This window comes from Artibeus jamaicensis, unplaced genomic scaffold (genome assembly GCF_021234435.1).
Source record: "Artibeus jamaicensis isolate MK-2021 breed Jamaican fruit bat unplaced genomic scaffold, CSHL_Jam_final contig_447, whole genome shotgun sequence".
NCBI classification, from domain to species: Eukaryota; Metazoa; Chordata; class Mammalia; order Chiroptera; family Phyllostomidae; genus Artibeus; species Artibeus jamaicensis.
Window position 1 is genome coordinate 111,211 of NW_026521834.1, and position 127,703 is coordinate 238,913.

General features: G+C 40.1%; 1 protein-coding gene and 2 pseudogenes across 3 annotated transcripts; all 3 read left to right on the plus strand.

The window, feature by feature from the left end:
* Window positions 1–21,364: 21,364 nt before the first annotated feature.
* GJA5 (gap junction protein alpha 5) lies at window positions 21,365–94,650 on the plus strand. Of its 3 annotated transcripts, none has more exons than XM_037145410.2 (2): window positions 21,365–21,409; window positions 91,521–94,650. In XM_037145410.2, the coding sequence occupies exon 2, from the start codon at window positions 91,553–91,555 to the stop codon at window positions 92,636–92,638; it is 1,086 nt and encodes a 361-aa protein (XP_037001305.1). In that variant the 5' UTR covers window positions 21,365–21,409; window positions 91,521–91,552; the 3' UTR covers window positions 92,639–94,650. The 3 variants fall into 3 exon arrangements, with proteins under 3 accessions (XP_037001305.1, XP_037001306.1, XP_037001304.1); XM_037145411.2 differs by lacking the exon at window positions 21,365–21,409 and adding an exon at window positions 74,990–75,030; XM_037145409.2 differs by lacking the exon at window positions 21,365–21,409 and adding an exon at window positions 76,993–77,106.
* LOC119049405 (ornithine decarboxylase antizyme 1-like) lies at window positions 31,887–32,750 on the plus strand (annotated as a pseudogene).
* Window positions 67,593–67,715, plus strand: LOC119049426 (uncharacterized; annotated as a pseudogene).
* Window positions 94,651–127,703: the final 33,053 nt, after the last annotated feature.

A 127,703-nucleotide genomic window follows, 5' to 3' on the forward strand; every position in this document is an offset into this window, starting at 1 on the left:
ATGAGGCTGATTTGAGCTGCATGCCTGCGCTTGGCTAGGGTCACTCACGTGAGAGTGGATTCAAGCTGTCTGCCCACGCTGGACTCGGGCAGTTTGCTGGGCAGCTGATTTGCCCCACTGGCCCTGAGGCTGATTCAAGCTGCTTCCCTGTGCCGTACTCTCACTGTTAGCCTGCCTGAGTCGCACCACTCGCCTGGAGGCTGACTGGAGTTGCTTTTCCTGTGGCTGTTTCTGGATGCTCTTTGCACCACTCACCCCAGGCTGATTTGAGCTTGAGATTAACTGGAGCTCTTGCCCAGAGGCTGAGTGGCTGATTTGAGTTGCTTACCCACACTTGACTCACACTGCTCCCCCAGAGGCTGAGTGGAACAATGCACCTGGAGGGTGACTGGTGCTGCTGGCCTGGTGGTAGACTCTGGCCATGGTGGACTAGCAAAGAGCAAGGAGTAGGCACACTACACTGCATGGACCTCAGTGCAACTGGTGAATTAAAGGGGCAGGCCTGGTGCAGATGGACAGTGCAGGTCTGGCATCTTACACAGGACCTGGGTTAAAGGCTGGGCAACTGTGAATATTGTGGCCCAGACTGGGCCCCCATTCTCACAAAACCATAGGAAGAGAGAAAAGAGAAGCCCAGCCCCTGCTTCCTGTGGCATCCAAGACCAGTAGAACTTGCTCAATGGGTTTAAAGTGAGCAAGAGACTTATTTTTTTTCTTTCCTCTCTTTTTTATTCTTCCCCTAAGTGAGACAATAAGACCTGGAGTCGTGAAAGGTCCAGACAGATACAGAGAAGGAGCACAACACTAAGCCCAACAACTGAGAAACTGAGACAAATTTTACTTTGCTATCCCAAAGAACTGGCATTTTATTGTTTATTTGCACTATTATTATTTTTTCATTATTTTTACTTCTTTTATTTTATTAGTATTAAAAAATTTCTCTTCTTTTTGTTTAGTTTTCTTCATTTTATTTCTCTGTTTAATTGCATTTTTGACTGGTTTTCTATTCTCTCTTTATTGTATTTTAATTTTCCTTCTTTCATATCACCTGTGTTCCATTAACACACATCTCTTGATTGGGTACTTTCTGTTCTGACTATCCAAATCATATATTTCTTGTCATATTATTGTTGTTCCAGTACTATTGTAAATAATTGTTGTTCCATACAATTGTACATACTACACAGCAACCCTCCATGATCTTAGTCCACGTCACTTTAATCCTGAGCATTATTATGATTATTGTTAACTGTATTCTATCTCATACTACACCCACCTTCTATCCTTTACTCTCACTATATCTCATTATCTAACTTTGCACAAGAGCTCTGTTTTCTGGATTCAGCTCACAGTCATCCTCCCCTCTAACAAGAGTCTTATCTCTGTTTCACCTTTTATAAAAAGTGGCTAGCTGGGTGAAATATCATGCTTAATGCTATACTCATCCAAAGGATCTCCTGTCTCTTCTCTACTTGCTGGTATTTTAAATACCATAAAATACTCTCCCACTGTCTTAATCCATTTTGCCTGCCCCCTGCCACCAATCACATACAAGAATAGGTGGAAGCTGTGAACATCAGTATACCTGCTGGAGGAGAAAAACCACCAACAAAGGAACCGCTGAAAGGTAAAAACCCAAGTACAACAAGAAAGCCCACAAGAAGAGAAGAAAGGGAAACCGTAGAGCATCCAGACAAGAGTTTCAAAGAGACTACACCACTGAATCCCATAGAATTCCTACCATAGAAGTTCACCCTATAAAGACAGACAAGTGAAACATCAAGAAGTACAGAAACAAACAAAAAAAGTCACCTAAAATGAGAAGACAGAAAAAGAACCTGCAATCACAAGGAATGGAAGACTCCCACCAAAAGAGCTAAACAAAATGGAGATAAGCAAACTATCGGATATAGAATTCAAAATAATGGTTACGAGAGGAAGATGGCAATGGGGTAGGAGGGAGCAGATTCCACTTCCCCCTACACACAGGAGAAAAACCTAGCTGATCTATGGAGGAACAGAGCAAACAGCCAACAGTACCCCAGCATACATGAAAATAAGAGACCAAAAATTGTAGTGGACACTGAAAAACCAAATGGTAAAGAGAGTGCTTTAGGACAATAAGGTTCCAGGGACTAGCTCAGGGACTAGGGTGGCTATAGCCCCAGGCCCAGCACCTCTACCCACCACATCTGCCACAGAGTTTTTGGGAGTTGCGGGCCTGCCATGGAGTCCTTGGGAGAGAGCTGGGTAAACTGCTCCCTCCGTCCCTCCCTGGCCAAACAAAGTTTAAGCAGCACCAGGAGAGACCTGGTTGCTTGAAGTCACAGAGAGGGAAATAAGGATAAAGAGGCAAATACCAGGGGCTGTGATCAACTGTGGAGTCTGTGGTTGCCAGCTTGGGAGAGCTGAGAGTGTCGTAGTGATGGGCACTGACCCCAATAGTCATGGATCTGGCTGGAGAATTGGGCTATGGGAGAGGCCAGGACACTGTATGGAGAGACAGGCCTGATTAGGAGGAATTTCTCAAAAAGAAAAAGTGAAAAGAGAGACACTGGGGAATTCTCCTATAGGAATCGCTCTGGCCTCCCCACCACCCAGATGGGCATGGATCCTGAGGTTGCATAGAAGATTGTGCGGAACATCCTGTGCACCCCCATAGCACTGGGAAGGGTACAATCTTGTGGGACCAAGGAAGCCTGGCTGAGAGAGTGCGCACACACCTACACCCCAGCCCACAGTGGTAACCCCAGGGAAAGTGTGCAATCAGGAAGGCCTAGATCCCACACCCAAGGCAATGGGAAGAGCTCACATGCTGAGTGCAGATCAGGAAGGAAGAAAAGCCATACAGATCACCCTCAGCCTGCTTTAGCCAACAATATTAGAAAAACTGGTTTGGTCACTTTGAAACCAAGAGGCTTTTTTATTTTATTTTTTTTAATATATATTTTTTATTTTTCAATCTTTCTTATTTTTTATCTTTCAATTTCTTTTCCTCTCTATCCTTCTTTCTTGTTTTATTCTTTCCTCCTTTCTTTGGAATTTTATATCTTCTTCCTTTTTCTGCTTTATTTTAATACCTACAAGTGAGACCGAAAACAACAATAACAATAATAAAAATAATAATAACAAAATCCTGGAACTGTGAAAAGACCAGAGTTGGACCCAAAAAATGGGCATCATAACAGCTGAGACAGTGAGACAAATTTCACTTTGCTATTACAGAGAACCTGCAAGATATTGCATATTTGTATTATTTTTTCATTATATTTACATCTTTATTTTAATAGTATTTTGTATTCCTCTTCTTTCTATACAGTCTGCTTTGCTTGGCTCGTTATATTGTATCATTTTACAGGTTTACTCTGATCTCTCTTCCATAGTGTATTACTAATTTACTGTCTTTCACTTCACCTGTGTTCCATTAGCACACTATACAAGGTCCTATACTCCCTGTTCTTGTTATCCAGATCACATAAATTCTGTCATATGATTGTTGCTCTAATATTATTGTAAATATAGCTGTTCCATACAACTGTAAATACTTCACAACACCTTTCCTAGATCTTAGCCCACTTCACAGATTCCTGAATTCTATTACTATAGTAGTTAACTCTGTTCTCTCACACACTACATCTATTTACTATTCTTTACTTTCACTTTAAATCAAAATCTGACCTCCCACAATTCACTTCTTTCTAGATCCAATTAACAATCCTTCCCTCCTCAACAAGAGTCTTAACTTCTTTCCACCATTTCTAAAAAGTGCCTAGTTGGGTGGAACATCACGGTTAACATTATATGTAGCCAAAGGATCTCCTACCTTTTCTCCACAGGCTGGTACTGTAAATATCATAGAATACTATGTTGCTGTTTTAAACCATTTTGCCTTCCCCACCAACTGATTACAAAAAAGAGTAGGTGGAAGTGATGAACACCAGGATAACCACCGGAACAGGAAACCCAACAATGAAGGAACCATCAACAGATAACAACAGAAGAAGGTGAAGGAAGGAGTGGAAACCACACAAACCTCAATTCAGGACCTATCTGGAAATACAACTAAATAGTAGAGAAACCACCCAGTACAAACAACTGAACAAGAGTGAAGGAGAATCCTCAAAACCTTGTACACATGGAAGAACCATCTTCAAAACAAACTGCACTCACCAGCACAACAAAATACAAGAGGTGGTAGACAGAGTGACCTTCAGTTAACCAGCTGGTGGGAAGGACCCACAAAAGAAAGACCCAACAACAATCAAGACCCAAAGACGAACACACAGCCAACTTAAACAACAGCCCAAGACCAGTAAACTCAGGAGATCAAGGAGACTACACCATTGAATCTCACAGATATTCTACCACAGAAGTTCACACCATTAACCAGGAGAGCCAGAACAGATCAATTTAAGAAGCTGAAACTAACAAGAAGAGTCTCACAGACAATGGGAAGACAAAGAAACAATCCCCAAATAAAAGGAAAGGAGGAAGCCTCAGAAAAAATGCTAAATAAAATGGAGGCAAGTCAACTATCAAATATTGAGATCAAAGCAATGATTATCGGGAGTCTCAATGTGCTCACACTGAGTTAGCAGAAACTACAGGGAAACTACAATGAACTCACTGCAAACTATAGCAACATGGAAAATGAAAATAGAAATGATCAAGAGGGCCAAGAGGAAATGAAGAATACAATTTCTGAACTGAAGAACAGAGCTGAAGGAATCAAAAGCAGAACTGATGAAGCAGAAGATCAGATCACTGAGCTAGAGGACAACATAGATAAAAACACCCAGAAAAAGCAAGAAAAGGAAAAGAGGCTCAGAAATAATGAAGAGGAACTAAGAGAAATGCAAGACAATATGAAACATAATAATATGTATATAATAGGGACACCAGATGAAGAAGAAGAAAAGCAATGGATAGAAAACCTATTTGAAAAAGTAATGATGGAAAACTTCCCTAATTTGATGGGAGAAAAAGACACAAATCCAGGAATCACAGAGAGTCCAAATCAAGAGGACCTCAAAGAGGCCCACTTTAAGTCACAACATAATACAAATGGCAACATTCAAAGACAAAAAGAGAATCTTAAAGGCAGCAAGGGAGAAAAAGGAAGTAACATACAGGGGAGCCCCAATTAGGTTAACAGCTGATTTCTCAAAGGAAACACTCCAAGCCAGAAGAGAATGGCAAGAAATATTCCAAGTAATGAGAACCAGACGCCTGCACCCAAGACTACTTTACCCAGAAAGGCTCTCAATCAAGAGAGAAGGCCAAATAAGGAGCTTCTAAGACAAAAGAAGTCTAAAAGAATACACCTCCATCAATCCAGCTCTGCAAGAGATGCTAAAGGGACTGCTCTCAGGAAAGGAAGGAAAAGAGAGAGACAGAGAGGAACACAGGTACAAAAATGGCAATGAATAGTACCTATCAATAATAACCTTAAACATAAATGGATTAAATGCTCCAATCAAAGACACAGAATAGCTGAATGGATAAGAAAGCATGACCCAGAAATATGCTGCCTACAGGAGACTCACCTCAGGACAAAAGACCTACACAGACTGAAAATAAAGGGCTGGAAACAAGTTTTCCAAGGAAATGCACAGGGGAAAAAAACAGGGTAGCAATACTCATATCAGACAAAATAGACTTCAATAAAAGGGCCAGAAAGAGAGAACTAGAAGGTCACTTCATAACACTCAAGGGAAGAATCCACCAAGAAGGCATAAACATAGTAAATATGTATGCACCCAATATAGGAGCACCCAAATACATAAAGAAAATCTTAGAGAAGTAAAGAAAAGTATTGACAACAACACAATTATAGTAGGGAATTTTAACACCCCACTGTCAACAATGGATAGATCTTCCAAACAATCAACAAAGATATTGTGGCATTGAGCAATGCCCTAGATGAAATGGGCTTAACTGATGTATATAAAGCCCTTCATCCCAAAGGAGCTAAATATACATTCTTTTCAAATGCACATGGAACATTTTCAAAGATAGACCACATGACAGGACACAAAACAAGTCTCAACAATTTCAAGGAAATTGAAATCATACCAAGCATTTTCTCCAACCACAAGGGACTGAAAATAGAAACCAACCCCAAGGGAAAAAAACCCCAACACACTCAAACTCATGGAGATTAAATAGCATGCTATTAAACAATGAATGGGTCAAGGATGAAATTAGGGAAGAAATGAAAAAGTTTCTGGAAACAAATGAAAATGAACTCACAACAACTCAAAATTTATGGAACACAGTGAAGGTAGTCCTGAGAGGAAAGTTCATAGTGATGTAGGCATACCTAAAAAAGATAGAAACATTTTAAACAAACAGCCTAACCCTATGCCTACAAGAACTCAAGGAACAAAACAAAATAGACAGCCCAGAGCATGTAGAATCAAGGAAATGATCAAGATCAGAGAAGAATTAAATGACGTAGAGACTAAAAGCACAATTTTAAAGATCAATAAATCTAGTAGCTGGTTCTTCAAAAAAAGAAGAAAGAAAGAAACAAAATCCTTAATCAGGCTAATCAAGAAAGAAAGAAAGAAAGATAGAAAGAAAGAAAGATAGAAAGAAAGAAAAGAAAAGAAAGAAAGAAAGAAAGAAAGAAAGAAAGAAAGAAAGAAAGAGGACCCAAATAAACACAATCAGAAATGAAAGAGGAGAGAGTACAACTGACACCACAGAAATACAAAGGATTGTAAGAAATTACTATGAAGAAGTGCATACCAAGAAATTTGAAAACCTAGGTGAAATGGGAAAATTGATAGAAAAATATAATCTCCCAAAACTCAATGAAGAAGAAGCAGGAAGCCTGAACAGATGAATAACAGCAGATGAAATTGAAGCAGTAATCAAAAAACTCTCAACATACAAAATCCCTGAATCAGATGATTTCACAGGAGAATTTTACAAAGCATTTAAGAAAGAGCTAACTCCTATCCTTCACAGACTATTCAAAAAATTACAAAATGATGGAAGACTCCCAAACTTTTTATGAAGCCAGTATGACTCTAATCCCCCAAACAAATAAAGACACAACAAAAAAAGAAAACTTCAAGCCAATACCTCTGATGAACATACACTCTAAAATCCTCAACAAAATATTGGCAAATCACATCCAATAATACATTAGAAACATCATACACCATGAACAAGTGGGATTCATCCCAGGGATGCAAGGATGGCTCAATATTGGCAAATCAGTAAATGTAATACATCACATAAACAAAAACAAATACAAAAATCACATGATCACATCAGTAGATGTGGAAAAAGCATTTGATAAGGTATAGCACCCATTTATGATAAAAACACTCAGCAAAGCAGAAATATAGGGGGAATTCCTCAATATAATAAAGGCCATATATGAGAGATCTACAGCCAACATCATACTCAATGGGAAAAAACTAAAATCTTTTTCACTAAGATCAAGAACAAGACGAGGTTGTCCACTTTCCCCACTTCTATTCAATATAGTATTGGAAGGTGGATAAAAGACTTAAATATAAGCCATGACACCATTAAGGTCCTAGAGGAGAACATTGGCAGAAAAATCTCAGATAGTTCAAGCAGCAACATTTTTACTGATATGTCCCCTAGAGCAAGGAATATAAAGGAAAGAATAAACAAATGGGATCTCATCAAAATAAAAAGCTTCTGCATGGCTAAAGAAAACAGTATTAAAAAGACAACCAACTGTATGGGAAAACATATTTGCCAATGATACCTCAGACAAAGGTTTAATCTCCAAAATATACAAAGAATTTACACAACTCCACTCTAAGAAGACACCCAACCCAATTAGAAAATGGGCAAAGGACTCGAACAGACACTTCTCCAAAAAGGACATACAGAATATCCAGAGACACGTGAAGAGATGCTCAATATCATTAGCTATCAGAGAGATGCAAATTAAAACCACAATGAGATACCACTTTACACCAGTCAGAATGGCTATCATAAACAAAGCAACAAACAACAAATGTTGGAGAGGTTCTGGAGAAGAGGGGATCCTAGTTTACTGCTGGTGGGATTGGAGACTGGTACAACCATTATGGAAAACAGTATGGAATTTTCTCAGAAAAATAAAAATCGACCTGCCTTTTAACCCAGCAATTCAACTGCTGGGATTACACCCCAAGAATCCTAAAACATCAATTTCAAAGAACTTATGCACCCCAATATTCATAGCAGCACAATTTACAACAGCCAAGAGCTGGAAGCAACCTAGGTGCCCATCAGTAAATGAATGGATCAAAAAACTGTGGTACATATACACAATGGAATTCTATGCAGCAGAAAGAAAGAAGGAGCTCCTACCCTTTGCCACAGCATGGGTGGAACTGGAAAGCATTATGCTGAGTGAAATAAGCCAGGTGTTGAAAGACAAATACCATATCTCACCTGTAACAGGAAGCTAAACAACAAAACGAACAAGCGAGCAAAATGTAAACAATGATGTTGAAACAGAGAACAGGGGGACAGTGACCAGAGGGGAGAGGGGAGGGAATTTTAGGGCAAAAAGGGGACGGATTTAGAGGGACTAGTATAAAGGACACATGGACAACAGCTATGGGGGTGGAAATGGGAGGGAGGGGGGAGAAAGAAGGGGTGGGCTGGGATGGCAGTAAAAGACAAAACTGTACTTGAAAAATAATTAAATAAAAAACAAAAAAATGGGCATAAGACTTGAATAGACACTTCTTTTAACAGGGTATATAGATAGTCAATACACGTATTGAAAATGTTCAACTTCACTAATCATCAGAGAAATGCAAATTAAAGCCACAATGAGATATTGTCTCACAACCATCAGAATGGCTATCATTAATGAATCAACAAACAACAAGTGTTGGTGAGGATGTGAAAAAAGTAAAAGGAACTCTCATGCACAGTTGGTGGGAATGCAGAATGGTACAGACACTATGGAAAACAGTATGAAGGGTCCTCAAAAAATTAAAAATGAAACTGCCTTATGACCCAGTGATTCCACTTTTTGGTAAATACTTGAAGAAACTCAAAACACTAGTTCAAAAAATATTTGCACCCCTATGTTCATTGCAGTGTTATTTATAACATTCAAGCTATGGAAGCAATCCCAGTGACCATTAGTAGACAAGTGGATAAAAAGTGGTGGTACATATATACAATGGAATATTACTTGGCTGTAAAAAAGAATAAAATCTTATCATTTGTGACATAGAGGGTATTAAAGTCATTGAAATAAGTGAGTATAGATATGAGTATATTGAAATAAATGAAACGTTTTCAGTCAGAAAAAGACAAGTACCATGTGATTTCATTTATATGTGGACTCTAGAGAACAAAATAAATGAACAAAAATAATAGAAACAGACTCAGACACAGAACAGACTGATGGTTCCCAGAGCACAGGGGACTTGGGGAAATGTTTGAAAAAGGTGGAGGGATTAAGTAGAAATTTTGGAATTCTAGCCAAGATGGATGCATAGATAGATACCCTTTCCTTCCTTGCACAACCAAAAGAGGGACAACAAAAAATTTAAAAACAACAGAACTGACAGAAAATTGAACTATATGGGAATCCAACAGTCAAGGAGTTAAAGGAAAAACATTCATCAAGACTGGTAGAAGTGGGGATGGGCAGCTTGGATGGATAGGACAAGTGGCAAGAGGCCAGCTGGCACACTAAGCAAGTAAGGTGGCTGTTGGTGGACTGGGTGGTTCCACATTCACATGTGGATAAACTCAGAGGAACAACTGGTGAGCAAAAGAGACCACAAAACCCAGGATTCCAGCAAAGGGAAATAAGCCTTAAAATCTCTGGCTGTAAAAAATCTGTGGGAGTTGCAGTAGTGGGAGAAACTCCCAGTCTCACAGAAGAGTTTGTTAGAGGGACACATGGGGTCCTAGAATGTGAAGCCCACCTACCTGGGAATCAGCAACAGAAGGGTGCAATTTGCCTGAGGGTAGCAGGAGAAGTGACTGAAAGCCAGTGGAAAGCTGAGCATTGTTCGCTCTGATCCCTCCACCACATACAGTGCCACAATGCAACAAAGTGGGTTCCACCTTGATGAAAACCCAAGGCTCCAATTCTTATAACATAATAGGTGTGCTGCTGAAAAAAAAAATACAGCCCAGAAGCTGACAGTGATACAGGTGGGAGTGGAGTCCACTTCCCCTTGCCATGGGTGGAACACCTAGCAGATATTCTGAGGAACAGAGTGAACAGCCAACAGTATCCCAGCAAATATGAAGATTGGAGGCCAAAAGTATAAAGGACATTGAAAAATCAGATGGTAAAGAGAGAGATTTGAGACAATAAGTTCCTTGAGACCAGTGCAGGGACCAGGGAGGCTGCAGCTCCAGGCCCAGCACCCACCAGCTCTGCCCCAGGATTCTTGGGAGAGAGCCCCTTCAACAGCTCTCTCCCCTGCCAAACAAGGCTTGAGCAGCACCAGGATAGACCTGGATGCTTAAAGTTGATAGGGGAAATGAGGATGAAATGGCAGACACACAGGGGCAGTGTGCACCTGCTGAAACTGTGGGTGCCAGCTTGGAAGAATTGGGCCATGATGGACCCTCTCAGATAGTCCCCAGTCTGGTTGGAGAGTTGGGCTGTGTGAGAAGCCAGATGCTTGTCTGGATTGGCAGGCTTGAGTAGGAGGAAATTTTCAAAAAGAAAACGAGGCACTCGGTGGCTGTTAATGGACCTCTCCTCTAGTAGCCGCCCACTTTACCTGGTGTGTGCAGCCTCCACAGCCTCAGCAGTGGGCCCACCTCTGCTACTACCACCGCAACTGTGCCCCTAGTCCAGGCCACATTGGTGGAGGGTGCCTGAACCCACTGACCCAACCACTGGGACAGCAGAGGAGAGGTGGTGCACTCACACCTAAGCCCTGGGGATGGCATGTACACCAAACAGCAGCCCAGGGCCTGCCAATTCCACCCCAGCAGCCCAGGCTGAGCACTCATGCCTGCAGCCCTGCAATGGAGTGTCCCTGACCACTGCCAGTCAGAGGCACCCCACACCCACTCCACTGACCCAGTGCAGCAGCAGAGGAGGCGCCTGCCAGCATCAACCAGGGCAGCTATGGTGGCACCTCTGCCCTGCAGGGCCCACCTGCTCTCTAAGAGGAAGACAGAGACACCCTGTAGAGGAAAGAAACAGGGATGGGGAGTCAATAAAACCCAGAAAGTCTTAGCTCAGTGGGGAGGGCTGAAATACCCTGAAGAGACTCTGAGTGTCCCTAGCAACTAGGACATCAAAGAGTGAGAAGGTGGTGTGTGAATTGCCCCTAATTGGTGCACCTCGAGGACAGCACTGGTAGACTGAAGGAATAGGCCAGGTGCAGAAGGGCATTGGGGGCCCAACAGTGAATAGAGGACCTGGGCTGGAGGCTGGACAACCATGAAGAGCTCGGCTCAGACCTGACCCCCATCCCTGCAAAACCACAGGAAGGGAGAAAAGAAACCAAATCCCCTTTCAACCTGCTGCAGCCAGGAAGACCAGCAGAACAGGCTTGACTTGTTTAAAGCCAGCAGGAGGCCCTTTTTTATTTTTTATTTTTATTACTTTTTCTCTTCTTTCCTTCTTTCTTTTTTTATTCCTTCTTCCTTCCTTCCTTTCTTTTTTTGTTATTACTTATTCCTTTCTTCCTTTTTTTTAAATCCCCGCAAGTGGGACAGTAAAACCAGGAGCTGTGAAAGGACCAGAGTTAGACCCAAAGAGGGCTCATCCCAACAACTGAGACAGTGGAAAAAATTTCACTTCGCCACTCCTGATAACTTGCAAGTTACTGTATATTTGTATTATTATTATTTTAAAATTATTTTTACATTTATTTTACTAGCATTTTTAATTTTATTTATTTTTTAAAAAAGATTTTATTTATCTTTAGAGAAGGAGAGAGGGAGAGAAACATCAATGTATGGTTGCCTCTAGTGTGTCCCCTGCTGGGAACTGGCCTGCAGGGAACTGGCCTGGAACCCAGGCATGTACCCTGACTGGGAATCAAATCTCAACCCTCTGGTTCACAGGCCTGTGCTCAATCCACTGAGCTACACCAGCCAGGTATTTTACTAGTATTTTTTAATCTCTTCTTTCTGTCTAGTCTTTGTCACTTGGTTTGTTAAATTGCATTGTTTGACTGGTTTCCTTTGTTCTCTCTTTCATAATGTATCTTTAATTTTTCATCTTTCACTGCACTTGTGTTCCAATAGCACACTCTACTCTAGGTCCTGTACTTCCTATTCTTGTTATTCAGAGCACATAGATTCTGCTCCATTACTATTGTAAATAATTGCTGTTCCATACCATTGTAAATACTACACAGCACTCTTCAGGATCTTAGCTCACTTCACTGTTTCCAGAACTTTACTACTGTTGTGGTTAACTCTATTGTCTCACACACTACAGCTATTTTCTATACTCTACTCTCCCTTTACTTCATAATCTGACCACCCATAAGCTCACAACTTTCTACATCCAATTCACAATCCTTGCCCCCTCAACAAGAATCATCTTTTATCCACCTATTCTAAAAAGTGACTAGTTGGGTGAAATATCACAGTTAACACTATACATACCCAAAGGATCTCTAATCTCTTCTCTATGGGTTGGTATTTTAAATACCATAGAATACACTCCCACTGTCTTAAACCATTTTGCCTTTTCCCTCCAACTGATCACAAAAAAAGAGTAGGTGGGAACTCTGAACACCAGTATACATGCTGGGAGAGGAAACCCACCAACAAAGGAACCACCAACAGATAACAACAGAAGAAAGTGAAGGAGGGAGTAGAAGCCATGCTAACTTCCACCCAGGACCAACCTGGGAACACAACTAAATGATGGAGAAATTACCCAGAATAAACAACTGAACAATAAATAGCAAGATAGAAGCCTCAAAACCTTATACAGACAGAAGAATCAGCTTCAAAACAACCTGTCCACACATGAACAACAGAATAAAAGACATGGTGGATGGAGTGACCCTCAGATAAGCAGCTGGAGGGAAGGACCCACCAAAGAAAGACCCAACAGCAATCAAAACCCAAAGACATACACGGAGTCAACATAAATGACAGCTCAAGACCAATGAGCTCAGGAGATCAAAGAGAGTGTACGACTGAATCTCACAGGTCTTCAACCACAGGGGTTCATACCATAAAGCCAGGGAGTCAGAATAGATCAATTAAGAAGCACAGGCTAACAAGGAGTGTAACAAACAATGAGAAAACAAAGAAATAATTCCTAAATGAAAGGAAAGGAGGAAGACTCAGAAAGAATGCTAAATGAAATAGAGGCAACTCAACTATCAGATATTGAGTTCAAAGCAATGGTTACCAGGAAGCTCAATGAGCTCACAGAGGATTAGCAAAAACTACAGGGAAACTACAATGAATTCACTGCAAACTATATCAACATGAAAAAGAAAATAGAAACTATAAACAGGGCCAAGAAGAAGTAAAGAATACAATTTCTGAAGTGAAAAACACAGTAGAAGTAATCAAAAGCAGGCTTGATGAATCAGAGGATCAGATTAGTGAGCTGGAGAACAAGGTAAAAAAAAAACAAAAACACCCAGAATGAGCAAGAAAAGGAAAAGAGAATCAGAAAGAAGAAAGAGGGGTTAAGGGAAATGCAAGACAACACAAAATCTAGCAATATCCATATAATATGGATACCAGAAAAAGAAGAAGAAGAGCAAGGGATAGAAAACCTGTTTGAAAAAATAATGATGGAAAACTTCCCTAATTTGATCAGAAAAAAAGTTACACAAATCCAGGAAACACAGAGAGTCCCAGTTAAAAGGAAGACAAAGAGGCCAGCTTTAAGACACATCATAATAAAAATGGCAAAATTCCAAGACAAATAAAGAGTCTTAAAGGCAGCAGGAGAAAAACAGGAAGTAACATACAAGGGAGCCCCAATAAGACTAAGCAGCTGACTTCATAATGGAAACACTCTAAGCCAGAAGAGAATGGCAAGAAATATTCCAAGTAATGAAACCAGAGGCCCTCAACTGAGGCTACTCTATCCACCAAGGCTCTCAATCAAAATGGAAGGCCAAATGAAAAAAGAAGCCTCGAAGAATACGCCTTCTCCAAACCAGCTCTGCAAGAGATGCTAAAGGGTATGCTTTAAGAACAGGAAGAAAAACAGTGAGAGAGAGAGGAACACAGATGCAAAAAAATGGCAATGAATAAGTACCTATCAATCATAGCTGCCACGACCAGCGCGGAGTGGTGGTCCCTGAGTGGGGGTGACGGGAGACTGAGAAAAACACAACACAGACAGTGTTGCCCAAAAATGGGCAGCAAGACAGACAGACCACCCAACCCAGGGCCCCAGAGACAGGAAATAAAGCCTAAAAGCACCAATTGAAAAGGTGCAGGTTTGTGGGAAGCAGCAGAGGGGACTAAAATCCAAGACAGCACAGGACAAATGCCATTGATCCCTCTCTGACTCCACCCCCACATATAGCATCACAACACAGTGATGTCGGTTGCCCTGCCCTAGTGAACACCTAAGGCTCCACCACTCATGTGTAACTGGTGCCACCTGACCAAAAGTGGCTCAGTCAGAAGAACAAATCAAAGCCCCAGAGCCAATACTTTTCAGTGACCAAGAGATAGCCAACCTATCAGATGCACAGTTCAAAACACTGGTTATCAGAATGCTCATAGAACTGGTTAATTTTGGTTGCAAATTACATGAAAAAATGAAGGCTACCCTAAATGAAATGAAGAAAAATGTGCAGGGATCCCATAATGATGGAGAGAAAACTGGGACTCAGAACAATGGAGTGGACCAAAAGGAAGAAAGAAACAACCAAATAGAAGAGAATGAAGAAAGAAGAATTTAAAAAAAAAATGAGGAGAGGCTTAGGAACGTCCAGGACATCTTTAAATGTTGCAACATCAAATTATAGCGGTACCAGAAGGAGAAGAAGAAGAGCAACAAGTGGAAAACTTATTTGAACAAATAATAAAGGAGAACTTCCTCAATCTGGCAAAAGAAATAGACTTCCAGGAAGTCCAGGAAGCTCAGAGAGTCCCGAAGATGTTGGACCCAACGAGGAACACACCAAGGCACATCATAATTATATTAGTCAAGATAAAAATGAAGGAGGGAATCCCAGAAGCAACAAGAGAAAAGGAGACAGTTACCTACAAAGGAGTCCCCATCAGACTGTCAGCTGATTTCTCAAAAGAGACCTTACAGGCAAGAAGGGGCTGGAAACAAGTATTCCAAGTCATGAAAGGCAAGGACCTACAACCAAGATTGCTTTATCCAGCAAGGCTTTCACTTAGAATGGAAGGGCAACTAAAGTGCTTCTCAGATAAGGTCAAGTTAAAGGAGTTCATCATCACCAAGCACTTATTATATGAAATGTTAAAGCAACTTACCTGAGAAAAAGAAGATAAAAAATATGTACAGTAAAATGACAACAAACTCACAATGATTAACAACCATACCTAAAACAAAAACAAAAACAAACTAAGCAAACAACTAGAATAGGAACAGAACCACAGAAATGGAGATCACATGGAGGGTTAGCAACAGGGAAGTGGGAGGAGGAGAGAGGAGGAAAAGGTGCAGAGAATAAATAGCATAGATGGTAGGTAGAAGATAGACAGGGGGAGGGCAAGAATAGTATGGGAAATGTAGAAGCTAGAGAACTTATGACACATCGACATGAACTAAAGTCAGGGAATGTGGGTGGGAGAGGGGGTGCAGGGTGGCGGGGAATAAAGGGGGGAAATGGGACAACTGTAATAGCACAATCAATAAAATATATTAAAAAAATAAATCATGACCCACACATATGCTGCTTACAAGAGACCCATCTCAGAACAGAAGACCTACACAGACTGAAAGTGAAGGGCTAGAAACAAATATTCCAAACAAATGGGCAGGGGGAAAAAAACCGGGGTAACAATACTCATGTCAGACAAAATAGACTTCAAAAGAGAGCCATGAAAAGACTCCCAAAAGGTCACTTCATAATACTCAAGGGAAGAATCCACCAAGAAGTCATAAACATTGTAAAATGCATGCACCAAACATGGGAGCACCCAAATACACAAAGAAAACCTTGAAGGACTTCAGGAAAAATATTGACAGCCATACAATTATAGTAAGGGATTTTAACATTCCGCTGTCAAAAATTAACAAATCTTCCCAAAAAAGTATCAACAAGGGTATTGTGGCATTGAACAATGGCCTAGATCAAATGGACTTAACTGATATATATAGAGGGAGCCTTTCACCTCAAAGAAGAAGAATATACATTCTTTCCCAATGCACATGAAACATTTTCAAAGGTAGATTACATGATAGGACACAAAACAAGCCTCAACAAATTCAAGAAAATTGAAATCATACCAAGCATTTTCTCTGACCACAAGGGACTGAAACTAGAAACCAACCTCAAGGAAAAAAAAAACCCTCAAAAACACTGAAACTCATGGAGATTGAATAGCATGCTATTAAACAACAAATGGGTTAAGAATGAGATCCAGGAAGAAATCAAAAAGTTTCAGAAAACATATGAAAATGAACTCACAATCCAAAACTTATGGGACACAGGGAAGGCAGTTCTGAGAGGGAAGTTCATAGTGATACAGGCCTACCTAAAAAAGACAGAAACATTTCAAATAAACAACCTAACCCTATGCCTACAAGGACTTGAGGAATAATAGTAAAGACAGCCCAGAGCAAGCAGAACGAAGAAAATAACCAAGATTAGAGCAGAATTAAATGACATAGAGACTAAAAGCACAATTCTGAGTATTAATAAAAGTAAGAGCTGGTTTTTCAAAAAGAGAAAAAAAAATCAACAAGCCTTTAAAAAAACTCATCAAGAAAAAAAGAGAGAAGACCCAAATAAACACAGTCAGAAATGAAAGAGGAGAGATTACAATTGATACCACAGAAATACAATGGAATGTAAGAAATTACTATGAAGAACTATATGTCAAGAAATATGATAACCTTGGTGAAATAGACAAATTTCTAGAAAAATATAATCTAGAAAAATATAACTCAATGAAGAAGCAGAAAGCCTTAACAGACCAATAACAGCTGACAAAATTGAAGCAGTAATCAAAAGCTTCCAATATCCAAAACCCTGGAACAGACGGTTTCACAGGAGAATTTTACAAACCTTTTAAGGGAGAATTAACCTGTATTCTTCATAGATTATTCAAAAAAAGTCAAGAAAATGGAAGACTCCCAAACTCTTTTTGTGAAGCCAGCATCATCCTAATCCCAAAACCATAGACAGACATAACAAAGAAAGAAAACCTCAGGACAATACTGCTGATGAACAGAGATGCTAAAATCCTCAACAAAATATTGGCAAACCACATCCTGCAATACATTAAAAAGATCATATACCATGACCAAGTGAGATTCATCCCAGGGATGCAAGGATGGTATAATATTCATAAATCAATAAACATACATCCACTGTCTTGCGCACCTGGGGTCTACCCACTGCCGCCTTGTGCACCTGGGGTCTGCCAGCCACCCTGCCCTGAGTCCTCTTTATCCCAGCTCCCTGACTCTGCCTCTCCTACCAGTCTGAATGAATGTGTCTACTTTAACTCCTTGGTTGTTGGACTTCTATACAGTTCAATTTTCTGTCAGCGCTGATTGTTTTTTTGTTTTTAAATTGTTGTTGTCCTTATTTTGGTTGTGTGACCAAGACTGTCATCTTGGTCAGCAGTTCCAGAAATTTATATAGAACCACAAACAATTCCGAATAGCTGCAGCAATTTTGAGAAAGAAGAACAAAGTAGGAGGGATCACAATACCTGATATCAAACTGTATTACAAGGCCACTCTAATCAAAACAGACTGGTACTGAAACAAAAAACAGACACATAGACCAATGGAAGAGAACAGAAAGCCCAGAAATAAACACAAGTCTCTATGATCAATTAATGTTTGACAAATGGAGAAGAAGCATAAAATGGAGTAAAAATAGCCCCTTGAACAAATGGTGTTGGGAGATCTGGACAGCTACACGCAAAAAAAAATGAAACTTGATCACTAACTTACACCATACACAAAAATAAATTGAATGTGGATAAAAGACTTAAATATAAGTTGTGATACCATAAAAGTCCTAGAGGAAAACATCAGCAGAAAAATCTGACATTCTGCTCAGGAACATCTTCACGAATATGTCCCCTAAAGCAAGGGACATGAAGGAAAGAATAAACTAATGAGACTTCATCAAATTAAAAAGCTTCTACACACCTAAAAAAACCCATCATTAACATGGTTTGAGTGTGTGCCCTCATAGAGCTTTGGGTGTGAGGTCGTGCCCTCCTCTGTGCTCCTGTGGAAGTCAGGTCAGTGGGATCAGGTGTGCTCCACCCCCTGGGCTGTGGGTGTGAGCTCTGGCTTCTGGTGCTGCAGCAGGAGCATAGTCACTGGGTGGAGGTACTGGGCACTTGCTGGCCTCCATTTCTGTGGTGGCAGCGTGGGAGGGGTGTGTGGTGGCTGGGTCCCTGGTGCACCAGTGGGGTCATGAGTGAAGTTGGGTGCCCTCTGCTGCTGTGGTGGGGGGTACGGGTGCAGTTGTGGTTCTGGCAGCAATGGTGGGCCCATGGCTGAGGCTGTGACTGTGGCTATGCGGCCTCCACAGCCTCAGCAAGCAGGGACGGCTGCCGTGGGAGAATTTCCTAAACAGCTGCTGAGTGACTCTTTTTTTTTTCTTTTTGAAAAATTCCTCCTACTGAAGCCTGCCACTCCAAACAAGCACCTGGTTTCTCACACAGCCCAACTCTCCAACCACACTGGGAACTATCCAGGTCAATGTCCATCAAGGCCCAACTCTTCCCAGCTGGCATCCACAGTTTCAGTGGGTACACTCTGCCCCTGTGTGTTTGCCACTTTGTCCTTATCCCCTCAGCAGCTTAAAGCAACCAGGTCAATCCTGGTGCTGCTCAAACCTTGTTTGGCAGGGGAGGAAGCTGTTGATGGGGCTTTCTCTCAAGAATCCTGGGGCAGACCCAGTGGGTGTCTGGCCTAAGGTTGAAGTTACTCTGGTCCCTGTGCTGGTCTCAGGGACCTTATTGTCCCAAAGCACTCTCCTTACCATCTGATTTTTCAATGTCCTTTACACTTTTGGCCTCCAATCTTCATATATGCTGGTATACCATTGACTGTTCACTCTGTTCCTCAGAAGATCTGCTAGGTGTTCTACTCGTGGTCAGGGCTAAGTGGCCTCCACTCCCACTGATCTTTTTTTAAATTCTTGTTTTTTTGTTCTGTTCTGGTTGAATGTTTATTCCTACCTTCTGCTCCAAATCATTAATTTGAGTTCTGGTTTCCTTCCCTTTACTGTTGGTTCTCTGTATATTTTCCTTTATTTCACTTTGCATAGCCTTCATTTCTTCATTTTGCTAGCAAACTCAATAATTTCTGTGAGCATCCTGATTACCAGTGTTTTGAGCTCTTCATCTGATAAGCTGTCTATCTCCTCATTGCTTACTTCTTTTTCCAGAGTTTTGATCTGTTCTTTCATTAGGGCCATATTTCTTTTCTTGGTCCACCTGTTATGTTGTAAGGGTGAAAGCGTTAAATATTCACCAGGGTGGGGCAATCTTTGATGCATTTTGGGACTGTGTGAGGGAGGTGTCAGAGAGGGAATAATGCTGCTTGCTGAGCTCTCAGTCTGGCTTTCAGTCATTTCCCCTACTACTCACAAGAAAATTGGGCCTTTCTGATGCTGATTACCAGGTGGGCAGGTCTGTTTACATTCTAGGATCCTGTGGCTCTCTCCAGTGAACTCTCCTGTGAGGCTAGGAGTTTCTCCCATTGTTGCAACCCACACAGGTTTTTACTGCCGAGATTTTGAAGGTGTTCTTTTCCTGTCCTGGAACCCTGGGTTGTGTGGTCTGTCTCACTCCCCAGTTGTTCCTCCCAGTTTTTCTGTATGCAAATGTGGGACTGCCCCATCCTCCAGCTGCCACCTTGTTGCTTGTCCTCTCTGCCTCAGCTGCCCATTTCTGTCCCTCTTACCAGTCTGAATGAATGTTTCTTCTTATACTCCTTGCTTGTCAGACTTCCATAGGGTTCAATTTTCTGACAGTTCTGGCTGCTTTTTGTTGTCATTCTTTTGATTGTGCAAGGAGGCAAAGTGTAACTACCTATGCCTGCATCTTGGATGGAAGTTCCCTGATTCCTTCTCAACTTAGTCTCTGCAGCTTCTCTTGCTTCATCCCTCCTCAAGTCTGCACCAAGTCCATGGCCCAATAATATCAGCTACTAGAAGTGCTAAGTCACTCGCTTATATTTGCACCAGATGCTTCTACTTCTGGGAAGGCCTTTATGTCCACCCCTATCTTGCCCCATTGTGGCTGCCTGTAATTATTACTTCCTCTGTAAAGCCTTCCCTGATGCCCAAATCCTACTCCATGCACAGTAGGTCACCGTATTCTGGTGCTGACAAACACTTTATACCAGTTATTTTCAAGTATTTTTTCTCTGCATTAAAAAGAGAGGTTCATTTGTCCATTTATTTTACTAGACCACGGACTCCTTGAAGACTGGATGTGTCTTATCAGTCTTGGAAAACCCTCCCTGACACTGTAGTTGCTCAATAAATGTGTTGTGGAGCATTGTTTCTCAAGTGTAATTGATAAGCATCTTCTGGCAATAATAAAGAAAATGGTCCTTTTAAATTATACATTTTAAAGCTGTGGTACATGCCACAAGCAGCCTCTAACTCCTGTAAGTCCTAAAAAGCTGTTTTGTCCATCTGTCACTTCACTCTTGAGCCTGACAGTTTCTCAAGAACTGAGACATAGATATGCATCAAATGAGAATGCATGCAGATAAGAGTAACACCTACAATTGTAGGGTTGTGTATCAAATAATCCAGGCTATAGTCTTCATATTTGAGGGTGTATATTCATGCCCTTTTGGGGATAGAAGGAAACCCCATGCCCCAATATGGCAAGAATGTACCACCCAGAGCCCTGAATCCATATAACTGGGCAGACCTCTGGGTGTTTCAGCATTTCAGTTTCTGTAGGCCTTGATCACTGGGAAAACATACAGAGTATGTGGCCTTTGTAACCCCAACACATAAGTCTTCACGGAAAGTTGCCATTCTCAGGCATCAGGCATGTCAATGAGCTCAGTCCCCAGAGTGACTCTGGGACAGAAATATCCCAATTTAAAAATATTCTACCAGTGGCTTATAAAATGTGCACAAGTTCAATTACTCCCAGCCCCCATGTGCTGTGGCAGCTGGCTTGTATGTTTTTACTTGTTCTTCTGACTTGTGATTATTCAGACGGACTGCATTTGCCTACTCTGTCTCCTCTGTGAGAGGCAGGGAGCCCCTTAGACTAGAAGTCAGCAACCTGTGGTCAAGTAAGTGATGGGCCTGGGGGGATGGGAGACATTTATACTCCAAGGATGAGGATCAAAAGAGTGCTGATCTTCCTGAGTAGGCTGGTGTTGGTTTGGGCAGCAGTGGGCAGTGCTGGGTATTATCTGGGTGGCAGTGTTGTCAACAAAGGAGATCATTGTGTTTGTGGTTTTTCCACTGGCCATAGAAACTAGGCCTAGTGCCATCTTGATTCCATTTACTATAGATGGACAGTCCTGCCTTGGTTGTGTCCTCAGAGATGGAGTGGAGGGAATCTAATAAAGAATAGTGTTAGAGGAGAGTTGGCAAAGACTACAAATGATTTACACAATAGAAACCACAGGGTCAAAAACAGAAGGACTGTCTCTGAATTCTCTTTGGCTGGCCTAGCTAGTGGGCCAGGACTGGAGGTGGGAATTCCTTACCTAAGGTTTTGGAGATATGTCAGCCAAAGACATGAAAATAGATGAGATGAAATGTAGCCCAGTCTCCATTCCTCAGTCACCCCATGACCTCAACAACCCGTAAGAGTCTAACTGACCTCAAATGGTCCTGTGCCTCCCTGTGACTGTAGCTACCTCAAGTGCCCATGGAGGCTTTGAAAGCCTGCCTAGATTGCTTCAGTTAGAAAATGATTCCCTGCTTCATGTTCCTTCTCTTACTCTTGGTGTGGTCCTTAAATGGAGCTTTCTGACTTTGGATTTCAGCTTTTAATGTTGGTGCTATAGACATCCCACTTTGTGTTAGTTTGATTTCCTCCTTACCTTCAAATGGTTTGTCACTATTTGTAAAGTCTTTCACATTTCTAATCTCATTTAATTAACACAACCCTGAGAGGTAGGTAGAATTACTAATCCCATTTTGTGAATGAGAAAAATGAGGCTCAGAGAAGTGAAGAAACTTGTGCAAGGTTCCTCAGCTAGTGAGCAGTAGAGTCAGAACCTACACCCAGACATCTGACTCTATTTCTGTTTGACATGTCAGTTATATCTGTAAATCACTAATAGCTTGATTGTATATGTTTGTTAATATTTAGTAAAAAGCATGTATGTTTAACTATCTATAAATTATAAAATGTATGATGGTGTTAATATATCAAGTACATTATACAATATATAAACACATTTAAAAGGCTGAAAAAATAAAATAAGTGATTTATTTTAAAAACATCGGTCAGAATTTGTTGGTAGGAGGTGGGTACATGAGTATTCTATTATTCTGACTAATTTTGCATATGTTTGAGATTCTCTGTAATAAAACATTAAAAAAAACAAACAAAAAATAAGAAAGGGCCCAATAAACAGTTATGAAAGCTTTGGCGAAGAGTCTCAGACTGAGGCAGGGCCAGTAGGGAGAAGGTTCAGGAGTTGTCCCTGCAGTCCCTGGGCTTCTATGTGGTAACTCTCATTGAGACAATGGCATGACAAGATCAGGGGCTTGATTAATTCTGTTTCTGTGATTTCAGCAATGTCACTATAATTTATCTGAGCTCCTCCCTTTGTGAGAGGCTCTGTAAGGTGGCGGTCAAGAGGCTGGACTCTGGAGTTGGACTGCTGGCTTCATAATCAGGACTCTGTCACTCACTAATTCTAAAGTCCTAGGAAATTATTTAACTTCTGGGTTTCTTAGTTTCCTGATCTGTAAAGAGGGGATAATAACAGTGACTATTTCATTGGGCCATTGTGAGGATTGGACAGTGTTTGAAACATAGTAAGGGCTGCATGTACTTGGTATTGTTATAACTATTATTCCCTCTACTCTTAATTTTTATTTTTTCTTCCCTCTACCCTTATATTTTTAGACATAAAGGGATCTGAATTATCAAAGACCCTGTTTCCCCTATTTCCGCCTCTGACTCAATCTCTAAAAATGTCTGAGTTAAAAATGGTGCCAGACCTTTCTGGCCAAGTGTAAGTTGGAAAAAGGAAACAGCTTTGCCATTTGCTGCACATAATAGGATACAAAATCTGATGGAAAAAGGTAGGATGATGATTCAGGGAAGAGATCTTAGTATAGGTCCAGCCACACTAGACACGTCCACTTCATTGGGCCGCAGTTTCATCATCTCTAAAGGGAGTGATTTTGAGCGGGTGGTCTCAGAGTTTCCTTTCAGAATTGGCATTTTTGACTGTGTTCTGATGTACTTTGAGCTTTGATTAGTGGTAAGATTTTGAATTTTCAACACTCTTCTAGGTTTAAAATATAACAATGAGATCTCCTGATCTTAGCTTCTAACATGTGCCATGTACCATGTGCCTTGTGACATATGCTAGAAAATCACAAATTATGTATTAAAATTTAAAAATGTGTCATATTCTTTATTACATGTACATGATGATTAATGGGTTGATAATGTAGAAATTCATACCAGAATGTCAGATAAAAATATACGGGTCTTATAAGCTCATCTCTATTTATGCAATTTTATATAGATACATCTTTATCTATCTTTATAATATATAGATCTTTATCTACTTATAGATATTTTCTAATACATATACCTAGTTATATATAGGTTGATAAATCTGAGATATATATCACCTATTCACTTAGTTCCTGGATCCTTGTGTCATGATTACACAGAGCGCTGTTAAAAAATGTTCATAATTTTGTAAAAATATTAAGAAAAATGCCCTGGCTGGTGTGGCTCAAGTGGATTGAGTGCTGACCTGTGAATCAAGGGGTCACTGGTTCGATTTCCAGTCAGGACACATACCTGGGTTGCAGACCAGGCCCCCAGTGGGGGTGCGCAAGAGGCCACCACACATTGATGTTTCTCCCATTCTTTCTCCCTCCTTTCCCCTCTTTAAAAAACAAATAAATAAATATTTTTAAAATGTTCATATTTTTTTAAATTCACAAATTTTATGAAGTCACATATTTGTTTATATATTTATACAGACAGATATTAATGTGTATAGTTTATATAAACATAGTCACTGAATGTTAATGGTGATTATTTTAGAGTGATAGCATTTCAGGTGATTTTTAATTTTCATCCTATGGTTTATGTATGTGAATTTTTTTACATTGAATATTATTTATATAATCAGAAGAAAAAACCCTTTTGTGGTGAAGAGTATTTAAAAGTCACTAATTCAGAAAGTTGTATAAAGATAAAAATTTTAAAGGGAAAACTTAACAAACTAGTGTGATAACTAAACTTTATAAGAATTCTAAATCTTCTAGTATATTTAGTGTATTTAGATTTATTACCTCTGACACATGTTTTTAAATGCAGTGTTTAAGATGTTTTTGTTCCATGATTGAGTTTGAGGGCTCCTTGGGTGTCTCAGGGGAGTGACTACAAATAGGAAAGGCAAGAAAATGTTCAGCATTGGATCAGTTGAGACTTTTGAGGACAATTAAGTACTTCAACACTCGGGTAACACATTTCTTTATGTAGACTATTAATTTTCTTTAGTTTTACAAAACTATTCATCATCACATATTTATTGGGTATTTAAAACATTAGTGCTGGGGAACACTTAGACTGGCCCCTCGTCTCAGCCTGACCCACCCAACACACAGTCCTCAGTTCTCATATGAAAGAGCCCCTTCCCAACTGCAGTCCTGCCCCTGTGTTGGACCAGGCATCTAGGCAGCATTTCCCACAGCCAGGCTACAAGAGGAGTGGTGAGTGCTAAACAGTACTGGAGGAAGCTGGAGCAATGCTCTGAGCTGATAGTTTCACAGACAGCATTCCAGGAAGGTGAGAGACCTGGGTACACTTCCTCCACAGTGATGCTTGTTTCCTTTGCTCTGGATGAGGCCCTTATTGGCAACGAAGAGTCTCACTGAGCAAAGCGTCTCAGTTGCCACTGCTGCAAGGGTGGGCAGGGGGAGATGAGGCTAACATCATAAGAGGTGGTTCCTCCAGGATTGCTTATGATCTCATTTTTCCCTGTGGCCTCACATGAGGACCCTCTAGTAAAACTGAGTAATAGAAAGTCATTTTCTTTAAGTTACATAATGTGTAAGCAACTCATAAAATTCAAACCCAGGTCTATTTTTCCATTGAAATCATTCTCTTGACCTTGTTATATACAGCCACACACTATGCTCAAAATTGTAAACAATATAGGCATGAACTCTCTCTTCATGGAGCTCATAATCTAATAGGAAGGAAGAACAAAGGTGAGTTGATTATGTGTGTGAAATATGAGTGAAAGAGGGGAATGAAAAGTTTACTGCACTGAAAGCAAAGAGAGCTAATCAAATTAGCCAGATGGTTTACATGTGTTTGTGAAACACACTCTAGAATATTTTGTGAATATAAGCCTAGTCTAAAACCATAATCTTGCTTACCAATACCTTGTCTGAATTTTTGCTGGTATGGGGCAGCCTATACTTGGATGATTCAAGGCTCAACATTAGTTGGGGTTGGTAGATAGGCACAAGGTGAGGCAGAAATGCATGTAAACTCAATGTGGGTATTTCTTCCCTTCTGTAAATCCTTTACTTCTTCTTGCCCAACAATCTTGGAATTCCTTCTGGCAAGGAGAGTGAGAGAAACTCTCCAAAACATTTTTTTAGCAAATATTTGAGGATCCTAAATGTGAACAGTGATCTACAGGGCCTTTATTTGAGAGGAAATAGAGTCCTTTCAGAATAGCAGCACAAGCACAGGACTTCATTAGTTTCATCCCCGAGGCCTTTTTCCTTCCCGAGTCTCTGTGGAAGTGCGCAGGCCAAAGACCGTAGAAAGGGCTAATCTTTGAGTGTTGGCCTCCTGAAATAAAAATTTAATTACAAAAAAGAGCATTATCACTTATATTTTTGTCTGTCTACATGAAAATAAAACATTAAATTTTTATTCTAAATACTCTGACAAATAAAAGATTCTTTCCATCCCCCTGAACTAATCTGTTCCTGCAAAGATAGCTGAAGGTAGTAGTGTCACATAGTCCAACTGATGGAGCTTCTTCAAGGCAGGAAAATAGATTGGAGCTTTATAAAGTGTTTATTAAGGGAATGGTGAATGTCAAAAGTTTCATATGAAGCTTATAACTGCCAAGTCAACTATTTTGAGGAAATTGCAACCAAGCTCTGTGTTGTGTGACCAATAACCTCTCACCATTTGATTCATTTCAACACTCAATTACTTAGCCTCCACTACATAATGCAGTGGGAGAAAGAAGCTTTAACTTGGAGTCTGAAAGTCTGGGATCTAAACCTGTTTGTTAGCTGCATGACCTTAAGTAAATTCTTTGAGTACCCTGTTCTTTAATGCTTTCATCTGTCAAATAGAGATCATACTTACCTGACAATGCCATTTAAAAGATCAACACAATATTTTAGGGGACCAATAAATGACATCTCCATTCTCTGTACAACTTAAATAAAAATGGGAGAGAGACACAGGAGCCAAGTAAAAGGAGGTCAATATACTATCATCTTTAGTATTCAAACTGATGAGACCCAGTTTGAATGCTTAGCTTAGGATGTACAGAAACAGTGGGTTTTTCTTCAGGGTCACCAGCAATTTCAGGCACAGCTGTGCCACTGTCAAATTGTGACCATGGAGGAGCAGGTTAAATACTAAGCTTCCTGCCCACAGGCAGCTCCCCTGGAGAAAGGGTGAGAAATGCCTGGGTTACTCACAACCACAGAGCTACATCTGTGGGTCATCGGAACTGTTGCTTTCAGGGGCCTCTTTCTGAGTAAAAAAAATATTTAAAATTACATATGCATTGACATAAAGATGAATATATTCATATTATATTTTAAAATATCACCCTGACTGGCATGGCCCAGTGGGTTGAGCATTAGTTCACAAAGCAAAAGGTTGTCAGTTTGATATCTGGTCAGGGCATATGCCTGTGTTGCAGGCCAATCCCTGGTTGGGGCACATGCAACATATCAATGTTTCTCTTTCACACTGATATCTCTCTTCCCTCTTTCTATCTCCCTGCCCCTCTCTCTAAAAATAAATTTAAAAATCTTTAAAAATATTTTCTTTGACCTAACCTAAATGTTTCTTTTGTTATTCAGAAAATTAAAAGTAGTTTTTGTGGCCCCTAAAAAGCACTTTGGACCCTCACCACTATGCCAAATGGATAAGGTGGCCCTGCATGCCCAGCCCTTTTTACCAAATTTCCCAACCAGATAATCCCCTTCTCCTTTCTTGGGGAGTATTAAGTGAGGTTAAGTGGAGAAACTAGGTATTGCTCTAGAAGCAGACATGAATTCAGGGGATAGGGTGATCCCCAGACCCTCATGTAAAATGTGTAATGTACCTTAGATTGTGAATAATACCAAGGTGATAAGACATTCTCTTTGCCGCCAAGAGCTAAATAGAACATTAGGCAGAGGAAAATAAATGCAAAATTGGAGAACAAGTCACATGGTGAGGAATTTTTAGAAATAATTTCATGAGGTAGTGATATTTGAGCTTGGCCTTGAAGAATAAAAGATGTTTGCAGGACAAGAAAACCTGGGGTCAAGTGGAGAGATCATTTCAGACTATCAGACTTGCTAAAGATATGGATTCACACATAGGGACGTACTGGGAATTGAATTAAAAAAACATTAATCTACCTTATTCTTCTGGCTACAGAGTACTTTCTGTTTGAAGTAGTATTGTTTTATAACAATAGGTAGAGGGGAGGAAAGTTATCACTTATTCAGTAGTCACTATTTTTCATGTGCTTTATAGACATCACCTCACTTAACCTTTACCCCAGTGGCTCGAGTGAGGTAGGTCTCACTGTTCCCACTTTTTCTGACAAGGAGGTTGAGACCCTGAAAGAATAAATCACTCACCTACTGCCCCAGAACCTAGTTGACATCTTCAGAAACAAAACCCAGAGCTCTTGACTGCTAGTCCAGGTCTCTGTTCCCTGCCTCCTTGGAGACTTCAAAGGGGTTTTCTAAAGGGTCTAAAAAAAGGAGTTCTTACAGCTGTATTTTAGGTAAAATGTCGTCTCGGAGCTCCATTTCTGGCATTCCACTATCCATTCTCTCATACTCCTCTCTTCATTCTGATCATCTTTCTTTTCGGGGCCCTTCCATGCCTGCTTTCATCTATTGACAGGCTGCCTTCCTTGGCCTCCCATACAAGACCCAGATCTCTGCTCTTCTTAGGTCTCTGCTTATGATTCCCTACGGGGATTTGTTCTAGGCATCCAATCATGGATGCACCTGTGTGCTTGTCCCAAGATCATGTTGGGCTTTTAGAAGCTAACATTTAGTGGTCAAGTAGTTAATATTTAGTAAGCATCTGCTCTGTGACTGGCACTGGGATTAATGTGTTTTCACATGTCATTTTATTCTCTCAACATTCCTCTGACATAGGCATTATTAAATTTTACAGATTAGGAAGCTGGGACTCAAAGAGATCATGTAACTTTTCCAAGGTGACATGTATTTAATTCCAGCAGCCTGACTCCAAACTCACATCCTTAACAATGATGGGTTCCAACCTCTTGTAATACTTAGAGCTTTACATCAAATATTTTTTTAATTTATTTTTTTTATTGATTATGCCATTACAGTTGTTCTATTCTCCCTTTCATTCCCCTCCACCCTACCCCCCTGTCCCCACCATTACCCCCCCTTTAGTTTATGACCATGTGTCTCAAGTTCTTTAGATTCTATATTTCCCATACTATTCTTGCCCCCCCATCAATTTTCTACTGTCTATGCTATTTATTTTCTGTACCTTCTCCCCCCTTCTCCTCCTCCCACTCCCCTATTGCTTACCCTCCTTGAGATCTTCATTTCTATGTTTCTGCTCCTGATCTAGCTGTCCTTTTAGTTTGCTTTTGTTTTAGGTGTGGTTGTTAATAACTGTGAGTTTGTTGTCCTTTCACTGTTCATGTTTTTTTAACTTCTTTTTCTTAGATAAGTCCCTTTAACATTTCGTATAATAAGAGCTTGGTGATGATGAACTCCTTGAATTTGATCTTATCTGAGAAGCACTTTATCTGTCCTTCTTTTCAGTATTGGTGAGAAATTGTCCTCTCTGCTTTTCTCCAATTAATTTCAGTTTTTCAAAGTTGTTCAGTATTTGTAATATTTTCTATATTGTCTTTCAAATTATCTTGTATAGGCATGGCTCTTATTCTCTCAGAATTTTGTCATTTGACTTTTTCCTGTTCAAAAATTATTAATTCTATCCTATTTGTATTTCATCCAGTCCTTCTGTTATAGGTATACAACAACTTGTTATATATCTGTTTTTTAATTGCCCTTTTGCTTTTTGCTTTCTTTCATCTTCTCTTTTCAATGACCAGAGGATAAGGATGGAAATTTGATTGTGGAATTCTCAAGCAGGAAGATACTTCAGGAGTCCTCTCTTTTTCCTGTAGCAGGACAAAGCCATAAGGGAACATCTGTGGATTTTATCTCTTAGCACCTGTTCCCCTTCTTCATCAACACCAAAATTCTGCTTTGTAAGACTTCTCCTTTCTTTGTTGGTATTAGAGGAAATATAGTCATGGTGGGACCACATTATCTCAGCTTGAATCCCAGCTCTGCCACTAGCCCATCTATGCAAAGTTGGATTGGTAACGCAAGCTCTTTGTGCCTTGTTTACTTAATTATAATAGTACATACCACATAGGGTTGCTGTGAGAAGAAAATATGTATATAGTGCTTAGAATAATGCCTAGTGGAAAGTAAATACACCATAAATATTAGGAATGTTTATCATTAATCTTTCCCAAGTTAAGATGGGCATTTAAATCTCCAGCAGCATGGAAAAAAGACAGAAATTCATTGGAGCTGATTTATTTGGATAACTGTACCCCAAAGGAATGGTTAGTTATTTCCTGATCCCTGGATCTTAGGGCAGTCCTTGTTCTGGTCCTTCTTGAATCTGGATCTTCAAAAGTTTCTTTTATTCTGCACCCACTCCCAATATTCTTTCAATGAATTTTCCCTTCTCCTTTTCATTTTCTTCTTCATCTTTCTTTTCCTACTTTCTCACCTCCTTCTCATCCTCTTCTAACTTAAAGTAATAAGTGTTGGTTTCTGATACTTCCTGTCAAGGAACATTTACTAAGTCAGCATCCCTTGAACATGGCTCCTTAGTTTTGGCTTAAATAGTTCCATAGAACAATTCTCTCTCATTTTTAAAAAATTGGTAAACTATGAAAGTACTTCCTCATATTAGGCAGAAAACCTTTATAAGAAAAATGTTTGGGTTTGGAGCCTGGCTCTGTCGTTTAGTTGTTGAGTGGTTTGGACAAGTTTTTTAACCTCTGTGCTTTGGCTTCCTCATCTGCAAAATAGAGGATAACAATAGTTGCCAGTTTATGGTATTGTTGTCAAGATTCAATGTCATAACACTGTGAAGCACTTAGATTTCAGATAAAAGGAGTTAGTGTTAGCCTTCTTCCTCTCCCCTCTGACCCATCAGCCCAAGCCCCTCCATGTGGTCTATACTGAACAAACAGGGAAGATCCAAGCCTCAGTCTTCAACTTGCCTGCTTCATTACTTTATCAAAAGTAAAATACCAAAAAAAAAGTAAAATACAAGCAAACATCTTCTAAGTTTTTTTGTTAAAAATTTCCCACTTTCATACATAGTTTTAATTATGCAAGATGAATAATTCCTAGAGATCTACAGTACAATTTAGGAATAGTTAACAACACTGAATTGTAATCTGAATTTATTAAGAGGATATATCTTACATGTTCATATAATTTTAAAAAGTGAGAGAGAGAGAAAACTCTTAGAGGTGATGGTTAATTGCATGGTATTATTAATGGTGATGCTTTCACAGATGTATACTTACCTTCAAACTCATCAAGAAGTATACATTAAATGTGTACAACTTTTTTTGCATGCCAGTTATACCTCAATAATTAAAAAAAGAGAATGTTAAAAAAAATTACCCATTTTCCCCATCCCATGGAGCATCTGTGTCAACAGCTTCTGGAGTCCAGAGCCTTTGAGCACTACTGCAATACCTGGGCCTGAGGGTAAAGACTGAGGTGAGAAGGAAGATGGTGCATGAAGATGCACAGGCATAACAGCAATGAGAATGAGCTTTCTGTCTCACCGGCTCATCCCACCCAAGCTTGAGCAGAAGCTAACCAGACACATCTTCCACACTTTGCCTGCTTTTCCCTGGGATCATGGGCAAGGGTCTGCACTAAGCTGTTTCTCTTTGTTGAAATGCCACTGACAAGAAGAGCTTCCCCCAAAGCATAGAAAGCAAGGGTTTGATTGATAAAACCATTGGCTGCTTGGCACTTTGCACTTGGGACATATTAGTTTATTACAATATTGTGATGGATTGTCAGAGACAGAGCAGTCCTTTTACAAAAGGAATTCCCTTTTTTACAATGAGCACATTAAAGCTTGGAAAGTGTAAGGGACTTGCCTAAGTTACAGAGCCACCAAGTGACAGAGCTTGCATTTGAACTGAGTTTAGAGTTCTTTGGGACATGCCTTGTACTGATGGATTATTCTTGTGATTACATCACTTTGCCCTTCAGGCCACAGGACCTCTAGAAGCCTCTTTCTCAATGGTCAGCAAAAACATCAAGAAACAGGTAGACAAGATAAGAGAAAGGTTGCAGGGACTGGATGAAAAAGGTGAAGGGATTAGGAAGTATGAATTGATAGTTACAAAATAGTCATGGGAATATAAAGCACAGCATAAGCACAAACCACAAGCAGTGTTGGCAGCTGGGTGAGTGACAGCAGAGGTTTTCCTGGTTTCTGACCCCAGTGGTGGGTGGTGAAATCCTCCATGCAGTAAATCCTCAACAGCCACTGCTTCAGTTAGAAAGGAGGGAAATAAACCCAATGCCACAGCCCACACCAGCCGCTCCTCTGCCTGCACAGTCAAGGCGGACAGCAGCGAGAGTTCCAGGGTATCTCTCAACTGCTGTAGGGACCTGGTCCAGGGCCTGAGTGGTGCTCCTGATATCCCTCACCCACCGCCAAAGATCACAGGCAGACAAGGGAATAGTCAGACAGATCACAATCTTTCAGCTAATTTATTTTACTGATAATAGACTGAATGTAACAGAGAAACTAATGTCTAATAACAAGAAAATTCTCAATGTCCAGACCAGGTTCACAGATGCCAAACACATTAACTGAAGAGTGGTGGTGTTAAGCAGTAGCTGCCACTATGTTAAGATCCCACGTGGTGCTCTGCCAGAGGGGAACAAAGATGATTTTGCAGTTCTTCCGGAGTTTGCTGAGGAGCAGCTGCATGTTGACCATGCCTTCATTTGCTTCCTCAAGAACCATGGTGACAGAGCCACTCTGCTTGTACCTTCAGCTTTATGGCCTTTGAGATTGTGAGACTGGGGCATCCCTTTGTCTCCAAGAAACCCGACGGTTGATTCATGGCATATACGTCTTATGATGATGAGTAGCAGCTGTGCCACCTGCTCTCTTCACTTTTGCCATTGCTAACAGATCATCACAGAACATAGCCCCTTTTAGTGTCTCTCTTTGTGTGAGTGGTGTGACCAACTGCTGCGCTGGGTGCAAATGCCAGGCCTGTTCCCTTCTTCTGGGTTTGTTCACATGTTGTAATTGTACAAATAAATGCTCACTCCAAATTAGTGGTATACTTCTTGAAGTTTAATATTGTGTTTGTGATACTGAAGTATTTGCTTTAATTCTAAATAAAAATTTATATTTATCACTGGGTTAAGGTGATACAGATTATCGTTGTACTTTGAGCAGGAATTCCTTATTTGAAGTTTTGGAAACATTATTAGGTCTTAACTTGGAAAGATAGGTATCCACCCTTCTATTGCTTTCAAAAATCTTAATAAAGGTGATTACATCTAAAAAACAAAGTACAGCATGAAGAATATAATCAATAATATTCAATTAATTATCTATGGTGCCAGATGTGTACTAGACTTATCAGGGTGGTCATTTGCTAAGTAATATAAAAATATCTTATCATTATATTGTACACCTGAAACTAATACAATATTGTATGTCAATTGTAATTGAAAAGAAGCAGGTGGGCTGAGAGCTCTTAGACTTACAGACTTATTATTTATAAGTAGGGGAACTTTCGGGTGTAGAGACACAACTTGTAACTTGGAAGCTTCAGTATGTTTGGTGAGACTACGAGTGTGTCCTGGAGAGAATAATAGACCAGCGAATTGGATGGAAGTGTCATGGGGACAGTCAAGTTTTATTGTCTACTTATCCTCCCACTTGTAAAGTCCAAGGGGCCTTCTCACTGAGAGGCTTATTCTTAGAGATCTTCCCAGAGATTTTAAGGAAAATAAGTTGTGTGCTTGGTCTCTATTTTGATTTTCTTGGGTTCAGGGCTTCCAGAGTGAATAAAGAGTCCAAGATTCTATGGAATTCCGCTGGGATGGCCTGCAAGCTCTTGTCTTTAAATTACTATGCATCCTTTACTTTCCATTCCTGAACTGACAGTAGGACTGAAGTTGCCCAACCCTGACCTCTGCCTGTAATTGCTGGGGGGTTCTAAAAGCAAGGAGCAGGTGACCAAAGCAGAAGTGATTTATATTGAGTGTGATGCAAGATAAGGCAACTTAGAAATCATCCTGTGGATCCTTGAAAATTGGAAGGACAGTCCTGACTCATTCCCTTCCTCAGCTCCCTGCTGCCTGCAGAACAAATTAATGCGGTTTGCAAAACTCTTCTTTTTCTTTGCAATCACTTTAATCTTATGACTTACTTTTCTCTTCCCTCTACTATTCACCCCTACCCAGCCATCCACACTATACCCTTGATCCTACCCCACTTTGGATTTGTCCGTGTGTCCTCTATACATATTCCTAAAAGCACTTCCCCCTTTCCCACCCATTATCCCCTCCCACCTCCCCTCTGATTACTGTCAGTTTGTTATCAATTTCAATGTCTCTGGCAAAACTCTTAACAATCTGGCTTGCAACTCTGGCTTCTTTGCAGGCTAAACTTCTGCATGCCTTTTGGTCCAGCTGTGTAGGATTATGTTCTGGTCTTCAAAAATGCCACTTCCTTTGCCCACATCATACCTTTCCTCATGCTCTCTTATGCTGCCTGGGATATACATCCACTTACTTCTCTGTCTGGAGAACTTCTGCTTACTTCAAGACATACCAAAAATGTCATCTCTTCTATGATGCTTTCCTAGCAATTTTATTACTTGCCCTTTTCTCTGTTTCCACAGCATCCTGATCTTAGCTCTATGGCAGCACATCTCATATTGCCATGTAATTTATTTTGTGGTTGAGTGCACAGACATTGAAACCAAACTACCTGGATTCAAACCACAGCTCTACGGCTAACCAATGTGTGGCCTCAACAAGGTCTCTGTTCTTTTCCTTCTTTGTAAAATGAGGACACTAATACCTACTCCATAAAAATTATTATGAAGATTAGCCCTGGCTGCTCTGGCTCAGTGGATTGAATGTTAACCTGTGAACGAAAGGGTAGCTGGTTTGATTCCCAGTCAGGGCACATGCCTGGGTTGCAGGCCAGGTCCCCAGTAGGGGGCACGTGTGAGGCAACCACGCATTGATGTTTCTTTCCCTTTCTCCTTCCCCTTTCCCTCAAAATAATAAATAAAATCTTTTTAAAAATTAGTATTAATTAAATGAGCTAATGTGTATTAAGGACTTAGGCCACTGTTGGGTACCATAAGTGTTAGTTATTATTAACATCATCATCATTTTACCACTGTGATCTGTTCAAAGTCACCTGACATGATTCCTTACTATTCAGGTTTATCTTCATTTCAAAGATTATAATTAGGTCTTTTGCAGGCCCATAGTCAACAAGCCAGACCTGAAAGTAATGGGATTTTGCCTCTGCACCTTGCTGACATGCATAGTTACATTTTATTTCTTTGAATATTTTTTATTATTGTTCAAGTACAGTTGTTTAAATCCCCCCTCACATTACTCCCCCATCTTGGCCATCCTCACCCTCACACCCTCAATCCTACCCCACTCTGCCTTTGTCCATGTGTCATATGCATGTTCCTTGACAGTCCTTCCCATTTTTCTACCCATTGTCCTCTCCCACCTCCCCTATGGTTACTGTCAGTTTGTTCTTAATTTCGATGTCTCCAGTTATATTTTGCTTGCTTGTTTGTTTTGTTAATTAGGTTTCACTTAGAAGTGAGATCATATAGTATTTGTCTTTCACTGCCTGGCTTATTTCACTTAGCATAGTACTCTCTAGTTCCATCCATGCTGTTGCAAGGGTAGGAGCTCCTTCTTTCTTTCTGCTGCACAGTATTCCATCCTCACCATAGTTTTTTGATCCACTCATTTACAGATGGGAACTTAGGTTGCTTCCAGTGCTTGGTCATTGTAAATTGTGCTGCTATGAACATTGGGGTGCATAGGTTCTTTTGAATTGTTGTTTCAGAATTCTTAGGGTATAATTCCAGCAGTAGAACTGCCAGGTCAAGAAACAGTTCCATTTTTAGTTTCTTGAGGAAATTCCATACTGTTTTCCACAGTGGCTGCACCAGTATGCATTCCCACCAACAGTGTACTAGGGTAACCTTTCCTTCACAGCCTCATCAGTACTTGTTTCATGGTTTCATTATGATGGCCATTCTCAGTGGTGTGAAGTGGTATCTGACTGTGGTTTTAATTTGCAACCTTCTGATGGCTAGGGATGCTGAGTGTCTTTTCATATGTCTCTGGACCCTTTGTATGCCCCCTTGGAGAAGTGTTTGTTCAGGTCCTTTGCCCATATTTTTAAATTGGGATTTTTGTCTTCCAGGTGTGGAGTCATGTGAGTTCTTTATATATTTCAGAGATCAAATGCTTGTCTGAGGTATCATTAGCAAATATGTTTTGCCGGATGGTTGGTTACCTTTTAATTTTGCTAATGTTGTCTTTAGTCATTCAGAAACTTTTATTTTGATGAAGTATCATTTGTTTATTCTTTCCTTTATGTCCCTTGCTCTAGGGGACATATCAGTGAAAATGTTGCTGCATGGAATATCTGAGATTTTCCTGCCTATGTTCTCCTCTAGGATTTTTATGGTGTCATGACTTATATTTAAGTCTTTTATTCACATTAAATTTGTTTTTGTGTATGGTGTAAGTTGGTGATTGAGTTTCAGTTTTGTTTTGTTTGTTTGCATGTAGCTGTCCAGATCTCCCAACACCATTAGTTGAAGGGGCTATTTTTGCTCCATTTTATGCTTCTTCCCCCCTTTGTCAAATATTAGTTGACCATAGAGACTTGGGTTTATTTTTGGGCTTTCTGTTCTGTTCCATTGGTCCATGTGTCTGATCTTATGCCAGTATAGGCTGTTTTGATTACAGTGGCCTTGGAATACAGTTTGATATCGAAGACTGTTATCCCTCCTACTTTGCTCTTCTTTCTCAAAATTGCTGCAGCTATTCGGGTCATTTATAGTTCCATATAAATTTTGAAATGTTTTTTTTGTATATCTGTGAAATATGCTATTGGTACTTTAATAGGTATTGCACTGAATCTATAAATTGCTTTGGGTAGTATGGACATTTTGATGATGTTAACTTTTCCAGTCCATGAGCATTGGACATGCTTCTATTTGTTTGTTTCTTTCTTCAGTGTTGTGTAGTTTTCTGAGTACATTTCTTTTACCTCCTTGGTTAGGTTTATTTCTAGGTCCTTTACTTTTCTTGTTGCTATATCAAATGAGACCTTTTTTTCCTGATTTCTATTTCTGACATTTCATTGTTGATGTACAAAGTTGTCTTTGATTTTTGAATATTGGCTTCACATTCCGCTGTTTTGCCAAATTAACTTTTTAGGTGAGTAGTTTCTTGGTGGAGTCTATAGGATTTTTTCTATACACTATCAGGTCCTCTGCAAACAATGACAGTTTTACTTCCTCCTTTCTAACTTGGATGCCTTTTGTTTCTTTTTCTTCTTTGATTGCTGTGGTAGGACTTCCAATACTGTGTGTAAAAGGAGTGGTGAAAGGGGACATCCTTTTGTTGTGCCTGATCTTAGTGAGAAAGCTCTAAGGTTTTGCCCATTGAGTACGATGTTGACTGTAGGTCTCTCATATATGGCCTTTATCATGTTGAGAAATGCTCCCTCTATTCCCACTTTGATAAGTGTTTTTGTCATAAAAGAGTACTGTACCTTATCAAATGATTCTTCTGCATCTACTGCTATGATCATGTGATTTTTGTCTTTTGTATCGCGTATGTGATGTATTACATTGATTGATTTGAAAATATTATACCATCCTTCCATCCCTGGGATGAAACCCACTTGGTCATGGTGTAGGATCTTTTTAACATATTGTTGGATGTGGTTTGCCAATATTTTGTTGAGGATTTTAGAGTGTATGTTTTTCAGCAATATTGGCCTGAAGTTTTCTTTCTTTGTTGTGTCTTTATCTGGTTTTGGGATTAGGATGATGCTGGCTTCATAAAAAGAGTTTGGGAGTCTTCTTTCTTCTTGGGTTTTTTGGAATAGTCTCTGAAGGATAGGGGTTAGCTCTTCCTTAAATGCTTTGTACAATTGTCCTGTGAAAACATTTGGTCCAGGGCTTTTGTGTGTCGGGAATTTTTTGATTACTGCTTCAATTTTGTCAGTTATTGGTCTGTTCAGGCTTCCTGCTTCTTCTTCATTCAGTTTTGTAAGATTATATTTTTTAGAAATGTGTCCATTTCACCTAGGATTTTAAATTTCCTGGCAAATAGTTCTTTGTAGTAATTTTTTACAATCCATTGTATTTCTGTGGTATCAGTTGTAATCTCTCCTCTCTCGTTTATGATTTTGTTTACTTCAGTGCTCTCTCCTTTTTTCTTGATGAGTCTGCTTAAAAGCTTGTGAATTTTGTCTCTCTTTTTGAAGAACCAGCTCCTGGATTTATTGATCCTTAGAATTGTGCTTTTAGTCTGTATGTCATTTAATTCTGCTCTCATCTTGTTTATTTCTTTCCTTCTAGTTCCTTTGTGCTTTGTTTGTTGTTGCTCCTCCAGTTCTTGTAGATGTATGGTTAGGTTGTTTATTTGAAATGTTTATATATTTTTAAGCAGGCCTGTATTGCTATGACTTTCCCTCTCAGGACTGCCTCTGGTGTTTCCCATAAGTGTTGGGCTGTTGTGAGTTCATTTTCATTTGTTTCCAGAAACTTTTTCATTTCTTTCTTAATCTCATTCTTGAACCATTCATTGTTTAATAGCATGGTATTTAATCTCCATGAGTTTGAGTGTTTTGGGTTTTTTTCTTGAGGTTGGTTTCTAGTTTCAGTCTCTTGTAGTCAGAGAAACTGCTCGATATGATTTCAATTTTCTTGAATTTGTTGAGGCTTGTTTTGTGTCCTATCATGTGGTTTATCTTTTAAAATGTTTCATGTGCATTGGAAAAGAATGTGTATTCAGCTTCTTTGTGATGAAGGGCTCTATATATATCAATTAAGTTTATTTGATATAGGCCATTGTTCAATGCCACAGAATGTTTGTTGATATTTTGTTTGGAAGATCTGTCCATTTCTGACAGTGGGGTGTTAAAATCCTTTAATATAATTGTGTTACTGTCTACATCTTTCTTGTAGTTCTTCAAGATTTTTCTTATATATTTGAGTGTTCCTATGTTAGTACATATAGATGACAATATTTATGTCTTCTTTGTGGATTCTTCTCTTGAGTATTCTGAAGTATCCTTCCATGTCTCCTCTTATGGCTTGCATTTTGAAGTCTATTTTGCTACCCTGGCTTTTTTCCCCTACCCATTTCCTTGAAATATTTTTTTCTAATTCTTCACTTTAAGTGTTTGTAAGTCTTTTGTTCTGAGGTGGGTATCTCATAGGCAGCATATGTGTGGGTCATATTTTCTTATCCATTTACGTACTCTATGACATGCATGGTTTCTGATTTCCATTTTATGTTCCTCTGAGATCAAAGATCCAGCTCACTCCTTTATAATCCTTGCCAGTTTCTTCAAGTATCATTGTGCAACCACCTCAATCCAGATAGTCTTGTTGGAAATCACTATGTCCTAATTGACTTTGGGAATTAATCAAGATACTATTTTCCTTCCAAATAGTTTTATATGCCTGTGGGACTTGAATCTAGTTACACCAGTTAGTTGGCTTTCAGAGGGGTTGGAAGCACCTGACACTTTGTGAAACCCCTAAGTTTTTTTAATCTATTTTAATGGTTGGGTCACTTGTATATCTAGTTCCCAGCATAGTACCAAATTCTGTGGATTTTTTAAAATGGATGGATGAATGATGAAACAAGTGAATAAATAAATGGACCAGTTACAAGTGGGCTATCTATTAGCTTTACAAATTATATATTCCAACAGTTTAGTGTCAGTGTGGTTAACTCTACTTACATTTCCTGTTTCTGACAGCAGATACCATCCTAATTGGAACACACATCCAAGCATTTACTTGTTTCTATTCTCTTCATCTGGAGTACCTTTGAGTTTTCAATATTGTATTACCATCTGGAATTAAAAGGGTTTAAGAACATATTTTGTGTTCTTCAGCATGCTTGACGGGTAAAAGAGAGGAGCAGCTATAAGAGCAAAATAATTGAGAACACAAGAAAAACTAACTTCTTCCAATTTTTGGCTTAGTATGAAGAGTAGCAAGTACTTCTATTCATAGAGACATCAAATTTTAGAACTGGAAGGAGCAATCAGTGAAATTTAGCTCAATCCTTTCCTTTTACTAGGATGGAAACTGAGAGCCAAAGAACATTAGTGATTTCTCAGTGTCTCAACTCTATATGTGTCTATATCTAGGACCTGAGATCAAATATCCTGAATCCTGAGTAGTGCATTTTTCCCCAACCTCACTGTCCCATCAACAGTGATAGTTGTTCAGGGGCAGCAGGCTTGATGGTGATGGCAAGAGCTTTGATAAAGCTTGGTTTAGCTGTTCAGGATTTAAACTTCTACCCTTGTTAACACATAGAAATAATCTACCAAGTCTTTTGAAAGGCTTCCAGGATCTGTCAAGGTCTCTCTTATTCCTCCTGGTTTTTCATCACTAACCCAGTACATTTCCCTTTTTTTGTGTTGTGTTTGTGGTGAGGAAGAGGTGGGTTAATGAGGGAGGCTAGTATTTTTTGTTTTGTTTTGTTCAGAAATTCTGCTTTTTCCCATAAAATGTTTGCAAGCTTTGAAACAAGGGCTCAGAATCACAGGGAGTAACTAATTGAAACAGAGAGAATGTCAGCACCACCAAATTACTTTGTCTTAGAAATTTTAAAAAGTTCACTTACCTTGAACATGGTGATATTTGTATTAATAAAACATTGAAATGTCCAAAAATAGGGCATTTAAAAACTTTGATAAATTCACAGAGTAGGAAACTAAATAACCCAAGGACTTGGCAATAGGTGGAAGGCAATATTTGCTGGAATCAACCTGGTAACACCATACTGATTTCCTGTCACTGCATGTCTGATAATCATTAAACAGGTGAAAAAGATGTATCTCCACTGACATAAAAAATGCTCCTAACATATTGTTAAGTGAAAAATATTACATTACTAAAACGGTGTTCATAACAGAATTCCAATTTTATAGAAAAATGTATAAGAATAAAATACGCTGTGTAAAAAAATAGCAATATTTTGAGGCAGGAGTTGGGGCATGTTGGGCCCTGACTTGGGTAGTCTCTAGACTGATTGGAAAGTTGGGCTCTATGAAAAGCCGTGTGCTTGTTAAGAATGGTGGGAAGCTGTTTTGTAAAGAACTCTCCAGCAGCAGCTGACTTGCCCCCATGGTGATTTCAGCTGTGCCCATGCAGAGACAGAGTGGCTGAGTAGACTCATGTGCCTGGCTTGTCTCACACTGTACGCCCAGAGGCTGATTGGAGCTGTGCACACAAGACTGAGTGGTTGAGTGAAATAGCACGCCTGAGATTGACTCATGTTGTAAGCAGCTGAGTGGCTGAGTTGAAACTGTGAATATTGTGGACCAGACCTGGTACCCATCCTCTCAAAACCATAGAAAAGAAGAAAATAGAAGCCCAGCCCCCCTTTTCCTGTGGCATTTAGGAAGACCAGCAGAACTCTCTGAATAGGTTCAAAGTAAGCAGGAAGGTTTTTTTTTCTTTTTGGTTCCTCTTTTTTTTTCCCCCATTTTTTTCTTCCTCCAAGAGAGAAAATAAGATGCAGAGTTGCGAAGGGCCCAAAGACAGATCAAAAGGGGACCACAAGGTTAACCCCCAAACTGAGAAACTGAGATAAATGTCACATTGCTATTCCATAGAGCTGGCATTGTATTATTTAAGTGTATTATTATTATCTTCTCATTATTTTTACCACTTTTATTTTATTAGTATTTTTAAATTTCTTTATGTTTAGTTTTCCTCATTTTATTTCTCTGTTTAATTGCATTTTTTGACTGGTTTTCTATTCTCTCTTTATTGTATTTTAATTTTCCTTCTTTCATATCACCTGTGTTCCATTAACACACATCTCTTGATTGGGTACTTTCTGTTCTGACTATCCAAATCATATATTTCTTGTCATATTATTGTTGTTCCAGTACTATTGTAAATAATTGTTGTTCCATACAATTGTACATACTACACAGCAACCCTCCATGATCTTAGTCCACGTCACTTTAATCCTGAGCATTATTATGATTATTGTTAACTGTATTCTATCTCATACTACACCCACCTTCTATCCTTTACTCTCACTATATCTCATTATCTAACTTTGCACAAGAGCTCTGTTTTCTGGATTCAGCTCACAGTCATCCTCCCCCTCTAACAAGAGTCTTATCTCTGTTTCACCTTTTATAAAAAGTGGCTAGCTGGGTGAAATATCATGCTTAATGCTATACTCATACAAAGGATCTCCTGTCTCTTCTCTACTTGCTGGTATTTTAAATACCATAAAATACTCTCCCACTGTCTTAATCCATTTTGCCTGCCCCCTGCCACCAATCACATACAAGAATAGGTGGAAGCTGTGAACATCAGTATACCTGCTGGAGGAGAAAAACCACCAACAAAGGAACCGCTGAAAGGTAAAAACCCAAGTACAACAAGAAAGCCCACAAGAAGAGAAGAAAGGGAAACCGTAGAGCATCCAGACAAGAGTTTCAAAGAGACTACACCACTGAATCCCATAGAATTCCTACCATAGAAGTTCACCCTATAAAGACAGACAAGTGAAACATCAAGAAGTACAGAAACAAACAAAAAAAGTCACCTAAAATGAGAAGACAGAAAAAGAACCTGCAATCACAAGGAATGGAAGACTCCCACTAAAAGAGCTAAACGAAATGGAGATAAGCAAACTATCGGATATAGAATTCAAAATAATGGTTATAAAGATGTTCAAGGAACACAGACAACTACAAGGAACTGAGTGAGAACTGCATCAGCATAAAAGAGAAAATAGAAATTATAAACAAAAACCAGGAAGATATGAACAATAAAATATCTGAAATTAAAAAAGATATTAGAAGGGATTAAAAGCAGGCTGGATGAAGCAGAGGATCAAATGAGTGAGCTAGAAGACAAGGTAGAAATAAAACATCCACATAGAGCAAGAAAAGGAAACAGACTCAGAAACAATGGACAGGTGGAAGGGCTGCTGCAATACAACATGAAACATATTACTATCCATATAATAGGGATACCAAAAGAAGAAGAAGAGCAAGGGATAGAAAACCTGTTTGAAAAAGTAATGATGGAAAATTTCCTGAATTTGATCAGAGAAAAAAAACACAGAAGTCCAGGAAACACAGAGGGCCCCAATCAAGAGGAACCCAAAGAGACCAACTTCAAGATACATCATAGTTAAAATGGCAAAATTCCAAGACATACAGATCATCTTAAAGGCAGCAAGGAAAAAACAAAAAGTAAAATACAAAGGAGCCCCGATTAGACTAGCAGCTTACTTCTCAATGGAAACCCTGCAGGCTAGAAGAGAATCGCAAGAAATATTCCAAGTAATGAACCAGAGGCTTGCAACCGAAACTCCCCTATCCAGCAAAGCTCTCAATTAAAATGGAAGGCCAAATAAGAAGCTTCCCAGACAAAAGAAGCCTCAAAGAATATACCTCCTCTGAGCCCTGGCTGGTGTAGCTCAGTGGACTGAGCGCGGGCCTGCGAACCAGACAATCGTGGTTCGATTCCCAGTCAGGGCACATGCCTGGGTTGCAAACCAGTTCCCTGCAGGCCAGTTCCCAGCAGGGGACGCACAAAAGGCAACCATACATTGATGTTTCTCTCCCTCTCTCCTTCCCTTCCCCTCTAAAGATAAATAAATAAAATATTTTAAAATATATATATATATAAAAAAAAAGAATATACCTCCTCTGAACCAGCTCTGCAAGAGATGCTAAAGGGTCTGCTTTTTTTTTTTTAGGATTTTATTTATTTATCTTTAGAGGGGAAGGGAAGGAGAGAGGGAGAGAAACACCAATGTATGGTTGCCTTTCATGCATCCCCTGCTGGGAACTGGCCTGCAGGGAACTGGCCTGCAACCCCAGTATGTGCCCTGAGTGGGAATCGAATCTCGATTGTCTGGTTCGCAGGCCCGCACTCAACCCACTGAGCTACACCAGCCAGGGTAAGGGTCTGCTTTAAGAACAGGAAAAAAAAAACAGTGAGAGAGAGAGGAACACAGGTACAAAAAAATGGCAATGAATAAGTACCTATCAATAATAACCTAAAATGTAAATGGATTAAATGCCCAAGCCAAAAGATATAAAGTTGCTCAATGCATAAGAAATTATGACCCACACATAGGCTGCCTACAACAGACCCACCTCAGAAAAAAAGATCTACCCAGATTGAAAGTGAAGGGCCGGAAACCAACATTCTAAGCAAATGGACAGGAAAAATAAAAAGAGGGTAGCAATACTCATATCAGACAAAACAGACTTCAAACAAAGGGCCATAAAGAGAGATCCAGAAGGTCACTTCATAAGGCTCAAGGGAAGAATCCATCAAGAATACATAAACATTGTAAATATATATGGACCCAACATTAGAGTACCCAAATACATAAAGAAAATCCTAGAGAACTTCAAGAAAGATGTAGACAGTAACACAATTATATTAAAGGATTTTAACACCCCACTGTCAGAAATGGACAGATCTTCCAAACAAAATATCAACAAACATTCTGTGGCATTGAACAATGGCCTATATCAAATAAACTTAATTGATATATATAGAGCCCTTCATCACAAAGAAGCTGAATACACATTCTTTTCCAATGCACATGAAACATTTTAAAAGATAAACCACATGATAGGACACAAAACAAGCCTCAACAAATTCAAGAAAATTGAAATCATATCGAGCAGTTTCTCTGACTACAAGAGACTGAAACTAGAAACCAACCTCAAGAAAAAAACCCAAAACACTCAAACTCATGGAGATTAAATACCATGCTATTAAACAATGAATGGTTCAAGAATGAGATTAAGAAAGAAATGAAAAAGTTTCTGGAAACAAATGAAAATGAACTCACAACAGCCCAACACTTATGGGAAACACCAGAGGCAGTCCTGAGAGGGAAAGTCATAGCAATACAGGCCTGCTTAAAAATATATAAACATTTCAAATAAACAACCTAACCATACATCTACAAGAACTGGAGGAGCAACAACAAACAAAGCACAAAGGAACTAGAAGGAAAGAAATAAACAAGATGAGAGCAGAATTAAATGACATACAGACTAAAAGCACAATTCTAAGGATCAATAAATCCAGGAGCTGGTTCTTCAAAAAGAGAGACAAAATTCACAAGCTTTTAAGCAGACTCATCAAGAAAAAAGGAGAGAGCACTGAAGTAAACAAAATCATAAACGAGAGAGGAGAGATTACAACTGATACCACAGAAATACAATGGATTGTAAAAAATTACTACAAAGAACTATTTGCCAGGAAATTTAAAATCCTAGGTGAAATGGACACATTTCTAAAAAATATAATCTTACAAAACTGAATGAAGAAGAAGCAGGAAGCCTGAACAGACCAATAACTGACAAAATTGAAGCAGTAATCAAAAAATTCCCGACACACAAAAGCCCTGGACCAAATGTTTTCACAGGACAATTGTACAAAGCATTTAAGGAAGAGCTAACCCCTATCCTTCAGAGACTATTCCAAAAAACCCAAGAAGAAAGAAGACTCCCAAACTCTTTTTATGAAGCCAGCATCATCCTAATCCCAAAACCAGATAAAGACACAACAAAGAAAGAAAACTTCAGGCCAATATTGCTGAAAAACATACACTCTAAAATCCTCAACAAAATATTGGCAAACCACATCCAACAATATGTTAAAAAGATCCTACACCATGACCAAGTGGGTTTCATCCCAGGGATGGAAGGATGGTATAATATTTTCAAATCAATCAATGTAATACATCACATACGCGATACAAAAGACAAAAATCACATGATCATAGCAGTAGATGCAGAAGAATCATTTGATAAGGTACAGTACTCTTTTATGACAAAAACACTTATCAAAGTGGGAATAGAGGGAGCATTTCTCAACATGATAAAGGCCATATATGAGAGACCTACAGTCAACATCGTACTCAATGGGCAAAACCTTAGAGCTTTCTCACTAAGATCAGGCACAACAAAAGGATGTCCCCTTTCACCACTCCTTTTACACACAGTATTGGAAGTCCTACCACAGCAATCAAAGAAGAAAAAGAAACAAAAGGCATCCAAGTTAGAAAGGAGGAAGTAAAACTGTCATTGTTTGCAGAGGACCTGATAGTGTATAGAAAAAATCCTATAGACTCCACCAAGAAACTACTCACCTAAAAAGTTAATTTGGCAAAACAGCGGAATGTGAAGCCAATATTCAAAAATCAAAGACAACTTTGTACATCAACAATGAAATGTCAGAAATAGAAATCAGGAAAAAAAGGTCTCATTTGATATAGCAACAAGAAAAGTAAAGGACCTAGAAATAAACCTAACCAAGGAGGTAAAAGAAATGTACTCAGAAAACTACACAACACTGAAGAAAGAAACAAACAAATAGAAGCATGTCCAATGCTCATGGACTGGAAAAGTTAACATCATCAAAATGTCCATACTACCCAAAGCAATTTATAGATTCAGTGCAATACCTATTAAAGTACCAATAGCATATTTCACAGATATACAAAAAAAACATTTCAAAATTTATATGGAACTATAAATGACCCGAATAGCTGCAGCAATTTTGAGAAAGAAGAGCAAAGTAGGAGGGATAACAGTCTTCGATATCAAACTGTATTCCAAGGCCACTGTAATCAAAACAGCCTATACTGGCATAAGATCAGACACATGGACCAATGGAACAGAACAGAAAGCCCAAAAATAAACCCAAGTCTCTATGGTCAACTAATATTTGACAAAGGGGGAAGAAGCATAAAATGGAGCAAAAATAGCCCCTTCAACTAATGGTGTTGGGAGATCTGGACAGCTACATGCAAACAAACAAAACAAAACTGAAACTCAATCACCAACTTACACCATACACAAAAACAAATTTAATGTGAATAAAAGACTTAAATATAAGTCATGACACCATAAAAATCCTAGAGGAGAACATAGGCAGGAAAATCTCAGATATTCCATGCAGCAACATTTTCACTGATATGTCCCCTAGAGCAAGGGACATAAAGGAAAGAATAAACAAATGGGGTGTCATCAAAATAAAAAGCTTCTGCACGGCTAAAGAAAACAGTGTTGAAATGACAAGGGAACCAACCATCTGGGAAAACATATTTGCCAATGATACTTCAGACAAGGGTTTGAGCTCCAAAATATATAAAATACATACACAACTCTACTCCAGAAAGACAAACAACCCAATTAATACTTGGGCAAAGGACTTGAACAGACACTTCTCCAAGGAGGACATGCAGAGGGCCCAGAGATATATGAAAAGATGCTCAGTATCTGTAAGTATCAGAGAGATGCAAATTAAAACCACAATGAGATACCACCTCACACCGGTCAGAATGGCCATCATAAACAAACCAACAATCAGCAAGTATTGGAGAGGTTGTGGAGAAAAGGGAATGCTACTGCACTGTTGGTGGGATTGTAGACTGGTACAAACCACTATGGAAAACACTATGAAATTTCCTCAAAAACTAAAAGTGAAACTGCCCTTTGACGCAGCAATTCCACTACTAGAATTATATCTTAAGAACCCTAAAATACCAATCCAAAAGAACCTATGCACCCTAATGTTTGTAGCAGCACAATTTATAATAGCCAAGTGCTGGAAGCAACCTAGGTGCCCATCAGTAAATGAATGGATCAACAAACTATGGTACATTTACACGGTGGAATTCTATGCAGCAGAAAGGACCTCCTACCTTTTGATACAGCATGGATGGAACCAGAGAGCATTATGCTAAGTGAAATAAGCCAGGCAGTGAAAGACAACTACCATATGATCTCATCTTTAAGTGGAACCTAATCAACAATATGAACAAGCAAGCAAAATATAACCAAAAACATTGAAATTGAGAACAGGCTGACAGTGACCAGAGTGGAGAGGGAAAAGGATAATGAAACAAATGTATGAAGCGTTTACAGGAACACTTAAAAAGGACACACGGACAATAAGAAGGGGGTGTGGAAACAGGGGAAGGAGGTGGGGAAGGCTTGGGTGGTGGGGAGTGGTGAGTAGGAAAGGCAGAAAACTGTCCCTGAACAACAATAAAAAGTGTTTAAAAAATAAAAAATAAAATAAAATAAATAAAACAAAAAACTGAGTTCAGTAAGGTTACAAAGAAAATTAGCAATATTTTAATGGTGGTTATAGGTGATTTTAACTCCTGTTAACATTTTTTCTGCATTACTTTTTACAATATTACACTGTTACTATTTATAATTAAGAAAACACAATAAGGGTTTGAAAAAATAAAGCTTTCTTTTTACAGCTGGCTGAGAGATTGGTCTATGAAAGGGATAATGCTGAGCAGGTTGGTTCCTCCATTAGGAAAGTTAGGTAATCAATGAATGTTAGTTTTCTCTCCTATGAAGAAAGGAAGGCAGAAAGAGACCATCCTCAGTGTGGGCAGAAACTCTTGGATCTGGAACTCTGGAGAATGAGAAATATTCCTGGAGTATCTAGTCAGAACTTGGCATCATTACTTCCCAAACAGAGACCATCTTAATTAGGTTGTTAAGAGTCCTCAGTATTCTCAGCATTGTTGTCAAATAGCATCATGCCTTAAATAAACTTTCAGATGCTAGCCTGGGAAGCTAACAACCCTTTATGACATTATTTCTATGAGGAAGTACACTCCAAAATCCACACCAGCAATTCACATTGGAGTTGTCAGGATGAAACCATTTTCAGTTTGGAGACTTTTCTGCCCTTTTCCCCTTTATTCACTAATTATTTCAAAAATTCCCTATTAGTTTGTAGTAGATTGAAGACTTGTGGACAAGTACTTTTACTTATGTTTTAATTGTTAGACCAGCACAGTCAAAGAGTTTTCAAAACTGGAAAATCTTAGAGAGTGGCACCAATAACTTGAATGAGTATTACTTATTAGTTGAACTGCTACAGTTGCCCAGAGATCAAGTGATTTACATCTTTCCAGCACTCCTTTTATTCATACTGTGATAATTAACTTTTTGTGTCAACTTGACTGTGCTAAAGATTCCCAGATAACTGGTGAAACATTATTTATAGTTGTGTCTGCTAGGGTGTTTCCAGAGGAGATTGCATTTGATTCAGTAGATTGAGTAGAGAGATCTTCCCTCACAAATTTGGGTCAGCATCATCTAATCTGTTGAGGGCCTGAATAGAACAAAAAAGACAAAAGAATGTTGAATTCTCTCTCTCTCTCTTTCTCTCTCTCTCTCCTAGGACATTCATCATCTCCTGCCCTCAAACATTGGAGCTCCTCATTTTTGGATCTTCAGATTCTGGGTCTTATAACAGGACCACCCCACACTTTGCTCCTCACCACCAGTTCTCCTACTTTGGCCTTAGACTGAGAGTTATATCATCAGCTCCACTGCTCCTTAGTCCTCCAGACCCGGACTGAACTATACCACTGACTTTCCTGGTTCTCCAGCTTGCACATGGAATATCATGACATATCTTATATTCTATAATTATGTAAACCAATTCTCATAATATCTATCTATTTATCTATCTATCTAATCTATCATCTATCTATCTATCTATCATCATCTATCTATCACCTATTGGTCTGTTTTTCTGGAGAACCCTGAATAATACACTCACCTTTCCCCAATTGTTGGGAGAGGTTTTAAGAAATTCCTATTTTAAGGCTAGGTACACATTTGTCTAACACATTCAGTGAGTTCAGTGAGTTCTACAAATTCAGTGAGTTCAGGGCTAGGTCCTGAAGCTCCCCATCGACTTGGGACAGTTTCATGACTATCTAAAAGATACCTAATAAATACTTGGAAAACTTCTGAGGCAGTGAAAAGAGTACTAGACTAGGTGTGATGAAAGCTGGGTGCTGGTCTTGGCTAGCTGTGTGATTTCAGAGAAGTTACAAAACCAAGGAATGGACAAGTCAATCTCAGAGGATATTTCCATTCACATCATGTCTGTGGGTAGATTTCAACCTGTTTAATAAGAGGCTTTTAGATCAGGAAAGGGGTTGTTGACTTCTGTTAGATTCATATGTTATTTTAATTACTTAGGCAATTGGTGGAAAAAATTATCATTTTTGACCTTGTAGACCTTTGATCTTTGACCTCTTCTGGGTCAAGAGTGCTTTGTGAATCACATGTAGACTATATATGGTTTTTCTGTAAAAATGCAGGGGTTTTGAGGCCACTGTAAATCTTGTAGGAGTCCATCCATGTAACATTAAGATCATCTGGCTAAACTTCAAATTATCAAGTTCATGATTTGGCCAAACATGTTTAAAAACAGCTCAAGAGCAAAAGTTTTGCATCTCCTCTCAAAAACGTTTAAGATGTAAGGTCCTCTCAAGCTCTTGGAAAGAAGTTGTTTCAGAAAATAGAGAGGTCAAGAAATCATGCCTTTTCTCTAATTTTTAAGTTAATCTTCATGTACTTTCAGTTAAGTATCCCAGGAGAGGTGAGAGGATCTATTATCATTTAATTGGCCTGTTAAGTCCTAAGGGAAGTCCCTAAGTTTCCTCCCTTTTTTGAGAAATCTGTCTTCTGTTCCTGATGTTGGCCTCAGTATCCTCATCTTGTCCAGTCACTCTTTAAGTTCTTTTCAAGCTCCAGTATCTTGTTATCTGTGAGTCCTTGATGCCTGTGTAGCACTGAGACAACCTTCTAAGAAGTCATGATTATGGATTCATGATGCTGCTTTCACTGAGAAAATTTCTGTCCAGAGAGAAATTTGTAGAGCAATCTGCCTGAGAAACATTTGGTTCCTAGAGGTCTTTAAGGGGAGGGAAGGGAACAGGTTTTTTGGTTTTTCTGCTCTGCTCTGGGAAGAAACTCATTAAGAACCATCTTAGAAGGCAGATGTCCAACTGGGCACATATATGTATACAAATGAAATCCTTGCCCAGAAGACCAGAAAAGGCAGGCCTGCAGCAGGGATTTAGCTGTGTTCTGAAGAAGCAAATCTCTTCTCCAGTCTTGGGCATTCTACCACCTCCATGACTCACCTCCTCTCATTCCAGCAAGTCTTGCACAGGAATTTAATTTATGAGTCCTGTTCAGAGGTCTTTAAGTAAACAGTGCTATCAGTCCTTTTAGTTACTCAGACAAGCTTAATATCAGACCCTAGGGAGGAAGCTAATGACTTGTAGCTATTTTGCTATTGTTTTTCGAAAACAATTAGATTTCCTTTCTGATTAGCCTCAGAATTCCTTCTTTACAAATTAAAGCACTGGAGCCAAGGGAGGGTTGAACTCACCAACTTAGTAGCACAATGCTCCAGGGCAAGATCCCCTTTCTGTAACAAGTTAAGAAGCTTTGTGGGGGTGGAAGGCAGGCAGCTCTGAAGACAGAAGACCCCTTTGGGAATGGAAGGAATCTCTGTGCCTCTGCTTCTGTCCTGAGATCTCACCTCCACCCCATGAAATGTAATGATAATGAAGGTGTATAGTTTCTAAAGAACAAACTTGTGAAGTGGGTGTTATTATGATAATTTTACACACAAGGATGTTGAGGCTCAGTGGTTTGCCTGAGATCACACAAGTAAGAACAGGGTTGAGATTCTGTCTCCAGTCTTCTGACTTTTGCATCTTCATGTTAGATGAGAATCTACATTTGAAATTCACTGGGTGTAGGGTTTAAGTGACAGATCTCTGTCCCTTCTTCTCCTCTCCTAATAGTCACATATTCCAAAGTTGGGGTTAGATTAAATATGGTGTTGGGGGAGCTATTTCTTAACTTTCCTCTTGCCAGAGAGGCACAATGGAGGTTCTCAGCTGAGTGGCTGGTCACTATGAACCACAACAAATGATCCCCACTGGCTTTCTCCGGAAATCCAAACCCCATTACAAAGACACCTTGACTCCTTTTTATGGTGCTCATGGGATTTATTTTTAAAGGAAAGTGGACTTTCTTACTTTTTGCCATTGTTCATCATTACTCTGACCTCTACCCTTAGAAGTAAAGATGGTAACACTCTGATCTTTTGTACCACTTTGTACATGTGCCTATTTTAGCACTCATTATATTGCATTGTATGTATTGGTGCACAGAGCTCTCTCCCCACCTTGTATGCTCATTTATCTTGTGTGCTCAGTATTTGCACATGGTATATCCTTAGTATACTGTCTGTGAATTAATGATTAGTGAATGAATGACTTTACAGAACAGGTGTTGTTTCTTAGACTGTGGGAAGAGGATGCTGTGAGGGAAGTGTAGGCTACCTGGAAAAGCAATTTTCATGTTCTTATGTATAGAAGGACAGTTATATGTAAAAGTTACCTTTGGATGTATGCAGTGTACAACCTGCATATCTGTATCTGGTAGCCTTGCTCAAAGGAGGCAGTGAATGTAGGCATAATGGTTACAGCTATAATAATAGTAACACCAAGTTTCTATGGTAAAACTTTTAACTCTTTCCAAAGTAGTCTGTCATCTATAACATAATTTTGATCTTCAGAACAGATGTATGATTTATTTTATGCTGTAGCTATGGATTTTTCCATGTCTATTTATCATCTATCAATCTAGGCATGCATGTTTTATATGTGTACTGTATGTATATAAGTCCTTTTATTGAATCTTTTATTTAACACTCACTACATACAAATATATATATAAAAAATTCAATTTCACAACCAATCTATAAATTTGATATTGACTTTCATTATCCTAATTTATCAGTGTGCCAGATGCAATTTTAAGGGAGAAAAAAAATTCCTCTACCCTGTAGGTTCATTATTTGGGGACATGCAAATTAAACCAACAAAAGAAAATTAACAGCAGAGAAAAAGGTTTAGTCATCTGCATAGAGAGCTAACAAAAGTAGCAAGTTTACTAAATGATTAAAGTTAGATACTTATATATTTAATTTATTGGTAGTAGAAAAAAGAGGAAAAATGGATTCTGTGGGAGGAATAAGTAGGTGTATTTAAGGAAAGACAAATAAGATTTGGGAGAACTAATGAGAGATAAAAGAGTTAATGTTTATTCATGAAAGCTTAGTTGTCTTCCCATCTTCATGGCCATTGCAACTCCCTCAGAGAGGGGATTTATGGCAGCCTTATTTCCCCAAAGATGCTACTTTCACTCAGATAAAGGAAGAACCAAAAGGCTTCTTTCTGCATCTGATGACCCTCAGATACCAGCTTGAAAATCTTCATACCAATTTTGGGTTTCCAAATGGGTTCTTATATGGCAAAAGAAGGCTGCACAACTGCTACATGGTGAAGTCCAGATCTCACTCTTAATCACGAGGTATTTGGCCTCTAGTTCATTCTACCTTGACGATTTGCCTGACTGAATGTAAAACTAATCTTAATAAGAAACTAATCTTAAATATCTCCTGCCTCAGATCTAGAGGGCAAATACCATACCAACATCTCCAGGGAAAGGTCCTAGCTTTTGCCTTATGATGCAGTCCCTGGACTTGGGACTGGCAGAAATCCAATGAGGCTGCATCCATATGTTACCTTCATGTCCCGACTTCACTGGGAGAGAATCAGACTTGGCCAATACCAGATTCCTTCTCCTCCTCTTCTTACATTCATAGTGGCCTTTGACCCAAGCTCACCACAAAAAGTTAAGTTTGGGATCCCAAAAGATCACATCTGCCTCACACCCAAACAGAGGTATGGATGTGACTTTAACCTTTTCTTTGGGATTAAAACCCAAGATCTTGCTATGTATTGGGAGTAGATTCATAGGCCAAAGAACCAGGAACAAGGAAGTCTGTGTTTCTTTTGCTTCCTGCTTCTTGGAACAGAATGTTCTTGTCCACCTTAGTCACTCTCTGGATAGTAAAAGTCTTAAAGGGGACAGCTTATTTATGTCCATATCTCCACCAGCAGAAAAATGTAACCTCAGTCCAGTAACTATGGCTCCAATTACCCATTTATGTCCTCCAATGAGGCACAAGGGACTCATTGCTCTTGCAATTAGATGCTGACAGAACTTACTTGCATGTGTTATCATTGTAGGCTGTAAGGGAGAAGACTCTTTAAACTGATGAACAAAAAAAAAGGTTTTAAGTATATTTACAATGTTGTGTTGGGCCACATTCATAGCCTGGGCTGCATGCAGCCCGTGTGCCGTGGGTTGGACACTCCATTAACCCATTTCCCAAATGACCTTTTTCCTCACATAATCTAACATTATCATCATTATGCATTCAGGACAAATATATATAGAATATTGCATTTATACTAATTGTTTTGTGTAATTAGCTTTTTTTCTGCAACTCAATGTCAACTTCTTGTGGACAAGGGATGGCCCTTGTCTCCCACTTAGGATAGGCTGGGCCCAGAGGAGTAGCCAATGAAACCTTGTCCAAGAGACCCTAACAGATGGTTCCAGTGGTCTTCAGAAGGCCATTTTCCTGTTTTTCATCTCCAAGTAAAAGAATGTAAAGTGTGCCTTGATCAAAGCCTGGCACACATGTTGAATGAAGTATATTTTGCTATCCCATTCCTACAGACTTTTCTTACAGGTGTTTTTTTTTTAACAGTTCTTTGACCAGATTTGGTTTCCTCTCTGATTCTTCTCCAAGTTCTGCACATTTTTAAATGTGTGGAACACAGATCTCAGCACCTTTTTTCTAAGACCCTTCATTAACCTGAACATGAAGATAAAGGGAAGGGCAGGAGAGATCCTCAGTTTCTACCCTTGGCCCTTGCCCTACCCTTCATTTTGGGGGGCATTTGGCATCTGCTCATGATGTCTTTCCTAGATATGTGGTGACTTGGGTTTGTTTTCAGTGGGAGTTTGCATACTTGGACACAGAATTTGACCTCATGTTCTTCACCCTCTTGAGGATCCTAAGCTTATTCACCTATGAAAAATACTGCCCACTGAGGACACAGTTTTGTAGAATGTTGGAATGTTTGTGAATGGTGCTATATGTGAAGGTGATAATGTGGAACAAAGGAATGGATCTGGATCCTGATCTTGCCTCTGCCACTCACTTTACTGTGCATAACATTGACAAGTGGATTTGACTCTCTAGGCCTCAGAGGGTCTCTGGCTGTCTCAGATGAACTCTGGGGTTTTCTTCTAGTTGTCACAATCAGTGGGCTCTTGCTCATTGGTTGTCTGGTTTCTGTCCACTCACAGTAATCTCTGTCATTGATATTTATCCAACTCCAGTGCATTCATAGCCATGGGCTTCAGTTGAGAAGTTGAGGAAAGGAGTTGACAATAAGGAGGGTTGCCTCAAAATTTTCAAATTTGCTCACCAGTGACAGTGATTAAAAGGAGACTGACAACCTTACTTCCATTGGCTTAAGTCCAGTTGAGACATCTCTCTCTATATATATATTTTTAATAATAAATTTTATTTAGCTATTTTTCAAGTACATTTTTTAATCTATTTCTCCCATCCCACCCTCCCACCCTGTCTCCCCACTGCCTCCAATTTCCCCTCCCCCAGTCCTCATCCCTGTGTCTTTCATACTTGTTCCTCAAAATCCCTCCCCTTTTCCCCCTTAAATTCCCTTCCCTCTCCCCTCTGGTCACTGCCCACTTGTTCTCTATTTCAGTGTCTTTGTTTTTATTCTGTTTGCTTGTTTGTTTTATTCTTTAGCTTCCTGTCAAAGGTGAGATCATATGGTATTTGTCTTTCAATGCCTGACCTATTTCACTCAGCATAATGCTTTCCAGTTCCATCCATGTTGTTGCAAAGGCTAGTAGCTCCTTCTTTCTCTCTGCTGCATAGAATTCCATTGTGTATATGTACCACAATTTTTTGATCCATTCATTTACTGATGGGCACCTAGGTTGCTTCCAGCTCTTGGCTATTGTAAATTGTGCTGCTATGAACATTGTGGTGCATAGGTTCTTTGAAATTGATGTTTTAGGATTCTTGGGATATAATCCTAGCAGTGGAATTGGGGTCAAAAGGCAGGTCAATTTTTATTTTTCTGAGAAAATTCCATACTGTTTTCCATAATGGTTGTACCAGTCTGCAATCCCACCAACAGTGAACTAAGGTCCCCTTTTCCCCACAACCTCTCCAACATTTGTTGTTTGTTGCTTTGTTTATGATAGCCATCCTGACTGGTGTAAAGTGGTATCTCATTGTGGTTTTAATTTGCATCTCTCTGATAGCTAATGATATTGAGCATCTCTTCATGTGTCTCTGGATATTCTGTATGTCCTCTTTAGAGAAGTGTCTGTTCGAGTCCTTTTCCCATTTTTTAATTGGGTTCAATGTCTTCCTAGAGTGGAGTCAAGTAAGTTCTTTGTATATTTTGGAGATTAAACCTTTGTCTGAGGTATCATTGGCAAATATGTTTTCCCATACAGTTGGTTGTCTTTTTAATTTCATACTGTTTTCTTTAGCCCTGCAGAAGTTTTTTATTTTGATGAGATCCCATTTGTTTATTCTTTGCTTTATATTCCTTGCTCTAGGGGACATATCCGTAAAAATGTTGCTGCGTGGAATATCTGAGATTTTCTTGCCAATGTTCTCCTCTAGGATTTTAATGGTGTCACGGCTTATATTTAAGTCTTTTATCCATCTTGAATTTATTTTGGAGTATGGTGTAACTTGGTGCTCAAGTTTCATTTTTTTGCACGTAGCTGTCCAGTTCTCCCAACACCATTGGCTGAAGAGGCTATCTTTACTCCATTTTATGTTACTACCCCCTTTGTCAAATATTAATTGACTGTAGAGAGTTGAGTTGATTTCTGGGCTCTCTGTTCTGTTCCATTGGTCTATGTGCCTGTTTTTATGCCAGTACAAGGCTGTTTTGATTACAGTGGCTTTGTAATACAGTTTGATATCAGGTATTGGGATCCCTCCTACTTTGTTCTTCTTTCTCAAAAGAGCAGCAGCTATTTGGGCTCGTTTATGGTTCCATATAAATTTTTGAAGTGTTTGTTCTATGTCTGTGAAATATGCCATTGGTACTTTAATAGGTATTACATTGAATCTGTATATTGCTTTGGGTAGTATGGACATTTTGATGATGTTAATTCTTCCAATCCATGAACAAGGGATATGTTTCCATTTGTTTGTGTCTTCCTTGATTTCGTTCTTCAGGGCTGTGTAGTTTTCTCCATACAGGTTTTTTACCTCCTTAGTTAGGTTTATTCCCAGATATTTTATTTTTGTTTTTGGTATATCGAATGGGATTTTTTTCCTTGATTTCTGCTTCTGCTGATTCATTGTTAGTATACAAAAATGCCTTTGATTTCTGGATATTGACTTTGTAACCTGCTGTTTTGCCAAATTCATTAATTAGTTTGAGCAGTTTTTGGGTAGAGTCTATAGGATTTTCCATGTACACTATCATGTCATCTGCAAACAGTGACAGTTTTGCTTCCTCCTTTCCTTTTTGGATGCCTTTTATTTCCTTTTCCTGCCTGATTGCTGTGGCCAAAACTTCTAATACTATATTGAATAGAAATGGTGAAAGTGGACATCCTTGTCTTGTTCCTGATCTTAGTGGAAAAGCTTTTAGTTTTTGCCCATTGAGTATGATATTGGCTGTAGGTCTCTCATAAATGGCCTTTATTATATTGAGGAATGCTCCCTGTATTCCCACTTTGCTGAGTGTTTTTATCATAAATGGGTGTTGTACCTTATCAAAAGCTTTTTCTGCGTCTATGGATATGATCATGTGGTTTTTGTCTTTGCTTTTGTTTATGTGATGAATTACATTTACTGTTTTGCAAATGTTGAACCATCCTTGCATCCCTGGGATGAATCCCACCTGGTCATGGTGTATAATCTTTTGGATATATTGTTGGATGCGATTTGCCAATATTTTGTTGAGGATTTTAGCATCTATGTTCATCAGCAATATTGGCCTGAAGTTTTCTTTCTTTGTTGTATCTCTATCTGGTTTTGGAATTAGGATGATGCTGGCTTCATAAAAGGAGTTTGGGAGTTTTCCATCCTTCTGGATTTTTTGGAATAGTCTGTGAAGAATGGGGGTTAGCTCTTCCTTAAGTGCTTTGTAGAATTCTCCTGTGAACCCATCTGGTCCGGGGCTTTTGTGTGATGGGAGTTTTCTGATTGCTGTTTCAATTTCTTTTGCTGTTATTGGTCTATTCAGGTGTTCTACTTCTTTTTCATTGAGTTTTGAGAGATTATATTTTTCTAGAAATGTGTCCATTTCCCCTAGGTTTTCAAATTTCTTGGCATACAGTTCTTCATAGTAATTTGTTACAATCCTTTCTATTTCTGTGGTATCAGTTGTAATCTCTCCTCTTTCATTTCTGATTGTGTTTATGTGTGTCCATTCCCTTCTTTTCTTGATGAGCCTACTTAAAGGCTTGTCTATTTTGTTTATCTTTTCAAAGAACCAACTCCTGGATTCATTGATCCTTAGAATTGTACTTTTAGTCTCTATGTCATTTAGTTCTGCTCTGATCTTAGTTATTTCCTTCCTTCTACTTGCTTTGGGCTGTTTTTGTTGTTATTCCTCGAGTTCTTGCAGGTGTAGAGTAAGGTCATTTGTTTGAAATGTTTGTGTTTTCTTTAGGTAGGCCTGTATTGCTATAAACTTCCCTCTCAGGACTGCCTTCGCTGTGTCCCATAATTTTGGGGTTGTTGTGAGATCATTTTCGTTTGTTTCCAGAAACTTTTTGATTTCTTCCCTAATTTCATTCTTGACCCATTCATTGTTTAATAGCATACCATTCAGTCTCCATGATTTTGGGTATTTTGGGTTTTTTCCTTTGGGGTTGGTTTCCAGTTTTAGTCCCTTGTGGTCAGAGAAAATGCTTGGTATGATTTCAATATTCTTGAATTTGTTGAGGCTCGTTTTGTGTCCTATCATGTGGTCTATCTTTGAGAATGTTCCATGTGCATTTGAAAAGAATGTGTATTTAGCTTCTTTGGGGTGAAGAGCTCTGTATATATCAGTTAGGTCCATTTCATCAAGGGTGTTGTTTAATGCTGCAATATCTTTGTTGATATTTTGTTTGGAAGATCTGTCCATTTTTAATAGTGGGGTGTTAAAATTCCCCACTATAATTGTGTTGCTGTCTATATCTTCCTTGAATGCCTCTAAGATTTTCTTTATATATTTTGGTGCTCCTATGTTGGGTGCATATATATTTATGATTTTAATGTCTTCTTGGTGGATTCTTCTCTTGAGTATTATAAAGTGACCTTCTGGGTCACTCTTTATGGCTCTTTTTTTGAAGTCTATTTTGTCTGATATGAGAATTGCTACCCCAGCTTTTTTTTCTTGTCCATTTGCTTGGAAAATTTGTTTCCTTCCTTTCACTTTTAGTCTGTGATGGTCTTTTGTCCTGAGGTGGGTCTCATGTAGGCAGCATATGTGTGGGTCATACTTTCTTATCCATGACGCTATTCTGTGTCTTTTGATTGGAGCATTTAATCCATTTACATTTAAGGTTATTATTGATAGGTACTTATTCATTGCCATTTTTGTACCTGTGTTCCTCTCTGTCTGTCTCTTTTCCTTCCTTTCCTTAAAGCAGACCTTTTAGTATTTCTTGTAGAGCTGGCTTGGTGGCAGCAAAGTCTTTTAGACTTCTTTTGTCTTGGAAGCTCTTTATTTGGCTTTCTATCTTGATTGAGAGCCTTGCTGGGTAAAGTAGCCTTGGTTGTAGGCCTCTGTTTCTCATTACTTGGAATATTTCTTGCCATTCTCTTCTTGCTTGGAGCGTTTCCATTGAGAAGTTAGTGGCTAATCATATTGGGACTCCCTTGTATGTTATTTCTTTTTTCTCCCTTGCTGCCTTTAAGATTCTCTCTTTGTCTTGGAATTTTGCCATTTTAATGATGATGTGTCTTGAAGTGGGCCTCTTTGGGTCCCTCTTGAGTGGGACTCTGTGTGATTCCTGGATTTGTGTGACTTTTTCTTTTATCAAATTAGGGAAATTTTCTCTCATTACTCTTTCAAATATGTTTTCTATCCCTTGTTCTTTTTCTTCTCCTTCTGGTATTCCTATTATTTGGATATTATTACGTTTCATATTGTCTTGCATTTCTCTTAATCTCTCTTCATTCTTTCTGAGCCTCTTTTCCCTTTCCTGTTCTTTCTGTGAGATGCTTTCTACTTTGTCCTCTAATTCACTAATCCTATCTTCTGTTTCATCTACCCTATTTTTAATTCTTTCCACTGTGTTTTTTAATTCAGAAATTGTATTCTTCATTTCCTCTTGGCCCTTGCTAATAATTTCCATTTCCTTTTTCATGTTGATATAGTTCACAGCGACATCATTGTAGCTTCCCTGTAGTTTCTGGTAGCTGATTGTGAGCTCTTTGAACTTCCTGATAACCAGTGCTTTGAATTCAGTATCTGATAGTTGGCGTGCCTCTATTTCATCTAACATTCTTTCTGAGGATTCCTCCTTTCCTTTCATTTGGGGATTGTTTCTTTGTCTTCCCATTGTTTGTGAGACTCTTCTTGTTAGCTTCAGCTTCTTAGATTAATCTGTTTTGACACCCTGGGTTTATGGTGTGAACTTTTGTGGTGGAATGCCTGTGAATTATAGTGGTGCAGCCTCTTTTGGTTATCCTGTTGTTCTCTGCTTCCACCTACTCAAATATGCAGCAACTTTTGGCTTCTCTCCTACAACAATGTGCAATTTGTCCCTCTGACTCTACTATTGGGAGGCCTCTTCTATGGGTCTTTTCATATTTTCAAGTTGATTGTGTCTCTTGTGGGTAAAAGAAAGAAATGACAATGAAAGAAATAAAAGGAAGAAAGAAAAAATAGTAGGGGAATGGAAGAAAGAACAGTAAGTTTAGAAAGAAAAGAAAAAGAAATAAAACAGAAAATCCAGGAAAAGAGGACAAAAGTATGGAAAGATGAAACAGTAATAAAATTTAAAAGAAATAACAGATTACTTTAAAAAAGCAAAAAGATAAAGAAAAGGAATGGAGAAGGAAGAAAGGTAAAACAAAAAGAAAGAATAAAAATAAAATAAAGTAAAAAAACAAACAAACAAAAAAACCCAAAAAACAAAAAAACTCACAAACAAAAATGATCTCTCAAAAACAACATCAGAAAAGGAAATGTCACTTGTTGGCTTCAAACTAGCCGAACCGGTTTTTCTGGTTGCAGTTGGCTGAGGGTCGATTGTTGTGATTTTTTCAGCCAGCCCCTCTCAGGATCCAGACACTTGGCACCTCTCCCCTACTCCCTACAATGGGGAACTAGGACTTCCTCACAGCGCTCCCCTCCCAGGGGTTACCGCCATAGGCTGGTTTGCTGTGTTTGCAGGCACCTGCACCGGCTCAGTTGCCTGGTTCCCTCGGGATTGAGCACAGACCTGCCCCCGTTCTGTTGGGAAGCCCCAGGCCCTCTGCCCAATCCTGGGCTCCCTGCCAAGCTGGGTGTGAAGCAGACCAGGCTGCCGTGTCTACTGGATTCAGAGCCCCAGGCTGCACCTCTGAGTTCTCTTGGGCTGGCAACCACAGAGTCCTTGGTTGGGGCCCTTTGTCCTCCGCACCCTCTCCACAAACTCTATCAAACAAGTCTCTCCTGGCACCCCACCTTGCTTGGCCAGAAAGGGAGGGGGTTGAGGGTCTCAGCTCTTTTCCCAGGACCCCTCAGCGCCCGGGGCTTCCAGATAGTCTGAGGGGGGTGGACTGGAAGTCGGGAGCCGATCTGAGGACTGGGCGCTGACCTAGAAACTCTGTGTGCACGTCATGGCATGCTGCGTGGTGTGTATCCCTTCTGCTCCTGTGTTTGTCTGGGTCCCCTGGCCAACCTCTGCCCAAAAAAAAAAAAAAAAAAAACACCTAGGGATGGAGCAGCACCACGCCGGGCGCTGGACCCAGAACTGTGTGCAGGCTGAAATCTCCTCTGCTCCCCTCTGGTTGGGTCTCTTGGCAGGTCCAGGCCCAAAAATCCTAGGGAGGGAGCTTTCCGGGCGCTGAACGTTGGCCTAGGTGCCCTTAGGCACCCGCCCAGACACACTGCATGTGGAGCGACTTGTTCCCCAAATTGCGCGCAGGCTGAAATTTCTTCTACACCTCTTTGCCTGGGCCACTTGGCCTGCCTGGCGGAAAACTCCCAGGGAGGAAGCCGTCCGGGTGCTGAACGCTGTCCCAGGCGCTGTTTGGCACTCTCCCAAACACAGTTACCACCAGGCGCTGGACCTCCGAGCTATGCACAGACTGAAATCACCTGTGCTCCCCTCTGGTTGGGCCACTTGGCAGGCCCCTGGCCCAAAAATCCTAGGGAGGGAGCTGTCTGGGCGCTGAAGGCTGTCCCAAGCGCCACTGGGCTCTCGCTACTGGGCGCTGGTTCCCCTACCCTGCACCGGCTGTTTCTCCCTGCTCCGTCCCAGAGACTACTGTACTGCTGCTGTCTCCCTACTGTCTGGTTGCTCCGTGACCGATGAGGTTTCTGGTCTCTTATTTTCATATATGCTTGGCAACTGCTGGCTTGCTGGCCTCACCTCCTTCGATCGGATAGGTTTCTCTCTCTTTTGTACTAGGAACTGGTATCTGCTCCGTCCTAGTCTACCGCCATCTTGAAACTCCTATATATATTTTTTAAAGATTTTATTTGTTTGTCTTTAGAGGGGAAAGGAAGGAGAGAGGGGGAGAAACATCAATGTATGGTTGCCTTTCGTGCGTCCCCTGCTGGGAATTGGCCTGCAGGGAACAGGCCTGCAACCCAGGCATGTGCCCTGACTGGGAATCAAACCGCGACTGTCTGGTTTGCAGGCCTGTGCTCAATCCACTGAGCTACACCAGCCAGCTTCTATATATTTTAAAAAAATGTTTTTTATTTATGCTATTACAGTTGTCCCGATTTTTCTCTCTTTTCCCTGCTCTACCTAGCCACCGTCCACTCCCCCAGGCAATACCCGCATCATTGTCCAAGTATATGGGTCATCCATATATGTTCTTTGACTAATATCTTCCCCTTCTTTCAACCATTACTTTGTTCTCCCATTCCTGCTTATACTTGTCAGTGTGTTTCATGTTTCTATGACTGAATCTATTTTGCATGTTAGTTCATTTTGTTAATTAGATTCCACTTACGAATGAGATCATATGGTATTTGTCTTTTACTGACTGGTTGATTGCACTTGGCATAATAATCTCCAGTTCCATTCATGGTGTCACAAAGCGTAAGAATTCCTTTTTTTTTTAGTGTTGCATAATCTATTGTGTAAATGTACCATGGCTTTTTTATCTAGTCATCTGCTGATGGGCACTCAGACTGTTTCCAAATCTTAGTTATTATAAATAACATCACTATGAACATAGAGGTGCATATAGTCATTTGAATTGATGTTTCAGGATTCAGTGTAAGAATATGCACTGCCATATATTCCCAGCAATTAAATCACAGGGTCAAAAGGCAGTTCCATTTGTAATTTTTTGGGAAAATTCCATACTGTTTTCTACAGTGGCTGCATCAGTCTGCATTCTCACCAACAGTACACAAAGGTTCCCTTTTCTCCACATCCTTGCCAGTACTTGTTGTTTGTTGATTTAATATAATGATAGCTATTTTGGCAGTCATGAGGTGATAACTTATTATTGTGATTTTTAATTTACACCTCTCTGATAGCTTGTGAAGCTGAACATTTTTCACGTCTATGGGTTATCCGTACATCCTCCTTGGAGAAGTATCTGGTTCCTTTGCTCATTTTTAATTGGATTGTTTGTCTTCCTTGTGTTGAGTAGTATAAACTCTTTATGTATTTTGGACTTTAAACCCTTCTAATATATCCCTGACAAATGTGTTTCTCCATACAGTAGGCTCTCTTTTCATTTTGATGATGGTTCTTCTAGTTATGCAGAAGCTTTTAAATTTGATGTAGTCTGATTTGCTTATTTTTTCCTTTGTCTCCACTACCCTAGGAAATATATCAGTAAAAATATTGCTATGTGAGATAACTGAAATTTTACTGCCTATGATTTCCTCTAGAATTTTCATGGTATTGTGATTTATATTTAAGTCTTTTACCCCTTTTGAGTTTATTCTGGTGTGTGGTGTAAGTTGGCAGTCTAGTTTAAATTTTTTTTGCATGTACCAGTCCAGTTTTCCCAACCCCATTTATTGATGAGACTGTCTTTGTTCCATTGTTTGCTCTTGCCTCCTTTGTCAAATATTAATTGACTGTAAGGGCAAAGGTTTATTTGTTTTAGGCTCTTTATTTTGTTCCATTGATCTATGTGTCTATTTCTATGCCAGTACCACTCTTGATTAGAGTTGCCTTCTAGTACACTTTTATACCAGATATTGTGATCCCTCCAATTTTGTTCTTCTTTCTCAAGATTGCTGAGACTATCTGGTGTCCTTTTGATTCCATATGAGTTTTTGGAATATTTGTTCTAGCTCTGTGAAATATGCCATTGGTATTTTAATAGGAATTGTGTTGACTCTATAGATTGCTTTGGGTAGTATAGCCATTTTAATGATGTTAATATTTCCAATCCATGAACATGGCATATGCTTCCATGTATTTGTATCTTCCTCTGTTTCTTTCTTCCATGTCCTGTAGTTTTCTGAATCTTTTACCTCCTTCGTTAAATTTATTCCTATGTATCTTTTCTTTTTGTTGCAATAGTAAATGGGATTGTTATCTTAGTTTCTCTTTCTAATAGTTCATTATTGGTGCATAAAAATGTCATTGATTTTTGAGTACTGATTTCTGAATCCACTACTTTTTGGAAGGATATCCTGCTAATTCATTTATTAAGTCGAGTAGTTTTTTGGTGGAACCTATAGGTTTTCCACGTACAATGTCATGTTGTCTGCAAATAATGGCAGTTTTACTTTCTTCTTTCCAATTTGAATGTGTTATTGTTTCTTCTTATCTGTTTACTATGGCTAAAACTTCCAGTACTATGTTGAATAAGAGTGGTGAAAGTGGGCATCCCTATCTTGTACCAGATTTCAAGGAAAACACTTAGTTTTTGCCCATTGAGTATAATGTTGGCTATCGGTTTTTTTGTATATGGCCTTTATATGTTGTATGATATCTCTGTCCCCACTTTGCTGAGAGTTTTTGACATAAATGGTTAGTAGATTTTATCAAATGCATTTTTTCTATTTATTAATAAAATCATGTGATTTTTGTCTTTCATGTTGTTTGCATGTTGTATAACATTTATTTATTTTGTGAATATTGTACCAACCTTGCATATTTGGAATATATCTCTTTTGACATTGGTGTATGATCTTTTCAATATGTTGTGGATCCAGTTTGCTAATATTTTGTCAAGGTTCTTGGCATCTATGTTCATCAGGAATATTCATCTCTAATTTTCTTTCTTTGTTGTGTCTTTACCTGCTTTTGGTTTTAAAGTCTACTTTTGTCAGACATAAGTATTGCTACCCCAGCTTTTTTTCTCTTTCCATTTACATGAAATATCTTTTTCCATCCTTTTGCTTTCAGTCTGTGTGTATTTTATGTTTTTGAGGTGGGTCTTTTGAAGACACCATATATATGAGTCTTCTTTACTTATCTAGTCAGCTACCATTAAGTCTTTTGATTAGAGCATTTAAGCCATTTACAAAGTGATTGTTGATGGATACATACTTATTGACATTTTATTTTTAACTGTTTTTCTCCTCTTTCTTCTTCTCCTTTTCCTTCTTCTTCAAGCAAGCCCTTTAATATTGCTTGAAATACTGGTTTGGTGGTAACAAATTCCTTTAGCTTCTTGTCTGGGAAGCTCTTATTTTTTCAGTTTTAAATAATAGCTTTGTTGGGTACATTAGCTTTGGTTGTAGGTCCTTGTTTTTCACCATCTTGAATATTTTATGCCAATCCCTTTTGGCCGGGAGTGCTTCTGTGAGAAAAGAGATGACAATCTAATGGAAGTGCCCTTGTGGGCAACTGACTGCTTTTATCTTGTAGCTTTTAAAATTCTCTCCTTGTCTTTAAGCCTTACCATCTTAATTATGATGAGTCTTGGAGTGGGCCTCTTTGTGTTCACCTTGTATGGGACACTGTGGACTTGTTTGTCTTTTTCCTTCACCAGGTTAGAAAAGTTTTTGGTCATTATCTCTTCAAATAGGTTCTCAGTTCCTTCTCTCTTCTCTTTCTGGTATCCCCATGATGAGGATGTTGTAACACTTCATGTTGTCCTAATGTTTCTTAAACTCTCTTCATATCTTTAAGTCCTTTTTCTTTTTGCTGCTTTGCTTGGGTGTTTTTTTCTACCTTGTCTTCCAAAGCACTGATTTAATCCTCTACTTTACCTAACCTACTGTTTATTCTTTCCAGTGTATTATTTATTTTAGATATTGCATTCTTTATTTTTTGACTGGTCTTTTTAAAAAATGTTTTCTCTCTCTTTTTTCATATTGTTGAGTATCCTTATAATCCTTACTCTAAACTCTTTATATGTTAAATTGCTTGCCTCCATTTTACTTAGTTCTTCTCTGGAGAACTCTCTTGTTCTTTCATTTGGGGCCTGTTTCTATGTCTTCCCATTTTGTCTGCCTCTTTGTGTTTGTTTCTATGCATTAGGTAGATCTACAAAGACTTATGTCAGACACTGTGTGTGACTGGCCCTGGGCAATCTGTTTGGAGCTACCAGAGATCCACAGCTTGTGGCTCCTCCACTGGGCCTGGGTGTGTGCAGAAAGGACCAGGCTGTGCACTGAGGTCAGCTTTACCAGCATGAAGCCTGGAGTGTGGGGAGGGTCAGTCAAGGTCTCAGATCTCCCAGATATCTGTCTTGGCCTGCAGTCTTTCTATTAGGCTTGATTTCTGAAATAGCCTCCAGCTGTATTCCTTTTCAGGGCTTTAGCTTGACATGGTTGGGCTTGAGAGATTTCTGTGGGTGGGGCTATTGCTTCCCCTGAGGCTGATGCTACTTGGATGGGATTGCTCTGCATGAGAGATGGCTTATACAGTATTGAGAATGACTCAGTGGAGGTATCCTGATGGCTGACCCTCAGCTCTCTCCTTAGAGCTACCAACCTCAGACTCTTCTTAAATGCCTGTAGTCTTCTCTGTTCTCCATCTGCTGGAGCCAAGGGCAAGTGGCTCCAAACAAAATTCTGTGCAGTGGCCCATTAGAAAACTCTCTGCACCTCTAGCCATCTGCCTGGTGAAGAAAAACCCCACTGTTTTTCACAGTCAAATGTTATTTTGGTTTCTTTCCTGGTTCTGGTGCCCTACACTGGGGAGCCAAGATTAGATGTTAGACCCCATACTTCTCAGGTGGAAACCCCCCTGGGCCACTTAAATGTCTCTCCAGAACTTAGCTGCCACCAAAGGAGCCCAGCCATCCCTCTTATAACTTTGCACTTCCTATCTATCAGTCTTGGTGTGGTGGTATGGTTTATCCCATAATTCCCTTCTTGGTTTTACAATTAGGATAAAAATGGCCTCATAAAAAGAGCTTGGAAGTCTTCCCTCCTCTTAAATTTTTTGCAATAGTTTGAGGAGAACATGTGTTAGTTCTTCATACAATGATTGGTCAAATTTGCTTCTGAAGCCACCTAGTTCAGGACATTTTTTTGCTAAGAGTTTTTTGATTACCAATTCAATTTTATTTGTTGTTATTGATTTACCTATGTTTTCTGCTTTCTGATCAGTTTTGAAAGATTGTATGTTTCTAGAAATTTATTCATTTCACCCAGGTTTTCTAATTTTTTGGCATATAGTTGTGTATAGTATTTTCTTACAATCCTTTGTATTTCTGTGGTACCAGTTGTTATTTCTCCTCCTTTATTTCTGATTTTTTGGGGGTCCTTTATCTTATTATTTTCATGATAAGTTTTGTGTAGTGGCAGTATCATAGCCAATGAGGTTTATTCGAGGCGTGATTATTGCTAATTCATGATAAAGGTTCATCAATTTTTATTTTTTCAAAGATAAAGCTTCTGGATTCATTGATCTTTTGAATTATTATTTAGTCTCTATGTCATTTATTTCCAATATGATCTTGATCATTTCCTACCTTATACTCACTCTGGACTTTTTGTTTATTGTTTTTTTCTAGTTCTTTTAGGTGTGGGCTTTGATTGTTTATTTGAGTTTTTTCTATCTTTTTCAGGTAAGACTTTAATGCTACAAACTTGCCTCCCAGGACTACATTCACTGTGTCCTGTAGATTTTGGGTTGTTTTGTGTTCATTTTCATTTGTTTCCATGTACTTTTTGATTTCTTCCTTGATGACATTGATAACCTACTCATTATTTAATAACATGCCATTTGGCTTCCATGTGTTTGAATATTTTACAGTTTTTTTTTGTTGAGGTTGATTTCTGGTCCCATGACACTGTGATCCTAGAAAATGCTTGATATAATTTCAATTTTCTTAATTTTTTGAGACTTATTTTGCGTCTCAACATATGGTCTATCTTTGATAATGATCCATGGGCACTTGCGAATAATGTGCATCTTTTGCTCTAGGATGAACTGTTTTGTAAATCTTGATTAAGTCCATTTGATCTAGTGTTTCACTTAAGGTTGCCATTTTCCTGTTGATATTTTTGTCTGGAAGATATATATTCTTTTGTGACAATGGGGTGTTAAAATCCCCTACTGTAATGTATTGATGCCATTCTCTTTTTTTTCTACTATCAAATTTTTAAATTTTATTGATTATGCCATTACAGTTGTTCTATTTCCCCCCTTCATTACCCTCCACCCTGCACACCCCTCCCCCACCATTACCCCCCTTTAGTTTATGACCATGTGTCTCAATTCCTTTAGATTCTATATTTCCCATGCTATTCTTGCCCCCCCCCATCTATTTTCTATCTACTGTCTATGCTACTTATTTTCTGTACCTTCTCCCCCTTCTCCTCCTCCCACTCCCCTGTTGCTAATCCTCCATGAGATCTTCACTTCTATGGTTCTGCTCCAGATCTAGCTGTCCTCTTAGTTTGCTTTTGTCTTAGGTGTGGTTGTTAATAACTGTGAGTTTGCTGTCCTTTCACTCTTTATCTTTTTTATCTTCTTTTTCTTAGATAAGTCCCTTTAACATTTCATATAATAAGGGCTTGGTGATGATGAACTCCTTAAATTTGATCTTATCTGAGAAGCACTTTATCTGTCCTTCCATTCTAAATGAAAACTTGGCTGGATAGAGCAATCTTGGTTGTAGGTCTTTAGATTTCATGACTTGGAATACCTCTTTCCAGCCCCTTCTTGCCTGTAAGGTCTCTTTTGAGAAATCTGCTGACAGTCTGATGGGAACTCCTTTGTAGGTGACTGTCACCTTATCTCTTGCTGCTTCTAGAATTCTGTTCTTCATTTTAATCTTGGCTAATATAATGATGATGTGCCTTGGTGTGTTCCTTCTTGGGTCCAACTTCTTTGGGACTCTCTGAGATTCCTGGATTTCCTGGAAGTCTATTTCCTTTGCCAGAATGGGGAAGTTCTCTTTTATTATTTTTTCAAATAAGGTTTCCACTCATGACTGTTCCTCTTCCCCTTCTGGTACCCCTACAATTCTGATGTTGGAACGTTTAAAGATGTCCTGGAGGTTCCGAAGTCTCTCTTCATTTTTTTGAATTCTTGTTTCTTCATATTTTTCTGTTTGGTCATTTTTTCCTTCCTTCTGGTCCACTCCCTTGATTTGAGTTCCAGTTTCCTTTTCATCACTATTGGTTCCCTGTGCATTTCCCTTCATTTCAATTAGTTTAGCCTTCATTTGTTCTTCTAATTTGTTACTAAAATCAAGCAGTTCTGTGAGCATCATGATCACCAGTGTTTTGAACTGTGCATCTGAAAGTTTGGCTATTTCTTGGTCCCTTAGACTTATGGGCTCTGGGGCTTTGAGGTGTTCTTCTTGAGCCATGTTTTGGTCTGTTCATGCCAGTTACATATGAGGAGCAGAGCCTTAGGTGTTCAACAGGGCTGGGCTGCCCAGGTTGCTGGGCTGCGACGCTGTATGTGGGGGCGGGGTCAAAGAGGGTCAATAGCGGTCCCCTCTGCTGCTTCCTGCCACTGGGACCTGCGTGGTCTATCTCAATGCTCTCTCCTTCGCTGGTTTATCTGTGCGCAAGTGTGTGACTGAGGTCAGCCTGGCGCCTTGCATCCTCACTGGGTCTGCCCGTTGCAACCCCATGCCTGGGATCCACCAACTGCCGCCTGAGCACCTGTGTCAGTCTGGTCGAGTTTTCCTGTGTGACCCCGCTCTGCCAGTTGCTGGCTTCACCCCTCTTACCGTTCTGGCTGAAGGGTTCGTTGTCGTTGGACTTCTGTATAAGTTCAATTTTCTGTGTTTTGGCTGTGTGTTTGTTTGTTTTTTTTACGAAAACTTTGTTGTCTTCAAACTTGGTTGTGCAAAAAGGTACAGTGTTTCCACCTACGCCTCCATCTTGGTGAAAGTCTTACTCTCTTTCTTAAAGTTCACCAAGATTTTCTTATATATTTAGGTACCCTTATATTGGATATATATGGGTTTATAGAAGTTATATCCTCTTGTTGGTTTTTATGTATCATGTAGTGAGCTTCTTTGTCTCTTTTTATGGCTTTTGTTTTGAAGTCTATTTTGTCAAATATAAGTATTACTACCCCAGTTTTTTCATCTTCACTTACATAAATTTTTTTATCACTTCACTTGTAACTGTGTAAATCCTTTGTCTACAAGGTGAGTCTCTCTTAGACAGCATATATATTTGTCATATTTTCATATTCATTAGTCACTTCATGTATTTTGATTATAGTATTTAGTCCATTTACATTTAAGGGTATTTGATAGGTACTTATTTACTGCCATATTTCCTCTCTATATATTTATTCTTCTTCTTAAAGCAGTCTTTTAAACATGTCTTGCAATTTTGACTGGGTGGTAATAAACTCCTTTTGCTTTTATTTATTTATTTTTTGAGTCTGGTTTTTACTTCTACTTCAATTATAAATGATGGCCTTTCTGAATAGTGTAGTTTTGCTCTTGCGTTTCCTTGCTCTTCATTAAGTTGAATACTTCATGCAATACCTCTGGCCTATAGGTTTTTTTTTTTGTTTTTTTTTTTTTGAGAAATCAGCTGACAGTTTTTTGGGAACTCCCTTGTAGGTAACTAACTATTTTCTTCTTGCTGCATTTGAGATTCTCTCTTTGTCTTTAAATCTGATGTTTTTATTATGATGGGTCTTGGTGTGGGTCTCTTCAAGTTCACCTTGATAGAGACTCTCTATGCTTCCTGAACTTGTATGACTTTTTCCTTCACTGGATTAGGGAAGTTTTCTGTCATTATTTCTTCAAAAAGGTATTCTATCCACTGTTCACTTTCTTCTCCTTCTAATATCCCTATGAAACAGATATTGTTATGTTTCATGTTGTCACAAAGTTTCTATAAATGATCCTCATTCTTTTTTAGTCTTTTTTTGTCATTGTTGACTAAATAGTTGTTTTTTTCTATTTTGTCTTCCAAATTGCTCATTTGATCTTCTTTGTTCATCTTGCCTGCTTTTAATTCCTTCTAGTGTATTCTTCATTTTATTTATTTATTTTTTAATTTTATTTAGTTACTTTTCAAGTACTTCTTTTTGTGTATTTCTCCCATCCCAGCCCCCCCACCTTTGTCTGAGGTATCATTGGCAAATATGTTTTCCCATACAGTTGGTTATCTTTTTAATTTAATACTGTTTTCTTTAGTCATGCAGAAGCTTTTTATTTTGATGAGATCCCATTTGTTTATTCTTTGCTTTATATTCCTTGCTCTAGTGGACATATCAGTAAATATGTTTCTGCGTGGAATATCTGAGATTTTCTTGCCAATGTTCTCCTCTAGGACTTTAATGGTGTTATGACTTACATTTAAGTCTTTTATCCACCTTAAATTATTTTGGTGTATGGCGTAAGTTGGTGCTCAAGTTTCATTTTTTTGCACGTAGCTGTCCAGTTCTCCCAACACCATTGGCTGAAGAGGCTATCTTTACTCCATTTTATGTTACTACCCCCTTTGTCAAATATTAATTGACTGTAGAGAGTTGGGTTGATTTCTGGGCTCTCTGTTCTGTTCCATTGGTCTATGTGCCTGTTTTTATGCCAGTACCAGGCTGTTTTGATTACAGTGGTTTTGTAATACAGTTTGATATCAGGTATTGTGATCTCTCCTACTTTGTTCTTCTTTCTCAAAAGTGCAGCTGCTATTCGGGGTTGTTTATGGTTCCATATAAAATTTGAAGTGTTTGTTCTATGTCTGTGAAATATGCCCTTGGTACTTTAATAGGTATTGCATTGAATCTGTAAATTGCTTTGGGTAGTATGGACATTTTGATGATGTTAATTCTTCCAATCCATGAACAAGGTATACGTTTCCCTTTGTTAGTATTTTCCTGATTTCTTTCTTCAGTGCTGTGTAGTTTTCTGCATACAAGTCTTTTACCTCCTTGGTTAGGTTTATTCCCAGATATTTTATTTTTCTTTTTGCTATATCGAATGGGATTTATTTCTTGATTTCTGCTTCTGCTGATTCATTGTTAGTATACAAAAATGCCTTTGATTTCTGGATATTGACTTTGTAACCAGCTGTTTTGCCAAATTCATTAATTATTCGAGCAGTTTTTGGGTAGAGTCTATAGGATTTTCCATGTACACTATCCTGTCATCTGCAAACAGTGACAGTTTTGCTTCCTCCTTTCCTATTTGGATGCCTTTTATTTCCTTTTCTTGCCTGATCACTGTGGCTAAAACTTCCAAAACTATATTGAATAGAAGTGGTGAAAGTGGACATCCTTGTCTTGTTCCTGATCTTAGTGGAAAAGCTTTTAGTTTTTGCCCATTGAGTATGATGTTGGCTGTAGGTCTCTCATATATGGCCTTTATTATATTGAGGAATGCTCCCTGTATTCCCACTTTGCTGAGTGTTTGTATCATAAATGGGTGTTGTACCTTATCAAAAGCTTTTTCCATGTCTATTGATATGATCATGTGGTTTTTGTCTTTGCTTTTGTTTATGTGATGAATTACATTTACTGATTTGCAAATGTTGAACCATCCTTGCATCCCTGGGATGAATCCCACTTGGTCTTGGTGTATGATCTTTTGGATATATTGTTGGATGGGATTTGCCAATATTTTGTTCAGGATTTTAGCATCTATGTTCATCAGCGATATTGGCCTGAAGTTTTCTTTCTTTGTTGTATCTCTATCTGGTTTTGGAATTAGGATGATGCTGGCTTCATAAAAGGAGTTTGGGAGTTTTCCATCCTTTTGGATTTTTTGGAATAGTCTGTGGAAAATAGGGGTTAGCTCTTCCTTAAGTGCTTTGTAGAATTCTCCTGTGAACCCATCTGGTCCGGGGCTTTTGTGTGATGGGAGTTTTTTGATTGCTGCTTCAATTTCTTTTGCTGTTATTGTATTCTTCATTTTAGATATTGCATTCTTCATTTCCAATTGGTTCTTATTTGTATTTTTATGTCCTTTTTCATGATGATGTAGTTTCCACTAAGTTCATTGTAGTTCTCTGTGCAACCTTAAAATCATGACTTTGAACCTTATGTCTGATAAATTGCTTGCTTTGATTTCATTTAGCTCTCTTTCTGGGGATTCCTTCTTTTGTTTTTTTTAGGAGTTGTTTCTATGTCTTCCCATTTTAACTGTCTCTTGTTGCTTGTTTTTACGTATTAGATAGGTCTGTTTTAATTCCCTGTTTTCATGAAATGGTCTTGTGTGGTAGAAATCCTTGGGACCCTATGGTGCAGTTTTCTTGATCTCCTGAGCTGCATGCTCTAGGAAAGTTCTTTGTGTGGTTTATGTGGGCTCTCCTATTGTATTTGGGTCTTGATTGTTGTTGGCCTATGGGTGAGATGTCCCCACTTGCTGGCTGACTGAGAGGCTCAACCCCAACCATGTCACATATGCTGATATATAGGTGCTGACAGAAAAAAAAACACACGCACACACAACAAAAACAAGCAAAAATACCCACCCTAACAATAGAAAACTCAGTGACAAAAGAGCAAAGAACAAGATAAGAAGAAAGAGATATAGAATAGTAAAAGAAATAAAAGAATGTGAGAAGACCAAAGAAAGAAAAATTAATATGAGTGAAGAGAAGAAAGAGAAACAGTAAGAGTAAGGAATATAAATAGAAAATGGCAAAGAAGAATAAAGAGAAAGAATAACAATAAGAAAAGGAAAGAAGAAAAACAATAGAGTAAGAAATGGAAAGAGGAAAATAAAAGATATGAAAATAGAGAAAAGAAGAAAGAAAAAATAAAATAGCTATAAAATAATTTAAATAATGGAAAAGAAAAAAAGTACAATTTTATAAGAAAGTATAGTGCCTGCCTGTTGGTTTCTTTATTTGGATACAGCTCTAATGTTGTCTGAAGCTGGTGTAACCCAATGTCAGATGCTATCCACATCTAGCCTTTGGCAGCGTGTTCGAAACTAGAAGAGACCCACAGTTTGTGGCTGTCTTCTCCAGGTTTGGCTACACAGAGGATAGGCCACACTGCACTGCAAGGCTGACTTTTATCAGCACTTGGTGTAGGGGTAGGTCAGCAAACATCTCAAGGCATTGCAGGACCCACCTCCACCTGCATCTGCCTGATGGCCTGGTCAGTTTTAGTTGCTGACCCAACATTTTCTGAGAGCACTTCTGGTGGAATTGGGAGGATGGACCCCTTGAATTTCCTGTGGCAGAGAGGTACTATTTAGACTTCAGAAAGATGGTGGGTATGTTTCCCCACTGCAAGCCACACGTCTCAGTCTGTTCCAGATTATTTCCCTGATCTTTGCAGGGAACACCTAGTAGGAAAGCTTATGGGGCCTCCAGAGCCCAGAGTTGGGTCTGTCAGAAACCAGGAGGGTGTTTTCCCTGTGAGGGGGAAAGCACCAGTCTGATTCCTAGAAAGCGTATGGAATGGCTGCTCACTAAAACCGGTCTCTGACATCCCCTGAGTCTGCCTATGTTGCTATCTCCTCAGCAGGGAGTTAAGATGCAGGGTGGGGGAAAAGATGCAGCGTAGGGTGAGCAGGGATCCCGAGGGTGAGGCTAGTCGGATGCCAGAAGATGGGACGAGTAGCACTCCAGAAGGTGAGGTAAGCAGTATCCTACATGGTGGGGTAATTGTTTTTCCCCTATGAAAGGCTTGCTCTTCTCAAGAAAAATGGCTGCTGCAGTATCAGGGGATGTCCTGGCACAGGGATCCCAGCAGCCACTCTGCTACACTTCTCTCCAGTGCCTCCCCTTCCAGACTCATCAGGGGACTGTAACCTGCACTGCCCTTCCTTCACCAAAGTCCAAGGTGAGTGCCTGTGAACAACAAAAACAACAACAAAAAATGGTGTTTTGGCCCTTTAAAAAATAGTGACTTTTTCTCCAGCAGGCTCCATTTCTCCCCAACACACAGAAACCCCACAGCTTTTCACCACTGGATGCTATTTGGGCAGCAAATTTGAGTTCTGGTGCTGCTCCATAATTGGGAGCCCAGTCTGGAGTCCACATTTTATTCCTCTCAGGGGGAAGAGCCCATAGCTGTGCAGTAACCTCAGCCTGGTACCCTTGGGAGCAGGGTCGGGTCATTGTTTTTCCCCTTTTGTGTCTCTACCCTTCCTACCATTCTCAAGGTGGTTTCTGCTTGTCCTTGGTTAAAAGTCTCCTCTTCAGGTAGTCTTTGGTTGGTTATTTCAGGCAGCTGTTCCCTTCTTTAGTTTTATTTCTAGTTTGGTTCTGGGAAGAGATAAAAGAAGGATACTCCACCACCATCTTGTGCTCCCCTCCCCAAATCTGTATGCTTATGTGGAAAGAGCAAAGAGGAGAATTCTGGCATTGGTTAAAATTTTTAATCCAAGTAACAATTTTTAAAATTGTTACTTGATTTCTCTGAACCTCAGTTTCCTCAAATGTGTGGTGGTGTAGCAATGTCTGTCTACCTTGTAGAATTGGAAATTGGATGGTTAAGTGAAATAAAAATTAAATATATCAGGTCTGTTAAGAAGGTATCCAGCCATGTAATATGAAAAATAGACATTCACTGAAGAAGATATAAGATAAAAAAAAACATTGTACATAGGACAATGATGTCTCAGTCCCCATTTGAAATAGGCAGCTTAGGACTCCATACAGTTTTCCCTATTACAATCAGCTGCCCTGTCATATTTTCCTGAATCTCATTGACAGTCTGAAATCTCCTTTAAGAGGTGATTTTAGTTTTGGGAAAAGCCAGGTATCACAGGGTGCCAAATCTGGGTGGTAGGGGACCTGAGTCACCCAGGTGATTTGATGTTTTGCCAAAAACTCTGCACAAGACGATGCATGAATGGGCATGTTGTCATGAAGCTGTCAATCACCAGGCACCCATAACTGTAGCCTTCTGAATCATCCAAATAGTTTCTGTGGAAGAATGTTCAAGCTTAAAGCTCAATTTGATGCAGATCTGTTGCTCTACCTTCTCAGTCATTTTGACTGCGACAGCCACACAGTACACACACTCACTCAATGGCCTGTACCACCCCAGATAACTGGTACAGTGAAGTCATCATTATTCACATGTGGACATTCCTGTACATTCTCCTTGGCTGCCAGGTTACAACAGTGTTGTACAAACCATTCTTATTATATTAACAATGGCTGAACTTTTTCAGGACAGCCTTTGTATATGTTATTTCTCCCCTACCTTAGTACCTGGAAGGTACTCTTTTATCATAGAAGGAGCGGAAGAGTAATAGAGATGCCCTCTCCTTGTCTTTTGGAGCTGTAAGGTGACCCCTCATGTCCATTCTGGGTTTTGGTGGTTGTGGTTCATGCGAGTGTGCTTCCCATGCTAGTTGGTACTCAGTTCACGGATGTGGGCATAGTAGAAGTCCCCAGAAGACCTTTTCATGATTGAGTACTCTTCTATCTGACAACAGGAAGAGAACCTCTGGGTAGTGACAGGTTTACTACCCTGGCTAAGGAGGCTCAGCAGAGGGGTGGAAAGGCAAAACCAGGCTTGGTGCACCACCACCAGCCTCAGGGACAGGGTAAATGTAAGGACTGTGGCCACAATAAAAGCCGTAGGGATAACTCAGTGAGGAGAGACTGAAAGGTGGTAGAGGGAAGAAAACTTTAAATGAGCAAAGATTCTAAGATCACAAAAGAGAGAAGGGAGGGAGGGACCAGTGGGGTGGGGGGAAAGGGGTGGAGAAAGAAAGAGTAGGAAGAAGTGGGAGGAGGGTGGGTGACAAATATGGATTAAAAAGAGGGTGGAAGAGGAGCAAATGACAGACTCAAGAACAAGGAACAGTGAGCAGTCAGAGGAGAGGCGGCCAGAGGACTAAGAAGCTTCTCTGGACTAAGAAGCTTCTCTGGACTAAGAAACTCCAGAGAGGAGGAAAAGAAGGTAAGGGTAGACTTGAATTTTAAAAGATAAAACTACCAGTTGAGGGGGAGAAGCCAGCAAAGAGAGAGCTTTTAATTCCAGGCTAGATGAAAACAAAGCTCTTTGTACCTGTGGGTTCATTCCCTATCCTTCAGTGTTCCCTGTGATGGTAAGGTTTGGATATATGAAAGAGGCTGTTTTACAAAGCTGAGATAAATGACTTACTTGGTATATAATGAGCTGTAGAAAGGCTAGTGGAGGACCCTAGGAGTTAGTTCACTCCCTGTGCAGTTGCAGTAGTCCAAGAGCATCTTACAAAGGGTCACCATCCACTTCTAAGCACATTTTAAAAGATAAAATTGGCCCTTTAAAAAGCCATCACTATTTCACAATGCTTCCTCTAGGCTTGGAATCTTTTTTGAAATGTTTTTCAGAACATCTAGGAGAGTGTTTCAATTCTTTTCCTCCTAAGGCATGTTGGAAGGTTTAAAAATATTCCCTGCTTAGTTTCCTACAGAGTATCATGTCCCGCTGGGCATTGTGAGCAATTTGGCCTCTCCCTTGCTATCAGGGGCAAGAGGCTAGTGAGACCAGAGAAGAAGCCAAGAAAGATACCCACTGAAGGTCACGTTTCCTCCTGGGTGCAGGTCAAGGTAGAAGACTGCTGGGCTAAAGGTTTCTGTCAGCTCCTTGACCTCTCTTCTAAGCATGTAGCAAAAGAACCTGGACTCAGTAGCTGGGAGACTAGGGCACTAAGTTGCTGGATAGCCTTGAGCACTTCCAGACACTACCCCTTCTGAGCCTCGGTTCCCTCTTCTATAGACATGAGGGGTTTGAAGGAGAAGGATCCCTCTGGTTCTATTCAGCAGTAACATAGTATAAGGTTATGATTCCTTAGGCTCAAATATAACTCAGCTGAAAAAAGTAAGATTGACACAAGGATTTTATATCTTTACTGTGCCTTTGTTCAGTTTTTTCCTTTATTTTGCCTCCCCATGTCTCATAATGGAGGGATTCCTGGTTCTTACTCCTCAGGATCTCACTTGGCTGTTTCCTGAACAAGGTTCTGACACACCAGGTCCAACTGGCCTGAGAGAAGGAAGGGCAATGCAAGGAGCACTAGACAGCGAGTTGGGAGAACTGAGAGAAACCCAGCAAAACTAAATAGAGAAGAGACTTTTGGGCTCAAAGCTGGGGACACAAGTTTGTATTCAGAGGCATCCCAGCCTGACTTTTACATCAACAGACCAAGCAGTCTCCATCTCCTCCATCCACTGCCCCTCGAGTCACAGCCAAGACCCTGATTCACTGCTCTCCAGGGACAGATCTGAACTTTCCACCTTCCTTCCAGACTCCCCAGGGTGGCAGAACTGGTTGGAGCCTGATCCCTGGCTGTCCCTCTAAGTTTTTTTCTCACTTGGCAACTGCCAAGGAACAGTCCCAGAGATCATAGCATGCACTGCAGTGAATACCCTGAGGTGTGTTCCCTGATTTCCAACCTGGCACACTCAGGGGATCACCTCACCTAGACACATGAAGTTCAGAGAGCCATGGCAGTAACATAATTATGTTGCCCTGCTTTGCAACTGCCTCAGAACCCCCAGAGATGTTCTTGCTGGGCTCTTGCAACTGATCATACTTCTTGTCTCCTAGATGCCTCACTCCTATTTCCTCGCCTAGTCCTGAGCCATTAGAACTAGAAGTTTCTTAGATTGCCTATCAATCTGTTCTTTGACAACTAAGGAAAGCAAAGCCTGGAAAATGGAAGTAACTTGTTGGAGATGACCCAGGGATTCAGGGCCAGTTCACTTGGGAAAACATACTGCTCTGTTCACTCCCACTAGGGCTCTTCTGACTTCTGTCCTTGGCTGTGGTTTCTGAGCCTCTGTCTCTTCCCAAGCCTCCCTGCTTCTTCCATTTAAGCATCTCTACAGTCCTGTTTTCTGGCAGGAATACCCACATGCCCAACTGTTTTTTGTCATCAGTTCTGGCTAGTTGTGGGGCTCATACTGTGGAAAGTTTGAGCTCTAGCAGCAAGCAGGCTGCCACAGTGCAGGCTGGCCTCTTGGATATAGGCTGACTCCATTTTGGGACAGAACCAATTCAAACAGGACAGGGAATCTGTCTGTGTGGGTCAATCAGGACAGGGACTAGAAGACCTGCTATCCTCAGGGCCAGTGAGACCCCAAGCCCAGGCTCTGCCCTCTTTCCCAGGGAAGACCTCACCCACCAAGAATTCCAGCAACTCTGTGTGAACTGGCCCCATTTTAGACTTAAGGATTGAGCTGACCAATGGGGAAAGACATTCATTTTTCCAGGAAAGCTTTGGGATTCTTAGAAAAGAAGCTGACTTCATTTCTATGGTCAGAAGCTGCTGGCTCCTGGCAAATGACAGCTTAATGCCATTTTATGACTCAGTTGTTTCTGATATATTAGCAAATGAAGGGCAAGAAAAATTCATCCTTCAACAATCCACTCACTTTCACAAGAAAATGGAGTTATGAGGTCCCAGAATCAGAGGTATTGAAATAACACAGAGGGACTTGTAGTTTATATAATTCAGGAGTAAGGCTAATGTTACATTTAGAGTAACATTTGGATTAGAATTTCAATTGAGTGACCTTGGCGACATATTTAATGTCTTTGATCCTCTGTTTCTTCATCTTCCAAAGAGGTTAATAAATGCCTTCCTTGTGAGATTTTATGAGGATTAAATAAAATAATGTACTTAAAATGGCTATCACCTAATAAGTGCTCAACGAACCATAAACATCAGGGAGAACCCAAGTCCTTGGCCCAAATTGCATTTCATTCAGTGCAAAGGCCTTTCTACAATGGAGGCTTGCTGTGAGATGTAATTCACAGGTACTGCTTGGTTTTTATGACCACAGATTTCTTTTGTCTGGAATTATTGCTGCTTACATTTAAACCAGGAGTCAGAAAATCTGGATTTGCCTCTTGGCTTTGCCACTGACTTGCTATACTATGACAAGTGGGTGACTCACAAATATCCCAGATATTCTCATTTAGAGCTAGAGGTGCCTTAGCAACCATCCAGTTCAGCCACTTGGTTTTACACATGAGTGAACTGAGGCTCAAGGAGGGGTAATGTCTTATCTGGGGTCACAAAGAAACTGGACCCTTATCTGGGGTCCAGCTGAAATTGGAAAGAGCCTCTCTTATGAGGCTCTTGTTCACTGAGAGGACTTGTAGATTCTTCATCAACCCTGGCATCTTGATGAGTCAGAATTTCAGTACAGGGAAGATGTCTTTGGGGAGTCCGGATGCCCCTTTTCCTCAGATCACAGAGTAGAAAACCTCCTATTTCTTGTCCAAGTAGAAATGGGCCAGTTTCAGACCTACCATTGTGGGCGTGCCTTCAGATTGGTGATGAGATTCAAAGAATTGCAGGAAACACACATTTTATAATATGGAGTCCAGCTCCAGGACCAACAGCTTGAGTTAAAAAAAGTTGGGGGACAGACTGGACCAAATACAAAACCAAGAGAGGCCTGATATGCACCTCTCTTCTTCTCTACCCCTGCCTCCAGGGATCTTCATGTCTAGTAGAATAACTAATTTACAGATTAATTAATATTCTTCCCATTGCCCATGTTTTTCCCTTCTCTGATAGTCACCTTTCTCCACTTGGTATCACATGGGGGTCCTTGCTGTGTCACTCTAACCAGTCCACTGTACTATCAAATTCTACATCAAGTTGGCTAGTTGGATCATGTTTGAGACAATTTTTTCTGGAACTGTCAGAAAAAAACAAACAAACAAACCCCACCCCCCAACATTATTGAGTAGCTACTATGTGCCAGTACTGTTCTAAGCAATTCCACACATCCACAGATTGTTAAATATACATTCTTTTTTTTCTTTTTCAGATGAGGAGAAAACTAAGAAGTTAAGTGACTTGTGTAAGGTCACACAACTAAAGAGCAATGGAGGCAGAGATAGAATCTCATTATTCCTTAGTAACCATGAGCCCCACCACCTAACTATTTGTTTCCTTTATTTTTGTTACAGTTTGACATCAGTGGAACAGTAGAGCCTGCTGTTTGGCCAGCTGAGAACCTGGCAGTAGGCACTGCTGCAGCCAAGAGCACTTAATGGCTAAAAAAGGAAATAACTTTCTATATGTGAATTCTGGCCAAATGGTGGCAGTTGTTGAAGTCTGGGAATCCTGATCAATGTAGACTGTAGGCGTGATGTAATCATTGATTCTAGGAATAGCATATGTAAGAGATAGCCAGAAGCTAAACAAAACACATTGGCCCTCCTATAGAAAGTAGAAAAGGCCCTATTTGAGGAGTTAAGGGACTGAGTTTTTGGTCATGTGTCTGTCACCAGCTGTCAGTACTAGAGCCTCTTTGATTTTACTTATCTTTTATAAACAGAAAATGTAGGCTTTGGAAGAGGGCATACCAGTTTCGAGTACTTTAGACAGTATTTGATAGTTGTGAGACTTTGCACAAGCCACTTAACCTCTGAGCCTCAGTTTTTTTCATCTTTAAAATGACATAATACTTCTTTCTTAGTAGAGTTAATATAAGGGCTAGAAAGTATAGTTGTACTGTGATTCACATGAGAAAAACACTTAGCGCTATCTATTGTTACTATTACTTAACTTTCTTTGGCCCTTGTCTTCATCTTGTATAAAAAAATGATATCTAGATTTTTTTTCCACTCTACTGTACTATGAATCTATGACAAGATGGTGGGAATAGTAAGGAAAGGTAACCATTTCAAAAATATAAATTTCATTAATAACTGCATAGCTACTAATCACCTCTCCCAGGACAATAAAAAAGTCTCTCAATATTTCATTGTAATTGCAGATCTCCATTTGCCACCCTTCCTATCATTCCTTATAAGTATTTTTTCTTCCAACATTTTAAGAAAAAAAAGTATTTACCCTAAAATAATTCTCTTTCTCCATTTTGCCTGCTCTTTTCCACCTCCTTGGCTTTGAAACAACTGTCTGTTAGCAGGGTGTCTCTGAGTGGACCACTCTGTCCTTGACAGAATAAAATAAATTGAAAGAGGAGTTAATTATCTGCCATTGGCTGGAGTAGGAGAAACACTAAAGTGATACTTTGTCTTAGCCATCTGCCTCTCATGCTGTCTCATCTCTGTCTCCTTTTACCTCCATAGTGATCAAGGTTCAGAGGTGCAGGTCTCCAAGTGGACTTCAAATTCTGGGAAAGCTGCCCATACTGCCCAACTCAATAGTTGTAGCTATATCATATACTTGGTCATTTCCCCTGAGGCTGAAGTAGCTACCCTAAATCTAAATCAGGAAAAGACTGAAAACTATAAATGTAAGAATTCCCACAACCACTTACAAACCAGCTCCCTATTCTAACCATGACCTCACAAACATCCCTGAGGTAGTCATGTTAGGTACAAGTGGCCAGCCTTTGACTGGTAAAAATTTTGAAAAAATGAACTTTAGGTGATTTAGGTAGTCTAGCACAAGTTGTTCAGGCAGGGGGATTGCTGCCAGACTAGACAAGAGCTGAGTTTGAAGCCAACTACCTGGCTCAATAGCAGTGTGACCTTGCCCAAGTCACCCTCTCTGAGCCCCCTAAAAAGGGGACATGGTTAATCCCTACTTCCTCATATTTTTGTGAGAATCAAATGAGGAAAAAATATATATGAAGAAACTTATAAGTGACTAGTACTTAAAAAGGCCTCAATAAGTGTTAGCTTATATTATTACTATTATCACCTAGATTCATATTCTCTTTTTGTGTAACTCTGGGTGAACTAGAAAATAGAGCTGAGAATCTCTACGAATAATGAAGATTCCTGAGGTAGCTGAGGACCAAGACTACTTATTCATGTAATACTCCTTCCATATCCATTTTAGGGAGAAACTATTAAAGTGAGGGGAAATAAAAAATGTACATCAATGATTAAAGTACAGAAGAGTTCTGAGATGATGGTTATATTTGGTACTTTATAAAACCTCTTTGATGTCTGGCATAGCTTAGCAGCCCAATAAATACTTTCTGAACTGAACTGCACCAACATGGTGCTGTGTCTAAGACATCATTCAAGTGAGGTTCTTTGGGTCTTTTTACAAAAGAATTTTTGTAATTAGGAAGCAAGTTAACCCTGACCTGTGACACTTTCTACTATACAGTGAGAAGAATTACAGGGTGGGACCAGGAGACTGTTATTCTGACTATGAATAACAACCTTTATTGAGAACCAGAGATCTGTTACTGTCCAGAACATGTGTCATTGTCCAGAATAAGATACAGACTCTGTGGAGTGGTATTAAAATCTAATTTTGACAAACCTTGGTGGTGAGCTCGCCAGTGATCTGGGGGAGGAGTCAGAAAAGGAATAGTCTATACTGTTGGAGTCTCTGCTTGAGTTATAACCAGTCCTGCTCGAGGGCTCTCTTACTGGCAGTAGCTTCTGCCTCCTTGATATTCTGGCCATCATAGTCATTTTGCAGGTGCCCCTAGGCCATCTTCCCAGGGAGGTCCCACTGCTGTCATTCCGTGTTTTGAGTGATCCTAATGTTGTAATTCATCCATTGTTCTGGGAGGGGGGTTGTTTGTTTTTGTTTTATTTTAGACCCAGGGGAAGGGAGAGAGAAAAAGCGAGAGAAACATCATTGTGTGGTTGCCTCTTTCACACCCCCTACTGGGGACTTAACCTGGCCCACAACTCACGCAAGTGCCCTGACTGGGAATCAAACTGGTGACCCTTTGGTTTGCAGGCCAGCATTCAATCCACTCAGCCACATCAGCCAGGGCCATTGTTCTATTTTTTAAAAAAGTACATGAGTCAATTACCATTTTTAAGGCACAATGCTAAGCACTAGGACAATGAAAATGGAGGGGGATTTCAGGGAGAAGAGTCAATGAAAAACAAATGGGGGCTTGTCTTCAAGGAGCTCAGGGTTGAGTTGGAGAGATAATACATAGCTAATAGAGTGAATAATTCACTCTGTAACACTGATATGAATTATCTTTTTCTTTGATCCCCTCAGCACCCCACTCAGTGCTGGTCACATCAAGGGAGTGTCACAAATATTTGCTTGATTACATAAAAACAGACCCCCAAGCCTTATCACTAAATGGCAGAGTCGTTTCTCAAATCACTCACTGCCCCAGGGTGAGCAGGAATTTTGAAGTTACACAGCAGGAGAAGAATTGATGGGCTCTGTTCTTAGAGGGATGATGAAGGGAAACTTTCTGGTGTGCACCGACTTGATCAGAAATTCTGGAGTGAAGTCCTGTATATGTAGCCATTAGTCCTTCTTTCTTTGCTATATATGTCAATCATCACCCCACAAAGTTGTTATAAGGATTCACCATTCAACAATAAAAACTGAGTGCCTATATGTTCTGAAAATGTTCAGTTTTTAATTATTTTATTTATTTATTTTTCGAGAGAGGGGAAGGGAAGGAGAAAGAGTGGGAGAGAAACATCAATGCATGGTTGCCTCTCATGCATCCCCTGCTGGGAACTGGCCTGCAACCCAGGCATGTGCCCTGACTGGGAATCGAACCTCAATACTCTGGTTCACAGGCCCGTGCTCAATGCACTGAGCTATGCCAGCCAGGGCTGAAAATGTTCAGTTTTTAACAAAACAAATATAGTCTTACTATCTTGGAGTCCACAAAAGAATGTCGAAGAAGTACATTTTGAACTGGGTAAGGTTTTATTTATTTTTTTATTGCTGGACATAAGAAGAAAGATTTGAGCCTCTCTAGGATCACTTTGCAAACTTACCATTAGACCAAACATTTTTTTAATCATTAAAAAATCAATTATTTTGTACCTAATGATAAAATCTAATGCAATACATATACAAAGTAGAACAGAACTTTGGACCTTTAGAAGTCTATTATCTATTGAGGAGAAAAGCCTTTAAATCTTTGAGAACAGAAATCATGCCTGGTTTTATTAATTCAATAGATATCATTGAGTGCCTAATAGTGTCAGGCTGGGTAATTCTTAGGTATTATTTTCAGTTTCTAGAGCAGTGAAAGGTACATAGTAAAGATTCAAAAAAGTACTTGCAGAACTTTTGGAGAACAAGTGTGAGGTAGCATATAACTAAGCATGAAAATGTATCCTTATTCAGAGTTCAGGAAACATCAAGGAGGGCTGGGGTCAATTTGAGAGGACTTCTCCATTGTCTACTTAGATTTGTGGAGTCCTAGGAAGAGGTCCTGGCTAAACTGATGTAAATCTGGATTGCTCTAAATTGATTTTCTTTGGAAACATGAGTTGCGTGAGAGGCAACAGTGCCAACCTACAGAGGAGCCCTGGATTAGGATGTAGATACCAGAATTTTATTGCTAGCCAGAGAATACATGAAGTAAGATTACAAAAATGATTCATGCTCACTATACAGAAAACTCTTCCTTTGGCCTTTTCCCTCTTATTCAAGTACCATATCCTGTTACTAATAAGTTCTCTGGTGATTCCAAAATTTTTGCTTTGTCCCAGGATATGACATATTGAAAGAGGATGTTGAAGGTTTTGGATTGAAAAAACTTCAGAGTTGGGATGCTCTTGTTCAGTTTCTAGGGACCATCTATTTTTGCCTTGGGGATTTCAGAACTTGTATCAGTTACAAAGTGCTGCACAATTAAATTATCCAGAGCTGGCTGGAGGACCCTGATCTAAGGTAGCCCCTTCTTGACCTCCTAAACTAGAGTTAGCCTTCTGCCATATAGTCCTGTAGTGCCTTGCATTTTCTAATATTAACACATCATGTTTTATTGCAATTATGTGCTTAATCTCTACCCTTAATTAAGGGAAATAAAAGCAGTTAAGCTTGGAAAAGGAAAGGAGTCCTTGTTTGTCTTTTTAACTGCTGCATCTTGAGTGCCTTGCATGATGCCTGGCATGTGGTAACCACACAATTGAACTTACTAAATAAATGAATGAATGGGAAGAATGACACTGAGATCATTGAGGTAGAGGGAACATGAAAAGCCAAGGTAAAAAAGTAAAAAATTGTGGACCATGTGCAGTATGTGTAGCTTTAAGTAGTGAGTATGTAAGAGCAACAGTGGAAAAAGAGGGTGAGGCTATGCTGTGGAAGGTCTCAAGTGCAAGTTAAAAAGTTTGGACTTTATAAGCTGTGGGAAGCCAGTGAAGTCTGAAGATAATGCAGTGAGATATATTACCATTGTATTTAAGAGAATTTATTCATAGCATTGGCAGCTTCCTTTGTACCTCCAAACACACTTCCTGCCAGGAAATGGATAACAATCTATAAAGCATTTAAATGCTATACACCCAGTAAGCTCAATGAATATCTAATCTACAAATTTTTTTGACTAAAGTTATGGGGTGGCCCAAAAGGACTCACTGGGAAACTGACTTTAGGCAGGGACCTTTTATATTATAAACTGAGCAGCTGGTATATGCTAACTATTTCGAGTTTCTCTGACTTTGCCTGAGTCATTCAGGAAGTCACGAATGAGAGGTCTTTCACCCTATTTGCTGCCATCAAGGCCTGATGGGTCTGCCCCACTTCGCCTCTCCTGGGCTAGTTTCTCTGTTCCCTCCCGAGGATGCATCCTTTCCAATACTGTATTTCTGATATTCCATGGTGTTTCTTTCTATATCTGTATGTTACTTCTTTCATGTGGGGTTCTTTGGAGCACATGTGAGAGAGTCAGCAGTGAAGCCTCTTGGCATATTAAACCAAAGCATTACATTCTTTGCCTGGATCTATTTTTATACTTCTTTGGGGACTTGCAAGGAATAAATGACAGTAAGAAGATCAAAGGAAAAGTCTTCCAGAATTAAGGAGAGCTTATAAAAGTTGCCCCAAATCCTGGAAGAATATATAGTTCTCTCCTTCTTTCATTCACTTTTTGTTTGCATTTGTTTTCTTTATTCTTTCTCCCCTTCTTCTTTTCCATCTTTCTTTCTTCTTCTTTGTAATATACTTCTCTTGTTCTATTTTTCTTTCTCTTTCTTTCTCCACTTCTTGTCCTTCCCCACCACTGTCTTTGCTAGTAACAGCTGCCTTTCATTCAGTTTTTATATGCTAAGAACTGGGCTAAGTGCTTTTTATTCATCATCTCACAATACTCTATGAGCTAACTAATACTATTGCCATTTTGCAGATGAGGAAATTGAGACAGAGATCCAGTAACTTCTCCATGCTCACCAGATAACAGAGTTTTGAACTCCACTTTGCTAACCCCCAAGCCATCTTCTCTTAACAGTTTGTGTGGTCTCTTTTTATGCATTTTCCTACTCACCCTTGTTTTTCACCTCTTTTTGTTCCTTCTCTCTCTTTATCCTATCTACTTCTCTTTTTCCCTTTCTCTGTGACACCACATCCTGGTTCCACACTTGTGTGGGTGACCCTGAAAGTGCTGAACACTGCACATGCCCACAAGAGATGACAGACCATTTAAACTCTTATCAGGCATTTTCTTTTTGAGCAAATGCTTTACATTTTTCTACATTGTTTGATCAAAACCATAGAAAAGGCCTTAAGACCTGGTTGGATCTTTGATATGGAGGGGAATAGAGATAAGGTCCTTCCACTCACTTATAAATTCCCTCATTTCCAAAGACTCTGTGTACTCTCATGGTTGGGGAACATAAAGGGCTGAAGGGGGATCTGGTAGAACATAGTCCAGGAGGCTGGTCTCTATGAAGGTATCAACTCAGTAGCCAAAGAAGCCTAGACCATAAAATGTGGTACTCCCACCCTCTCCTTCCTTATATGTATAAAAAGTGTTCAGATAGGAACCAGGGGGTATACTGGCAGCAAAAACATGAAGGGCAAAGTTTGAACTTGACAGTCTCTAAGGTCCCATCAGAATCTGAGGTTTTATGATTCTAGAAGGGAGTGTTTATGTTCAGTTCCTTTCTAGTTTTTTTAGTTATTCTGTTGATTAGAATTGGTTAGAGGCTTAATCCTCGAGGACATTTATTGCTCATTAAGTGAGAATTTGGAGATAAGATATTCAAGAGTTTCAGAGGCCTCAGGGCACTAGCTGGCATTTCCAAGATTCTCTGGGAAACGAGACATCTTGGCTCACACAACCCTGTCCACAGGCAGGAAGGAATGGGGGTGGGGATGACTTCAACTGAGGCTCCCTCTGTGTACTAAGGAATGGAAAAGCATTTTATAGAGCACTCCCTCCACATCAGACTCCCTCTATTTCTCACTGACCCGAATTAACTAATGTGAAGACTGAAAAAGAGGAATCTGACCTTTAACCCTGCTAAGGGGATCTAGGCCAGTTTACTACCAGGTGGGAAACACCAGTGCCTGACATCCCCTACTTAATTCACTCAACTAAGATTTACTAAGCACCTACTCTAGGCCAGGCTCTGGGCCAGGTGGTGAGGAAAAGACAGCCCCCGTTCTCCATGACCCCTTACTGGAAGAACACAGAGAGTCAAAGAATTGCAAAACAAGATGGCAAGTGCGAGGAAAGGAGTGAGTATGCCAAGGGCCATCATGGGAGCTGAAGAGGCTCAGCTTGGGAGAGCAGAGAGGACTGGAAGAAGACATGACTGGGTTAATTTTGAAGTTAAATAGATTTCAGCCAGGGGTAAGGCGCCTGTAGGAGGTAGTAGAGAGGAGGACATTTGGGAATCTTCCAGACTTGGCATGGCTAGATAAAGGAAACTAAAGATATCAGGCAAAAAACAAGGCTGAAGAAGCAGGCAAGGGCCTTATGAGAGAAGGTTTTGTATGGTACATAAATGGTTGGGGCATTTATTCTGGATGTGAGGGTGGACAGATCTGTGCAGGGTATCTCTTTTTGTATGCATAAAGACAAACCAAGTTGTACAGCTACAATGGCACTGAGGTGCAGGAGACTCACATTGCCAGCTGCTCACCAGCTGGGGGAACCGGAGCACTCATCTATGATACCTTTAGCTAGTGTGATGAAGACCTTTTGTTTGCTACCTCCCAATACAGATGGTACATACTGGATGATTCTGAGAGTTAGGGAATGCTTCTTGAGGGGCCAGATTTGTCACTCTTTCCTCCTCCACCTAGTTCTGCCCTCTAGAGCCATAAAATTTTTGTTTTCCACTAACAGCCAATCCAAAGCATGGGATATTTGTGGTATGATTTTCAATACATCACATACTCTTTCATTTAAACCTCAGAATCCTCTGATGCAGCTATTTTCATTCTCATTCTACAGACAAGGAAACAGACAGTGAGATTGTGCCCAGAGTCACATTTGCAGATTTGCAGACTCTGATGCTGTGTTTTTTCCACAACTTTAGAGTCTCTTCAGTTGTGGTGCTTGGCCAGCCTGTGTCAGAATCACCTGGGTTGTTTATTTCAAACCTAGATTCCCAGGAGAAGGGCATTCCAGACCCACTGAAGTAGAATCTCTGGGATTAAGAGCAGAGCATCCACATTGTAACACACATCTCAGTTCACTTCTAGATCCATTAAGGTGTGAGAACCATGATCTAATCTTGCTAATATAACCACTTTCAATCTTTGTATTTTCGCTGAGAGGTGGAGAGAGGATAAGAAAGCATTTTAGATGAATTTTTAAAAATCTTTTAAAAGTATATTTTATTGATTATAATATTACAGTGGTCCCAACTTTTTTCTACCCTTCATACTTCTCCAAGATGTACCCCCCCACCCTCCTGCATTACCCCCACCTTAGCTCATGTCCATGGGTAGTACATATAAAGTCTTGGCTTTCCATTTCCTATACTATTCTCAACCTCACTCTGACTATTTTTGTGCCTACAAATTATGCTCATTATTCCCTGTACCTGTTCCCCCCATTCTCTCCTACCCCACCATTCCCCATTGATAACCTTCCATGTGATCTACATTTCTGTGACTCTGCTCTTGTCCTAGTTGTTTGTTTAGTTATGGGTTTTTTTAGGATCAGTTGATAGTGAATTTGTTGTCATTTTACTGTTTACAGCTTTTCATCTTTCATTTTCTTCTATTTCTTAGATAAGATTCCTTTAACATTTCATACAATAAGGACTTGGTGATGATGAACTCCTTTAACTTGACCTTATCTGGAAAGCACTTTATCTACTCTTCCAGTCTAAATGATAGCTTTGCTGGACAGAGTAATCTTGGATGTAGGTCTTTGCCTTTCAGGACTTTGAATACTTCTTTCCACTTCCTTTTTGCCTGTAAGGTTTGTTTTGAGAAATCAGCTGACAGTCTTATGGGAACTCCTTTGTAGGTAACTGTCTCCTTTTCCCTTCCTGCTTTAAGCTTCTCTCCTTATCTTTAATCTTGGGTAACTTAATTTTGATATGTTTTGGTATGTTTTTTCTTGGATCCAATTTCTTTGGGATTCTCTGAGCTTCCTGGACTCCCCCGAAGTCTATTTCCTTCACCAGATTGGGAAATTTTCCTTTATTATTTGTTCAAATATGTTTTCAATGTCTTGCTCTTTCTCTTCTGGCATCTATATGATTCAGATGTTGGAACAGTTAAAGTTGTCCCAGAGGTTCCTAAGCCTCTGCTCATTTTTTTGAATTCTTGTTTCTTCATTCCATTTTGGTTGAATGTTTATTTCTTCCTGCTGCTCCAAATCATTGACTTGAGTCCTGGCTTCCTTCCCTTCACTGTTTGTTCCCTATATATTTTTCTTTTTTACACTTTGTTTAGCTTTCATTTCTTCCTTCATTTTGTGACTGAACTCAATCATTTTAGTGAGCATCCCGATTACAAGTATTTTGAACTCTGTATCTGATGGGTTGTCTATTTCCTCATTGCTTAGTTCTTTCTCTAGAGTTTTGGTGTGTTCTTTCATTTGGATCATATTTCTTTGTCTCAGCAGTGCACCTGTTATGTTATAAGGGGTGGAGCCTTAGGTATTTGCCTGGGTAGGGCAACCTTCTTTGCTGGGTTGGGCACTGGCTGTGGGGGAGAGATCAGACTGGGAGTTTCTCCTACCACTGCAACCCCCACAGATTTTTACAGCCAGAGGTTTTAAGCCTTTAGTTTCCCTTGCTCAAACCCTGGGTTTCATGGTCTGTTTTGCTCCCCAGTTGTTCCTCCTGAGTTATCTGCAGACAAATGTGAGACTGCTAGCCAGCCAGTCCCTGCCTCACCTGCACCATCTGCCACCTTGCCAGCACCCTATCTACCTCAGCTTCCCATCTCTGCCCCTCCTTCCAATCTGGATGAATGTTTCTTTAACTCCTTGGTTGTCAGACTTCCATGCTGTTTAATTTTCTGGAATTTTTGGTTGGTTTTTGTTCTTACATTGGTTGTTATTTTTGTTTTGGTTGTTCAAGGAAGTGAAGCATTTCTATCTATGCCTCCATCTTGGCATGCTTTTTAGGTGAATTTGTCTTAGTTGCATTTTCTTAACATATTGGTATGAATCAGTGGAATCTCAGAGCAGGACTGGATCTTCCAGACTTTTGCAGAAGCATCTTTCTTTTTCTAACTTCCCTATTTGCAGGAGCCTTGGTGCCTGTCTTCTGCTGAGCCAAGATGGGGGATTGGAGTTTCCTGGGAGAGTTCCTGGAAGATGTACACAAGCATTCCACAGTGATTGGCAAAGTCTGGCTGACTGTACTCTTCATCTTCCGAATGCTGGTATTGGGTGCGGCTGCAGAGTCTTCCTGGGGGGATGAGCAGGCTGACTTCCAGTGTGACACGATTCAGCCGGGTTGTGAGAATGTCTGCTATGACCAAGCTTTCCCCATTTCCCACATTCGCTATTGGGTGCTGCAGATCATCTTCGTCTCCACACCGTCGCTGGTGTACATGGGCCATGCCATGCACCATGTAAGGATGGAGGAGAAACGGAGGCTACGGGAGGCTAAGACGGCCAAAGAAGTACAGAGCCCTGGCTCTTATGGGTACCCAGTGGCAGAGAAGACAGAGCTCTCCTGCTGGGAGGAAGTGAATGGCAAGATTATCCTGCAGGGCACTCTGCTCAACACATATGTCTGCAGCATCCTAATCCGTACCACAATGGAGGTAGCCTTCATTGTGGGCCAGTACCTCCTCTACGGGATCTTCCTGGACACCTTGCATGTCTGTCACAGGAGTCCATGCCCCCACCCTGTCAACTGTTATGTATCCCGGCCCACTGAGAAGAATGTCTTCATTGTCTTTATGTTGGCTGTAGCTGTACTGTCACTCTTCCTCAGTTTGGCTGAACTCTACCACCTGGGCTGGAAGAAGATCAGACAGCAATTTGCCAAGTCACGGCAGGGCATGGCTGAGTGCCAGCTTCCTGGTCCTCCTACTGGCATTGTTCAGAGCTGTACACCTCCCCCTCACTTCAGTCAATGCCTGGAGAATGGTCCTGGGGAGAAATTCTTTAATCCTTTCAATAACAAGATGGCCTCCCAGCAAAACACAGACAACCTGGCCACCGAGCAGGTGCAAGGCCAGAAGATTCCTGGGGAAGATTTCATTCACATCCAGTATTCCCAGAAGCCTGAGGTACCCAGTGAAGTCTCCCCAGGTCACCACCTCCCCAAAGGCTACCAGAGAGACAAACGCCGACTCAGCAAGGCCAGCAGTAAGACCAGCAGCAAGGCCAGGTCAGATGACCTATCAGTGTGATCCTTCAGTGTGAGGGAACCAGGACCAGTTGGGAACAAAGAAAGCTCAGAAAGGGAAGCTGTGTCCCTTCTGACCCCACCTCTTCCATTCTCATCACTGTTCTGCTCCTTTTGACATTGTTCATTTATTACACAAGGTATAAGTAGGGCTCTGTGAGTCAAAGACATGACTACCCACCCAGGGTTCTGTCTTTTCCCCATCCTCTACCCGGAATACTTAGTGAGGACTTTCAGATTACTCATTGAGCAGGGTGGAGTAAGGGATGGGAACCACGGAAATACCTGGCCTTCGAAGGATAAGAGAATTCTCCATATACCATATAACATATGGGTTCTCTGAGTCCCTATGGCTTTCTTGACCTGATTACCCTTTTTGCTATATGGAAGACCCCAAGGTTCCTAGGTAATAAAGAGCATTAATTAAAGAACTTGCATGAGATGTGCTCTTGAATCTGTTGTCTCCATAGGCCAAACATTGAAAGGGTGGTGAGATTGACTTGGGCTGCCCTTGGCTGCCTCTCCCTCTACCCAGTCTTACTTAAAAAGAGGTCCTTGGAACTTGACCAACAGCCTCAACTTTACAAGTGCCTTGGCATGTATGTCTGGCAAATGTTTCACCTTGGTGATGCTGCAACATTTCCTTCTGCCATGTCCAGAGAGGTACAAGCTCCCCTAGGGAGCCACTGTACACAGACTCCACTGAAATTCCTGCCACAACCTGTCAACCTATAGCTTTTTATAGTTCAACCTGATGATAGAAACCATCCCTTCCCTTCCTCCCTTGATTGTTTACCCAGTACTCCCCCAAAGACCTTATTGACCAGGATACCCAAGAAGCTGCCGTCTTCTCAGATCCTGACCAGATCACCAGACAGAGATGCCAGTGGAATTTCCCCAGTTCTTATTAAAACAAAGAGGACATTGTGTTTCTCAGAATCCCCTTGGGAAAAAATAATTGGGCTGTGAAGATAAGAATTAAAGGAAGAGAAAATGCTGGAAAATGATTTTTACCTCTTATTTATTTCCCTTGCTGACTACCAACTTAGAAAACCAAGAGGTATAATAACAGCTATAGAGGCCCCCAGATCTCTCTCTCCCTGGAAGATTTAGTGGAGGCACAGAAGTATTGGCAGCATTCTCTGTCTTAGCAGCATTCTTATTTAAGAGCACAGAGATTCCTGTGTCTCCCTGGTGCTCCTAATGAAACTGCCAGGTGGAGACTTCAGAAAAGCCCTGCTTTTCCCAGGGACTGACCTTGTTCCTCTAGTCAATTCATCTAAAATGGGTTGCAATTTTGGGTGAAAGTAAAGGATGCTCAGAATTGAATACTGATATATATAGGAAAATAATTACTTTTTAAAATGTGTGTATATGCCCACTGATAGGGTGGGTGAAGGGGAAAGGAGGTCTGAAATAAGGAAAGGACACCTTAGAGAAACTTGTATCTTTCTGCCCCCCCAAATGCCTTGCAGAGGGACTGAGCCTCACTGTTTTGTGTCATCAACTTAAATGAATAGGCATAAGAGGTTGGGACAGAGGAAGGTGAAGGCTCAGAAGGAGGCTGAGCCTCTAGCCCAACAGCCCATCTCCTGGTCCTTCTGCTAATATTTGGATGGTACCGATGGGAAGAGAGAAGGCTGAGTGTAGAGAGGTGGAAGGAACTGACTGGGATGCCATCTAGGGAAGAGTGATGGGTCACCCCAGATTCCTAGAGGGGACACCCTTTTATCTATTGTCTGTTACCGGCATTAAGACTCTCCAAAACAAAACAAAAAAGACTGTCTTCCATCTCTGAAATCTGTTTCATAAAATGAGTGTTCTTGAATGAGAAATGCTATGAGATCAGTTTTTGATGATGAGGCTTTGAGGAATAAAAAAAAGAATTATGTATATATTTTTTCTTAATAAAGTCTGTCCCTACCTTTATCTCTCCTTGTGTGTCTTCCATATTGTGACTACAAGAGAAGAATGGAAGACTTGGTTGGGGAGGGAAGCACATGGACCTTCTCATCAGTCAGTCAGTAAGGCAAAGAACTTTAGAATCAGACATGCAAGTGTTAAACTTCCAGATGCTGATTTACAGCTGGATTCCAGCAAGTTCTTTAATTTCTGAACCTTGGTTTTTCCATCTGTAACCTAAACCTAGTAATATTACCTCATAAGGTTGTTAAATGAAAGATATAAAGAATTCATCAGAGTGCCTGGGGAATAAATTTGTCATTAAATGGTAATGGTTGTTGCTATTATTATTTTTAATATTTTTGTTATTATGTTGAATATATAGTATTTGAAAATCTAGTATGTTGAGGGATGATTCTAGAACTTTTCTTTGTGGAGCTCACAATCTATCTAAGGTGATCAAATTAACTCACATAGAGAAAACAATTAGAATAGAATTAAATGGCAATTCACTTATGATGTTATTAATTCTAAGAACCATATGACTCCATAAATGATACATATGAAAAAAATACATAGAAGAAAAGAGACCTTACCTGGGCCTTAAAGAGTAGCTAAGGCTTTAGAAAAGTAGAGACCTCAAGGATGACTCTGTGAATAGGTCTTTGTATCCCCATTTTACAGACCTGGGAACTGAGGTTTAAGATTTGAGTAGGGCAGCTTTTAACTGGCCTCTCTGATTATGATACATCTTTCTGAAAGAGGAAAAATGATTCTTGCTCCAAACAAAATGTCAGGGACCACCCTTCCCTTAACCAACAAATAGGAGCCATTTCCTAGAGAAATATATAAAGGCTGGGAAAAACAAATGGAAGTATTATCTGAACTACCAATCAGTCTTGTTTATCAGGGCGGGAAAGCTTTTTTTAAAAAAATATTTTATTTACTTATCTTTAGAGGGGAAGGGAAGGAGATAGGGAGAGAAATATCAATGTATGGTTGCCTCTCCTGTGTCCCCTGCTGGGAACTGGCCTGCAACCCAGGCATGTGCCCTGACTGGGAATCGAACTGAGATACTCTGGTTCACAGGCCTGCTCTCAGTCCACTGAGCTAAGCCAGCCAGGGCCAGGAAAGCTTTTTTAGAGAGCTTGTAGAGAGATCATAGACCAGAACTGTGACACCTGTGTTGTTACTCAGGAGTGCATGTGACATCTGTTCAAGCATAAGGTGCTCAGCCCAGTGGTGCCTGAGGAGTCCAACTGGAAAAAGCATCTCGAATCCATTTTTCCCCTAGAAAAAAACAAGTGTATTTCATGGTTTAATAAACACAGCTATCAACATTTAACAGTTTATGTTACACCCAGACTAGATTCTGCTAAGGGACTCCTTTTATGGTAAGAGTTCATCCTCATGTACCTACTCTTATTTTCTCTTCCTTTTCCCCTCTAAAGGTTTACCACCAAAGGCAGTAAGTTGGATCATAAGATAGTGAGCAATCTCTAAGTTGTAGACTCCTGCAGACTCTTTTTCTTAATTTTCTTCCTCCAGTGCCAGATAAGACCAGAATTTCTATGCTGGTGTTTCATTCCTATGACTAAAGTGTTGAAGTGGTTAAAATACTAATAACACTTCTTTAAAGAATCATAATATGAATGAATTTCATATTTCTTTTTAGTAGCAAATCTTGATAACAGAAAAAACAAAAGAGGAAAGGCACTAGGCACCTCGCCGTTATCTTGAAGGGCTGTTTTCATGGATGTGGAGATGAAGAACACACACAGCTCCCTGGAGGGAGCTGCTAAAGATAAGTTGCCAATTTCCTAATCCTGAGTAGATGCTGGAAGCCTCCACAGCTGGTCCACATATTGGTCCTTAACAATGGCAGAATTTACAAATAATAAGTAAATAGAAAAAGATCAGTAGTTTTTACTTTTGTTGGTCACTTGACAGTCAACAGAAATGGGTATGGTCTATAGTTTTATATTATTGTTTCAATTGAAAATGAGAAAAAGTTTCATTCAACAAACATTTATTGAGCACTACTTCAGGCTAGGCACTATATTAGACTTTAAAAATACAATTTTATAAAATTGAACTGGACTCTGGCTTGCAGGGTCCATGTGTTATGGCTACAACAAACAAATTTACACAGACTACAGAAGTCCTGTGGAGAAAAAGGGACAGCATGGCCACTTGTTAAGTGAGAGATGGCCCCAACCACTGCCTGGACAGGCTTTTATTGCTTTTCTCAGTATATTACATCGAGGATGTTCCTTATTTACAATGCACAGGTTTGCTGTAGGTGATTACCTTTTACAGATAACAAAGGAAAGAATGTTGCTAATTATTTCAAAGAGAAGAATGTTGCAGATCAAGGGGGAAAGTGGTTGAACTGGTTATACTCCATACTTGGGAAGTTTAGCACAGATTTTAGGAAGTTACTTTAAAGATAATGTAGTAAACATTTTCTGCCTCAATTCAGGGTGAGGGAGTTTTAGCAAAAAGCAAGCCTCATAGAATCCTACGTACAATGCAGGCCTGATTCCCCAGGGGAAAACCAATCTGTGGGCTCGGTTCCTGTGTGCTGACTCACTCCCCACTGGTTTTCCAAGTCAGGGACTAGACTACATTCGTCACGCCACTTGGATAGGTTCCCTATATAAAATGATATGGTTCCTGACTTCTGGAGCTTATGGTATTGTGGGGAATACACACTACCCCAAGTAAACAAACAAGATAATTATACACTGTGGTAAGTGTAAAGAAGGAAATAGGTAAAGGGCCAGCAAAGGCAGGGGAGAAAAATTCTTCCAGTAGGGTGGGTGGAAAGTCCTTCCTGAGGAGGTAACATTGATGCTGAGATCTGATTGCTGAGAAGAAATTGGGCACTGATGAGTAGAAGAACCCAGGTGGGGGAACTCAAATTCCTTACAGAAAACCCCAGAATACAGTTGTCCCTGACCCTGGCTGGTCCAACATTTTTGAAAGACACAAAATTCAAGCAGCACCTAAAACAACACTGCTTGTCATCAACTATTATGAAACACACATACTTCTTTCAGCCAAAGCCTTAAGGGATAGAGAGATATTTTTATTCCAAGAAGTAAAAGGAGCATTTAAAAGGTCTTAATTTAAAATAGTACGCATTATATGTCAAGGTTCTAAAAAGCCCTATTTGGTGTTGTAACTACTCTTTTCACTAGTATGTATTCTTGTAACATGCCTGGGGCCTTCTAAACAAGGCCTGTTCCCTGGAGAACAGGCTGATAGGCAGAAGACTACATCCAAATGAGCTGGGAAAGAGCCAGCAGGGTGTGCTCCAAGAGACCCTTGTTGTCAGAGGGGCCAAAACAGCAAGAAGTCAAAAGCACAGACAGGAGAAAGAAGGATAAGGGGAACACATCAGCAGGGAAGCTGGCCCACAGAAGTTGTGCAAGACACATGTAGGCAGGCACTGTAAGAGATATCTCACAGCTGGAGGTAGGGCTACAGCCACTGATCTGTTTTTGGAGCAAGACCTCCAGATTCATAGCAGGGAGTCTGACATGGACAAAGCAGAACTTCACCCTAGGGCTGGGTTACTAGACAGGGCCCCAGGATGAAGTCCTAGACAGAGTACAAAGTGGAGAACCCGTTATCAGAATTACAGTGAGGTGCTGATGAATTATTGCCAGTAATATACAGGGTCAGGCACAAATAACTCCCCTTTTTATTACATGAAAATCTTTTATTACAAAATCATAAGCATGTAATTCTGCAACATAACAATATCACACTCAAGCACACCATATGACATTTTAGATGAAATGATCAATGTTCAAACTGCTGTCCATTTTGCGCAAGACATTCGCATACCCTACCAACCACACTCAAAGGCATTACTTCTGCTGGACTCTGTATATGATGTTAATAGATGCAATCAAAGCTCTAAGCCAAATGAACGACCAATTGTGTGAGAATTCCAGGCATCTCATCAAACATGGTGGTGAGGAGGAAGATTATTTTTGGTGTGGAACCTAATACTGCTTTGAAATCACCCCATTTAGCACGTACCTCCTTCACCTGGGAGTAAAGTTACATATAACCCTGGGAGGTCATGGCTTGGAAACAAGGCTTAAGTCCCCTCTGTCCCTTCAACCTGGCTGACTTTCCCGTTACTTTGATTCAATGGGATGGGGCACATTTACTTTCTAATAAGGGCTTCCTCAGAGAGAAACTGAAGTCCCTGCCTGAACTGGGTCAGGAGAGCTTGTGGCCCTGAGCACTGCAGCCTGGTCAACACTAAATTCCCTCAGGTTGCTTTTCAACCAACAGCAGTCATTCAGGGCATGGTAGAAAGGTGTTTCATGTCTTCCTGGGACTCTTGTTTAAATGGGTTGAGATATAACTTGGAGGGGTTTAGACTTACAAATGCTTGACGTAAAATTGCACATATGAAAATTAACTTAAGAACCTGTATAGGGTGTTGTTAGCTGGGGAAAAGTAAATTTTAAAAGCTCTCATATTTTGGTAATAATTATGGAACACATTTTCATTAGTTAAGTGCTGTTTTCTAGGTGCTTTACTAAGCGATTTTATTTTATTTATTTATTTATTTTATATAGGTATTGAAGCTTTTATTTTTTTTAAATTTTTTATTGATTATGCTGTTACAGTTGTTCTATTCCCCCTTTCATTCCCCTCCACCCTACCCCCCATCCCCACCATTACGCCCCATTAGTTTATGACCATGTGTCTCAAGTCCTTTAGATTCTATATTTCCCATGCTATTCTTGAGCCCGCCTTCTATTTTCTATCTACTGTCTATGCTACTTATTTTCTATACCTTCTCCCCGCTTTTCCTCCTCCCACTCCCCTGTTGCTAACCCTCCTTGAGATCTTCATTTCTATGTTTCCACTCCTGATCTAGCTGTCCTTTTAGTTTGCTTTTGTTTTAGGTGTGGTTGTTAATAACTGTGAGTTTGTTGTTCTTTCACTGATCATGTTTTTTTAACTTCTTTTCCTTAGATAAGTCCCTTTTTTAAAAAAAATTTTATTTAGTTATTTTCCAAGTACAGTTTTTTTGTCTATTTTTCCCATCCCAGCCTCCCCTGCCGCTTGCTCTTCACCTCCCTCCCATTTCCATCCCCCTTAGTTCTCGTCCCTGTGTCCTTCCTATTTGTTCCTCCAAATCCATCCCCCTTTTTCCCCTTAACTTCCCTTCCTTCTCCCCTCTGGTCACTATCCCCTTGTTCTCTATTTCAGTGTCTTTGTTTTTTGTTGTTTTTTTTTATGCTTGCTTGTTTGTTTTGTTGTTTAGCTTCCTTTTAAAGGTGAGATCATATGGTATTTGTCTTTCAACACCTGGCCTATTTCACTCAGCATAATGCTTTCCAGTTCCACCCATGCTGTTGCAAAACGTAGGAGCTCCTTCTTTCTCTCTGCTGCATAGAATTCCATTGTGTATATGTACCACAATTTTTGGATCCATTCATTCACTGATGGGCACCTAGGTTGCGTCCAACTCTTGGCTATTGTAAATTGTGCTGCTATGAACATTGTGGTGCATAGGTTGTTTGAAATTGATGTTTTAGGATTCTTAGGATATAATCCCTGCAGTGGAATTGCTGGGTCAAAAGGCAGGTCGATTTTTATTTTTCTGAGAAAATTCCATACTGTTTTCCATAATGGTTGTACCAGTCTGCACTCCCACCAACAGTGAACTAAGGACCCCTTTTCCCCACAACCTCTCCAACATTTGTTGTTTGTTGCTTTGTTTATGATAGCCATCCTGACTGGTGTAAAGTGGTATCTCATTGTGGTTTTAATTTGCATCTCTCTGATAGCTAACGATATTGAGCATCTCTTCATGTGTCTCTGAATGTTCTGTATGTCCTCCTTGGAGAAGTGTTTGTTCAAGTCCTTTTCCCATTTTCTAATTGGGTTGGGTGTCTTCTTAGAGTGGAGTGGTGTAAGTTCTTTGTATATTTTGGAGATTAAACCTTTGTCTGAGGTATCATTGGCAAATATGTTTTCCCATACAGTTGGTTGTCTTGCTAATTTAATACTGTTTTCTTTAGCCATGCAGAAGCTTTTTATTTTGATGAGATGCCATTTGTTTATTCTTTCCTTTACATTCCTTACTCTGGGGGACATACCAGTAAAGAAGTTGCTGCGTGAAATATCTGAGATTTTCTTGCCAATGTTCTCCTCTAGGACTTTAATGGTGTTATGACTTACATTTAAGTCTTTTATCCACCTTGAATTTATTTTGGTGTATGGTGTAAGTCTGTGCTCAAGTTTCATTGTTTTGCATGTAGCTGTCCAGTTCTCCCAACACCATTTGTTGAAGAGGCTATCTTTACTCCGTTTTATGTTACTGCCACCTTTGTCGAATATTAATTGACTGTAGAGAGTTGGGTTGATTTCTGGGCTCTCTGTTCTGTTCCATTGGTCTATGTGCCTGTTTTATGCCAGTACAAGGCTGTTTTGATTACAGTGGCCTTGTAATACAGTTTGATATCAGGTATTGTGATCCCCCCACTTTGTTCTTCTTTCTCAAAAGAGCAGCTGCTATTCGAGCTCGTTTATGGTTCCATATAAATTTTCGAAGTGCTTGTTCTATGTCTGTGAAATATGCCCTTGGTACTTTAATAGGTATTGCATTGAATCTGTATATTGCTTTGGGTAGTATGGACATTTTGATGATGTTAATTCTTCCAATCCATGAACAAGGGATATGTTTCCATTTGTTTGTGTCTTCCTTGATTTCGTTCTTCAGGGCTGTGTAGTTTTCTCCATACAGGTTTTTTACCTACTTAGTTAGGTTTATTCCCAGATATTTTATTTTTGGTTTTGCTATATCGAATGGGATTTTTCTCTTTATTTCTGCTTCTGCTGATTCACTGTTGGTATACAAAAATGCCTTTGATTTCTGGATATTGACTTTGTAACCTGCTGTTTTGCCAAACTCATTAATTAGTTTGAGCAGTTTTTGGGTAGAGTCTATAGGATTTTCCATGTACACTATCCTGTCATCTGCAAACAGTGACAGTTTTGCTTCCTCCTTTCCTATTTGGATGCCTTTTATTTCCTTTTCCTGCCTGATCACTGTGGCCAAAACTTCCAATACTATATTGAATAGAAGTGGTGAAAGTGGACAACCTTGTCTTGTTCCTGATCTTAGTGGAAAAGCTTTTAGTTTTTGCCCATTGAGTATGATATTGGCTGTAGGTCTCTCATATATGGCCTTTATTGTATTGAGGAATGCTCCCTGTATTCCCACTTTGCTGAGTGTTTTTATCATAAATGGGTGTTGTACCTTATCGAAAGCTTTTCCCACATCTATTGATATGATCATGTGATTTTTGTCTTTGCTTTTGTTTATGTGATGTATTACATTTACTGATTTGTGAATATTGAACCATCCTTGCATCCCTGGGATGAATCCTACTTGATCATGGTGTATGATCTTTTGGATATATTGTTGGATGCGATTTGCCAATATTTTGTTCAGGATTTTAGCATCTATGTTCATCAGCGATATTGGCCTGAAGTTTTCTTTCTTTGTTGCGTCTCTATCTGGTTTTTGAATTAAGGTGATGCTGGCTTCATAAAAAGAATTTGGGAGTTTTCCATCCTTCTGGATTTTTTGGAATAGTCTGTGGAGAATAGGGGTTAGCTCTTCCTTAAATGATTTGTAGAATTCTGCTGTGAACCCATCCAGTCCAGGGCTTTTGTGTGATGGGAGTTTTTTGATTACTGCTTCAATTTCTTTTGCTGTTATCGGTGTATTTAGATTTTCTGCTTCTTTTTCCCTGAGTTTTGGAAGATTGTATTTTTCTAGAAATGTGTCCATTTCCCCTAGGTTTTCAAATTTCTTGGCATACAGTTCTTCATAGTAATTTCTTACAATCCTTTCTATTTCTGTGGTATCAGTTGTAATCTCTCCTCTTTCATTTCTGATTGTGTTTATTTGTGTCTTCTCTCTTCTTTTCTTCATGAGCCTACTTAAAGGCTTGTCTATTTTGTTTATTTTCTCAAAGAACCAACTCCTGGATTCATTGATCCTTAGAATTGTGCTTTTAGTTTCTATGTCATTTAATTCTGCTCCAATCTTGGTTATTTCCTTCCTTCTGCTTGCTCTGGGCTGCCTTTGTTGTTGTTCCTCGAATTCTTGCAGGTATAGGGTTAGGTTGTTTGTTTGAAATGTTTCTATTTTCTTTAGGTAGGACTGTATTGCTATAACTTCCCTTTCAGGACTGCCTTCACTGTGTCCCATAAGTTTTGGATTGTCGTGAGTTCATTTTCATTTGTTTCCAGAAACTTTTTTGTTTCTTCCCTAATTTCATTCTTGACCCATCTTGTTTAATAGCATGCCATTCAGTATCCATGATTTTGGGTGTTTTGTGTCTTTTTCTCTTGTAGGTTGGTTTCCAGTTTTTTAGTCGCTTGTGGTCGGAGAAAATGCTTGGGATGATTTCAATATTCTTGAATTTGTTGAGGCTCGTTTTGTGTCCTATCATGTGGTCTATCTTTGAGAATGTTCCATGTGCATTTGAAAAGAATGTGTATTTAGCTTCTTTGGGATGAAGGGAAGCTTCATCTATATATATCAGTTAAGTCAATTTCACTAGGGTGTTGTTTAATGTCACAATATCTTTGTTGATAATTTGTTTGGAAGATCAGTCCATTTTTGATAGTGGGGTGTTCAAATCCCCTACTATAATTGTGTTGCTGTCAATATCTTTCTTGAAGTCCTCTAAGATTTTCTTGATATATTTGGGTGCCCCTATGTTTGGTGCATATATGCTTACAATGTTAATGTCTTCTTGGTTGATTCTTCCCTTGAGTATAATGAAATGACCTTCTGGGTCTCTCTTTATGGCCCTTTTTTTGAAGTCTATTTTGTCTGATATGAGAATTGCTACCCCAGCTTTTTTTTCTTGTCCGTTTGCTTGGAAAACTTGTTTCCAGCCTTTCACTTTTAGTCTGTGATGGTCTTTTGTCCTGAGATGGGTCTCTTGTAGGCAGCATATGTGTGGGTCATGCTTTCTTATCCATTGAGCTATTCTGTGTCTTTTGATTGGAGAATTTAATCCATTTACGTTTAAGGTTATTATTGATAGGTACTTATTCATTGCCATTTTTGTACCTGTGTTCCTCTCTGTCTCCCTCTTATCCTTCCTTCCCTTAAAGCAGTCCTTTTAGTATTTCTTGTAGAGCTGGTTTGGTGGAGGCATATTCTTTTAGACTTCTTTTGTCTTGGAAGCTCTTTATTTGGCCATCTATCTTGATTGAGAGCCTTGCTGGGTAAAGTAGCCTTGGTTGTAGGCCTCTGGTTCTCATTACTTGAAATATTTCTTGCCTTTCTCTTCTTGTTTGAAGTGTTTCCATTGAGAAGTCAGTAGCTAACCTTATTGGGGCTCCCTTGTATGTTATTTCTTTTTTCTCCCTTGCTGCCTTTAAGATTCTCTCTTTGTCTTGGAATTTTGCCATTTTAATGATGATTTGTCTTGAAGTGGGCCTCCTTGGGTTCCTCTTGGTTGGGACTCTCTGTGATTCCTGGATTTGTGAGACTTTTTCTCTTATCAAATTAGGAAATTTTTCTCTCATTACTCGTTCAAATACGTTTTCTATCCCTTGTTCTTCTTCTTCTCCTTCTGGTATTCCTATTATTCGGATATTATTACGTTTCCTATTGTCTTGCATTTCTCTTAATCCCTCTTCATTCTTTCTGAGCCTCTTTTCATTGTTTTGCTCTTTCTGTGAGATGCTTTCTACCTTGTCCTCCAACTCATTAATCCTATCCTCTGCTTCATCTATCCTACTTTGGAAACTTTCTACTGTGTACTTCAATTCGGAAATTGTATTCTTCATTTCCTCTTGTCTCTTGCTGATAGTTTCAATTTCCTTTTTGATGTTGCTGTAGTTTGCAGAGAGATCATTATAGTTCCCCTATAGTTTCTGGTAGTTCACTATGAGCTCTTTGAACTTTGTAATAACCAGTGCTTTGAATTAACTGTCTGATAGTTGATCAGCGTCTATTTCATCTAACATTCTTTCTGAAGTTTCTGCTTTGTCTTTCATTTGGGGATTGTTTCTTTGTCTTCCCATTGTTTGAGACTCTTTTTGTTAGTCTCTGCTTCCAAAATTGATCTGTTCTGAAACCCTGGTTTTATGGTGTAAACTTCTGTGGTATGATCCTGGTGAAGTTCAGTGGTGCAGACTCCTTGATGTTTCTTGATGTTCTTCGTCTCCATCTACTCTCACGCTGGTCCTCGCGCTGGTCCCTGCGTTGGTCGCCTACCACTGCTGAATGTCCCGGCTCTAGTAGCCCCCTCCTCAAGCACCCAGGCCTGTTACTACTGCAGTGGCACAGAGGCTGGGAATGTCCCGGCTCCCGTATCTAGCTCTCTCTGCCACCCAGGGCTGTCACTGGGGCTTGGAGTGTCCCGCTTTCTGTACCTGACTCCCCGGCATCTAGTCCTGTCTCTATGGCAGTGGCACAGAGGCTTAGAAAGTCCCAACTCCCGTACCTGATTCCCCAGTGTCCAGTCGAGTCGCTATGGCAGCAGCACAGGAGCTGAGACCGTCCCAGTTCCCGTAGCGGGCTCCTCTGCCACCCAGGGCTGTCTCAGGGGTTTGGAGTGTCCCGGCTTCCGTACCTGACTCCCCAGCGTCCAGTCCCGTCGCTATGGCAGTGGCACAGGATCTGCGAACGTCCCGGCTCCCGTAGCTGGCTCCTCAGGGTCCAGGCCTGTCTCTATGGTGGCATCACAGGGGCCTTTGGTGTCCCAGCTCCTGCAACTGACCCTTCCGTTGCCCAGGCCGGTAGCTATGGCATCTGCACAAGGGTGTCCCCGCTCCAGTTCCTGACTCCTCTGTCTCCCAGGACCGTCACAGGGGCTTGGAGTGTCCGGCTCCCGTACCTGACTCCCCGGCTCCCAGGCCTGTTGCTCTGGTGGCAGCACAGGGGCCGCATGAGACCCAGCTCCAGTAGCTGACTCTGCCGCCGTCTGGTGTTTCAGCGTCGGTCACAATCTCTGGTCTTTTAATTTCATAAATGCTGGGTAACCGATAGTTTATTGTGCTGTTTCTCTATAGATCTGCCAGGATTTTCACCCATGAGTACAGGAGCTAGTATCAGCTCCATCTTACTCCGTCTCCATCTTCCCAGCATCCCCCAGATAAGTCCCTTTAACATTTCATATAATAAGGGCTTGGTGATGATGAACTCCTTGAATTTGATCTTATCTGAGAAGCACTTTATCTGTCCTTCCATTCTAAATGAAAGTTTTGCTGGATAGAGCAATCTTGGTTGTAGGTCTTCGGATTTGATGACTTGGAATACTTCTTTCCAGCCCCTTCTTGCCTGTAAGGTCTCTTTTGAGAAATCCGCTGACAGTCTGATGGGAACTCCTTTGTAGGTGACTGTCCCCTTAGCTCTTGCTGCTTCTAGGATTCTCTCTTTCATTTTAATTTTGGCTAATGCAATTATGATGTGCCTTGGTGTGTTCCTTCTTGGGTCCAACTTCTTTGGGACTCTCTGAGCTTCCTGGATTTCCCGGAAGTCTATTTCCTTTGCCAGATTGGGGAAATTCTCCTTTATTATTTGTTCAAATAAGTTTTCCACTGGTGGCTGTGCCTTTCCCCCTTCTGGTACCCCTATAATTCGGATGTTGGAGCGTTTAAAGATGTCCTGAAGGTTCCTAAGACTCTCCTTATTTCTTTGAATTCTTGCTTCTTGACTCTTTTCTGTTTGGCCATTATTTGCTTTCTTCTGATCCACTCCATTGATTTGAGTCCCAGTTTCCGTTTCATTGTTATTGGTACCCTGTGCAATTCCATTCATTTCAATTATTGCCTTCATATATTTGTCTAATTTGTCGGTATAATCAACCAGTTCTGTGAGGATCCTGATGACCAGTGTTTTAAACTGTGCGTCTGAGAGTTTTGCTATTTCTTCATCGCTTAGATCTATAGGCTCTGGGGCTTTTAGATCTTCCTGCGCCATTTTTGGTCTGTTCATGCCCTTTAAGTGTGAGAAGTGGCGCTTTGGACTCCCAGGTCGCTGGGTTGTGACACTGTATGTGGGGGCATGGTCAGAGGGGGGAAATGGCAACCCCCTCTGCTGTTTCTCACAGCTGGGTGAGGAGCAGCGCCTTAGGTGGTTTTCCTGGGCCGGGCCACTCAGAGTCGCTGGGTTATGACGCTGTACGTGGAGGTGGGGTCAGAGCAGGGAAATGGTGGTGCCCTCCACTGCCGCTAGCCACGGGACCCACCAGCCCCGGTCCAACAGCCCACTCCCTCGCCTGTCCATCCGCGCACAAATGCGCGACCACAGTCAACATGCAGCACCGCTCCTCCGCTGTCTCCCCCGCAGTCGCTCACCTGGTCGCTCACTCGGTTGCTCACTAGGTCCAACCCTGCGCCTGGATTCCGCGCATCTGGATTCCACGCACCTGAGTCCGTCTGACCGAGTCCTCCTGTGCAACCCCGCTTCACCAGCCACTGGTTTCACCCCTTATTGGTCAGGCTGAAGAATTTGTTGTTAACAGACTTCCAGAAAGTTCAATTTTCCGTGTTCTGGCTATGTTTTCTGTTGCTAACATTTGGTTGTCTCTAAACTTGGTTGTGTGAGAAGGCACGGCACATCCACCCTCCCTCTTGGCGGAAGTCCTATTTTATTTTTTAAAGAGATTGAAATCTCAGATTACTCTCAATAATCCTATGAGGACATGTCATCCCAATTTACAGAAAAAAAACCCCAAAAGATTCAGTAACCTGCACAACTGGTAGGTGGTAGAACTGGGATTGAAACACCATCTTGGTGTCTGTAGCAAGATTCTCTTAAGTTTTTTTCATATATTGTTAAAAGGCAAGATACAAAATTGTATGTACACCAGGATGACAATGTGTAAGAACAGAGAGCTGAAAGGAACAAATAAAAATAAAAACAATTGCATCAGTATTGTGGATCTTTGGGAGTGCTTTAATTCTCCTTATTTTTTAAACTATTTTAATGTTTTGTTGTAATTAAACATTTAAAAATATATTTATATTCAACTTTTGGGCTAAATTTGTTGTTCCCCGGGGGTGGCTACCAGGAGCAGCCTCTCTTCATTTCCACAGTACTCATGCCTGGGAAATTTTTTAATTTGTTTCGGCTCTGACTGCCACCCTTAAATGGAATAAGATTAGCAAGAGGCACCCATACTTGGGTCTGGGCTGTTTACTGTGTGACTGCAGAGGGTCTGCCAGCTGTGCCCTGGAAATGGCTGAGCACTGGGGTGAGTGTGGTAGGCACAACCTGCACCCACAAGCTCTTGTACACCCTCAGAGTGGTGAGGGTGGGGGGTACCCAGTCAATGTCAGGTCAGAGTCATGGGCCAGGCACTGGATGGTTTAAGAGGATATCAGTAAGAAATAAGCCTGCTCTTAGATGCTCAAATCTGGCAGGAAAGGCAAACAATGTCATATTACAAGGTAGAAGCTCAGCATGGCAAGGGAACGAAAAACAATGCTAAAGGTTTTCAAAGCAAGGACTCAGGGATGGGGAAAACTCAGGAAAAACTTTGTAGAGTAGATGCCATGTGAAATTGACTGTGAAAGATGAATTATATTTTATTATGTAGAAAGAAGACTTTCTAGTGAGAGGAAATACCATGGATTCCAACAAACACTAGTAACAGGACCCTGCTGTATGTTCAGGAGCTGGGAGGAAAGTGGAGGGGAATCCTGAGGGGGAGATGAGGCATTGAGGTGTGAAGCACACATTTGAAGGATTCTTGAAAGTGTGCATTTCTCTCCATAGGCGGTAAGCAACTTTTGAGTGTCTTTGGGCATCTGAGGAATGGGATGCCCAATGCTACACTTGAAGTTGACTAAAGGAAGCAGCAATAAATGCAGAGGGAAGACCATGGAGGTTAGGAGGCCATAAGGCTCCATTTTGAACTAGGGATAAAGTGAGGGAACACAGGGCTTCATCTGTTGTGACTTGGTGATTGACTGGTTAGGTATGGGGTGGGAATGTGGTAAGAGAATGAAGTTAGGAACAACTAAAAAGTTTCAAGTCTCTGTGACCCTTCATTTATTCAACAAAATTGACTTCATACATTTATTTAATAAAAAATTGTGTGGGTCTGCTCTATGTCTTTCATAGTGCCAGGACCTGGGAATTCAGAGAATTCTGTGGTAAGAGTGATTATTATGCAGTAGAGGGGTAATAGGCATATTAGACCCCTTTCATGAATCACTGTACGTACTCTAAGTCTTATCTGCCTCTTGTTCCAGCTGCCTGTGGTTGTGGACCAACTTCACACAGGTGCACCTGACCTCCCTTCAGAGTTTCCTTATGGACTCAGTGGTGGGACACTCCTTAGCACCTATGCCAATACATGAACAACCTAGAAGTGTGGGGTAATCGATGCAACATAGGACAAACCTCTGGCCAGTGGGAGACAGAAGCCCTTCCTCCTCCCCTACCCCACTACCCTTGTGGTTCCAAGACATGGTCTCACTTGGCAGTGTTGAGCTTGATAACACACCCTCCTATTGGCTCTGCCTCCTCTGCCTCTGTCCCCTTGCTCCCCACTCTTGCCTCTGAAACTGTACACATAAAATATTAGCACATCAGCCTCTTCCTCAGGTCTGCTTTTTGAAGAATCCAGGCCGAATCAGTGATTCATTTTGTAATCTAGCTGTCCTCACTCTACTCAGAATTGTATAGCATTCAAATCAAACCTGAAACATCAAGGTTAATAGCAATACTTTCTTTATGGAACAAGTATAGGAGTGTAGTAAAAAATTCTGACATTTGATAGTTTCTGTTCAACATTTATAGGGATTCCAGAGTTTCTCACGTTCGTTTTGTCTGCCTGGATGGATCTTTACCTCCAAGACCTTGGAATTCATGGCATTTAGAATAAAGTTGAGCAAGCAAAAAATGCTGAAGAACTGCAAGTTGAACTGAAGTTGTTCTCTTTTATTTCCCTTGATTCCACATTGTCTTCTGCTGCCTCACTTTATACACAAACTAATTTCCAAAATGGCATTTCCTTCCCTTCCTCATAATATTGCTTGTTCATGGTGAAATAGCACAGATGGAAACTCCCAATGAGCATGAATGTGGCTGTACAACAAATACTGTGTGATTATACAAGGATATATGCAAAGAGCTCCCCTCCCTCAAACAGTGCAGTTCTACCTCGGAAATAGCCAGGCTGGTTGCTGCTATCATGCTCCTATGTCCCGCTTTCCAGGACATCCCTGCTCTCCCATTGCCCCTCCAACCACTGACAAACCACGACAGTCCTCCCCCCATTTTTGTTCAAATTTTTAGTGGGAAAGGACGTTAAAGTGCAGAAAGAAATTATTCTCTTCTAAGTTAATTGAGGACTTCACTGTCACCAGCTAGTCTCTCTTCTTCCCCATTCCTAAAATAGTTTTGAGTTTGGGACAATAAAAAACTAGTACACACACACACACACACACACACACACACACACACATGCACACATACGTTGGGCCTCTATTTTAATATTTGTAGCAGCCCTTAACCCTAAGGGCTCTCTAGGAGTGAGAAGCAGTCAAGGTGATTGTGGCCTTTCTTAGACCCCTATGTCAGGCTCAGATGGAGATGATGTATATAGAGGTGTTGAGTTCAGGACAGCAGGGGCACTTCAGCTGGGTTGAAGCAGTGAAAGGTGTCCTTTGACAGTTGGGGTTGGGAGCTGTCAGGGCATGAATACAGCTGCTCAGATGGCAGCTAAGCTTTGCATAAGAAACATGTGGCTTTTTAAACACACAATCTCTGTTTCCTTTTCCTGGCACCCACTTAGACCCTGACATTCCAAGCCCTCTGCTCATGCCTTCTGATACTTTCCATCTACTCTGATGATTGTCCCTTGCCACCCAGTAGAGTACTGGGTAGTGGGCAGCTGGGTTCACACACTTACAATTAACTTTCCAACTAAACCATGGGACTCTGCAGAATACAGCTGACATTTCTTTTCTGTCATCCTCCATCCCTAGCATGTGAATCATAAGATTTTAGAATGGGAAGGAGATTTTAGCAATCAAATATAACTATTATTTTTTAGGAAACTGAGAATCAAGAGTTCTCAATGCTGAGCAACTATCCAGCCCAACCTCCTAATTGTTGCTCTGACCTTCTCTCCACTGCCTCTCAGTGGTCATCAGCTACTCCTGAGCACTTCCATTGACAAAGCAGTAGAGTGGTTGGGTTTATTCCTCCTGGTTTCACAGCCTGGGGCTCAGAGCCCAGCTTTCTATTAACATAACTTCTTTGAGTTCTTGTTTCTTATCTGTGAAATGGTATAATAATATCAAACTCATTTCTATGAAGAGTAAATTAAGTAAATAATGCCTAGTATTGTGATTATTTAGTAAATGTTAACTATCATTATGCCATTTCCCAAAAGAGCCCATATTATCTTCAAATAGCTCTGTTAAAAAATTATTAGCTTTCTTTTAGTTGAACTGTTCATTCCTAGAGTTTATATGAATTATCCAAAAATTCACCCAGTGACTTAGAAGTAGTGGCAGATCTGTCCACAGCCAGAAATCTCTGAAATAAGTATTGCACAAATGAAAAGGTAACCAACCTACCAAAATAAACTGCTGTTATCATTATTTACAATTTAGAAGCTGAGACAAAAAAGTGACATTCACTAGCTTGAGAGCTAGTTAGTAAGGGACTGATTACAACTACATGTGTCTTCTTTAGTCTGATGCCCTGTCACACTACAGTTTGGCTTTAATGAGCCTCTCTTTTTTCCTTCCTTAGCAGATCAAAGGAGGTATTTGTAGATGCAGATAGATAACAGAGTGCTATTAAATCCTGCCCATCTCCCCTGCTCATACCTTCTCATGCTAAGGAGTTAGTTAAAGTTTAGGAATAGTTCTTACCTGCCAGTTTATTGGAAAGACAACATTGTTTCTTCATTTCTATAGTGAGTCTTGCATCAAAATCTGTAAGCACATTTTTCTCAGAGAGCCTATTCTGTAGGGATGATCCAAAGCATGGGGTACCCAAGTGGTAGCATCCTGGGGGCCTGAGGACAAGAGGAGCACTCTGAGCACCTAAGGGGATTAATGGAAGGTTATTTTAACAGGTTTTTACCAATTTTATGTCAATGAGGTGGACTGAACACAGGCTTAATCTCACACTTCCATTCCACATCAGATGTAATAAATAGAGCATTTAAAATTTTGTTCATACAGACTTCTGGCCAAGATGGAGGCATAGGTAGGCACACTGTGCCTCCTTGCACAACCAAAATAAGGACAACAACAATTTAGAAACAAAATAACAACCAGAAATGACAGAAAATTAAACTGTATGGAAGTCTGACAACCACAGAGTTAAAATAGACACATTCATCCAGACCTGTAGGAGGGGTGGAGTCAGGTCGTGGCAAAAAAAGTGGTGACACTGGGCACACAAGGCAGCAGCTGACAAACCCGGGCACACAAGACGGCAGTGGGCAGACCCCTGGCATGGGGTGGCAATGGGCAAACACCCTAAAGCAGCAATTGGGAAGCGAGGCATGACATGAGGTGGCTGGCTGACGAGGTAGTCCTACATTTGCACACAGATAAACCAGGTGAAACTGGGGAGTGAGACAGACCGTGCAACCCAGGGTCCCAGTGCAGGAAAATAAAGCCTCAAAGTACCGATTGAAAGCACCTGTGCAGGTTGAGGTACTAGGAGAGACTCCCAATCTCACAGGAGAGTTCATTGGAGAGACCCACAGGGTCCTAGAATGTATACAAGCCCATCCACACAGGAATCAGCCGCAGAAAGGCCCTGTTTGATTGGAGGAAGTGGCAGAAGGGGCTGAAATTCCACAGAGAACAGAGCAAGTGCCCTTGTTCCCTCTTTGACCCTGCCCCCACATACAGCATCACAACACAGCCACGTGTGTTACCCTGCCATGGTGAGCACCTAAGGCTTCACCCCCCACTACATAACAGGTGCAACAAGACAAAAAAAAATGGCCCAAACAGAAGAACAGATCAAAGCTCCACAGCAAATACAACTAAGTGACAAAGAGATAGCCAACCTATCAGATGCACAGTTCAAAAACACTGGTGATCAGGATGCTCACAGAATTGGTTGATTTTGGTCGCAAAGTAAATGAACAAATGAAGACTACCCTCAATGAAATGAAGAAAAATGCACAGGGATCCAATAGTGATGGGAAGAAAACTGGGACTCAAATCAATGAAGTGGACCAGAAAGAAGAAAGAAACAACCAAACAAAAAAGAATGAAGAAACAAGAATTAAAAAAAAGAGAGAGAAGCTTAGGAACCTCCAGGACATCTTTAAGTGTTCCAACATCTGAATTACAGGGGTACCAGAAGGGGAAAAGGAAGAGCAACAAGTGAAAAACGTATTTGGACAAATAATAAGGGAGAAATTCCCCAACCTGGCAAAGGAAATAGACCTCCAGGAAGTCTGGGAAGCTCAGAGAGTCCCAAAGGAGTTGGATCCAAGGAGGAACACACAAGGCACATCATAATTAAGTTACCCAAGATTAAAGATAAGGAGAAAATCTTAATGAAGCAAGAGAAAAGGAGACAGTTACCTACAAAGGAGTTCCCATCAGACTGTCAGCTGATTTCTCAAAAGAGACCTTACAGGCAAGAAGGGGCTGGAAAGAAATATTCCAAGTCATGAAATGTAAGGACCTACATTCAGGATTGCTCTATCCAACAAAGCTATCATTTCCAATGGGAGGGCAGAAAAAGTTCTTCTCAAATAAGGTCAAGTTAAAGGAGTTCATCATCACCAACCCCTTATTTTATGAAATGTTAAATGGATTTATCTAAAAAAAGAAGATAAAAAAACATGTATAGTAAAATGACAGCAAACTTACAATTATTAACAACCACACCTAAAACAAAAACAAAAGCAAACTAAGCAAACAACTATAACAGGAACAGAACCACAGAAATGGAGATCACATGGAGGGTTAGCAACAGTGGAGTGGGAGGAGAAGAGGTGGGGAAAAGGTACAACGAATAAGTAGCATAGACAGTAGGTAGAAAATAGGCAGTGGAAAGGCAAGAATAGTATGGGAAATGTAGAAGCTAAAGAACTTATGACCCATGGACTTGAACTAAAGAGGGTAATGTGGGTGGGAGAGGGTGTGCAGGGTGGAAAGGAGTGAAGTGGGGAAATGGGACAACTATAATAGTATAATCAATAAAATATATTTTAAAAAAGAAAAAAGTTTTGTTCATACATAAAACGATAGAAAAAGAAGGCTTTCTGCACCAGAAGTAAAGCTGCTACTCTACAGAAAAAGAAAATATACAGAGCAAACCCACAGTCATAGAAAAACGGTTGGAGCCTCGTAATCCATGGCTGAAGGAAATATGTAAATATTGTCAATGACTCATTTTTCAATGTCCAAGCAAGGACAGAGGCCACCAAGGCTCTTGTTAGGAGCTCCATTACTTTTTAATATAATTTTTAAAATATTTTATTTATTTATTTTTAGAGATAAGAGAAGGAAGGGAGAAAGAGAGGAAAACATCAATGTGTGGTTGCTTTTCGAGTGCACCCTAAGGGAGACTCAGCCCACAACCCACGTATGTGCCCTGACTGGGAATTGAATGGCGACCCTTTGGTTCACAGGTCTGTGCTCAATCCACTGAGCTACGACAGTGGTGGCAGGAGCTCCATTACTGACAAGGGGTCTGAAATAGAATCTGTGAGCAAACTGATATCAAAAATAGAAAGGTGAAATAACTTTACACTCTCTCTTGGCTGTGCCTACCGATGACTAAGAAAGAGAAGTCACACTCATAATACTCAGGCATAAATCTTTACGATGAGGTCAGGGCTCAGTACTATTCTATTTTCTCAGAGCATGAGTCTTGAGCCAAGGCTCAAATAAAAGACTTATATTGGTGTAGTGCACTGAAATTGTAAAACTGCTCCACAGGGAGGACACTATAATCCAGGAGCGAATGTGGGACAAAAAATCATAAAATGAGCAATGAAAAACACTGACTGTGGTGATGAGTATACAGTGATTGTTCTAAAAGCCATTGAAATAGATGCTTTAAATGGGTAAATTATGTGGTAGATGATTTATATCTCAATAAAACTGTTGAAATGACAAAGGGGGCAGGACCATAAAATGAAGTAAAAATAGCCCTTTCAACAAGTGGTGTTGAAAGATCTGGACAGTTAAATGCAAAAAAATGAAACTCAACCACCAACTTACAACATACACAAAAATAAATTCAAGATGAATAAAAGACTTAAATATAAGTCATGACACCATAAAAGTCCTAGAGGAGGGCATAGGCAGGAATATTTTAGTCCCACAGAGCAATATTTTCACCAATATGTCCCTTAGAGCAAAAGATATAAAGGAAAGAATAAACAAATAGGACCTCATCAAGTTAAAAATCTTCTGCACAGCTAAAAAAATCAGCAAAATAAAAAAGGAACCAAACCATAGGGGAAAATATATTTCAAAATGATACCTCAGATCAAGGGTTTGATCTCCAAAATATATAAAGAACTCACACAACTCCACTCCAGGAAGACAAACAACCCAATTAAAAAATGATCAAAGACCTGAACAGATGGTTTTTTAAGGAGGACATACAGAGGGCCCAGAGACATATGAAAGGATGTTCAATATCACTAGCCATCAGAGAGATGCAAATTAAAACCACAATGAGATACCACTTCACACAAGTCAGAATGGCCATCATAAACAAATCAACAAACAAGTACTGGCAAACTTGTGAGGAAAAGGGAACACTAGTACACTGTTGGTAGGAATACAGACTGTGTGGAACCACTGTGGAAAATAGTATGGACTTTCCTCAGAAAACTAAAAATGGAACTGTGTTTTGACCTGGCAATTCCACTGCTGGGATTATACCCTAAGTATCCTGAAACACGAATTCAGAAGAACCTATGCACCCCAATGTTCATAGCAGCATTATTTACAATAGCCAAGCACTTGAAAGAGCCTAAATACCATTCAGTAAATGAGTGGATGAACAAACCGTGGTACATTTACACAATGGAATACTACACAGCAGAAAGAAAGAACTCATACCCTTTGCAACAGCATGGATGAAACTAGAGAGTATTATGTTAAGCGAAATAAGCCAGGCAATGAAAGACAAATACCATATGATCACACCTATAAATGGAACTTAATAGAAAAACAAACAAGTGAGCAAAACGAAAGCAGAGACCTGGAAATAAAAACAAACTGACAGTGACCAGAGGGAAGTGGGGAGGAGAATAACAGGGGAAAGAAGGGGAAGGGTCAAGTCAAGGAACATGTATATAAAGCACCCATGGACAAGGACAGCAGTAGAGGGGGTGGAGATTGAATATGGGAGATGGGGGTGGGCAGGGCAGGGGAGAGCAATGGGTGGGGGAAATGGGGACAACTGTAATTGAACAATAAAGTTTTTTTAAAATGTCATAGAAGATAAACTCAAAATTCTTTTCTTTTAATCCTTGACCAGGATATGTTTATTGGTTTGACAGGGAGAGGGAGAAAGAAAGAGAGAATGAGCAACATTGGTCATTTGCTTCCTGTATGTGCCCCAACTGAAGATTGAACCCACAACCTTTTGGTATATGGGAAAAGGCCCCAACCAAATGAGCCACCCAACCAGGGCATAAGCTCATAATTCTTAATAAAGAACTGAAAGAGCCCTGGCTGGTGTATCTCAGTGGATTGAGTGCCAGCCTGCAAACCAAAGGGTTGCTGGTTCGATTCCCAGTCAGGGCACATGCCTGGGTTGGAGGCTAGGTCCCCAGTAGGGAATGCATGAGAGGCAACCACACATAGTTGTTTCTCTCCCTCTCTTTCTCCTTTCCTTCTCTTCTCTCTAAAAATAAATAAATAAAATCTTTTTTAAAAAGAACTTAAGAAAAACTAGCCATGATAGAGTCATCATAAACAACTAATTAGAAGAATCAGGGGATTTGTAGGAAAATGGCGGTGGAGTAGGACAAAGGACTTCGCTTCCCCCCACCTGCCGAAGAAAAACCGGGCTGATCTGTGGAGGAGCACAGCGGACAGCCAACAGGGACCCAGCATATAGGAAGGTAGGACTCCAGAGGCTGGAGCAGACTCTGAATGACCAGAGACGGCTGCAGGTCAATAAGGTCCCAGGGAACAGCGCAGAAGCCGCAGACCCTCCACTGGGCTGGGCCACGATGGGGCGTGCCAGGGACCAGGTTGGTCTGCCTCAGTCTCTGGGAGCTGAAGGCTGGCTCAAGGACCTTGGGAGAGAGCCAGTCACCAGCCGGGTGCAGTTTTAAAAAACTCCCTACCCACCAGGGCGCAGTTTGAAAAAACGCCAAGAGATCTGTTTGCTTGGAGTATCAGGGAGAGGAGTGGGTGTGAAGAAGCAAAACAGACAGCTTTGATCACATGTGGAGTCTGGGTACTCCGGCTTGGGAGAGTTCAGTGTCACCCTTGCATCCCCCGTTGCACTGGGCCTGGGCGGGGTCTGCTGGGTCTGCCATGGACTCCGAGAGCTAGAGCCGAGGGTGGGCTGCAAGGCCCCTGGGAGAGAGCCAGTCACCAGCTCCCTCCCTACCCAGCCGAGTGCAGTTTGAAACCGCCAGGAGAGATCTGTATGCTTGGATTGTCAGAGAGAGGAGTGGATATGAGGAAGCAAATCAGAAAGCATTGATCACATGTGTAGTCTGTGGTCACCGGCTTGAGAGAATCCAGAGTCGCCTTTGCAATCCCACATAGCGCTGGAAAGGGTTTGCTCCAAGGCCCCTGGACCAGAGAAGCCTGGCGGGGAATGCATGTCCACACCCCAGGCCAGGACTGTGAATCCTGGGGAAAGTCTGCTTTCAGTGGGGCACTGAAGAGAGGATTTTGGAAGAGCAATAGTGAGACCAGCTGAGTTCACTGAGAAGGGAGAAATACAGCACTAATCGACCCTCAGATTGCTGCAGCTAGTGTGACCAGAAGAAAAGGCTTGACCAGCTGGAAACCAACAAGAGGTTTTGTTTTGTTTTGAATAATCTTTTATTTTTTAACTTTATTATTGTTTTATCTTTTAGTATTTTTACCCTCTCTCTTGTTGTTTTATTCCTTCTTCCTTTCTTACCAAACCTACCACTTTCTCCTCCCTTCTGCTGCCTTTTTTCCCCTTTCTTTTTGACCCTCTCCCCACCAAGTGAGACAAAAAACTTGGAATGGCGAAAAGACCGGAGTTGGACTCAAAGAAGGGGCATCCCAACAGTAGAGACAGAGAGACAAAATTTACTTTGCTATAACAGAAAAATTACAAGTTACTGCATATTTGACTTTTTTCATTATTATTACATCTTTTATTTTAATAGTATCTCTGTATTCCTCCTCTTTTTGTATAGTCTTCTTTACCTTGGCTGGATATATTGAATCACTTGACAGGTTTCCCCTGTCCCCTCAACCATAGTGTATTGCTAATTTACTGTCCTTTACTTCCCCTTGCCCAGTTAGCAAACTATTGAAAGTCCAATACTTCCTAATCTTGGTATATCATAAATTCTGTTGTATGATTGTTGCTCTAATATTATCGTAAATAATAGTTGCATGCTGTTGTTAATACTTCACAATACCCCCTTCTCCCCAGATCTTTGCCCATTACATTATTGCATGAACTATAATACTGCAGTGGTTGACTCTGTTCCCTCTCACACTACATCTATTTACCATTCCTTATTCTCACCTTACCTCAGAATCTGAACTCCCTCAACCTTACTTCTTTCTGGATCCAAATCACAAGACTTCTCTCCCCAACAAGAGCCTTAACTTCCTTCTACCCATTCTGAGAAGTGACTAGGTGGGTTGAAGATTGTGGTTGTCACTGTACATAGTCGGGGGAGTGCCTATCTCTTCTCTACTGGCTGCAACTGTAAATATCATAGAATACTCTTCTGCTGTCATAAACCAGTGTGCCTTCCCCTCCAACTGATCACACACACACACAAAAAGAATAGGTGGAAACGGTGAACACCAGGATAACCACCAGAAGAGGAAACCCAACAACAAAGGAACCACCAACAGATAACAACAGAGGAAGGTGAAGGAGGGAGTAGAAACCACACAAACCTCATCCCAAGACCTACCTGGAAATACAACTAAACAGTGGAGAAACTACCCAGGGCAAACAACTGAACAGGGCAAAACAGAATCTTCAAAACACTGTATATGCAGAAAAACTAGCTTCAACGCAACCTGCCCTCACCACCACAGCAAATTAAAATGGCTAGGGGACAGAGGGACCATCAATTCACCAGCTGGTGGGAAGAACCCACAAAAAAAAAGACTGAGAAACAACAAAAACCCAAAGACAAACTCAGGGTCAACATTAAGGACAGCCCAAGAGCAGCGATTTGGGGATATCAAGGAGACTACACCACTGAATCTCACAGGTATTATACCACAGAAGTGTACACCATAAATCCAGGAAACCAGAAGAAATCAATTTAAGAAGCAGAAGCTAACAAGAAGAGTCTCACAAACAATGGGAAGACAAAAAAAACAACCCCCCCAATGAAAGGAAAGGAGGAAGCCTCAGAAAGAATGCTAGATGAAATAGAGGCAAGTCAGCTATCAGATATTGAATTCAAAACACTGGTTATCAGGAATTTCAAAGAGCTCACAATGAGCTACCAGAAACTATACGGGAGTTACAATGAATTCACTGCAAAATATATCAACATGAAAAAGGGAATAGAAACTATCAGCAAGGGCCAAGAGGAAATGAAGAATACAATTTCGGACATGAAGAACACAGTGGAAGGTATCAAAAGCAGGATCGATGAGGCAAAAGATTGGATAAGCGAGTTGGAGGACAAAGTAGAAAGAAATGCCCAGAAAGAGCAAGAAAGGAAAAAATGCTCAGAAAAAACAAAGAGGGATTAAGAGAAATACAAGACAATATGAAACATAACAATATCCGAATAATAGGGATACCAGAAGGAGAAGAAGAACAAGGGATAGAAAATCTATTTTAAAAAGTAATGATGGAAAACTTCCCTAATTTGATGAGAGAAGAAGCCACCCAAGTCCAGGAAGCATAGAGGGTCCCAATCAAGAGGAAGCCAAAGAGATCCACTTCAAGGCACATCATCATTAAAATGGCAAAACTCCAAGACAAAGAGAGAATCTTAAAGGCAGCAAGGGAGAAAAAAAAAGTAACATACAAGGGAGCCCCAATAAGGTTAGCTGCTGACTTCTCTATGTAAACGCTCCAAGCAAGAAGAGAATGGCAAGAAATATTCCAAGTAATGAGAATCAGAGGCCTGCAAGCAAGGCTACTTTACCCAGCAAGGCTCTCAATCAAGATAAAAGGCAAAATAAAGAGCTTCCAAGACAAAAGAAGTCTAAAAGAATACACCTCCACCAAACCAGTTCTGCAAGAAATACTAAAAGGTCTGCTTTAAGGAAAGGAAGGAAAAGGGAGAGACAATGAGAAGCACAGATATAAAAATGACAATGAATAAATACTTATCAATAATATCCTTAAACATAAATGGCCTAAATGCTCCAATCAAAAGACATAGAATAGCTGAATACATAACAAAGCATGACCCACACATATGCTGCCTACAAGAGACCCACCTCAGGACAAAAGACCATCACAGACTAAAAGTGAGGGGCTAGAAACAAATTTTACAAGCCAATGACCAGGGGAAAAAAGCTGGGGTAACAATACTCATATCAGACAAAATAGACTTCAAAAAAAAAGGGTCATAAAGAGAGACCCAGAAGGTCACTTCATTATACTCAAGGGAAGAATCCACCAAGAAGACATTAACATGGTAAACATATATGCACCAAACATAGGGGCACCCAAATATATCAAGAAAATCTTAGAGGACTTCAAGAAAGATATTGACAGCAACACGATTATAGTGGGGGATTTTAACACCCCACTATCAAAAATGGACAGAGCTTCCAAACAAAATATCAACAAAGATATTGTGGAATTGAACAACGTCCTAGATGAAATGGACTTAACTGATATATATATAGAGAGAGACCTTCATCCCAAAGAAGCTAAATACACATTTATTTCAACTGTGCATGGAACATTTTCAAAGATAGACCACATGATAGGACACAAAATGAGCCTGAACAAATTTAAGAAAATTGAAATTATCCCAAGCATTTTCTCCAACCACAAGCGACTAAAAAACTGGAAACCACCTACAAGAGAAAAGACACAAAACATTCAAAATCATGGATACCGAATAGCATGCTATTAAACAAATGGGTCAAGGATGAAATTAGGGAAGAAACAAAAAAGGTTCTGGAAACAAATGAAAATGAACTCACGACAATCCAAAACTTATGGGACACAGTGAAGGCAGTCCTGAAAGGGAAGTTATAGCAATACAGTCCTACCTAAAGAAAATGAAAACATTTCAAACAAACAACCTAACCCTATACCTGCAAGAACTCGAGGAACAACAACAAAAACAACCCAAAGCAAGTAGAAGGAAGGAAATAACCAAGATCAGAGCAGAATTAAATGACATAGAGACTAAAAGCACAATTCTAAGGATCAATGAATCCAGGAGTTGATTCTTTGAGAAGATAAACAAAATAGACAAGCCTTTAAGTAGGCTCATCAAGAAAAGAAGAGAGAAGACACAAATAAACACAATCAGAAATGAAAGAGGAGAGATTACAACTGATACCACAGAAATAGAAAGGATTGTAAGAAATTACTATGAAGAAGTGTATGCCAAGAAATTTGAGAACCTAGGGGAAATGGACACATTTCTAGAAAAATATAATCTCTCAAAACTCAATGAAAAAGAAGTAGAACACCTGAATAGACCAATAACAGCAAAAGAAATTGAAGCAGTAATCAAAAAACTCCCATCACACAAAAGCCCTGGACCAGATGGATTCACAGGACAATTCTACAAAGCATTTAAGGAAGAGCTAACCCCCATTCTTCACAGACTATTCCAAAAAATACAAAAGGATGGAAAACTCCCAAACTCCTTTTATGAAGCCAGCATCATCCTAATTCCAAAACCAGATAGAGACACAACAAAGAAAGAAAACTTCAGGCCAATATCGCTGATGAACATAGACACTAATATCCTCAACAAAATATTGGCAAATCGCATCCAATAATATATCAAAAAGATCATACACCATGACCAAGTGGGATTCATCCCAGGGATGCAAGGATGGTTCAACATTTGCAAAACAGTAAATGTAATTCATCACATAAACAAAAGCAAAGACAAAAACCACATGATCATATCAATAGACATGGAAAAAGCTTTTGATAAGGTACAACACCCATTTATGACAAAAAAACACTCAGCAAAATGGGAATAGAGGGAACATTCCTCAATATAATAAAGGCCATATATGAGAGACCTACAGCCAACATCATATTCAATGGGCAAAAACTAAAAGCTTTTCCACTAAGATCAGGAACAAGACAAGGATGTCCACTTTCACCACTTCTATTCAATATAGTATTAGAAGTTTTGGCCACAGCGATCAGGCAGGAAAAGGAAATAAAAGGCATCCAAATAGGAAAGGAGGAAGCAAAACTGTCACTGTTTGCAGATGACAGGATAGTGTACATGGAAAATCCTATAGATTCTACCCAAAAACTGCTCAAACTAATTAATGAATTTGGAAAAACAGCAGGTTACAAAGTCAATATCCAGAAATCAAAGGAATTTTTGTATACTAACAATGAATCAGCAGAAGCAGAAATCAAGGAAAAATTCCCATTCGATATAGCAAAAAGAAAAATAAGATATCTGGGAATAAACCTAACCAAACAGGTAAAAGACCTGTATGCAGAAAACTACACAGCACTGAAGAAAGAAATCATGGAAGACACAAACAAATGGAAACATATACAGTGTTCATGTATTGGAAGAATTAACATCATCAAAATGTCCATACTACCCAAAGCAATATACAGATTCAATGCAATACCTATTAAAGTACCAATGGAATATTTCACAGACATAGAACAAACACTTCAAAATTTATATGGAATCATAAATGACCCCAAATAGCAGCTGCTCTTTTGAGAAAGAAGAACAAAGTAGGAGGGATCACATTACCTGATATCAAACTGTATTACAAAGCCACTGTAATCAAAAGAGCCTGGTACTGGCATAAAACAGGCACATAGACCAATGGAACAGAACAGAGAGCCCAGAAATCAACCAAAACCTCTACAGTCAATTAATATTCGACAAAGGGGGCAGTAACATAAAATGCAGTAAAGATAGCCTCTTCAGCAAATGGTGTTGGGAGAACTGGACAGCTACGTGCAAAAAAAATGAAACTTGAGCACCAAGTTACACCATACTCCAAAATAAATTCAAGGTGGATAAAAGACTTAAATATAAGCCGTGACACCATTAAAGTCCTAGAGGAGAACACTGGCAAGAAAATCTGATATTCCACGCAGCAACATCTTTACGGATATGTCCCCTAGAGCAAGGAATATAAAGGAAAGAATAAACAAATGGGATCTCATCAAAATAAAATGCTTCTGCATGGCTAAAGAAAACAGTATTAAATTAAAAAGACAACCAACTGTATGGGAAAACATATTTGCCAATGATACCTCAGACAAAGGTTTAATCTCCAAAATATACAAAGAACTTGCACGACTCCACTCTAGGAAGACATCGAACCCAATTAAAAAATGGGAAAAGGACTTGAACAGACACTTCTCTAAAGAAGACATACAGAATATCCAGAGACACATGAAGAGATGCTCAATATCTCTAGCTATCAGAGAGATGCAAATTAAAACCACAATGAGATACCACTTTACACCAGTCAGGATGGCTATAATAGACAACGCAACAAACAACAAATGTTGGACAGGTTGTGGGGAAAAGGGGTCTTTAGTTCACTGTTGGTGGGAGTGCAGACTGGTACAACCATAATGGAAAACAGTATGAAATTTTCTCAGAAAAATAAAAATCGACCTGCCTTTTGACCCAGCAATTCCACTGCTAGGATTATACCCCAAGAATCCTAAAACATCAATTTCAAAGAACCTATACACCACAATGTTCATAGCAGCACAATTTACAATAGCCAAGAGTTGGAAACAACCTAGGTGCCCATCAGTAAACGAATGGATCCAAAAATTGTGGTACATATACACAATGGAATTCTATGCAGCAGAGAGAAAGAAGGAGCTACTACCTTTTGCAACAACATGGATGGAACTGGAAAGCATTATGCTGAGTGAAATAGGCCAGGCATTGAAGCACAAATACCATATGATCTCACCTTTGACAGGAAGCTAAAGAATAAAACAAACAAGCAAACAGAATAAAAACAAAGACACTGAAATAGAGAACAAGTGGGCAGCGACCAGAGGGGAGAGGGAAGGGAACTTAAGGGGAAAAAGGGGGAGGGATTTTGAGGAACAAGTATGAAAGACACAGAGATGAGGACTGGGGGGGAAGAATGGGAGAGAGGGGGGAGACCGGGCGGGGGGCGGGTGGGATGGGAGAAATAGATTAAAAAAAATGTACTTGAAAAGTAACTAAATAAAATTTAATATTAAAAAAAAGAAATTACTATGAAGAACTGTATGCCAAGAAACTTGAAAACCTATGGGAAATGGACACATTTCTAGAAAAATACAATCTTCCAAAACTCAGTGAATAAGAAGCAGAAAATCTAAACACACCAATAACACCAAAAGAAATTGAAGCAGTAATCAAAAAACTCCCATCACACAAAAGCTCTGGACCAGATGGGTTCACAGGGGAATTCTACAAATCATTTAAGGAAGAGCTAATCCCTATTCTCCACAGACTATTCCAAAAAATCCAGAAGGATGGAAAACTCCCAAATTCTTTTTATGAAGCCAGCATCACCTTAATTCCAAAACCAGATAGAGACACAACAAAGAAAGAAAACTTCAGGCCAATATCGCTGATGAACATAGATGCTAAAATCCTCAACAAAATATTGGCAAATCCCATCCAATAATATATCAAAAAGATCATACACCAAGACCAAGTGGGATTCATCCCAGGGATGCAAGGATGGTTCAACATTCACAAATCAGTAAATGTAATTCATCACATAAACAAAAGCAAAGACAAAAACCACGTGACCATATCAATAGATGCAGAAAAAGCTTTTGATAAGGTACAACACCCATTTATGATAAAAACACTCAGCAAAGTGGGAATACAGGGAGCATTCCTCAATATAATAAAGGCCATATATGAGAGACCTACAGCCAATATCATACTCAATGGGCAAAAACTAAAAGCTTTTCCACTAAGATCAGGAACAAGACAAGGATGTCCACTTTCACCACTTCTATTCAATATAGTATTGGAAGTTTTGGCCACAGCGATCAGGCAGGAAAAGGAAATAAAAGGCATCCAAATAGGAAAGGAGGAAGCAAAACTGTCACTGTTTGCAGATGACAGGATAGTGTACATGGAAAATTCTATAGACTCTACCCCAAAACTGCTCAAACTAATTAATGAATTTGGCAAAAAAGCAGGTTACAAAGTCAATATCCAAAAATCAAAGGCTCTTTTGTATGCTAACAATGAATCAGCAGAAGCAGAAATCAAGGAAAAAATCCCATTCAGTATAGCAAGAAGAAAAATAAAATATCTGGGAACAAACCTAACTAAGGAGGTAAAAAACCTGTATGCAGAAAACCACACAGCCCTGAAGAAAGGAATCAAGGAAGGCACAAACAAATAGAAACATATACCTTGTTCATGGATTTGAAGAATTAACATCATCAAAATGTCCATACTACCCAAAGCAATATACAGATTCAATGCAATACCTATTAAAGTACCAATGGCATATTTCACAGACATAGAACAAACACTTCAAAAATTTATATGGAATCATAAATGACCTCAAATAGCAGCTTCACTTTTGAGAAAGAAGAACAAAGTAGGAGGGATCCCAATACCTGATATCAAACTGTATTACAAGGCCATTGTAATTAAAACAGCCTGGTACTGGCATAAAAACAGGCACATAGACCAATGGAACAGAACAGAGAGCCCAGAAATCAACCCAACTCTCTACAGTCAATTAATATTTGACAAAGGGGGGCAGTAACATAAAATGCAGTAAAAATAGGGTCTTCAACAAATGGTGTTGGGAGAACTGGACAGCTACGTGCAAAAAAGTGAAACTTGAGCACCAACTTACACCATATACCAAAATAATTCAAGGTGGATAAAAGACTTAAATATAAGCCGTGACACCATTAAAATCCTAGAGGAGAACTTTGGCAAGAAAATCTCAGATGTTTCATGCAGCAACATTTTTATGGATATGTCCCCTAGAGCAAGGAATATAAGGGAAAGAATAAACAAATGGGATCTCATCAAAATAAAATGCTTCTGCATGGCTAAAGAAAACAGTATTAAATTAGCAAGACAACCAACTGTATGGGAAAAAATATTTGCCAATGATACCTCAGACAAAGGTTTAATCTCCAAAATATACAAAGAACTTACACCACTCCACTCTAAGAAGACACCCAACCCAATTAAAAAATGGGAAAAGGACTTGAACAAACACTTCTCCAAGAAGGACATACAGAACATCCAGAGACACATGAAGAGATGCTCAATATCGCTAGCTATCAGAGAGATGCAAATTAAAACCACAATGAGATACCACTTTACACCTGTCAGGATGGCTATCATAAACAAAGCAACAAACAACAAATGTTGGAGAGGTTGTGGGGAAAAGGGGTCCTTAGTTCACTGTTGGTGGGAGTGCAGACTGGCACAACCATTATGGAAAACAGTATGGAATTTTCTCAGAAAAATAAAAATCGACCTGCCTTTTGACCCAGCAATTCCACTGCTAGGATTATATCCTAATAATCATAAGAAATCAATTTCAAACAACCTATGCACCACAATATTCATAGCAGCACAATTTACAATAGCCAAAAGTTGGAAGTAACCTGGGTGCCCGTCAGTAAATGAATGGATCCAAAAATTGTGGTACATATACACAATGGAATTCTATGCAGCAGAGAGAAAGAAGGAGCTACTACCCTTTGCAACAACATGGATGGAACTGGAAAGCATTATGCTGAGTGAAATAGGCCAGGTGTTGAAGGACAAATACCATATGATCTCACCTTTAACAGGAAGCTAAACAACAAAACAAACAAGCAAGCAGAATAAAAACCAAGACACTGAAATAGAGAACAAGGGGATAGTGACCAGAGGGGAGAGGGAAAGGAGGTTAAGGGGAAAAAGGGGGAGGGATTTGGAGGAACAAATAGGAAGGACACAGGGACAAGAATTAAAGGGGGTGGAAATGGGAGGTAGGTGTGGAGCACTGGGAGGGGAAGGCTGGGATGGAAGATATAGACAAAAAACTGTACTTGAAAATAACTAAATAAAATTAAAAATAAATTTAAAGTAAATAAATAAGTAAATAGGCAGAGAAGTGCTAAACTAGATACACTAGATATGTTGTACAAAATGCAGTGTGTTTAAAGCAGACATGCTATTTCAGACTAGAGGATCTTAAAGGGTTTTCAAGGGATATGAAAACTTAGAGAATAACAAATCTTCAACAGAGGCTCTGAGAGGAGATAAGGGAGGCTGGAGAGGGGAAGGAGAGTAGGTAGAAGGGGTAAAGGTGAGTCAGACAGAAAAGTGGGGAGAGTGTGGGGAAGCAAAGAAGTGCAGGTGCAGGTAGGTACAGTGAGGACAAACCTGGGAAGGAAGGCTGTAGTGTGACTGTGGAGGACTTTGGACACAGACTTTAGAGTTGAACATTGTTTAATGAGGATCCACTGAAAGAGCTGAAGGAGGGAGTGCCATGTTATTTCAGATTTGTGTTTCAGGAAGATCACTATAGCGCAGGGTGGAAGATGGACTCATACAGAGAGTTGCAAGATGGGCACCAGTAGGAAGGTTGATTAGAAGCCTAGGCACTATATTTGGGCATCCAAACTTAGATGGGGCAAGGAAGGGAAGGGAAGGATCTAAGATACAGTGCCTATTGAAGGTTTCCCTAGTCCAGACATGTTCCTCCTTAGAGCTGATTTTATGTGAGCCCAGCCTCTATTCTTATAGGGATCTTTCATGAGACATTCTTCCAATCAGAATGTTAAAGAGGTT

Excerpts from the sequence above, each read along its gene's own strand:
- GJA5 (XM_037145410.2), top strand. The coding sequence starts at position 91,553 with ATGGGGGATTGGAGTTTCCTGGGAGAGTTCCTGGAAGATGTACACAAG.